At 40.7% G+C, this 128,913-nt stretch overlaps 15 protein-coding genes and 1 non-coding gene across 22 annotated transcripts; 8 read left to right on the top strand and 8 right to left on the bottom strand.

Annotated features, from left to right (window-relative positions):
- Positions 1-10,519: 10,519 nt before the first annotated feature.
- Positions 10,520-13,383, bottom strand: LOC115736454 (GDSL esterase/lipase EXL3-like). The gene is made up of 3 exons (XM_048272659.1): positions 13,074-13,383; positions 10,964-11,093; positions 10,520-10,709 (listed from the first exon to the last, which is right to left on the bottom strand). The coding sequence occupies exons 1-3, from the start codon at positions 13,381-13,383 to the stop codon at positions 10,520-10,522; spliced, it is 630 nt and encodes a 209-aa protein (XP_048128616.1).
- A 4,062-nt stretch (positions 13,384-17,445) lies between these two features.
- On the top strand, positions 17,446-18,160 carry LOC115736266 (heavy metal-associated isoprenylated plant protein 26). The gene is made up of 2 exons (XM_030667868.2): positions 17,446-17,558; positions 17,653-18,160. Exons 1-2 carry the CDS (start codon positions 17,475-17,477, stop codon positions 18,028-18,030), a joined length of 462 nt encoding a protein of 153 aa, XP_030523728.1. The 5' UTR covers positions 17,446-17,474; the 3' UTR covers positions 18,031-18,160.
- An 8,666-nt stretch (positions 18,161-26,826) lies between these two features.
- Positions 26,827-30,650, top strand: LOC115736453. The gene is made up of 4 exons (XM_048272642.1): positions 26,827-27,007; positions 27,088-27,169; positions 29,103-29,451; positions 29,565-30,650. The coding sequence occupies exons 2-4, from the start codon at positions 27,089-27,091 to the stop codon at positions 30,104-30,106; spliced, it is 972 nt and encodes a 323-aa protein (XP_048128599.1). The 5' UTR covers positions 26,827-27,007; position 27,088; the 3' UTR covers positions 30,107-30,650.
- Positions 30,651-32,285: 1,635 nt separating this feature from the next.
- LOC115736260 (vacuolar protein sorting-associated protein 35A) lies at positions 32,286-42,686 on the top strand. The gene is made up of 21 exons (XM_048272585.1): positions 32,286-32,689; positions 32,805-32,901; positions 33,005-33,128; positions 34,397-34,582; positions 35,019-35,106; positions 35,296-35,352; positions 35,429-35,518; positions 35,613-35,735; positions 35,913-36,047; positions 36,721-36,837; positions 37,451-37,690; positions 37,761-37,826; positions 37,994-38,083; positions 39,503-39,592; positions 40,268-40,357; positions 40,619-40,687; positions 40,762-40,842; positions 40,925-41,032; positions 41,118-41,221; positions 41,811-41,924; positions 42,022-42,686. Exons 1-21 carry the CDS (start codon positions 32,378-32,380, stop codon positions 42,239-42,241), a joined length of 2,601 nt encoding a protein of 866 aa, XP_048128542.1. The 5' UTR covers positions 32,286-32,377; the 3' UTR covers positions 42,242-42,686.
- A 644-nt stretch (positions 42,687-43,330) lies between these two features.
- LOC115736268 (ubiquitin-conjugating enzyme E2 28-like) lies at positions 43,331-44,861 on the bottom strand. The gene is made up of 4 exons (XM_030667869.2): positions 44,660-44,861; positions 44,201-44,328; positions 44,024-44,128; positions 43,331-43,654 (listed from the first exon to the last, which is right to left on the bottom strand). The coding sequence occupies exons 1-4, from the start codon at positions 44,727-44,729 to the stop codon at positions 43,511-43,513; spliced, it is 447 nt and encodes a 148-aa protein (XP_030523729.1). The 5' UTR covers positions 44,730-44,861; the 3' UTR covers positions 43,331-43,510.
- Positions 44,862-46,948: 2,087 nt separating this feature from the next.
- On the bottom strand, positions 46,949-50,523 carry LOC115736265 (rac-like GTP-binding protein RHO1). The gene is made up of 7 exons (XM_030667866.2): positions 49,991-50,523; positions 49,141-49,228; positions 48,943-49,052; positions 48,796-48,859; positions 47,564-47,628; positions 47,401-47,466; positions 46,949-47,321 (listed from the first exon to the last, which is right to left on the bottom strand). Exons 1-7 carry the CDS (start codon positions 50,087-50,089, stop codon positions 47,220-47,222), a joined length of 594 nt encoding a protein of 197 aa, XP_030523726.1. The 5' UTR covers positions 50,090-50,523; the 3' UTR covers positions 46,949-47,219.
- Positions 50,524-54,031: 3,508 nt separating this feature from the next.
- LOC115736452 (beta-galactosidase 13-like) lies at positions 54,032-58,706 on the top strand. The gene is made up of 19 exons (XM_030668168.2): positions 54,032-54,290; positions 54,379-54,474; positions 54,561-54,673; positions 54,750-54,816; positions 54,894-54,986; positions 55,088-55,231; positions 55,327-55,421; positions 55,604-55,709; positions 55,814-55,898; positions 56,142-56,260; positions 56,375-56,542; positions 56,631-56,812; positions 56,920-57,029; positions 57,192-57,301; positions 57,411-57,518; positions 57,598-57,702; positions 57,805-57,950; positions 58,026-58,371; positions 58,545-58,706. The coding sequence occupies exons 1-19, from the start codon at positions 54,096-54,098 to the stop codon at positions 58,704-58,706; spliced, it is 2,550 nt and encodes an 849-aa protein (XP_030524028.2). The 5' UTR covers positions 54,032-54,095.
- Positions 58,707-59,806: 1,100 nt separating this feature from the next.
- LOC115736262 (cell cycle checkpoint protein RAD17) lies at positions 59,807-66,349 on the top strand. Of its 2 annotated transcripts, none has more exons than XM_048272591.1 (12): positions 59,807-60,367; positions 60,746-60,803; positions 61,362-61,447; positions 61,518-61,565; positions 62,142-62,198; positions 63,232-63,334; positions 63,564-63,871; positions 63,969-64,269; positions 64,524-64,643; positions 64,754-64,952; positions 65,072-65,132; positions 65,791-66,349. In XM_048272591.1, exons 1-12 carry the CDS (start codon positions 60,140-60,142, stop codon positions 66,013-66,015), a joined length of 1,794 nt encoding a protein of 597 aa, XP_048128548.1. In that variant the 5' UTR covers positions 59,807-60,139; the 3' UTR covers positions 66,016-66,349. The 2 variants fall into 2 exon arrangements, with proteins under 2 accessions (XP_048128548.1, XP_030523723.1); XM_030667863.2 differs by having other exon boundaries at positions 64,518-64,643.
- A 545-nt stretch (positions 66,350-66,894) lies between these two features.
- Positions 66,895-66,968, top strand: TRNAI-AAU. The gene has a single exon. It is a non-coding gene; the product is annotated as a tRNA-Ile (tRNA).
- A 412-nt stretch (positions 66,969-67,380) lies between these two features.
- LOC115736264 (proteasome subunit alpha type-7) lies at positions 67,381-70,899 on the bottom strand. The gene is made up of 3 exons (XM_030667865.2): positions 70,573-70,899; positions 68,521-68,935; positions 67,381-67,794 (listed from the first exon to the last, which is right to left on the bottom strand). The coding sequence occupies exons 1-3, from the start codon at positions 70,743-70,745 to the stop codon at positions 67,633-67,635; spliced, it is 750 nt and encodes a 249-aa protein (XP_030523725.1). The 5' UTR covers positions 70,746-70,899; the 3' UTR covers positions 67,381-67,632.
- A 977-nt stretch (positions 70,900-71,876) lies between these two features.
- Positions 71,877-78,806, bottom strand: LOC115736259 (histidine kinase 1). Its single transcript, XM_030667859.2, has 13 exons — positions 78,394-78,806; positions 77,391-77,633; positions 76,487-77,284; positions 76,055-76,302; positions 75,640-75,799; positions 75,315-75,441; positions 75,133-75,222; positions 74,730-74,924; positions 74,558-74,627; positions 74,444-74,486; positions 74,087-74,227; positions 72,674-73,867; positions 71,877-72,339 (listed from the first exon to the last, which is right to left on the bottom strand). The coding sequence occupies exons 1-13, from the start codon at positions 78,778-78,780 to the stop codon at positions 72,124-72,126; spliced, it is 3,912 nt and encodes a 1,303-aa protein (XP_030523719.2). The 5' UTR covers positions 78,781-78,806; the 3' UTR covers positions 71,877-72,123.
- A 7,965-nt stretch (positions 78,807-86,771) lies between these two features.
- LOC115736263 (protein EARLY-RESPONSIVE TO DEHYDRATION 7, chloroplastic) lies at positions 86,772-90,569 on the bottom strand. Of its 2 annotated transcripts, XM_048272610.1 has the most exons (5): positions 89,355-90,569; positions 88,933-89,103; positions 88,741-88,801; positions 88,551-88,636; positions 86,772-87,309 (listed from the first exon to the last, which is right to left on the bottom strand). In XM_048272610.1, exons 1-5 carry the CDS (start codon positions 90,353-90,355, stop codon positions 87,102-87,104), a joined length of 1,527 nt encoding a protein of 508 aa, XP_048128567.1. In that variant the 5' UTR covers positions 90,356-90,569; the 3' UTR covers positions 86,772-87,101. The 2 variants fall into 2 exon arrangements, with proteins under 2 accessions (XP_048128567.1, XP_030523724.1); XM_030667864.2 differs by lacking the exon at positions 88,741-88,801 and having other exon boundaries at positions 88,551-88,635; positions 88,937-89,103; positions 89,355-90,568.
- A 521-nt stretch (positions 90,570-91,090) lies between these two features.
- LOC115736451 (MLO-like protein 4) lies at positions 91,091-96,518 on the bottom strand. 3 transcript variants are annotated; one of them, XM_048272606.1, is made up of 16 exons: positions 96,393-96,518; positions 96,119-96,251; positions 95,945-96,002; positions 95,623-95,846; positions 95,150-95,266; positions 95,002-95,056; positions 94,808-94,902; positions 94,480-94,554; positions 93,939-94,024; positions 93,082-93,131; positions 92,676-92,716; positions 92,381-92,569; positions 92,250-92,285; positions 92,077-92,144; positions 91,881-91,941; positions 91,091-91,451 (listed from the first exon to the last, which is right to left on the bottom strand). In XM_048272606.1, the coding sequence occupies exons 2-16, from the start codon at positions 96,236-96,238 to the stop codon at positions 91,095-91,097; spliced, it is 1,632 nt and encodes a 543-aa protein (XP_048128563.1). In that variant the 5' UTR covers positions 96,239-96,251; positions 96,393-96,518; the 3' UTR covers positions 91,091-91,094. The 3 variants fall into 3 exon arrangements, with proteins under 3 accessions (XP_048128563.1, XP_048128564.1, XP_048128565.1); XM_048272607.1 differs by lacking the exon at positions 96,393-96,518 and having other exon boundaries at positions 95,623-95,851; positions 96,119-96,198; XM_048272608.1 differs by lacking the exon at positions 96,393-96,518 and having other exon boundaries at positions 95,623-95,784; positions 96,119-96,179.
- Positions 96,519-96,525: 7 nt separating this feature from the next.
- Positions 96,526-99,388, top strand: LOC115736430 (rRNA (cytosine-C(5))-methyltransferase NOP2C). 2 transcript variants are annotated; one of them, XM_048272625.1, is made up of 9 exons: positions 96,526-96,822; positions 96,922-97,066; positions 97,165-97,255; positions 97,574-97,726; positions 97,815-98,053; positions 98,185-98,316; positions 98,679-98,746; positions 98,823-98,884; positions 99,036-99,388. In XM_048272625.1, exons 1-9 carry the CDS (start codon positions 96,662-96,664, stop codon positions 99,167-99,169), a joined length of 1,185 nt encoding a protein of 394 aa, XP_048128582.1. In that variant the 5' UTR covers positions 96,526-96,661; the 3' UTR covers positions 99,170-99,388. The 2 variants fall into 2 exon arrangements, with proteins under 2 accessions (XP_048128582.1, XP_030524006.1); XM_030668146.2 differs by having other exon boundaries at positions 96,534-96,822; positions 97,532-97,726.
- Positions 99,389-113,411: 14,023 nt separating this feature from the next.
- On the top strand, positions 113,412-117,636 carry LOC115736429 (calmodulin-lysine N-methyltransferase). Of its 2 annotated transcripts, XR_004014901.2 has the most exons (8): positions 113,412-113,720; positions 113,812-113,992; positions 114,735-114,814; positions 115,777-115,837; positions 115,938-116,053; positions 116,604-116,736; positions 117,156-117,507; positions 117,538-117,636. XR_004014901.2 is itself a non-coding variant. In XM_030668145.2 (7 exons), the coding sequence occupies exons 1-7, from the start codon at positions 113,633-113,635 to the stop codon at positions 117,433-117,435; spliced, it is 939 nt and encodes a 312-aa protein (XP_030524005.1). In that variant the 5' UTR covers positions 113,412-113,632; the 3' UTR covers positions 117,436-117,636. The 2 variants fall into 2 exon arrangements, 1 of the variants encoding a protein (XP_030524005.1); XM_030668145.2 differs by having other exon boundaries at positions 117,156-117,636.
- Positions 117,637-118,125: 489 nt separating this feature from the next.
- On the bottom strand, positions 118,126-120,091 carry LOC115736500 (thaumatin-like protein 1). The gene is made up of 3 exons (XM_048272641.1): positions 119,523-120,091; positions 119,038-119,326; positions 118,126-118,586 (listed from the first exon to the last, which is right to left on the bottom strand). Exons 1-3 carry the CDS (start codon positions 119,995-119,997, stop codon positions 118,355-118,357), a joined length of 996 nt encoding a protein of 331 aa, XP_048128598.1. The 5' UTR covers positions 119,998-120,091; the 3' UTR covers positions 118,126-118,354.
- Between the last annotated feature and the right edge of the window lie 8,822 nt (positions 120,092-128,913).

Raw genomic sequence — 128,913 nt, 5'->3', positions numbered from 1 at the left:
TCGATGAACAATAAAGAGGAGCATATTACATGACATTATATACTTGCCTATCTTTTGTTTGGTTTTTACCAAACAAGCCCTTCAGTCAAAGAGAGTCATTGAATAGGGCTAACAATATCTCTCTCACATAGAATGAATACAATCCAATCGATAGTACCTTCGTTATTTAGTCATTATGTAAATAATTTAAAAAATTGAAAGAAATTATTTATCTCATAAGCTATAGATACCAAGATTGAAACCCGTGTTTTACCTCTTCAATGGTCAGATTTAGATGAACGTATATCACAATTGGCACTCCTATATAGTAAGTAGCTCTTCCTTCCGATTCAATCTCGACTCAAGACAAAGACTATGCAGCCAACACTCTCACAAACTTTTTTGGGGCACAAGGAAAAATCATTAAGTACTAGATAAATGTACAAAAGAATACAAGAACAAGCAGAAAATGATAACCATTTAGCAGGCACATGGGAAAATGGAAGGAAAATTTGCTATAAAAAAATGACCATTATCACAAGATGAAACGAAGGCAATTCAAAGCTGAGATGCTCATTGACCTTCCGTGCATGCTGCAACTAATTTTTCACGAAGCGGTGGTCCATTCTATGTATGTACAACTTCACTCTTTCATTGTAAACCATGCTTTAACACCATCATTGATTGCATCAGCTTCAACAAATAGAATGTATCAAAAATTGCATGGCAAAAAAGCGCGGTGCTTTCGACTAAAAGGAATTCGTCTTTTAATGCAAAATTTGTAAATTTGAATCCCAATGTATTTGCAACATCATTCAATCAGCTCTTAGCGTAACAAATACCATTTTTATAAACCGCAAACATCACGATGTTATAGATCTACAGAGCCAACAACAGTAGCATGAAGGAACTTGGGACCAATTCTCGAGTCCTATTTAGAGCGCTCCGCATACCAAAATTGACAGAAAACCTATGAACAAGAGCAAATTCGAAAATGAAAACCCAGTAATGGAGATCTGTTTTTTTTTTTTTTTTTGTCGGTAGTTGCATGCTAATTCACGACACAAAATTGATATCACCAGAGCAAAAGCTTTCACCTCAAGCTCGAACAATGCGGCGAATAGAAAGAAGAGCAACAGATTTCAAGAACATAATGCCTATACATCCATCCCAAAGTACCCACCAGATCCGACTCAAGTGAGAACTCATCGTCACAGAGGATCTCAAAAAGAAGGGAAACGATCGAAAAATTTTCAGATTGAATGCCGCAACACGATACCTGGTTTTCGTGTGCAGCAGAGTAGACCCACAACACCAAAACCGAGCGGCGAGCAACGAAGGAGATCGAGCGGCGAGGGCGACAGAGGTTGAAGGAGGCGACCCAAGGAGATTACCCGGTTTTAGGCACAGGCGGATCCGAAAAGGAAGGGAAAGGATCGAAAAATTTTCAGATTGAATGCCGCAACAAGAAATTACTTGGTTTTCGTGTGCAGCAAAGTGGACCCACAACACCAAAACCGAGTGACGAACGGCGAGCGGCGAGCAATGAAGGAGATCGAGCGGCGAGGGCGAGAGAGCTTGAAGAAGGCGACCCAAGGAGATGAGGTGAGGAGGCGAGCCGAGGTGGCAAGAGGAGGCGAGGTGAGGGAGGCAACGAGATGAGGGCCTGAGGGGAGGGTGGCAGCGACGAGGCGAAGATCGGCGTGGAGGGGACAGAGCGAGAGATAGACACGGGACAGAGAGGAGTTGGGGAGGAGACGCGCGACAACAAAAAAGAGAGATTGGAGAAGTCGGGAGAGTGACCTAATTGGGACTTAGCCCTCTTTTTTTTGCCACGAAATGGTATTTTCGTTGCAAAATTTGCGACAAAAATTGCCTTTCGTCGCAAACATTTGACACGAAAAGAGCATTTCGTGGGAAATTTTATGATGACATAGATTTTTCGTCTGAAATTTTGCAACGAAAAAATTTTTCGTTGCCAATGTTGCGACGAAAATGAAGTTCGTCGCAAATCGCCTTTCGTCGCAAAAATTTGACACGAAAAGCATTTCGTGTCAAATTTTTTGCGACGAGATAGATTTTTCGTCGGAAATTTTGCAACGAAAAAATTTTTCGTTGCCAATGTTGCGACGAAAATGAAGTTCGTTGCACATTTTTGCGACGAAATGCTATTTTCGTTGCAAAATTTGCGACTAAAATCGCCTTTCGTCGCAAAAATTTGACACGAAAAGCATTTCGTGTCAAATTTTTGCGACGAGATAGATTTTTCGTCGGAAATTTTGCAACGAAAAAATTTTTCGTTGCCAATGTTGCGACGAAAATGATGTTCGTCGCAAATTTATCATGACGAACATCATTTCGTTGCAATTTACTGCGACGAAAATAGCCTTTCGTTGCAAACATTTGAGACGAAAATAGTTATTCGTGGGAAATTTTGCGACGACATAGAGTTTTCGTTGGAAATTTGGCAACGAAAAAATTTTTCGTTGCCAATGTTGCCACGAAAATGATGTTTGTCGCAAATTTTTTTCCACGAAATTCAGATGTCGTTGCAAAATTTGCGACGAAATGCTATTCGTCGCAAATTTTTGTGATGAAGTGTAATTCTCGTGGAAAAATTTGTGACAAACGGAAAAAACAAAAAAAACCCTAGCTGCAGTATAAATAAGGCCCAACCAACTCTCCGCGTCACGAACTAAATCTCAATTTTTCTCCACTTTTGGGCCACACAAAAATATATCAGGTCCTTTACCCAAAAAAAAATATATATATATCGAATCAAGTGATGAACTGGACCAAATACATAAAATTCAAAACATATTTAACAATAACCATAATAAATTTATAATAATAACAACAACATAAAAGTCGTCACAAATGTGCGACGAATGTCCTATTAGTGAAAGTGTCAAAAATGCTAATCTTCATCTTTGTCTTCGACTTCATCTTCATCTTCGTCTTCATCTTCATCTTCGTCTTCATCTTCGTCAAGACTATCATATTCAGCCTCTGTCTCGAAATCAGATTCTTCAACACCTTCTACATTTGATTCGCGAATTTCATTTGGATCCACATCTATCACAGCTCCGCATGGATCTCGTAAAGTCGGAATGTTATATTCTTCAACTTCAATAATGTTACAAACTTCCTCTTGTTGATACGCTGTATCCTTCCAATGTTCCTCAATTTTTCTTCGTGCTTTGGTTTGACATACAGCCCACCAATCAGCTTTGTCGCGTTTCAAACTAGGATACGGTGCATAATATACTTGAATTGCTTGTTGTGCCAAGACAAATGGTTCATATTTCATATATTTTTTCTTGTGATTTACTTCAACCAAATTAAACTTCGTATGCACCTTCATTCCTCTGACGGGGTCGATCCACATGCACTTAAATAACACAACTCGCATTAATGGTCCAGGGTACTCTATCTTTATGATTTCATCCAACAAGCCATAAAAATCATCTTTCGCACTACCACCATTAGATGACCGAACACACACACCACTATTCATTGTGGTTTTTCTCATTCCGTACTCTCGAGTGTGAAAATTGTACCCGTTTATGAAATATGCTGGCCAAGTTCGTACCATTCTTTTTGGACCCCATGATAAATGATACAACAATCCTTGATCTTCAACTTGATCATGTGTACTGTGAACCCGAAGTCACACACGCAAAGTCAATCATATTTTTTTAATTAATGATTTATAAAATATTAATAACTTACTTTTTGTCCATAGACAACTTACATGTATTTTGAACCATGCTGCAAATTGTTCATCGCACAAACGGTCGAACTCATTTGGTGGTAGTCCATACATTGAAGTTCGAAAAATCCTATCAACAAATACCATATATATATTAGCGAATGTTTGATACACAATAAATATATTTGCAAAAGTACACTTACTCGAAGTATGGCTCCACTTCCGGACAGTTCAGCAAAATATATGTATGAGCTGCCCGACATTCTTCGTTTGTTAAGTAACGAGACTTACATGCGCCGCTTGATCGACCAAGATAATTGAAAATAGAGAATGATTTGCAATTGGGATCAATAGGCCCCTCATCATTTCTTCCCGCTCTCCGCCTCTTACACCGCACGTGCGGCTCAAAATAGTATGATGCAAATATTGTCACTTCTTCCATAATATATGCATTACAAATTGAAGCTTCAACACATGCCTTGTTCTTCGCTTTTCTTTTCAAATGATATAAGAACCTAGTTCCAATAAGGAAAAGTTCATCAAAACATAATAAGTGATAGAGTAATTTCAAATTTATTAAAAAATATATTTTACCTCTCAAATGGATACATCCAAATAAATTGGACGGGACTCGCAACTTTGGCCTCAAAAGGCAAGTGAACTAAGAGATGCTCCATTGAATCAAAGAACGATTGAGGGAATATCCTTTCTAAGTTGCAAAGAATGATTGGAATATCTCCCTCCAGCTTCTCCATGTGTGACACTTTTAATACCGTTGAGCAAATATCATGAAGAAAATTACTTAACTCTGTGATGGCACCCCATACAAAGTTTGGTAGAAGTTCCTTGAAAGCTATTGGAATTAGTCTTTCCATAAATATGTTGCAATCATGGCTCTTCAGACCTGTCAATTTGCATTCATTGAAATCAACACATCTCCCGATGTTCGAAGCGTATCCATCAGGAAATCGTACAGATTTCAACCATTGACAAACAACCCTTCTCTGCTCCCCGTCCAATGTGTAAATTGCTTTTGGTTTTGGTCCCCTACTGCTTGCATCCACATCTAGTGCTGGCCGATCACAAATAACTCTCATATCTTTTCTTGCATTCAAGTTGTCTTTTGTCTTTCTAGTACATCCATCACAGTATTCATGACATTATCGAAAACATTCTTTTCTATATGCATGACGTCAAGATTATGACGAATAAGATGGGTCTTCCAATATGGTAAATCCCAAAATATACTGCTCTTAGTCCACTTATGTGCGCTTCCGTACGCAATAGTTGTGCCATAAGGGTTTTCAACAACTGTCGGAAAATCATGCACTCGCTCCCAAATTTGATCACCAGTTAACCTCAATGGTGGGGGTGTTCTTTCAATCCTATTCTTGATGAACTCTTTCTTATTCTTTCGGAATGTATGATTTGTCGGCAAAAATTGTCTCTGACAATCAAAATAGCTGGCCTTCTTACCGTGCTTTAATCCGAATGACTTTGATCTCTCCATACATATCGGACATCCTAAGATCCCAACCGTACTCCATCCAGATAACATCCCATAAGCTAGAAAGTCATTTATCGTCCAAAGAAGTGCAGCCTTCATTACGAATGTTTGATCGAGAGAAACATCATACGTAAGAACACCTTCATCCCACAGCCGTCGTAACTCCGCAATCAATGGTTGCATATAAACATCTATCAATTTTTTCGGATTTTGCGGGCCGGGCACAATCAACGTCAAAAACATATAAGGTGTCTTCATGCACATACCAGGTGGCAGATTGTACGGAGTTAGGATAACCGGCCAACATGAATAACTTTTTCCCGATTTTCCAAATGGAGTAAATCCATCAGCACAGAGACCTAACCTAATGTTTCGAGACTCCATCGCAAACTCAGGATATGTTCTATCAAAATGTTTTCATGCTTCTGCATCCGAAGGATGACACATCAAACCCTCCTCGGTTTCATGATTTGCATGTCAATTCATGTGTTCAGAAGTGGCTTTAGACCCATAAAGCCTTTGCAATCTGGGGATTAAGGGCAGATAAAACAATTGCTTACATGGTCTACGCTTCTGATAACGACCCCGCCTCCTACTAATCTTGTACCTCGGTTGGCCACAGAATTTGCAAGATTCGGCATTTTCATCATCCCCCAATATAACATACAACCCGTACTACATACATCAATCCTTACCACTGGAAGACCTAAGTCATCCATTAGCTTCTTCATATCGTAAAAATCACCTGGCATGATATTATCGCGAGGCATTGCTTCCCGCATTACGTCAACAAAAGAGTTGAAGCAATTCTCGGACACATTATGCTCCGCCTTGATGTTTAATAGTCTTGCTGTCACTAATAACCTAGTGTGGTTGTCACAACCTGCCCATAAAGGTTCATCTGCCGCTTTCAACACTTCACAAAACTGATTAGATGTAAAAGTTTCATTGTGCACATTCTCATCAAAACCCGTTACTTCCGCCTCTTCCATTTGTGATGCATAGCTATTACCCACTTGTTCAAATGTAGGAGCAAAACTAGTACTCCCATAGTTCGATTCCCAAACAAAATTCTGACCAGCTGCATCAATCACCATTCTCCGATATGGGTTCAATTGATTATAATAGCTACATTTCTCTCTAATTGAAAATTGGTCACTTGTTCCATATCCTTCATCAAATATAAATTGTTCACCATGGCAAGTCCAATTATAATAGTTCGGAGTAAACCCAAATCTACAAAGATATTCTCTAACTTTGTCACACGCATGAAATTTATTATTACTGCACCTTTTACATGGACACCTTAACTTATTTCCATCAATCAACTCAAATTTACCACTAGCAAACCCAAAAACTGTTCCAACCCAAGATTTAAACTCATCGGTCAATCCTTGACGTCCAGGTAAGTTCTTATTATACATCCAAGCCCTCTCTCTTTGCATGGTGTCTGTATAATAATTAAAAAATCTCTTAAAATATTTAAATACCATATCTACTATTTAATATTCTTAATTAAAATCGTGAAATTGTAAAAATTAAAATACACTCAGCCACGAAACAATTACTTACAAATTGAGAAAAATGAAAAAAAAAATACCATTTAAAGAAGCGACTGAAATATTTATAATATAAGCGATCAATTTGATGAGATTGCAAGGTCCACTTGGATTGCGAGACCTTCAAATGGACACGTATCTTAAAAATTAAATTACTTCAGATTCATGAAGATTATGACAATTGATAGAAGAAAATGATGAAATAAATAACAATTTATTCTACGATTACCATAAGACGCGAATTTAGCGACTACACCCTAAAGCCATTGTTAATTTTGTGACGAATATTATTTGTTGCTAATTAGCAACGAAACAAGCGATTCATAGCCAATTAGCGATAAAAAAATGTCTTCGTCACTATATAGCGACGACATTCAACTTTCATCCCAAATTTTACGACGAAACTCAGCTTTCGTCGTAAAACAAACCGAGCCTATTTTGCGACGACAAACCGTGCTCGTCGTGAAATTTGCGACGTATTTTATTTTCGTCGCAACGTTTTACAACGACATACATTTTTCCTCGCAAATTTTGCGACGAAAGTCTATTTCGTCGCAAATTTTGCGACGAAAATCTATTTCGTCGCAAAACAACAAAGCATAGTTTGTAACGAAATTCAGTTTTCATCGCAAAATTTGCGACGAACCTGCCCTTTTCGTCGCAAATTCGCGGACAAATTTTCACCTAGCACCTACAAAAGAAGAAATTCATGCAAGTCCGCGACCCTATATGAACGTTTTTTCCGAAAAATGTCACAAATATTATCGCTAATCTTGCATTACTACACATACACGTTAACTTATGAGCTCAACTTTACTTCGCAATTTAAAAAAAAAAAGTTGCAATGTCAACAAGGCTTACCCAAGTATCTGCTTCAATATTTTGTAGGAGAAAGTGCTCAATTTGATGAAAATCACAACATTCGCTTGGATTGTGAGATCTTCCAATAGACACGTATCTAAAAAAAAGACAAATAAAAATTACTCAACTTTCATGAAGCTTGTACCATTTGATAGAAGAAAATGATGAAATAAAGAATAGTTTATTCCATGATTACCATAAGACACATATAAATGGACAAGCGAGAAGATAGAAGGCAAAATGAAGAGATGAGACAGGGGTCGAACAACAAGAGTGCAGACTGGAAAGAGAGAGACAATAGTGCGGTGAGAGAGAAGGTCGGGGAATTTTAAAGAGGGAAACTTTAATCAGCCACGAATTTAGCCACGAAATATTGCAATTTGCGACGCAAAAGTGTCGGTGGGGTTTAGAAATGATTTTTAGCGACGAAAACTGAATTTTGTCGCAAAACAATCGAGCCCAATTGCGACGAAATTTTGTTTTCGTCGCAACTTTTGCGACGAAATTTATTTTTCGTCGCAAAATTTCCCACAAATTAATATTCGTCACAAATTTATTGCGACGAAATTTATTTTTCATCGCAAAAATTCCCACGAATTAATATTCGTCACAAATTTTGCGACGAAATTTAGTTTTCGTCGCAAATTTTCCCACGAATTAATATTCATTGCAAATTTATTGCGACGAAATTCGGTTTTCGTCGCAAATTTTCCCACGAATGCATATTCGTCTCAAATTTTGCGACGAAATTTAGTTTTCGTCGCAAAATTTCCCACGAATTAATATTCGTCGCAAATTTTGCGACGAAATTTAGTTTTCGTCGCAAATTTTCCCACGACTTCGTATTCGTCGCAAATTTTGCGACGAAATTAGTTTTCGTCGCTAAATCCGTGACGAAATTGTTTTTTTGTCGCAAAATTTGTGACGAAAAAAAAAAGTCGTCACAAATGAGCAATGAAATGTTCTTGTTGCTATTTTCGTTGCAAATTTGCAATAAAAACTCAATTCGTCGCAAAATCCGTCGCAAATTTGCGACAAATTTTTTTCCGTCGCTAATTTTCGTTGCTAAATCAGTTTTATTTTGTAGTGAGAGATTAAACAACGTTTCTCTAGAGTTAAGACTCATTCGATTATAAAATACTACGATAATCAGAAATTCAACGTATACGAGATAATTACGTTTTGATTTTTTTGAGTTATGAATATCTTCGTGTATCTTGAGAACAATATCAATGTAATTTTTTGATTTGGCAGGAGAATAATATCTACTATTTTAAAATCTAAAATTTATTATTTGAATATTATTAATTAGATAGTTTCCTCTTATAATTTTGTTTTGCAATTTTAGCTAACAATTTAAAAAAAGAAAGAAAAATTGCAGTCGAAAGGTGAAACGATCCGGTTTCACCAAAATCAATTTGTGGCTACAAATTGACCGTCCCACCGTCAGAATTGGTGGGACGGTCATGGTATGGTAGCCTTCTTCCTCATCGCGCTCGTGTTGACATTACCGTAAGCCAAGTCGGACAAGATACGAGCCACGTCTTCACGACCTTGTTAACCAGAATTAAACGACAAATGAGTGAAATGTTTAGGACTTCTGCCTACATCGTTGGGCCGCGACCCGGGATTGGGATTGGGCCTTCTTATTCGGGCCGTGGTCTTTCGGCCCAAGATGCAAATCACGTTGCCCTCGGCCCATCAGCATCCTCGTGTATCCCAACTCTCTTCCTAAACGAAAAAGCTTTTGTCATTTCCTTCTTTTGCCCTTATTGGAAGCTTCATTGACATTTCCTCAGACCCCACACGGTCCACTCCGAGCTTGGCCCGCCGCGAAATTTCGCCGATGAAGGAAAGCGAACTCGAAATTCGGTGAAGCTTTTGACACGTGGCATTCTTACAAATTCCTTGAAAGTCGGTGCTCGAGATCGGCGCTCTTTTAGCCACGAAATAATACGCGTCTGATCGTCCATCGAAAGCTTTTGAAGTGTTTGCGAGGTGAGACGGCATTTCGAGCATGAGGCAAGTTAAAATGCGCTAAATTTATGACGGTCTTAGGACGGCGAATCGATCTCTCGTTCGTATTAAATATAAGCAATTCTTAATTTTGTTTCCTTGTCCGTATTTATAATATTATTTAAGTTATAGTTGTATATTTGTTTATTTATCCACGTTTTTAATTCTCGTGTTTCAAAATTAAAAAGGCTCGAAATACTTGCCCCGCAAAATTTGAATTAAGCAAAAACTATGAAGTAAATGTTGTGAAAAATTAGCCGGTCGATATTTGAAGGTAATACGCGACGCCTACGTTTTCAACTTCGTCCCAACGCATGCTTCGATTGCACCCAATTGACACTTGAAAATTAAGCAAAATCACATTATCAAAATGACAAGAAATTGCATGTAAAATACACGGTACGTTGAAAGAAATAATCGAGAATATTTGGTGAAGAAAAAATTTCAACTCCTCTCGAAAATAGGTCCCCCCCTTTTGCTTTATTATAGCAATTTGGACCGTCATCGCCGTCTTCTTATGACATTGTGCTACGTCTTTTAGGTGTTGTCATGGATTTCTCGCACTCATAAATTAAAGAAAGGGATAAGACTACTATCGCGGAAGTGGAATATAATTCTTAAAACTTATAAAAAAATACAGTAAAATCCTAAATTGTATTAAATTGGTGTAATTAAGTCATTCCATTTACTCCGTTCAACTTATCTAAAGAAAAATGTTGACTCGATTTTCTCTTTTTTTAAATATTTTCTTTTTCCTATGTAGCAATGGTGTGGCTAAATCGATGCGGGGAAGGGCCGATGATGGTGACGGTCACTAGCCCTCGCTCGATGGTTGACAACCCCCACGGCCCTCCTCCAAATTGGGCGACGGTCGCCGGCCCTTGGCTAGATGTTGTACTTGGATCTTCTCAATGGCGATGCGAAGTAAGTGTTGGTTATGTCATTAGCGCCAGTGCACACTATGTACAAGCTCTTGGACGCGATGGCCGATGCTCTCTCCTCCCCGACCTCCGAACGTACGGTTTCCATGCACTCGGAGTAGAAACCCAATTGATCCGACAAGGATAGTACCATCTGTCGACAAATTAAACACAGACAAGATCGAGCTTTAATAGCCCGTGATACTATTTGGGGATTAAGGACCAAATTCTTGTGTTAGATTTAAAGCATTGCTCATATTCAATTCTCTAGACAATCAAATGTACGTAATAACGATATTTGGTGAATCATCCGAACTTTGACTTGCGTCTTATCCGATTCATTACTTCAATCGTGTATTGAGAGAGAGAGAGAGAGAGAGAGAGAGAGAGAGAGAGAGAGAGAATTATAGCTAATTCGGCAGAGAGAGGATCATATCCGTTGGCTCCGGAGGGAAAGCTCACATTGGTGAGGATGTCTTGGAGCTCCAAATTTGGATTCAGATAAGTTGGCAAGAGCTTCTTAACTCCCAATTTCTCAGCTATCAATAAAAAAAAAAAGTTTTAAAAAGGGATCTTCAAATTGAATTATCAACTAAAATTCATCGAAGGGTAATTGAAATTATAGCTCATGTGCTCAACTATCGAAAAAACAAAGATAGAACTAAAGTGTATCAAAGTCTAGTTGAATGAAATGTCCAATTGTTGAAACATAGCACGAGCAAGATCAATCAAAGTACCCATTTTACAGCTCACTTTCAAAATATCCATATATCACGGAAAAATGATTGGAAAAGTCATACACCTTTTATTATTATTATTAATTCAGTTCTAAACCTTTTATATTTATATCAATTCAGTCCATTTGGCCAACTTTCACCGGCTATAGAGAATCGAGGGTGCTTTTGATTTCCTTGTTTAATTCATGTGGTACGAAGAGAATGAATGAATTTTTTTTTTCTAGGGGGTGCATTCAATTTCATGTGATAAATGATCTTTATCACCAAAAGCAGGGCCAGGAATGCCATGCACGAAGACACCTCGGGACACGTAGAGAAAGGGGAAATTACCAAAAAAATCCTAAATCTATTGCAATTGTGTTAATTCAACCATAAATATTTTTTTGGCCGATTCAATCCTAAATCTTTTGTAATTGTGTCATTTAAGTCCATCCGGCGAATTTTGACTGGCCGGCACGTGAACTCGGTCGGCCGATAACCTAATATTTTATTTTTTTTTGAATTTTTATAATTTTTCTTTTCTTTCTTTCTTTCTTTTTCATTTTCCTTTTTTTTTTCCTCTTCCCCCACCCCACCCTACCTCCAGCTGGTGGCCGATCGACGACCGACCGGAGACACGGCAGGAGAGACCGAGCTTGGCTTGACCCCGGTGGGGGTCGGCCTTGCAAGCCCCGATCTGGACCGACGAGGTCGAGTGTTGCCTGGCCATGGCGTGGTTCGACCTCGCCCGGTGACTGCAACGAGGTGAGCCATCCAAATCAATCCCGATGTCGACAGGAGAGACCGAGCCAGAGACACGGCAGGAGAGACCGAGCCTGGCTCGGCCACGGTGGGGGTCGACCTTGCAAGCCCGGATCTGGACCGGCGAGGTCAAGCGTTGCCCGGCCATGATGGGGTTCGACCTCGCCCCGTGACTGCAACAAGGCGAGCCATCCATATCAATCCCGATGTCCTAAGCACGAGCACAAGCACAAGGATCAGCTTCTCATCCCCTTCGAAGATCTCCTTCGTCTCCGCACTCCACTGAATATCCCAAGAATATTTGCTTGTATTTGCAGGTCATGTTCTCCTCAGTCAATTGCTTTTAATTCCCAAAAGTCAGTGACTTTTTCTTCCAAGTAGTTTCCTGTAAGACCTTGCTGGACACCAATCCAATCGTGAGTCTAAGCACCGTTGCCTCACCCAGCGACGGCAAGGTCAACCTCAGCAGGGGCCGAGCGAGGCTCGACCTCTCCTGACGAGTCTATAGCTGGTTGCTGACCGGGGACCGGCTGGAGGTAGGGAGGGGTGGGGGAAGAGAAAAAAAAGGACAATGAAAAAGAAAGAAAAAAGAAAAAAGAAAAGAAAATTTATAAAAAATTATAAAAATTCAAAAAATATATTAACATATCAGGTCACCAGTCGATCGGTGTCCATGTTAGCACCGGCCAGCCAAAATTCGCCCGATGGACTTAAATGACACAATTGCAAAATATTTAGGACTGAATCAAAAAAAAAAAAAATATTTATTACTGAATTGGCAAAATTGCAATAGAGTTACGACTTTTTCGGTAAATTTCTCGGTAGAGGAAAGGGCAAGTGAATCGACAATTGACTCGTGAATTCTATGCAAAGTTGAGAACGAGCGAGGCGATTCGATCCCACGACCCAGATCGGGTCGGCAAATACATATGAACCAATCGTTCTTGCGGTGGGATCGGTTAACGGCTAGTCTCGACTCATCCAGTCTCCACATTCCCAACACTATCCCCAATAAAAAGAGAGAGAGAGAGATGTGTGTACCCAACATGTCCGAAGGGACTCGACCGTTGCTGAACCGCCCCATCGGCACGCTCGGGTTGAGATCCTGACCATAGGGCGGGAAGTTGCTCTTGGCCACGGTTGCCAGCCTGTTGTTGTTTCCTGGGTCCACGATCGAGTCTCCGAAAGCATAGACCGCCGGCACCATAGCTTTGTGAGGAGGTGGCGACGCTATATAGGAGGCGGCCCCATGGTGCGGGGAGACGAGTGCCACCGCCCAAACGGCAGCGAGCAAGACCTTGGGATCCAAGGGCGGTCGCGGAGGACGGAGTCCGCTAGGGATCGAGCTCATTGGAGGAGGAGGAGGAAGGGACGGAACTTTGAACTCGAGGGAGAAGAGAAGAGGTTTTACGTTGTTTTTTGTGTTGTCGGGGAATGAGGAGAGGAGAGAATTTAAAGACGGAGGTGGCAGTGGCAGTGGCAGTGGCAGTGGGTCTTTTTTTTTTTTTTAGTGGCAGTGGGTCTTGATGTTTGGGTAAATGTGGGAGTTGGGGGCGGGTGTGCCGGCTTTTTCATGCACTTAAAACCAATATGTACGGTTATGTCTCGGGGCTTTTCAAAATGACGAATTTGCGACCAATTAAATTCGGTTTTCGATTTTTCTTTTTCCTTTTTCGTGGTGAGGCCTCACGGCCTTCCCTTCGTCTGCGAGGGGGGTCAAGACTCCTCGCTCGAGGCCGATCAAGGCTTCGCGGCCCTCTCCGACGTCGCAGGCCCTCAACCACCAAAAAACGAAAGAAAAAATAAAAGAAAAGAATGAAAAAAGGAAAAAAAGGAAGAGAAAGAGAAAGAGATTTTGAATTGAACCAAAAAGAACGAATGATTATATTTTCAATTAACCCAATCGAAAATTGAATTGAATCAAAATGCGCAAATTTTTGGTTCGGTCAAATTCGGCTAGTGGTTCAAGTTCAGTTTTTCGGTTTAATTCTGATATCCCTGGCGAAAAAATCCCGTTATCTTTCGTGGATGAAAAGTTGTGCCGGTCTATTCACAAGAGCTATGGTTTTACAACTTAAAGAAGTCACACCTTTTGGAGTGATTACACAGATGTAAGAGCCAGCCATGACTCTTTGCGATCGACCGATCCCTTCCCCGTACGTAACGAAAAGACATTATCTCCTCATTTTCCATAAGTCGCCTATCTTGTCCTCTTTTAACAGAAGCATCCACGATAAATTTGTTCATGGAAAAATCTATTACGAAGGATCGCTAGTGAGTGATTTGGCAAAGTAAAAGTGACCAAATCAAAAGATTAGTATTGCTGGCTTAAAGTGCGTTTTGAATGCTAATCACAAGATTAATTATAACTGGATGGACGTGTCTAAAAAGAGAAATCCATCGACACAAACTTCAACGGGCGGTGTCCGATTACACCACCTACGACAAAAGCCCATCAATCTCAAATGACCGGGGTCTTCTGTTAGGAATATAGTCGAATGCCTACCAGCAGCAGGTCCCATCTAACAGAGAAGTTTACAAGTGCTTAACCAATCACATTTTTCTTTGGCCTAACACCCAAAAAATACTCCAACTTTAGCATTTGTGATAATTAATTATATTCAAAACTTTTTTTTTATCTCATAAAAAATCATTAACTTTTACTTTTGTCTCAATTCTACCGGTCTAATCCAAAAAAAAAAAAAACATCAACTTTACCATCTGTCACAATTATAATCAAAACTTTTTTTTTTGTCTTATAAAAAATCATCAACTTTTATTTTTATCCCAATTCTACCACCGTCGGTCTTGAGTCCGTAATCACCGTTAGTTAATCCTACGTGGCTCGATTTTTCTCGCAGGGTGACTTACCCGGTGGCACGTGTGTGGTGGCTAGCACGTGTTGCCCTCGGGGTTTACCCTCCGGCTGCCGGCCGTGCGGGGGTTCCCTGGGTCATCAAAAAAAAAAATCGAAATTAAGAAATAATAAGTTTCGGGGACGACGAGGTTTTAGATCATTAGTTCAAATATCTCCATGTTTAACCTTTTTTGAGTGGCTGAGTGCCGAAGAGAATACGAAACGTGCCGTCTTGAGTGACTCTATATCTCCGAGCAATATGTAGGGAAAACAAATTACATAAGAGTTTTTTCATGTCGGCTTTACCAAGGAACAATTCATTAACAACGTGGAAATGTCACATAGGATCAGCTAATAGTGATTAGTTAACAATGCTAGAATTGGAACAAAAGTAACAGTTTGAGGTTTTTTATGAGACAAAAATAGAGTTTTGGATATAATTAGGATATATGCTAAATTGAGGATTGTTTTGGTACTATGCCTATAGAATTGAGACAAAAGCAAAATTTTGGGATAGAATTAAGATAAATGTAAAAGTTGGAGGGTTTTTTTATGAGACAAAAAAAAAATTAGGTAGAATTGTCACAAATGCTAAAGTTAGAGTTTTTTTTTTTTGGGGGTATTAGGCCCTTTTTTTTCTCCGGGATGGTGTTATTACTACATTTCTTTTGCATATAAATAGATCCAGTGACGATCCACATGAATTTTAGTTAAAATCACTGATCTAACCTTTGTCAAAGTGAACAGGAAGGTAAGGAAAAAAAAAAACCAAGACGCGGGTTTTTCTAAGAACAACCGTTACAGCCCTGATCTAATGTAACATGTCAAACTCGCGTAACATTCTCACATTGCATTAGCCATCAGTGACTGTACCTATGTAAAAGCAAATGCCGCCCCCGCATGGCCAATGCGAAAGCCAGAGAAACGCAAGCACAAATCTCCTAAAGACCTACCATCCTTCCGGGATTTAAGCCCTTCTAGAACACGTGAATCTATCCCCGTTTGGGCCAAGCAACGCTTATCTGATCCTCTCCGGCCAATTGAGTAGACGTCAATCTCTCATCTTGGGGTTAGTGCGGGCGGGGAGGTGGAGCGGAGGGACACGCAATCCGCTTGTCGGAAGATCATTCGTGCTTTCCCCACGACCCGGACCATCAAGCCCGCATCATTTCAAGATTTCTCATCATGAGCACCTTGAAATTAACCCGACCCAATTAAGGATTAACAATAACGCCTGCGTGCCCAATCCGATAATCGAAAGTCATCATTAAGCATTTGATCAGAAACAAACTTCACTCACTCATGATAAATAAAAAACAATACCTTTCGTGAAGATCCTTTTTTTTTAAGTAAACATTTAACGACTACCGTAAATTGATTAGTCCGTTGCGGAGATACCGAAAAGTTGAAATACAAATTTGCCGGAAGCAGTTTTCTTTCAATCAAACACACGGACTACAAAGATCGCGGCGTGTCGGTACATATCAAGTCATTGATTTTTCAGATCATCCATTGATTTAGGACCGAAAAGCGATTCTATCTATTTATATTTTTCTTATTTACTATCGCACGCGTTGAATATCTCTGGACTTATGCATATGTAGTTTTACTGTCGTTATTTTGTGATCACCACGAGGAAGTGATCTTTATCCGTGTTAAAAACAAACGTTAACTTTCGAACTTGGTGTCCAAGTCCAACCCTTCGAATGATCAAGGTAGGCACATTCCCCATCTAAACGTTAACAATTTGTACTTGATCACACTCAGTAAATCAAACGCGCGAAAATTCGAAGAAGTGAGTCGCCAAAAGTGTTTCCACTCATATGAATACACTCTAAATTATTCGGATTTTCTTGATGGAATTGCATGTCATTATCGATTGGTTGACGACGAGAAAAAATACACGGAATATCACTCTCTTTCATCAAAACCTAGAAAAAAGCTCACGACTCATATCCTTATTTCTTTTCTTTTTTCCCAACATATATTGATTTATTTCATATTGTTGAAATAATTTTTATTTTTTTTTATAATAGCAGAGATCTCAAGTCGTAGAATATCCGCATACCCCAATTGTAAGGGGGGTCACGGGGCGTAGAACCTGAACCGGTCAATTCACAGCTCTCGGACAAGAAAGGAACCGTCGTCGGACGGTGAAGTGTGAAACGGCCCATGCCTCGAAGAGATAAGAGAGACCATGGTCGGTTCCACCGGCAGTGCGGACCCCACTTGGCCCATCCGATGTAACGAGAAACGCGGGTCGGGCCCCATTTGATTCGGACGCACCAATGGTCGCTGCTCCACATCCTGCCTCCCCTCCATCCCTCGTTACTATGACATGAGCATCCACCACTCGTCCACGTGTCGAGCCTCCACGCGTCCGGGCCGTGGATGGTACACGTGTCTCGTCGCAGCAGTTGGCGAGCTGGCTTATTTATACGGGACGAAGCTCGGCGTTTCAGTACTCAGAACTCGGAAGTTGGCGACCTTTTTTCTTCTGCTCTCATAAAAAACAGCGATCGAGAAGAGCTGCGTGCCGTTTGATTACAGGCTTTACGAGAGGAAACGACGGTCGTTTAGGAGCGATGGAGATTTTGGATTACGTCGCCGATGTCTTCTACGTGCCTCGCAGCGACAGGAGGAAGCTCAAGAAGCGCAAGCAGCTCCAGGTACTCTTAACGCTTCGATCTGTTTCAGCCTCGCCCTCTTTTCGGCAACTAGTTAATCTGAGATGGGCTCTTTTGTTTCTCTCTTTCGTTCCAGACGGTGGAGATAAAGGTGAAGATGGACTGCGAGGGGTGCGAGAGGAGGGTGCGGAAGTCGGTGGAAAGCATGAAGGGGGTGACTTCGGCGGAGGTCGACCCCAAGCACAGCAAGCTGACGGTGATCGGGTACGTCGACCTGGGGAAGGTGCTCTGGCGGGTCCGGCACCGGACCGGCAAGGTCTGCGACTTCTGGCCCTACGTGCCTTACGACTTGGTGGACCACCCCTACGCCCCGGGGGCCTACGACAAGAAGGCCCCGCGGGGGTTCGTTCGGAACGTGCTGCAGGACCCGCAGGCCTCGACCCTCGCCCGCGCCAGCTCCGCCGAGGTCAAGTACACCACCGCCTTCAGCGACGACAACTGCGTAGTCATGTAGATATTAGGATAGGAGCTTCAGTGAGTGTGTATATTGATGGTGGTAGGGTTTTGTGCGTGATTTATTTGGAAACTTGGGAAGAGTCTGGGGTCTGAAGTTTGTGGGGTCAAAGTTTGGTTTAGTTGAAGAAGAAGTAAAATTTGTAATGATCGTTCTAGGTTTGGTAAGGAGAAGTTCTCTGTTGACTTCGCAAATCATTGTCTGGCGATTTCCATCTTCTGGAAAAGTACGGGGTCTCGTCTCGCAGGGTTTGGCCCATGAAGGGGATGAATCTTTTGGTTGTTTTCTTGCTTGCTGGGACGTGATCAGAAACAAGGCGTGATGTCTGTTTTGTGATGTGATTCCAAGGTTCAAGAAGTTCGTAAGAGCCGAAGAACCCGTCGTGTTCGTGGCTCTTTCGCGAGCATAATATTTTATGATGCTGAGTCGAACGACCTGACTCGCCGTGCTGAGCCCCACATCGGCTAACCTCGAGTCCGGGGCTTCGGCTTTGGGCCGGCTTCCGTCCTCGGCGATGATGGAGTGATCAGGCGGCCATCATTGGCCGGCTCGAGATCGGCGTTTCAGCTAGGTCACCTCTCGTTTTTGTTTTTCGTACGAATTTTTCACCTTGGATGATCGTGTCCGCGGTTGGGCAGAAATTGTTGGCGTGAGCTGTCAATTAGCTAATTGGTGTATTTTAGGAATAGATTAGCACCATATTGAAGGAATCGTTTTGTTATTTGTGAATATCTTGTTACCATATTTGTAGGAGGAAGTTTAGGTTAAGTTTGTATATGTATCGCTGTTAAGTAATTGCAATGAATGAGAAGAAGTATTCCTTCCCTTAGAAAATTCTTTTCTTCATGGTATCAGAGCCCTAGGGTTTGATCCTTGGGGTACTGTACGTCAATTATCGACTACGGTGGTCCCGGTGTCGTCGGTGTCATCGTCTCACGCGATCGACTTCGTCCCGTTGTTGTACGCCATGGAAGGAAAGGAAATAGCAACAACACAATCCAGTGAAGGATCGACAACCACAACGATCCTTGAAAGTCTTACGGTTGCGATGAAGCAACTTGCAGCACAACAAAGTCCACCATCATCGACAAAAAATTCTGCCCCTACGATCGCCATTAAGTTCAACGGCATGAATTATGGCTTGTGGTCCCAAGTTGTCGAGATGTACGTCTCCGGCAAAGACAAATTGGGATACTTGATCGGTGACATTCCACAACCTGCCCAGACTGACCCCGCTTTCCCGGAAGTGGAAAACTCAAGATGCCATTGTGAAAGGTTGGCTCATAAACTCAATGGAACCCGCGTTGATCGGAAATTTTATAAGATTCCCAACGGCAAAAGCAGTATGGGAGTCGGTGGCAACAACCTATTTTGATGGGATTGATACGTCCCAAGTATATGATTTGAAGCGGCAAGTGTCGCGATTGAAGCAGAATGGAGGACCAATTGAAACCTTTTATAACAATCTTCGGGCTCTCTGGAGAGAGATTGATTTTCGCAGACCAAACCCCATGACTTGTGCTAATGATATTGCGAGATATAACTCTACAGTTCAAGAAGATCGAGTATATCTCTTCCTTGATGGACTGGATGATCGACTCGACAAGGTTAGAGCTGATGTACTACAAATGCAACCATTCCCCACTGTAGAGCAAGCATATGCTCGAGTGAGACAGGAGGATGTTCGACAAATGGTGATGCTCTCATCCGGAGAACATGGAATCCCGGGTGGGGCTATGATCTCTCGACGTGAGGGGGTAGACTCTCGATTCCGTTTGACAACAAGAGGAACACCGAATCGAGATACTTGACAAAAAGGGGGTGCACAACAATCGATTGCTATCTCTGGAGGGTGTTCTCACTGTGGGAATTCACGACACACGAAGGATACTTGTTTTAAACTCCACGGGTATCCCGAGTGGTGGGAAGAATTACAGAAAAAGAAGAAGGCGGGAAAAGAGGCGGGAAAAGGAAGTGCTCAAGCGACTTTAGTCTCCGGAGGTACCGGTTTTTCGTTAGTACCGGATCAAAAACCAATTGAAGACGCCGAAGGTAATTTAGGTTGTGCTCTTTCTGTTTCTCACTTGGATAAGAATGCTGGATGGATTATTGACTCCGGGGCGACCGATCACATGACCTTTGACTCTCAAGATCTTGCAACAACAACTTCTCCAATGCGGGATTGGATTACAAATGCAAATGGTCACGGTTCCGATGTAACTGGAGCAGGAGATGTTGCACTCTCTAAATCTGTGTCTCTTTCAAATACATTGCTAGTGCCTTCTTTATCAAATAAGTTATTGTCCGTAGGACAACTTACCAAAGATCTACAATGTTGTGTTATGATGTATCCTGATTTGTGTCTTTTCCAAGACATTCGCACGAAGGAGATTATTGGACGTGGTACTAAGAGGGATGGATTATATTTCTTAGATGATTTCGGGTCGAAGTCAGGTCATGTTTTACATACTCGGGGTAATCTTGACAGAGAAAGACGCTTGGTTTTGTTATGGCACCGTCGACTTGGGCATCCTTCTTTTGGGAATTTGAAGATTTTATTTCCTGAATTATTTCGTCATTTTTCAGAGTCATTATTCACATGTGAAACTTGTATTCAGGCAAAAAGTCACCGTGTTAGTTTTCCTCCTAGTATCAATAAAAGAACAAAACCATTTGATTTGATTCATTCTGATGTGTGGGGGCCGTCTCCAATCTCTACAGGTTCTGGTTTTAGATGGTTTGTTACATTTGTGGACGATTGCACTAGGATGACTTGGCTATGTCTAATGAAACACAAGGATGAGGTTACTGCTATAGTTGAAAAATTCCATGTAATAATTAAAACACGGTTTGATGGAAAGATTCAAGTACTTCGAACGGATAATTGGCGGGGGGGGGATATGTGAACAACAAGCTTGATGCGTATTTTTATCGGCATGGCATCATTCATGAAACCTCTTATGCTCAAACACCACAACAGAATGGAGTAGCCGAGCGAAAGAATCGACATATTCTTGAGACCGCAAGAGCTCTTCTCATAGGGAGTCATGTTCCGAAGAGGTTTTGGGATTCTGCTGTAGTAACTTCCGTGTATCTAATGAACCGAATGCCCTCGCGGGTGTTAAATTTCCGAACTCCATTGCAAAGCCTTGCCGACCATGTAGAGCTTCCTGGTGTTTTGACTCTACCTCCGAAAGTTTTTGGATGTGTGGCTCTTATTCACTTGCATAAAAATCAACGGACCAAACTGGATCCATGTGCAGAAAGGTGCGTGTTTATTGGATACGGATCAAACCATAAAGGATACCGATGTTACAACCCCAGCACTAAGAAGATCCACGTCACACTTGATGTTACTTTTATTGAATCCGAGCTCTTTTATCCAGCATCACAATTGGGTATTAGTACTGAGGGAGAAGAGCTGGATAAAAATTGGTGGGATATTTCCAATATACCTTTGCCTGCGATAAACATCCCAAAATCAATACCTCAGCCTACAATGGAGAGCAGTATACTAGCACGACCAACGGTGGAAGTACCGCACCTTGCAATTGATGAACAGACGAAATCAAGCAATGGTGGGGTTCAAGCAGAATTTCAAGAGGTTTCAGAACAAGTTGATTCGGGAAAAGACCATAATGCTGCTATTGAACAAACTTCTATCCATCCATCTCCCTCTTTAGTATCCGACCAAGCTCCTGCGAATGATCCCGAGGTACCCATTTCTTCTCCACTCTGTGATAATTTAAATCGTTGCAACACATATGTCCATCCCGATAGGCACAACAAGGGGAGGGCACCCGACGTATACTCTCCCGAAGTCAAAAATCGAAGATCCAAGTATCCTATAGCCAACTATGTGTCAACAAGAAGATTATTAGAAACATACAAAGCTTTTATTGCCAATGTCTCACGTGAGCCTGTTCCCAAGAGAGTGGAGGATGCTATGAAGGATCCTAAATAGATAGCAGCCATGAAGGAGGAGATGAAAGCTTTAGAAAAGAATGGAACTTGGAGACTAGTAACTCTTCCAACAGGGAAAAAGGCGGTGGGTTGCAAGTGGGTTTTCACGATAAAGTATAAGTCGGATGGGTCCGTTGAGAGATATAAGGCATGACTCGTGGCAAAGGGGTATACACAGACATATGGAGTTGATTATAAAGAAACATTCTCTCCAGTAGCAAAATTAAACACCGTGAGAGTTCCGTTGTCTTTAGCAACTAATTTAAACTGGCCCTTACATCAGCTTGAGGTAAAAAACACATTTTTTCATGGAAATTTGGAAGAAGAAATTTACATGACAGTCCCACCTGGATATAGGTGTGATGGCAACCCAAATGTTGTGTGCAGATTGGAACGGTCACTCTATGGACTGAAACAATCCCCCCGTGCATGGTTTGGAAGATTTTGTTTCACTATGAAGAAGTATGGATATGAGCAGAGTAATGCCGATCATACCTTATTTTTAAGATGGCAAAATGAGAAGGTAACTCTGCTCATTATATATGTTGACGATATCATCATTACAGGCAATGATCATGTGGAGAGTACGAGACTCATGTCTAGACCGAATAGTGACTTTGAAATGAAGAATCTTGGAGAGTTAAAATATTTCCTAGGGATTGAAGTAGCAAGATCGGAAGAAGGAATTTTCTTGTCTCAACGGAAGTACGTGCTAGATCTTTTCTCCGAAGTTGGAATGCTGGAGTGCAAACCAGCTGATACTCCGATAATACAGAATCATAAGCTTCATGGCGGTCCGGATCAAACTCATGCGGATCGAGATCGATACCAACGTCTTGTAAGAAGACTAATCTATTTATCTCATACCGGGCCCGACATTGCATACGCTGTCGGTGTGGTAAGTCAATTCATGCACGCTCCCAAAAAGGATCACATGGATGCGATTGTTCGAATCTTGCGATATTTGAAGGCAGCCCCGGGAAAAAATTTGTTTTTCGGAAAACATGGTCACCTGGACGTAGAAGGGTATAGTGATGCGGATTGGGCAAGAAATGTTACTGATAGGCGGTCAACTTCCGGTTATCTTACTTTGGTGGGAGGAAATCTTGTTACATGGAGAAGCAAGAAGCAAAAAGTCATGTCCCTTTCAAGCGCAGAGGCCGAGTTCGGAGGAGTTACAAAAGGGATATGTGAACTGCTTTGGTTAAAAAGGTTGATGACCGAACTAGGTTACCCTCCAAGAACAGGGAATGAGACTTTTTGTGACAATAAGGCAGCTATAAGTATCTCTGAAAATCCTGTGCAACATGACCGAACTAAACATGTGGAGATTGATCGTAATTTCATCAAAGAGAAGCTGGAAGAAGGGGTCATTCAAATCCCGGTCATCAGATCAAGTGATCAACTGGCGGACATGCTAACTAAAGCAGTATCCGGGAGGGACTTCAAAAGCTCACTTGTCAAGTTGGGTATCAAAGACATTTTTTCACCCACTTGAGGGGGAGTGTTGGCATGAGCTGTCAATTAGCTAATTGGTGTATTTTAGGAATAGATTAGCACCACATTGAAGGAATCGTTTTGTTATTTGTGAATATCTTGTTACCATATTTGTAGGAGGAAGTTTAGGTTAAGTTTGTATATGTATCGCTGTTAAGTAATTGCAATGAAAGAGAAGAAGTATTCCTTCCCTTAGAAAATTCTTTTCTTCAGAAATATGGGCATGTGAGATGCAAGTGCTTCACCGTCAATGACTTTTATCATCCGTATTTGGCAACCTGGCCGATCGAGGCACGTTTGCAGAATGCGATTGATCGTTTGAGACAAATTTGAACATTTGAAAAAAAATTAGCATTGTATGTCTATAGTATAGATACATACTAAAATTCAACGGCAATGAATACCTCTTACTCTCTTGCGATTGAAGAAGCAAAGATTAAAGAATCTTTTTCCCGAGTTATAACTTATTCGATTACAAAATCCTACGATAATCAGAAGTTCAAAGTATACGAGATAATCACATTCCGATTTTTTTAGTTATGAATATCTTCGTATCTTGAGAACAATATCCATGCAATTTTTCGATTTGGCCGGAGAATAATATCTACAATTTTAAAATCTGAAATTTATTATTTGACTATTATTAATTAGATATTTTCCTCTTATAATTTTGTTTTTCAATTTTAGCTAACAATTTTAAAAAAAGAAAGAAAAATTGCAGTCAAAAGGTGAAACGATCCGGTTTCACCAAAATCAATTTGTGCCTACAAATTGACCGCCCCACCGTTCAGAATTGGTGGGACGGTCATGGTATGGTAGCCTTCTTCCTCATCGCGCTCGTGTTGACATTACCGTTAGCCAAGTCGGACAAGATACTAGCCACGTCTTCACGACCTTGTTAACCGAAATTAAATGACAAATGAGTGAAATGTTTAGGACTTCTTCCTACATTGTTGGGCCACGACCCGGGATTGGGATTGGGCCTTCTTCTTCGGGCCGTCGTCTTTCGGCCCAAGATGCAAATCACGTTGCCCTGGGCCCATCAGCATCCTCGTGTATCCCAACTCTCTTCCTAAACGAAAAAGCTTTTGTCATTTCCTTCTTTTGACCTTATTGGAAGCTTCATTGACATTTCCTCAGACCCCACACGGTCCACTCCCAGCTTGGCCCGCCGCGAAATTTCGCCGATGAAGGAAAGCGAACCCGAAATTCGGTAAGCTTTTGACACGTGGCATTCTTACAAATTCCCCGAAAGTCGGTGCTCGAGATCGGCGCTCTTTTAGCCACGAAATAATACTTGTCTGATCGTCCATCGAAAGCTTTTGAAGTGTTTGCGCGGTGAGACGGCATTTCGAGCATGAGGCAAGTTAAAATGCGCTAAATTTATGACGGTCTTAGGACGGCGAATCGATCTCTCGTTCGTATTAAGTATAAGCAATTCTTAATTTTGTTTCCTTGTCCGTATTTATAATATTATTTAAGTTATAGTTGTATATTTGTTTATGTATCCGTGTTTTTAATTCTTGTGTTTCAAAATTAAAAAGGCTCAAAATACTTGCGCCGCAAAATTTGAATTAAGCAAAAATAATGAAGCAAATGTTGTGAAAAATTAGCCGGTCGATATTTGAAGGTAATACGCGATGCTTACGTTTTCAACTTCGTCCCAACGCATGCTTCGATTGCACCCAATTGACACTTGAAAATTAAGCAAAATCGCACTATCAAAATGGCAATAAATTGCATGTAAAATACACAGTACGTTGAAAGAAATAATCGAGAATATTTGGTGAAGAAAAAATTTCAACTCCTCTCGAAAATAGGTCGCCCCGTTTGCTTTATTTATAGCAATATGGACTGTCATCGCTGTCTTCTTATGACATCGTGTTGCGTCTTTTAGGTGTTGTCATAGATTTCTCACACCCATAAATTAAAGAAAGGGATAAGACCAATTGAAAGTCCCGACATTTTATCGCAGAAGTACAATTTGAGTCTTAAAACTTACAAAAAAATGCAATAAAATCCTCAATCATGTTAAATTGGTGCAATTGAGTCATTCCATTCACTTCGCTCACCTTATCTAGAGAAAAATGTTGACACAATTTTCTCTTTTTTTAAATATTTTCTTTTTCCTATGTAGCAATGGTGTGGCCAAATCGATGCGAGGAAGGGCCGGTGATGGTGACGGTCACTAGCCCTCGCCCGGTGGTTGACAACCCTCATAGCCCTCCTCCAAATTTGGTGACGGTCACCGGCCCTTGGCTAGATCCGAACAAGGGCATGCAAGCTCTTGCTTATAGTTGATAAGGGTTGCCAACCATTTCCCACCATTGCCGATCTTTCTAGGCGATGGTGGAGCAACGGCAGTGAGGCAGACATGGTTGTCCGCTTTCTCGTATTTAAAAAAAAATATAAATACAAACTTAATTCAAAGTAAAAAAGCAAATTTAAACCAAAACGGCATTGTTTTAGCATTTTTTCCAGCTATGTTGGGGAGAGAAAATGTAAAAAATTATTTTTCGTTAGCTAAGTTAGACGAAACTAAGGAAGGATTCGATTGCACGAATTTGATAAGTTTTATATTTCGATTGCATTTTTTTTTAAAAGTGCATTAAAAGTACTAAAACTTGTCACGAAAGTGCATTTGAGTCCTAAAAATTTCAAAAAGTGCGATTGAGTCCTAAAACTTGTCACGAAAATGCATTCGAGTCCTAAAACTTTCAAAAAGTGCAATCAAGTCCCAAAACTAGTCATGAAAATGCAATCGAGTCCTAAAATTTTCGCGACTAGTTTTAGGACTTCATTACACTTTTTGAAAGTTTTATAACTCGAATGCACTTTCGTGACAATTTTCAGGACTTGATTGAACTTTTTGAAAGTTTGAGGTCTCATTTACACTTTTGTGATAAGTTTTAGGACTTCTAGTGCACTTATCATTTTTATTTTTTTTTGTAAGTTTTCGTACTCAATTGCTTTGATGAGAAAAGAAAAGTACTCAATAACGAAATCTAAAACTTTCAGAGTATTTATTCGCTAAAGAAAATATTATAAATCTCATAAAAAAAGAAGAGGACTATATATTTTAATTGATGAGATCGAATGGAACCGAAATGCAAATGGCAGTTCGCCCGAGCTTATCCCCTCAGGGGCACACCGCAATTCAGCTTGCCAAACACTCCAAGATCCCAAAAGGCCCCACAGCCAATAGGAATCCTTGTCCAAGCAGGACGATGCAACTATTCTCGTATCCAAACACGACGGTTCCTTCGCACAAAGGCCAGATCTCGCACTATAAATTCCCCCTCGAGCCATGCGTTTGGGGGTTGTTTTGGATCTCAGGCCTCTCTTCCGCTCGAGCTCTGAATACCCTCCATCTCCCTCTCTACCTCCCTCTCTTTCTCTCTGCGTGACCTTTGTGCCTCGTTCGAATCGGAACCGCGCGGGACGGATCCGTGCTTCCCCTACTTTGGAGCGCAATTTCAGTCCCTAGTCGATTACCCCTCGTCTTTTTTTTGGAGGGGCGACCTAGGGTTTGCGTCCGATTGTTGTTGTGATCTCTTCATCGAGAGGTTTCTTGTTAATCGATTGTGTGTTTTCTAGGATGTCTCGGTGCTTCCCGTACCCTCCTCCTGGGTATGCGAGGAATGGGGTCCGCGACAAGGCGTTGATCGAATCGATTAAGGTTCGTTCAGCATTCGGTGGTAGCTTGTGCTTGTGCTCACTGTGTTCCGCTTCGCCGGAACTTGGCTGGTTTATGCTCTTTGTGATACATGCGTATCGTGCGGCTGTATCTTTTATTGGTGAAAGAAGGTAGAATTAAAAAAAAAAAAAAAAAAAAAAAAGGCCAGATAAACTGTGTTTAAACTGGTGCTTGGCCTTTTGGGGCCACCGAAGAAGGATAGAACTAACTGGGAAAATTGATGAGACGCAACGACATACGATGTGGAAATGTTCTATGGACAAAACGCGTGTGGGTTTGTGTGAAGCACTAACATGTGGAATAAAAGGGTTCATGTTGAAAGTGGACAATGTGTGTGTTTTTGGAGCAAGTAATGGCCACATGGTTCAGAGGAAATTATGCCTCTTTCAGTATATTGGCTGATGGTTTTAGAAGGAATAACAAGGGCCTGCCTTTGAAAAATTGTGACCCTGAGTTGCATTAAAGTGTTTGATATGCTGAGTCAATTAAGTAAGAATCCTTGGACCCACCAAGTAGCGGTTGCAAATTGTGACATGAAGTTGCATTTGCTCAATTAAGTTCTTGTATTTGTTCAGTTCATGTTCTGAGGATACTAGAACCATTTGATGCATAATTGTTCCAAGCTTAAGTGGTGATATGGTTGCCCGGAGCTGTCTAGTTGCCAGATATGCATCGCTTTGTTGTGTTACTTATCCCCAGTTGCTACAACTTAGGCAATGCTATATTTATAGAAGTAATTGAACATGTTAAAATGGTGTTGGATGGTGTATGAAACACTAGATGATATTCTTGCGGAAGAGAATCCTGTGTCGAAATTATAGAATAACTTTTTAAATGCTCGATAGGATGGAAAAACTTCCTATTTCATAAAGGGAATTGAACCACAGGACTTTCTCTGATACATACATTCTGAAAGCAATAGATTGACGACTGAATTCAGCTATTATTAAACAGCAGAAGCATTTGATATGACTGATATAGTGTTGGATTATCTGGTTTTTCTTGTGGTATGATTTTGGTGGAAGTGGAATTCATGAATTTGAGCTTGCCTTGCCATTTGTTAATTTCTGATGAAGTATTATCTTAGCAAATTCTGAGCACTCAATCCACGTGCTATGTAAACCCTTGGTAACCATAAGAAATTTTGGGCAGAGGACAGGCATGGTGACGGTCTAGTTTTGAGTTTCATGCTGTTTATTGGCGAGGCTTGGTCATTGACAAAATGAAATAGATTTTTCAGTTCAATGTGGTTTTGTCAATTGAATGCTGTTTTGCATCATAAAAGATTATTTTGATAGGACAAGCATCACAAGGATCAGAGTGTCGTAACTTTCTAGTTAATGCGAGGAAGTCGATTTTCTGGGAGTTTGTGAACAAATGGCGCATTATCATACTAATAGAGTGCCATTGCCTACTGTCTTGCCTTTACAGTTTAGTCACGCGTAGGAGATCAAAACATGGAGCAATGTTAGTTGTGGTGTGAGAAATAAGGGTTATGAGCAACTTGTTTCTAGTGAAGTATCTTGTTTGGATAGAGCTTACTCTAGTATAGGGATAGAATAACCGATGGTCTTCTATAATTCAGTGTCCAACAATCTAGTCAGCACTCTCCTTGAAAAGGGTTGACTCAATAGTGGATTTTGAGTTAATTCTTGCACCAAACTCCCAAACCTGTTTTTGACATTTGGCTTGTCATCATGTTGCTTGTCTTGTTTTCCTTTTATCTGCAACTGTCGGTATACTGTTGCTCCATTAAGATACCTTTAGTCTTGGTTAGGCTAGTCTTTTGTTGAGATAGTCACAGTGGTAGACTTGCTTGTGTTTCTCTATATCTATGTTCTTGCCTGTCCCCGTCTGTTCTCAATATTCAGCTTGTGCTTAAACTCATGGCTATCCTGGTTCTATGTGGATTTAGAGAGAAGTAGAGAAGGCGAAGAAAGAAAGGAGAAAAGAGAGAAAACTGGAAAAGAATGAAAAGAAGAAGGCCCTGGAAAATGGAAAGAAGGCCCTGGAAAATGTAGGTATTAAAGACAAAAAGAAGAGCCATAAGAGAAGGAACGAGGGCAAGCGGACCCAAGGTGACCAAAAGGCGGGGGACCGAGACCATCGCAAGAAAAGAAAACACGACACTGAACACTTTGAGAGGAGCAACCTCACTGAAGAACACGGGAAACCTGTCAATTCCCTGAATTCTACGGACAGCACAATGAACAGCAGCAAAAAGCAAAAGCAAATCTTGCCTCCAGATTGTGGGCATAACCCTGGTGAGTGTGTTCATTTTTATTCCTTAACTGGGGCAGGCTGTTCACTTGTTGGGTTTCTACACTTCACATGGTCATTGATACGTGTAATTCAAATTCTTTTTATTAATGTGAAGCAAGCATTATTCGGATCCGGTTGCCTCTACAAAGGCACAAAGATCCAGAAATGCTACCCAGCGGGGAACAGCCTTGCTCTGCCCCAGTAAGGACGGATCTCTTTGGTCACGAGAATCATGAACATGCTCCTAGATCTAGTACAGATCAGAGAGAATGTCCCTGCTCAACTTCTCCGAGTTTGGGCGAAGGTTCTGCTTCTAAGCTTGGCTCGACAGAGCAGCGTCCCTCTTCTGGAATAGCTGAAACATCTTCCCGAAAGAATGGGACTTTGTCGTCACCGAGCTTCGATGACCGTGGCCTCTCTCCATCAGAACTAAAATACAGAAATCTGATAGAAAATTGGGTGCCACCCTCATTCGGCAGTGGATGCGCTGATCTTGATGATCAGGAATGGCTTTTCGATAGAAAGCAGCTCAATTGTGATGGTGGATGTAAAGCTGATTACGATGGCTTGACATGCGGGAGCCCGAGCCCATGGCCACGCATGCATTACTTACCAGAGGTTGATATGTATGCTCTACCGTACACTGTGCCCTACTGAAATTCCATCGGAGGCAAGATGAGCCATGGGGTATTAACTAGCTTGCTGGAATGGATGAAATGGTTGATCTTTGGATGTTAACTGTTTCTTGCGATCTTACCTGTTTGATCTCTAAAGCAGTCCCAATGGTATTCAGAGGGCGATGATTTTGCAGGAGGGTTTCTTACGATGGAGAGGAAAGCTGAAAAAGGCTGCCAGCGGATGCTGAGTTTTCCTAATTGTAACCACTTGACACGGCTCGGTTTTTCCCCCCATATCGGTGATGATGATGATAGAATTACTCATAGCTTTTAGGTTTTCAGTCACTCGCAGTTTGATTTTTAGCTATATCTCCCTCTCGTTTCACAGTGTTGTGCATATCTTCCATTTTCTGTCATTGCTACTTTACTTGCAATGGTAGCTAAAAATGCTGTATCTTTGCATTTGTTCTGCATCTGCAAAAGATGCTTGATTGGTCTCGTGGTCCTACTTAAAGACAGTAATTACAACATGTTTCATGCACTAGTATATAGCTAGTACATAAATAGTTTAAGAGATTTAATCATCTACTTATTTTTTTCTTCTGATTACAGATGTTCGATTTTATTCTTTGAATTGCGGATGTAAAGAGTCGCCAGGGATTTCAATTTCTTTTATGGGTACATATACAAAATTTTGTCATCTACGTGACCTAAGTTGTATAATAGATGCCATCTAGATGGCTTCATTTTTATGATTATGCTAGTAGAAGCCTAGGAGGGATGCACACAACATGTGATATGCTTTTGATAAATCGGACTGTCCAACATAATAATCAAAAGCAAAAGAACATATAATGAATAAATATATTGAAAGTTTTAAAACTTGTCAAGAAAGTGCAATTGAGTTTTAAAATTTTTAAAAAGTACAAACAAGTCTCAAAATGTCACAAAAGTATAATCATAATTGAGTTTTAAAATTTTTAAAAAGTGCAATCAAGTGTTGCAAAAAGGTAATCGAATTCTAAAATTTTTAAAAAATTTAATCAAGCCTTAAAATTTATTAATAGAAGTACTCGATTTCTCCAAATTCGACAAGTTTTAAGATTTCATTGCATTTTTTAAAAGTTTTAAGGCTCGATTGAACTTTCTGACAAGTTTTGGGACTCAATTGTATTTTTTGAAAGTTTTATGAATTGATTGTACTTTCGTAACGAGTTTAGGAATTCCAACGCACGAATCTCAAAATATAACTATTATATAATTGAGTAATAGGGACTTCATTATTTCTTATTGATTACTTACCACAATAGTGCGTAGTTTGCTTCCTGTCCAACAAAGAATTACATGAAATTCGTCCAACAATACTATGTTGATTGATATTTGAATGAAATTTGTGAACACATTGGCCGATTGTTTCATAAGTGCTCAATTGAAAAATCCCATTATGCTGCTTAAAACATCTTTTTATAGGAAAGCTTTGTTTTTTTGAGGGAAAATTCCAAATAAGAGCCCTAAGTGCTTTTGATTTCTCAAATAAAGGCCAAAAGTTGAACTTGTTTAAAAAAAAGCCTGGATCAAGGGCTTTTTTTTGTCAATTTACAATTTTAACTTAATTTTTAATTAAATTAATTTTAAAATAAAAAATTCAAAGTAGAAAAAAAATAGCGTATCTAGGCGGAAGGGGCTGCCTTCCGCTTGTGGCTGCCGCCCCAATGCCGGTGGGGCGGCGACGATGGGTAGGAGGGTTGCTCTCTTGCTTGGGTTTCTGTCATTTTTTTTTTACTTTTAGTTTTTTTTGAATTTTTGGAAACAAAAAAAATAAAAAAATAAAAAAATAAAAATAAAAGAAAATTAAATGACAAAAATGCCCCTACCAACCGGTGAGCTCAAGTCCCTTTTTGAGACTATATGGCCACTTCAGGCCATTATTTAAAACAATATCCATTTCAAGCTCTGATTTAAGACAATGATGGCACTTCAGCTCCTTCTTTGAAATAAAGTCAATTTTAAGTCCTTATTTGAGAAAATAAATGCACTTGGAGTCATTTTTTGAAAAATTTCCTTGTTTTTAAATGGATTGATCACCTCCACATCAAATTTCGGGTAGATTTTAACTTTTCATTGACTACTGGGCTCGAATTTGATTAATTAGAATTTAAGTCAGGAGCTCGCAAAAACGTTTGATGAAATTTAGAAAATTAATTCAAGCAGTTGCGAGTTTGACAATTGCATTGAAAATAATTTTATTTTTTGGGTCGAGCATTGGGAATTTTTTTTTTTTAGGCTCCAGATCGAATGCGAAAATTTTCAGATGGAAACAAGGGAGGAGGCGTACCATCCAATGAACTCGACGTCAAGCGCAACGCTGGTCCATCATAAGGAGAAGCACCCCGTGGCGCTCGATCCCAGCCAAATTTGCTGCGACACATCGTTGGAAGGCGAAACGGACCCGAACCGAAAACCAAAAAACAAAAAAGCCAGAAAGAAGCAAGTCAAAGAGAGAGAGAGAGGGGGAGACGGAGAAGCGACGATGATGACCGGCGTGGCCGAAGACGAAGACAAATGGCTCGCGGCGGGCATCGCCGGCCTCCAGCAGAACGCCTTCTACATGCATCGCGCCATGGTAATGATATCGGAGCTCGCTCGCTCGCCCGCCCGCCAATTTCTCTTCAATTCAGCGGTTGAAAGACCCTTCGCCCCGCGTGGCTAAACCCTAACCTCGATCGCTATTGCATCAGGACTCGAACAACCTCAGGGACGCTCTCAAGTACTCGGCGCAGATGCTCTCCGAGCTCCGCACCTCGAAATTGTCCCCTCACAAGTACTACGAGCTCTGTAAGTGCCGGTTCTCCGATCTAATGGTTTTTAATTGTTGAGGCAAAATGCATGTTGTTTTATGGATTTTTGTGTTCCCGGTTTTTTTGCTTGATCGCGCCAGATATGAGGGCTTTCGATGAGTTGAGGAAGCTGGAGATGTTCTTCAAGGAGGAGACGAGGCGGGGTTGCTCCATTGTGGATCTCTATGAGCTGGTGCAGCACGCAGGCAATATTTTGCCCAGATTGTAAGTGATAGTTTAGCTGCATAATATGATGGATTTCGTTGAACTGTTTTTGCTGGGCTTGAAAAAGTACGATTTGTTCTCTTTGCTGCACTTACTTGGATTTTAAATTGCTCTGCAGTTTGGTCTGTGCACATGGATATCTTTTTGTAATTTCAAAGTTTAATTGGGAAGCATGTTAAGGATTTGGTTGCTCATGCATTGCTATGTTAATGGCTTAAGCAAATATGTGCTGTTAGAGAAATGATGGTGTCAGGAGTGTAGCAGCCACGGGCAGATTCTTGGGAAGGAAGAATTTAAGTTGATGCTCAACAATGGGAGGATTGCCTCTTTCCCCTGCTTGAGGGAGCGACTGACTCCAAGTTCGAAATATACACATAGATACAGGAAAATTGGAACCCCAACTCAAATGGGATGGCATTTTCATGTTAATAGGGTAGAAAATAGAGATAATGGGGAAGTAAGACAGGACGTGAGAGTGTGCGGATTAATTGAATCTCATTCGATATCGACTGCTGGAAATTTTTCATACATTTTCTGTAGATTGTACAAGTTGATGGAGATGTATTGCTTGGATATTCAAATTGATCTTCTCATTCTTAATACTGGACGTGGAGTTCGCATGTTGGAAGGTACTTAGAAGTCTTTGGAGCTTAAGAATAAAGTGAGGAGTAAAGGAAGCAAAATAGTTTAAACTCTTAAACTGAATGCTTATCGCACGGAAAAATGAGATTTAGCTGATTAAAGATCAGAAAGTCAAGCACTCAAAGATCTGAACAATTCCCTGAAGAGGAACTTTAGATGACTTACCATGTGCTATCTAAAAATCTAAATATATGGACTAGCAGAAATCATTGTGTTTTCCTGGTTTATAATTGTATCATGGTGATATTTTATCCTGGTGCATTCTTCTGCGATTATAAAGATTTCTTCGTTCGCTTTAATCAAGAGCATGATTTGTCATTTTAGGATGTTGGGTGTAGGAGACTTATTTCCTCTAAGTCGATGGCAGATTTAGTGATCTGTTGAGTTAGGTTATGAGTTTTTGTCTTGAACAATGTGACAAGCTAAGAGAGGCGAGTGGCTATGCATTTGTGCGCACCACAATTTGACATATGGCTGGTCTGCTACGTCCCTGTGATTTTCATGTGAGAATCTTTGGTTTACATTTGGGTTTGTTAAGAAGCATTGATCAATGTAACTCTTTACTTAACTCTCACCTGTCATTGTTTTCTACTTTAGCTATAAACCTACCATTCTGGCCTTGTCAGGTATCTTCTCTGCACTGTAGGATCTGTTTACATTAAATCTAAAGAGGCTCCTGCCAAGGACATTCTAAAAGATCTCGTGGAAATGTGCCGAGGTATCCAGCATCCTTTGCGTGGACTCTTCTTGAGGAGCTACCTCTCTCAAGTTAGTAGGGATAAACTGCCTGATATTGGTTCCGAGTACGAAGGGTAAGAGAATTGAACAGGAGTACTGTTAGATTTGAAGTTGTTTTACTAAGTTCATCGAATTCACTGGCATGTTCCTGGGTTGTTTTCTTGTTCTTATTCTGGGAAATCCAGTTGCAATTCCAATCTGACTTTGCAATCAGATAATTATGAAGCTTCTTCCATTGGATATGGATTGTGCTAAAAAATCTCATGAAAAAAACAAAAAAATGAATTTTGCAGGGTGCTTAGAGCCATGTATCCATTCGGTCAAAATATCCTGTACATTTGTTTGTGTGTGTCCACAAGTACATGTAGAACAGAGACACAACTAGGCACCCAATTTTATATCCTTCCAATTGCATATCATCTTGATGCTATTCTGTTTCTGGCTTTCTGGTGTATCTGCCAATATGCTAAAACTTGAGCCTTGCTGTACTGGCTTTCTTGAATCCTGCAGAGATGCTGATACAATTACGGACGCAATGGAATTTGTACTCCAAAACTTTACCGAGATGAACAAACTTTGGGTGCGGATGCAGCATCAGGTTGGTACAGCTACTTGCTGATTGCTACATGTTCGGACATGCTTAGAGTCAATGTATTTGCATGACAGGAAGGTAATATGGTATCGTGAGGGCATGATTCTGGTCATGCAGGTGTTGTAGTGCTTATGTATGATTCATACTCTTGGTGATCCTGAGTTGAGGCTTGGTGTTGGGCTTTCTCGTCTGCAGGGACCTGCTCGGGAAAAGGAGAAACGGGAGAAGGAAAGAAGCGAGCTGCGTGATCTTGTAAAATCAGAGACCAGTGATTGGTGATTTTGACAGCTGAAGTTGAGTATGTGCTCACTGAATATGCTTTTTTCAGGTTGGGAAAAATTTGCACGTCCTTAGTCAGATAGAGGGTATTGACCTTGACACGTACAAAGATACTGTGCTTCCTAGAATCCTGGAGCAGGTACATCTCTGATCATCAAATTCATTTCTCTTTTGATGCTTAACATGCAAATCGTACTTGTTTACCAATATGCTACTTTTTATGCCAAACACAGGTTGTCAACTGTAAAGATGAGATTGCTCAGTATTACTTGATGGACTGCATTATTCAAGTATTTCCTGATGAGTATCACTTGCAGACACTTGAGATCTTGTTGGGTGCATTTCCCCAGCTTCAGGTAACAAATCTTTGGTAGGACCTTCTGCCCCCCTCCCTTGTCCCTCTCTCTCCCGCTCTTTGCATTCTGGTTACTACGAGTAATTGCACTAAAGTAGTCACATGCATATAATACCCTTCTGAGCTTGATTCTGAATTTTCTATCTCATTCTCTCTTTTATGTGGTTTTCTTTTTCAGGCATCTGTTGACATCAAGACGGTGTTATCCCAGTTAATGGAAAGGCTTGCAAGTTATGCTGCTTTAAGTTCTGAAGTGTTGCCTGAGTTCTTACAGGTTGAAGCTTTCTCAAAGTTGAATAGTGCGATTGGGAAGGTAAATCTCGACTATCGGGCTTGTCGGATCGAAGCTATCTATTTTTTGTAGCATAAGATAACCGAACATTTCAGAAATTGGGAACGATTGTCTTCCTATGCTCATATTTCAGCAGATGTTGCCACTTATCAGTGAGATTGCCCCTATAGCGATAGCATGGATAGATAATCTAGTTTTGACGATATTATGGATATAATCACCTCCATGTTGGTTTAGGGCTTTAGCTCATCTAATAAGGATAAGGATACTTGGATGATATTGTTAGAGAAAGCCTTAAGTGATCCCATGGAGGATCAAGTTGCACCTTATTGTGATTAATCTAAGGTTTTCTTAGTCACTGGTTAAAAAGAAATTAGGTTTTTGTGAGTTCCGAAGCGATGCACCTTCTAATGGCTGTGGGACTAATATTGATAGTTTGACAACTCTCCCTCACCACGACGATGCATCGCCCTTCTAAGTCGACTAAAAATCAAATAGGATGTTGCATTTCTCCTGATATATTTGGCCAGTTGTCTGTGTTTTGATGTGTACATCAGGTTTTCTTTATCTGGACAAAGCACTTCTTACATGCTGGAACTAGTTTTGTACCTGCTTTTATCTCATTGATTGATTATTTCGGTCAGCGGCCTATATTTTCCAAGCAACTTAAACCGCGCTTCTGTTTTTTGCACAGGTGATAGAAGCACAGCCTGATATGCCGGTTGTTGGAGCTGTCACCTTATATTCATCTCTTCTGAAGTTTTCTCTCCATGTCCATCCCGATCGACTTGATTATGCAGATCAAGTCTTGGTATGATCTACTGCGAAGTGAACTTTATGCATCAGTTTGCTTTGTCCTCCCTCCTTATTTTTTTCCTCATTACTTTTCTTTTGCTGAAATGCTATCTACGTTGTTTAAGGAAGAAACACAAGTGTTGGGGCAGGACAAGCTACCCCCCAATTGTTAAACCAGTAAATTACAGTACGAAGATGGGGCAGGTCTGGGAAGATTTCAGCATTTTTTGAGGGGAGAATATAATCGGCTGAAGCTAACAAAAATACTTTTATCCAAGATCTTTTTCCACAGAATAAGTATATTTATTTGGTTAAACTATGTTGTAGTACAGAGGCTCTTATTTGTACTTGCACCCACGTAGGATGATTCCATGATTACTTGTTTCTTCTTTCTCGTTCTTTCTGGTGTTGATCTTCTTAAATTGGAGAATGAGCTCGCATTGTATGTATTAATGTTTTCGGGAATTATAGTAGTGCAATACTTTATTAAAGCAGATGTATATTTTAGTTTACGCTTCAAAAATGGACTTGCTTCAAGTTGAATCGGATTGTGCGGTCAGTTTTTTAGTAGTTGCTAGAGGCCTAATTTGGGACTAACGCTATGGTTCCATTCCAACTTTCTCTTTCAGGGATCATGTGTCAAGCAGCTCTCTGGAAAGGGGAAGATTGAAGACAGCAAAGCAACAAAACAGATTGTTGCTCTTTTAAGTGCTCCACTTGAGAAATATAATAATGTGGTTACTGCCTTGAAGCTTTCGAACTATCCCCGTGTTATGGAGTACCTTGACAATGAAACAAATAAAGTGATGGCAACTGTTATAATTCAAAGCATTATGAAGAACAATACATGTATTTCGACTGCTGACAAGGTATGCCTTTTTACTTGGTTTAGTTGACTGTGGATTTTCTGAGATGTGATGCAAATTGCTTGTTGTGTAGGTTGAGGCATTGTTTGAACTAATAAAGGGACTTATTGCGGATTTGGATGAAACTCTTCATGACGAGGTGATTGAATGTCACACACCATTAATCTTCTTTTGAGCTCTTAGTGTAAATTGTCACTGTCTGCATATTGTAGTTGGCGCTGATCTCTCGTTATATACATGCTTTGACTTATCAAACTACTGAAACTAAGGAGTATGCACCCCTGCTAAAGCAACATTACCTCTTAGGTCGATGAAGATGATTTCAAGGAGGAACAAAGTTCTGTTGCACGTCTTATTCAGATGCTGCATAATGAAGATCCAGAAGAGATGTTTAAGGTAGTCTTTTCTTTTCTATTCTTCCATCTAGATTTTATGGGCTTAATGTACCCTCTTAAGTCATCTAAGCACTATTTGCTCTTCTCTCCCTTGTCATTGCCAATTTGAAGCTACTCTAAATATGGAAGTTCTATTCTTTAATAGCTCTAGCGGTCTTCAACCTGAAATTTTTCTCTGCTATGTAAATGTATGTACCTGTGGCCTCCCTGCTGCTCTTTTTGCCTTCTGTCTGTCAATGATAATTTGACAAGCTACTTTTAAGAAGTCATCAAGGTAAATGAGACAATTTCTGGTTGTTGTATATCAAGAGGAAAAGGCAATTTGAGGACCTGTCTCTAATCTTTCATTTTGTGCATGTAAGTAGTTTCTTCGATGGTATCTTTACTGCCATTTGGTGAGTTCCTGATAGTTGCTTTGTACTGAAACAATTCAGTGACCCAATTTCATCCATTTTTGGATAGGTATGATTAGTTCCAAAATTGAAGACTTTGCTTAATGTGAGAATCACTGCCTAAGTAAATTTATTGGATCGAGATTTTGGACTCGTTATTTGGGGGAAAAAAAATTCATTCTGTGCTCAACTAAGTAATTTTGATCAGCATTTCAAAAACACATACGCAATTAACCAAATCAGAGAGTTTAATGGAGAGGAATTAAAACCACCCATCCATGCGATTACAAAGAAAAATTAGTTCTTGTGCAAATCAGTTGGCTAGTCATTCAGATGATAATCTTCAGATTTCTACAACTTAAAGTGTACTTTCTACGATGGTTCTTTGGCAATAGCAGGCAAATCATTACAAAATTGATGATAGTGTGATGGGCCAACTGTTGCATCCCAAGATAAAGAAAAAGGGGATTTGTCGAAGGGCGGTGGATTTTGTGCATAATTGATAACTTGTTCTCGGATGTAGGTTTTTTTATTTTTTATTTTATATATATTTTCTAATTTGGCTGAGTTGGAATCAATAAAATGTCCACAAAGGGAGTAAACACTCTATGACTTGTAGTGAATCAGAAGATTGTAATTCTGTTAAAAGCGCCTATTGTTTTATGTATTTGTAGCTCACTTCCACTTCCACCACCACCACCACCACCCCCCCCCCCCCCAAAACAAAAAAAAAAAAAAAAAAAAAAAAGAAAACCGTATTTGTTGGTCACACTTAAAACTTTTGTAAGATTTTCTAACAGCGTAATAGTTGGCATATCTTTGAATGACTTGGAGGATCTCAAAGTGTATTACTTTGCTTACCATGTCCAATGCAGTTCTATCATTTAATGCACTTAATCTTGGTATGTTAATCTGTAAACATGAGATCGTTGCAGTACTGCTAGCCCTTTTCACTTTCTACAAGTACTATACTTCATCAGTGACAAAACTATGCTCCTTTGATGTTCATATACTTCTCTCTATTGCAGATTATATGTGCCGTGAAGAAGCATATCTTGACTGGAGGGCCAAAACGCCTATCCTTCACTGTTCCTCCACTTGTTTTTTCCTCTCTTAAGGTGTGCTTCTTCTTCCTGTCTAAGCTGTGTTCTGCTGAAATCTTTCAATTTAAAGTAATTAACAGTTTTAATGGTTTTCCTTTCGGTTGGATCTTCATCGTTGCATTGTGGGTATATCTACCTGTTGAAGTATATCCTACGTTGCTTGACAATGGGTCTTAAATGCTATTTATATTCATGTAATCTCCCACCACCTGTTAGCTTAAGCTTTTGGGTTGGATTTATTAACATGGTATCGAGCCGAGTACTATACCTTCTGCGAATGTGCGTGGTAAAGTTCCACGTGAATGTGCTTGTCAAAATTCCATGTGCTCGCTATCCGGCTCACCAGTGAGAGGGGGGGTGTTAAAGTATATCCCACATTGCTTGACAACGGGTTTTAAATGTTCTTTATGTTCATGTAGTCTCCCTCCACCTATTAGCTTAAGCTTTTGGGTTGAACATGCTAACACTAACTCCTAGTCCCATGTGTGTGGTCGGGTGTTTTGCATGTAGATGTCCGTGCATGTGTTGCCATTTATGTGTCTACGTATGATGGGAGTGTAGCTTTCTGGACAATTATCATGTTCGCAAAGCATTAGCATTGTTCAGAACTGAGGGGAAAAAAAAATTGTAACTACAAGAGCTGTTACAAACAAGGACCCTTATTGATACTACATTGTCTGAGGTGTCCAGTTGGTCAGACAATTGCAAGGCCAAGATGAAAACCCTTTTGGCGATGAGGAGTCAACTTCAACCAAAAAGATTTTTCAGCTTTTGAATCAGGTAAATATCAGCTATAATTACGATTTTTGTGTTTTTCTTAAATTCCCTACCAACATCATGCGTAAGAATTGGAAAGATGTTTCACACTATTCAGGAATCAAGTATGTACACTTGTTGGGATAAGCAGTCCTCCAGGGGTCCTTAGCCTGCGCTTCTTTCTTTACATCATGCTTTGTCTTGACAGATGGTTTGGTGAAGGCATTTGATGTAGTGCATCTTGTAGCTTTATATACTTACTGAGCTTCCTTTAATTTCCCTCAGATTGTTGAGGCATTGTCCAGCATTCCGGCACCTGATCTGGCATTGCGGTTGTACTTGCAATGTGCTGAGGTATCCCAATCATAATATACTAATAATGAGGGTTTTGTCAAGATCAGTCTCTCACTATGTTGGTATCCTCTCAGGCTGCAAATGATTGTGACTTGGAGCCGGTTGCGTATGAATTTTTTACTCAGGCTTATATTATATATGAGGAGGAAATTTCTGTAAGTTGGCAGCAACCCTTGGAATGATTATGATCTCCTTTCCCTTGGGGAAATAAAATTTTACTTCTGTTCTTGTTGATAGGACTCCAGAGCGCAGGTGACTGCAATTCATCTAATAATAGGAACTCTTCAAAGGATGCATGTTTTTGGTGTTGAGAACAGAGATACTTTGACGCACAAAGCTACAGGGGTAGTTAGCAAGTTTCTCTTTAAAAGTTATAAAGTGCCCTACCTTATGTCTGATGTATCCTAACATAATCCTCTTTCGTGGGCAGTACTCTGCTAAGCTATTGAAGAAGCCTGATCAATGCAGAGCTGTATATGCGTGCTCTCATCTGTTTTGGGTGGATGATCAAGACAACACGAAAGATGGAGAAAGGTTTGTCATTATTTGCTCTCTGCTTTTTTATTTTGCTTTTTCCTTGAAACTTGTACTAAGAAGTCGAGCCATGTGGTTATCCCGATGTTGAAGAGTCACCAGTTTGTATGTTCTCTCTTGCCAAGTTTGCCCTTTTCTCTTCTTTATGGTTATGATCCTAACCTCTGTGTGTTCTAAAAGCGTTCTTGAGTGTCCTATCCAAATGCTCCTCTCCTGTTGCAAAGGAAGAATAAAAGAGGCCTATTCAAACCTGTTGGACCTTTTTCCGAAGGACGAAATATGCACGCATGGAGTGTTACCTGCTATGTTGTATAACGGTGCATTACAACACAAATTAAAAGTTCTGCATTTCCAATCTTTGACTAAAGGGGAAGGATGAAGACAAGGAAGAGGATAACATAGATTGTTCTAGTCAACATGCTCTTTCTTTAGAATGTATTTGTTTGCTTTTGATTATTACCAAAATAGAAGACCTAGTTGACCAACTCCTGTTTGTTTAAATCATGGAAGAAGATATACAGGGGCTTCATTTGGATCATTATTGGCTTAATGTTTCCTATTTTGTCTTCCTTTGTTTTGTTTCTTTCAGGGTCTTGCTTTGTCTAAAACGTGCATTGAGAATTGCGAATGCTGCCCAACAGATGTCCAATGCAACAAGAGGGAGCACTGGTTCAGTGATGCTATTTGTTGAGATTTTAAACAAGTAAAAATTTACGGTCATTGCACATTTCATGGTATTTTTTTTCCTTGTTTATATCTATTTTAATTCTCGGAGTTGGGCCATATTTCATCCTTGGCAGGTATATATATTTCTTCGAGAAGGGGAACCCGCAGATAACTGTCGCATCAATTCAAAGCCTGATGGAATTAATTACCACTGAGATGCAAAGTGACACTACTGCCCAAGATCCAGCTGCCGATGCTTTCTTTGCCAGCACGTTGCGTTACATTCAGTTCCAGAAACAGAAAGGAGGTGCCATCAGCGAGAAGTATGGGACCATCAAGGTGTCAGATTCTTGATAACTTGATCTGCTCCTCTATCGGCTACAGTTGTCATTTTGCTCCAGAGATGCTGCTTTAGTTTGTCTGCTACAGCATGGGTTTGACCACGCGTAAATAGATTTTGTGATAGGACAATCCAATGCCGACCCTTTAGTGCAGCCGGGGACTTAAAAGAGAGTAATCCTACCTTCGTTTGTCAGCCAGAGTCACCCCATTTCTACGAAGCAGATAAGAGGGGTTGCGGCAAATATCTTCCGCCGCTGTGAATACTGTTGTTGTTCTCATGTTAGTTTTCTTTTTATTTGATAGTTGAAATTCTGAGAGAATTCCACATTCTTAGCTCTTTTTGATTGCTGAAGCCTTGTGTACATTTCATGCGCTCGGTGTTTAGCGTCTAAATATTTTTTTCCCAGGTTGGTTACTTATTCTCGTCAATGACAAGGCGCTACACTTTGTGTTGAAACATACTGTAAACCCAGTCTTTCCGGTACCACCTTGCGCGTCCGTTTGTGGCTGCAAACCATGGAATTAACAAGCCTGGAGAAGACATTCTTATTCCTTTTTCTATGAAAGGGTTGTCGGGTATTCATTAGCAATTGACTATAATTCGTCGCAGGGTGTGTCACTCCTATAGAATCTGCAAATGGGGCGATGCGAGCCTAAATTCGGAGCTGGTGCAAAGAAGGCGAACAAGCTTATGGCTTGAGAGAGATGATGTTTGTTGCAATAGCAAATCTTGCTGCTCTATCATCTCGCTCTTCTCGTCTTCAATTTTTATTTTCTATCTTGGTAGTTATGGCTTTTCCAAGGTTTGATATCCGGGAGTTTTGAAGGCCCTGATCTTGCCAGGTAGATGATTTTCTTTTTCACTGAAAGACAAACGAAGGAGCAAAACTCAAGTATCCCTAGAGCCGTCAAATGATTGGGTCGAGTCGGGTCGCAAATGGTCCGATTCACATTGACTCATTTTTATGTTATATAAATCTAGTGATCCACATTCGATCCGATTCATACTGCTAAAGTACTTATTTTATTTATGTTTCACCGAAAGAAAAATGAAGGAGCAAAATTACAGTATCCCCCTGCCCCGGCGGTGATTCAAGCGGGAAAGAGCGAATGAAATTCCATCATCTTATTCGGAGCTCGAAAGTCAAAAATCAAGACCCCAGAAACGACACTAGAGAATCGAATCTGAAGAGGCCTTGTAACTTCCAAAGCACAATTTATTCTAGTAAAAGCGACTTCTTATCTATTGCCCCTCTTAATCTTTCTCGATCATGAACTTCTTCAGCCCATGGCATACTTCTGAGTCCAGCTCCGGGCCATGGCTTCGTATTTGGGTCTGTTGCTCTCGTACATGTGAGCGATCTCCGGCACAAGCGGGTCGTCCGGGTTCGGATCCGTGAGCAGAGAACATACCGATAGCAATACCTGCTCATGTTCATGGGATTCAGTTTTCACAATTGCAAAGGATGTGCAGCTCAATAAGCATCTGTTTTGTTTACCAATACAGACTCAAAATTAAGGGCAACGGACATCTGGATCGGACTCATGAAGACCCGACCGAGTCGAACTCCCGGCTGTATATGGTCGGGTTGAGTTGAATCTAGGATACCGCAACAGCTCGTTATCGTCAAATCCACGGTTTTCTTTTTCTAATGAATCTGGGACACTTGCGGCATTTCCGATGTGATTAGTCTAATTTAGCGAAAACGGATCAGAACTAATCTGTTCCCTGAATTTTTCCCAGAGCATTACAAGCGTTAAGTAATAAAGATGGGATTTTTATGGAGGAGTCACCTTGGATATAGTGAGGGCCGGACTCCATCGCTCCTTGAGGATGTCCAAGCATATGCTCCCGTTGCTGTTGATGTTTGGATGGAATACTTTGGTCCTGAAAGCTACCTGCTTTTCAAGAAGGGAAACATTAAAACTCAATCATTTTGTTTTGGAACGAGAGCGCAAAAGAGTATTCACCTTTGGAGGCTTGAAAGGGTAGTCCGGCGGAAAATGAATCTTCACCCGAAAAACTCCGCCGGAATATGGACTGTCGTTCGGACCGACGATGGTCGCTTGCCAATGGAACATATCTTCAGCCACCGGGCCTAAGTCCAACACTATCAAAGCGAGTCCCCGGAAAATAAGAAACAAACCCTCCGTAAAAAACTATGGCACCATACAACATACATCATGATATTACATCTTGCCACCATTTCTTTCACTCCACTAATTCATCAAGATAAGCCTTCCATGGGAAAAGAGAATGACAAGAGGCTCTTGCGCCGTCACGGGTCGGTACCGATTGAGTTTTTGGAGCATCAAGATCACATGCAAGTAGGATGAAGGGATTGTACATGTTGAAGGATGAGGAAATTTCAAAAAAGAAAACCGCTGGGGAGGTTGTGTCTGATAAAATGTTGAAGGAACCAGGAGCACCTTTACTGCATGAAGTTGGAGGATCTCCCTGCAAGTCCCGGAGCTCTTTGAGGATTCTCTTCGATGCCATCGCGGAAGGAACTTTTTCCGTGGACACTGGGAACGCCGATTCGCCGATTCAATGGGACGGGCGGCAAATGTTCCCACTTGGAGACAGGACCCTCCGGCTCACAATGAACCTGGATTTATAGCTTTATATATGAAGCGTTGAGTGGTTGTGTGGTCCAGTGGAATTAGAAAGAATGAATGAGCCCAGAAATTGCAGGCATTCCTAGAGAGGGTATAAATTCCAAAGGGAGCAGCAGCAGCACCAGAATCCAAGACAGCCTTTCTCTTCTCTCTTTCCATGGTTATATTTCTTTAAGAACAAAAAAATAGAGAAGATTTGGGTAAATTCTCAACCGTCCTCAATGACCACCTTTTGCCTTTGCGCCGTTTATTCTCGATCAGTCGACATTGATTAATATGATTTTTTCATCAGGAAGACCGTTGGCAAAAAAGATTGGTTCTTAAAGAGGTGTTTGATTGGTTCTACCACTCACTTATCTCATGTTTAACGGGGTCGAAGAATCATTACCTTGTGGTCATGACATGAACCATGTATGTCCTGTTAGCGCGAAAACGATGACTCAAGAACACTATAGCTAGAATCTAGAAACAGAACACTATAGCTAGAATCTAGAAACATAGCAATGGCTCTGATTTTCGAATCCATCGTGACTATCCAAAGCTCAAGCTCCAACGCCCTCTCTATCACCGGCTCGGTGAGACAGCCCCTCGAGAGCGCTCACTTTGTGCCAAGGATAGGATCGGAAAAGAGATTTGAACGGTTATTTATAGAGTTTTCAGTCGGACATTCTCATCATGGGCTAGGCTCAACTCAGCCCACACCAGCCATACCTATATTAGACGGATTAAGAATCTTTTATATTTTATCTTATTTGGCAAATCCGCAATCTTAATTAACGTAGCTCACATTAGAAAAATTCTTATATTCTCTCATACATGGTAAGGTAGAAGGCCTCATACGGTTCATATTCGTTGATTATTAGACTCTCTCGGGTCAGTAATTGGCGGAAGAAAGGTAGAAATCTCCACTCATGTCAAACTAGTACAAAAATGGGAAAAGTACACTGGAAGTGCCATAACTTTTGTACGGCGTTCACTTGAGTGCCATAACTTTCAAAATGTTCACTTTAAGTGTCATAATTTTTAAAAATCGTTCACTTGAGTGTCATGTTTACGTGGCAGCCGGAAAAGCCGACGTGGCGACCAGAAAAGTTACTGTAGATACCAGAAAAATTACTGTAGACGCCGGAAAGATGACGTGGCACGTCAGAAAAGTTCTTGTAGCATCAAGTGAACGATTTTGCTCCGACATAGCATTCAAGTGAACGATTTTTGAAAGTTATGACACTTAAGTGAACGTTTTGAAAGTTATGGCACTCAAGTGAACGTCGTACACAAATTATAGCACTTCTAGTGTACTTTTCCCTACAAAAGTTTTCACCCAAAACTGTTTTAGCAAAACTCCGCAACTTTGACAGAAGCTTCGGCTCAGGACAGGGTGCAAATGGCCAAAGGCAAATCCGCTTTAAATATTCCTTTTGGATCTTTATCTAGAATGCCAAACCCGCCAATGGATTCAATGAGCCTTTCACAGATGAAGTTGACGTTAAAGTGGGAGTATCCATGCACAGGGGCCTGTCATTCCATCACCATCAACGATTCCAGTTCATTACCAGAAAGGCCTAAAAGAAGGCGAATCGCGCTCAGCCACGAGAACACCAACAAGCGAACAAACCATGGAGGACTCGCACGGATTATTTTACCATAAACTCATGGACCGACGAAAATCTGTGGATAGAAGTTATTCGACATCCCAGAAATTCAAACAAAATACAAGTTTACCAACTGGACATAGAAATCATAGCGAGATTGCGACGGAAAAAGAGTCGAATAATTGATGCATAAATTTGCATAAATTTTGAAAGCTCCGTTCGTTTTGGGCGTCTGATCTCATCAACTTTGCCATTTTCAGATACCATGGAAGTATGTCGACACCATACACTTATCCTAAAGGCCTACATTTCAACCATTTCATATCTCAAGGAATAAAAGCAGACCCACAGAGAGAGAGAGAGAGAGAGAGAGAGAGAGAGAGAGAGAGAATCACTTTCTGATCTAAAAGAAAAGGGATGGTCAACGGATGCTGCTATAAAGATGCACCAATATGTCATCATAAAATGATCACGAGCTGTAGTGATAGAAAAGCATAGACGTGATCCATGGAAAAAAACAGGTTTTTTTCTCTCATTAAATGCGGTTCATTAACACATAGAATTATCAAAGTCAAGAATTGCAGACGACACGTGGACAAACACAAGAATTAGATCACCAAGACGACACTCGAGCGGTACTGGACGATTTGATGCTTCACAAAGAAAGTCTTGTCACTTGGCACAACAAATCAGTAACAGCGTCCTCTTTTAAGAGCAAAGCCAGAATGGAGGAGATACAGGCAGAGCAACAGGCTGTTCTATCTTCGAGCTATTATCAATCACAATATGGAGCAGGCTTTTTGGGCTTTGCTCTTCTTCTTCTTTTGTTTGGGTGGTTGAAGCACAACTCTTATGGCTTGATCAAACACTGCCTTCACATTCTGCAGTCACAAAGTGCGGCCATGTCAAAAGAGGCATTGCAAAAAAAGAAGTTAAGTTTTACTTTACAAGCACAAGTACCTGCTGTGTCTTTGAGCTGCACTCAATATATGCAGGTGAACCGATCAGCTTTCTCAACTCCTCTCCCTTGAGAAAGGACAGATCAATTATTAGAATGCAGAAAGGGGACAAAAGTTGGAAAGAGAAGTCACTTGTGAGAAAAAACCCAGCATTAAGAAAATACCTGAGCTGTAGTAATTGGCACTGCACCAGGATGATCTATAAAAAACTGCTTATCATCTCGAAGATCTGGTAAGATTTCATTCAACACCCGAAACAACCAAATTATTTACGATTAACAGAGCCACCATAAAAAGACAGATTAGAGTTTCAACAATTTCTGAAATTTGTAGACTAAATCTAAGCTCAAAGTTTTTCCTCAATCACCAAAGAGATAAATGCTATCACAGGTAGAGAGATATGACATTTGCCATAAATAAAACTGGTGTCATCTTCCCGCAACCAAAAAATACTTGCAGTTTCTCAAGACACAAACGTGTGAGAGCAAAGCCATAACTACTATGGAAAAACATAAGGTTGCATGATAGACGAGTCATTCATCTTCATCAGCATTCCATGCTACCAACCTATTCAAGAATTTGAAAGTCGTAAAAATTTATTGCCTTTGTCATATTGACAATTAGAAAAGTGATTTATGCAACTTTTGACATTTTCTAAGTAATGTTCATAAATGGAGAGCAGTGACTTCATGACAGATACCACCAGGATCCTGGAACCATCAGTCTAACTGTTCAGCCGAGAGTTACTAAAAAATTGGCTGGTGCCTGAGGCACAAAGTGTCTTCTACATTTGTGACCAGTCTTGCGCAGACAAATCATATTCAAAACAATAAAATCAGATTAATGGCCTCTAGATATGACATAATTGGACACCATAACCTATTAACCGAATCAAAGTATGAAAGAAAAAAATCAAAATGATGCCACAGAAGGAATGCTTTGGGTGTTCTGACTGCATAAAGCCAATCGATGCACCGTCCATTCTTGAGAGAATGTCAACGCAATGAGTTAGAGAATCTAAGTTCACAAACTAAATTCTTTTTTTATTTTTTGGTCGAACACAAACTAAATTATAGAAAATGTGAAAGACGAATAAAATGCACGAACACAAAGCAGTGATAACATGACAAAGGATGGGTCAATGATGCAGAATTGGAAACCCAACCATATCATCATACAGTTCAAACCAACTAATCCAGAATAAAGCTTGTGGGCTTGTGGATCGCTATCAAATCGATTAACCCCAGAAACACTTCATGAAAGGAAATGAAAGAAAGACAGAGTAAGTGAGACATAGCGTTGCCGCAATGTATAGATACAGATGGAGACATGTACTAAGCAGCATAAGAGGAGAAAAGCAAAGCTGCCCCTGTGTGGTAATGAGAAGTGGTCTTACCAAGCTTTGTCCCAACAAGAACAATTGGGACACCAGGCGCGTAATGCTTCAACTCGGGAATCCACTGGTAATGAAACCAAAGATACAGACAGTTTATCAGCAATGGAGAGCGAGAGAGAGAGAGAGAGAGAGCTTCATTTGTCTAACCTTCTTAGAGACATTTTCATAGCTGGCCTTGCTAATGAGAGAGAATGCTAGAATGAAAACATCTGCCCCACGATAACTCAAAGGTCTTAGTCTGTTGTAATCCTCCTGTCCTGTTCCACACAAAAGAAGAATTAATCCAGGAGGCAAAAGCAAAATATCCAAGCTAACAAAGAAGACACGAGAGTCAAAGAAAATGACCTGCAGTATCCCACAGTCCCAGGTTCACAGTGGCTCCATTGACAACCACATTAGCACTAAAATTGTCGAAGACGGTAGGAACATAATCCTATTTTCAACAAAAAGTCCAGTAAGAAGATGCCAAAGGTCGCATTTTGAAGGAAAAACAAGATTGTGTTCTGCGTTAAACTCATCCAACGACACAATACTAATTAAGCCAAATAGAAACACAAGTCCGCGACATGATTAGTTGGCACACACACACAAACAACCCGAAGGCACGCATAAGCTGCGGGTGTATCCAAAAGCCCCCATTAATAATGGGGAACCAACCAATGAGCCTAGACCTAGTTCCAAAATTCACCATATTTCTTTACCTTCAACGACTAATCTTTTATAGAACTGTCACAGGGAAACAGAAGCATTTAAATCAGCTCACCAAATAGTACCATTCAGATAATGCTGCCATCAACTAAGACAAAAGAAGCAAAAATCTGCCATAAGCCATATGCGCCGGCATCAGAGTTCCATTCGATGACATCCAAACAATCTAATCCACATCTCAGATTTCCAAAGGAAGACAACAAGACAAAGGGCATAAAACAAAAGCCAAAATCTTCAACAAAGAGAGAGAGAGAGAGAGAGAGAGAGAGAGCATACAAAAAGAAAAAAATGTTCTGTTTTTCCCCCTTGGTTCATTCAACCCCTCAATTACTGATAAAGCTACAAAAATTTAGAAAATAACAACAAACCTGACCTGCATTCGCAAGAATCCCAAAAAAAAGGGGCCACTATAAACTCATCAAAAGAGCACATTTGAAAAGATTCAACCAGAGCTCGACATAAAAAGAAAAAAAGAATGAGGTCTCACCGTGGGGAAGGTGTTGCTGGTGTAAGAGATGAGCAAGCAAGTCTTACCCACCGCCCCGTCGCCGACCGTCACGCACTTTATAAACCTCGACGCGCTCATCTTTCAATCCAAAAAACACACGGAAAAAAAGAGAAGGGGAAAAAAACAAAAAGGACTCTCAGATCTTCTCCCACGAGCGCTCGAAGACCTGATTCGAATCACGCGAGAAGCCCCAACTCCTCCTCCTCCTCCACCTCCTCCTCCACATCTACAAAAGGAAAACGACAAGAGCGGAACGCCGAGCCGAGCTCCGGAAGGGAACCCTAGCGAGACCCGAGAGACACTCTGGAAAATGCAGAGCGGAGAGCGGGGATGCGATCGAGGCGAAATGCCGGGGGGGTGGGTTGGGCGAAATCAAATTGCCCTAAAGCAAGAGAGAGAGAGGAAGAAGAGAGAGAGAGAGAGGAGGGGGGTTCGTTGTGCGGGAAAAGATGCAGTTGAAGCGTTCGTTGAGCGAACCAATCGACGCCAACAAATCCACCCGCTGCTTCTACTCTGTCTTTCGTCTGTCATTTTCTGTTTTTTTTTTTTATTTATTTCTCTCCCATCTTTCATTTTTATTTCTTGTTTTTGGAAAAAAAAAAACCATTCGACTTTTGAGCACCATGGGTTTTCAATTTACATGGTATAAATATTTGGAAAATTTCCAAATAAAGACCTCAACGAATCTTATTTCAAAAAAGGACATGGAATGGCATAACATGTTTTGAATAAGGGCCCGAGGTGACGATGAAGTTTAAAGACAGCCTTGGCCTCAAGGGCATTTTCATCATTTTCATTTTTTTCCTTACTTTTCTATTTTTTAAAAATTTTAAAAAAATAAGAAAAAAAAACACACACACACACACAGGCGGGTGAGGGCCGGTGACCCCCCGCCCAAGTCCGAGTGAGGGCTACCGACCCTCGACTAAGATTAAGGAGAGGGTCGGGCCTTCTTCTCGATATGGGTGGGGGTCGCCGGCCTTGCCTTGTCCTTTTTACCTCCGGTAAGAGGGGTCGCCGGCTTCCCCCCCTCCCCTCGGCGATGGTAGGGCGTCGGCCAGTGTTTGTGTGTTTTTTTTATTTAAAATTTTTAAGAAAAAGTAAAAAGATAAATAAAAAAGAAAAAAATCAAACAAAGGAAAAATGACGAAAATCCCCTTGAAATCAAGCCATTTTTTAAGACTTAATGATTACTTTAGGCTCTTATTTGAGATAAGATTCACTTCAAACACTTGTTTGAGAAAATGATGGCACTTCAGACCCTTATTTGAATCAAGGTTCAATTGGGGTCCTTATTTGAGAAAATAAAAGCATTTCGGACCTTTATTTGGAATTTTTCCAAAATATTTTCCTAGCCCCATCGATTAAATAACCAGTTAAATGAATTTTGCAATTTAGAACAATTTGGAGGTTGAACAATTTCATATTAGGTTAGATTTGACAACTTGAAACGCTTTCCCAGCATATTATCTTCGATAGAATAACAGGCGGGACTCCTCTTTGGCTGTTTTGAGTGAACGGAGATCTGCGCACGAGCACGAAAGTTATTTCTGTCTCACTTAACGAAAAGAGAATTAGCAGATGGATTTTAAATATAAAAAAAATGGATAAGTAGAAATTATCACGAAAAAATATATATTTTCCTATTTGTTTTCATCTCTTTTGAGTTCCATCTTTAATTGATTCCAAAAGAAAATGTAAAACACTTTGGAATACATTCTTTGCCGCACAACGCCGGAATCAATCAATAAATTGCAGATTATTGATTTATAATTTCCAAAACTTTATCTCTTTTCGACTCATCCTGGACCGAAACATTCTCTTTCGACTACTACATCTCATTAACTTTAATATTAATAAAGTGAATAAATGGATATCTTGGAACAGATTAATTATTTTATTACAAGTATGATAACATTTTTTTAAATTAAGAGTTGTGTAACTTGACAACCACCTTTGAAAAGAGGTCCGAAGATTCTAGGCAGAGAGTAAGGAGGCTGAGGGAGGTGGCGTGTTGACTTCTCATTCCGTATACTTTTGTCCTTCTCTCGTTCCCTAGCTCGATTTTCAATACTCTAAAAATGGTTATTATATATAAATTTAGATGGTGTATCGATGAGAATAAAGTTAAAGAGTTTTAGATTGTTGTACTACAATTTTATTCTTTTATCTTTTAATATGAAGGAAGAATAATTAACGGATAAAGAGAAGTGATCTTGACATTAGAAACTTTCATATCATGGAAAAGAAAAACAATCTAGCGTTTCATATATCTTCGAATGTGTTCTTAAACGACATGGGGTGCGTTGAGGGTGCCTTGAGTTTTCAGCCTTCAAAAGGCTGACTTTCAGTTAATGGCCTTTCAAAAATATTTCCCAAACACCTGAACTTTAGCCCAAGGGGTTTTGGACACCTAAAGCCCCTTGGGAAAGCACTCCCCAAAAGTAGCCGCAGTCCATTTTGATAGTAGTTTCTCAAAAAAACATATTTAAAATCTCAAAGAAGTTTCTTAAATTTAAATGAAATAGTTACAAAATCCATATAAGACTATTTCTAAAACTTAAACTAAGGTAAGTTCTAAATTTATGTTTATGCCCGATGCTTAATATCCTGAATTTATGAGAAATTCCAAATAAGGGCTCAGAGTGTCTTCATCTTGTCAAATAATGGTATGAAATAGTCTTTATTTCAAATAAAGGCCAAAAATGTCTTTATTGTTTCAAATAAGGGTTTGAAGTGGTCATTGCTGTTTCAAATAAGGGCCTCACCTCACCGACTGTCTAAATATTTTAACCAGTTAAGAAAACTTTCGTCAAAATACAAATTTAACCTAATTTTTAGTTAAATTATATTTAAAAATAAAAAACTAAAAGTCAAAACTAAAAAAAATAGAAACGCAGGTGGGAGGGCCTCTCGCATGCGTTTCAACTGCCCGCCCGTGTTTCTATTTTTTTTAGTTTTTTTACTTTTTTAAGAAACAATCAAAGGAAGAAACTAATAAAAAAAGTAAATGACAAAAATGCCCCTAATCAACCTGTGAGAGACCTTTTTTGAGATTGATATGACTATTTCATGCCCTTATTTGAAACAATATCCATTTCAAACCTTTATTTGAGAAAATGAGAGCACTTGAGACCCTATTTGAATTTTTTTCCTGAATCTATAATGGCCTTATTTATTTTAACATTACCTGCATTTAATATTTCCCAAGCCAAAGATATCGTTAGGAATTTCGTATGCTATTTAGATTATGTAAACATGCATATTTTAGGTAATTTAATCCGTTAAAAGGCGATAAGTCACTTTAACTAATTTGCGAACCATATGAAAATAATTGGTAATATGAGAAAAGAGTCGATGAATTGCCAACAAATAACCTAAAGAAAAATCCCAGGTCATTGCTTTTGAGTAATTTCTTGACACTTACCAATATTTATTGCAATTTATTGACACGAAAGAAAGAACGTATTTTTGAATATGAAATGATGTCAATAGGTATGCGGCCCTCCTGGTAAAAGGGTCGGGGGTTGGGAACGCTAGTATCGCAGAGCAAAAGTCATATAGAGGAGATTTAGAGATAAGACTGAAAAAAAAATACGAAATGGTAATTTTTTTTTAAAAATAACTTAGGTAGTTCTCTCCACTAAATTCATAGGAGCTAATAAGCCTCCACAAATTCGGATCGCTTCTCGACCTGGTCATCTCCCAAATTTAGCGCGCGCGCGAGAGAGAGTACAGACGCTTGGAAGAGGAAGAGGCTCCCAAGCAGAAACGGTATAAACGGAATTTTACAAAGCCATTCACTTAAAACATGACAAGATCAACGCCCTCCCACCCACCTCTTTAAATTATTTTCTTCTTCTTCTTCTTCTTCTTCTTCTGCATCACCTTTCCACTGTTTTCAGCATCCTCACAGCTTCAGGAGATGATCTTTTACATGGCAGTCTTCTGGGTCGATCCGTTCCGCTGCATCTCCATCTGACCCTGCAAGAAAGTTTCGATCTTTCCCATCAGCGACAACGCTTTTTGAAGGAAGAAGCAGCAGCGGACATTTTAAGCAAGGATTAGTAGGTTTATTCCTAGGATGCAAGAACAGACAATGTCGAAACTAGGCCGAGTGTTTCTCGCGGTGCTCCTGGCTTCTTTCACTCCGGTGCTCCTACCGGCAGTGGCCGACGAAGCTCGAGGTGTGAATTATGATGGGAGGTCTTTGATCATCAATGGAAGCAGAGAGCTTCTCTTCTCGGGTTCCATCCATTACCCACGTAGTACCCCCGAAGTAAAAGTTCGCAGTGTCTGTTTTCGCTTACTCGAGGTTGTTTCGCTCGGGTCCGGAACTGATGGACGCCGTTCTTTTCTCCTGCCAGATGTGGGGAGACATTCTACAGAAGGCGAAAGAGGGGGGTCTCAACGTGGTTCAGACTTACGTCTTTTGGAACATTCATGAACCAGCTCAGGGTCAGGTAACGCCTTAGGTTTCGATGGTTTTCCTATTTCGTGAGCTGTTTCTAGGATTTACGATGCCGCGCGGTATGAGCTAATCCTGCAGTACAATTTCAATGGGAACTACGATTTGGTCAAATTCATCAAAATGATCGGCGAGCTAGGAATGTATGCAACGCTAAGGGTCGGTCCTTTCATAGAAGCTGAATGGAATTTCGGGTATGATCTCATTTCGCTACGCATTTTCCTCTAAGGACTTTCGGCAACCAAGTCTTACGGAGGCGTTCTTGTGCAGAGGCTTCCCGTATTGGCTAAGAGAGGTACCGAACATCACGTTTCGGACCGACAATCCACCGTTCAAGGTAAATTGTGCCCTTCACAGTTCTCTTAGAGGGAGTGAGCATGCCTGACGAGGTTCAGCGTTTCTTCCGATTTGCAGTATCACATGAAAAAGTTCACCAAAGTAGTCATAAAGAAGATGAAGGATGAGAAGTTGTTTGCTTCTCAAGGCGGCCCCATTATCTTATCTCAGGTCGAGCTTTACTTTTAATTGGGGAGTGTCGCACTTAAAAGAGATCCAGAAGACCATATGCTGGATCAAGAAAATTTAATTTTTGTGGTTGAAGAGTGCAGATTGAGAACGAGTACAATAACATTCAGCTGGCCTACAAAACGCAAGGAACTCGATACATCCAGTGGGCCGGAACGATGGCCGTGGGGCTCAAAACGGGAGTTCCGTGGGTTATGTGCATGCAGAAGGACGCTCCCGATCCCATGGTATGATACTTTTGTTCGTTCCTGATGTGTGTCATCTATTGACGGCGAATGCCCAAGCATTTTGTAATGTGCCGAGAAACAAACATAAAGCGCAGATCAACACTTGCAACGGCAGAAACTGTGGGGATACCTTCACCGGCCCAAACAGTCCCGATAAACCTACGTTGTGGACCGAGAACTGGACTGCTCAGTAAGTATTTTGAAAAACATCAGATTTTTCTCCTCCATGTATGTTTCACTGCCTTAGCAGATAAAAATCGGCGTAACGGAGATGCCACTCTTTAACGATGCATAAGTTCCGTACTGACTAAGGAAGAGCTGTTTTAGACTTGCTCCACATATGCCTTAACCAAGTCAATGGCCAAATAACAGATACAGAGTGTTTGGTGACCCCCCATCTCAAAGGTCTGCCGAAGATCTCGCATACTCTGTCGCTCGTTTCTTCTCCAAAAATGGCACTCTGGCGAACTATTACATGGTATGTTAAGCCCATCTACACAATATCAACATGAACTGTACTAGGTCAATGTGGTTTATGATCCTTTTGGTACGACGGACTACGTGTATCGTTGTGTCTGGCAGTACTATGGTGGAACAAATTTTGGGAGAACGGCTTCCTCTTTTGTAACAACTCGATATTATGATGAAGCTCCTATGGATGAATATGGTTAGTCTTCCTCATTCTTTGTTCGGTTGAATCTCTGTCTGTCCACAAGAAAAGAACTTACCGTTGTGCCAATTCTGCTATCTGGATTGAACGGTTCTGCCTCAAAAAATTTGTTCTTTCCACTGAATAATCACCGACAAAATTCGTAAAGCTTACTAGCTGTGGCGATTTATTTTCTTTAGCATATGTCTAGGTTGAATTATTGGATAAGCTTCTGCTGAACCAGTGATTTCCTATATGTAGGTCTGCTGAGGGAGCCGAAATGGGGTCACTTAAGAGACTTGCATTTGGCTTTGCGATTGTGTAAGAAAGCCCTGCTATGGGGAACTCCCTCGGTCCAAGATTTGGGAGAAGGACTCGAGGTATGGAAATAGGAAACCAAAGCGCGAGCCAAAACCCGAAACCGTATATATTCAGTAGATTCAGCTTACTCTTGAATGGAGACGGGACAAAGCTGAGCGAATTTTACATTGCAGGCCCGAGTCTACGAGAAACCAGGAACTAGCATCTGCGCCGCCTTTCTGTGCAACAATAATACTCGGCTTCCCAGACTGACCATGTTCAAGGGCATCAAGTATTACCTACCGCAGCGATCTATTAGCATCCTTGCCGATTGCAAGACAGTGGTCTATAACACAGGAATGGTACCATTGGAGATGAGATCTTGTTTCTTTCACTTGAGTGGATATTAGTGAGATCTACGTAAGGTGTAATATGTCCGCGTGTTATCAGGTTGTCGCGCAGCACAGTTCGAGAAACTATCATCAATCAGAGACAGCTAACAAGAATCTACATTGGGAAATGTGGCGGGACAATATTCCAACAACCGGTGATGCTCCTATTAAGTCGAAGAGTCCTCTAGAATTGATGAGCACAACAAAAGACTCGACGGATTATCTGTGGTATGCCACCAGGTAAGCAAGTGAGCATTACTCCAAGAAGAAAAAATTGTGCAGCTAAAATGCATCCTAAGTTACCTTACTCCTAGAACTTCAACATGTCCTTGCTTGTTGTTTGACAGCATTAAATTCTACCGCACCGACTTACCCTTTAGAAAGGACATCAGTCCAGTCCTTCAGGTGGCAAATCTCGGCCACTTGATGCATGCCTTTGTCAACGGAGAGTATATAGGTACTGCGTTCTATACATAGTCTTGTTGTTTCGATGAATTTCGGCAAAAGGGCAACTTGTCCAGACATTCTCTGGACATCTGGTACAGTCCTCAAGGAGAAGGATGTGAGAAATCCTCGGTTATCTTTAACTTCTCACAAGTGCATTTCAACTGCTTCCCAGGGTCCGGTCATGGAAGCAACATAGAGAAGAGCTTCGTCTTACAGAAAGCAATTGAACTAAAGCCCGGACTCAATAACATCTCTCTGCTGGGTGCGACAGTTGGTTTTCCGGTATTAACGCAGTCGAAATCCTTCTACTGTCTTGGTGGCTTTTTCCCCTTTACATCGCATACATGATGTGACAGACGTGTTGTCCTTCCCAATCTTCAATATGCTTCAGGATAGCGGAGCCTACTTGGAGCACCGGTTTGCCGGAGTCCACGCAGTGACACTCAAAGGCCTCAACACCGGGACCCTCGATCTATCGCTCAATGGATGGGCGCATAAGGTAATCGATTCATTGCTATTTTTTCACCCGAAAATCTCGGGACATGAACACAATCCCAAGCTCAGTTCTGATGCTGCAGGTAGGCTTGGACGGTGAAAAACTCCGTGTGTACACACAAGGAGGCTCGCACAGGGTACAGTGGGCAAAAGCTAAAGGACTCGGGCAATCTCTCACCTGGTACAAGGTACATCAGAGACAAAAATTTCCCATTTATTGTTCTATGAAGAAGAAGAAGAAGAAGAAGATTCATGTGAAAACGTCCTGATAGATTTTAACCAATTCCTAGGCTTATTTCGATGCTCCTGAAGGAAACGATCCTGTCGCGATGCAACTTGGAACGATGTCGAAAGGCATGGCTTGGGTCAATGGCAAGAGCATTGGCAGATACTGGTCTTCTTACCTGTCTCCTCTAGAAAAGCCTTCACAGGATGTGTAAGCATCTCTCTGATTCAATCAAAATACGCAGAAAAAACACAAAAAACAGAAAATAGACGACTTCTTTTGCAGGTACCATGTACCGAGAGCGTTCCTGGAGCCGACAGATAACCTTCTCGTTCTGTTGGAGGAAATCGGAGGAAATCCTGAAGGTGTTCAGATCTTGACAGTGAACCGAGATGTTGTCTGCAGCTTCATCAGCGAGAGCAATCCCGCGACCGTGAAATCGTGGAAAAGAAACGGTGGTCTGATTCAAAACATCGCAGATGACGTGAAGCCGAGGGCCCATCTGCAGTGTGCGGAGGACAAGAAGATCGTCCAGGTCGAGTTTGCGAGCTACGGCAATCCATTTGGCAGTTGCGGAAGTTACAGCCTCGGCAATTGCTCGGCAGCTGAGAGCCAGAAAGTTGTCGAGCAGGTCCCTTTCTCTCGCACTCTCACACACACATACACGAACGGCGTGTGCCCCCATTAATCACTGTTAGTCTGTCACAATGTGTCAAATCCTCCACAAGTAATTCCCACATCAATCTCGTGTGCGACCGACTTCATGACACTATACTCTTGTCCACACATTGTGTGTTTGAGCAGCGCTGCCTGGGAAGAAGCAAGTGTTCCGTGACGGTGGAGCAGAAGAATTTCGACAAGGCGGGCAATCTGTGCCCAGACGTGTCGAAAACGCTGGCCATCCAGGTGCGTTGCGGCGATGGGAAGAGTTCGCCAGGCAAAGCCAGAGAAGGTAGTGATTCGTGAAGAGCAGGACAGGACCACAGGACCACAGGACCTCCAGGAATGAGTTCATTGTAGCTCATGGACTTTGGGAAAAGTTGGAGCAGAACAGTGTAAGACAGGGCTCACGAAACTTTCCCAAGAGGTTGTCTGAATTTCAGCTCCGACGACCCCACATTGAGATCTTGGGTGAGGGACAAATTTTGTAGGATCTACGTGGACTAAAAGTGTTTTATTAAACATGCCTTATGAAGAAAAGTTTTGATTTGCAACACGCTAACTACGCATGAATGACAAAAAATAGGCATCTTCATGCTAGGGAACCGGGTTTAGCTCAGTGAGTAAACCGGACCGGATCAACTGATTTAAGGTCAGAATAGGGAGAACTTATGCAGTACCAACACTCTCCGGAGCTTTGGTGTCGTGTCCGACACTCCGATACTCTTTGACATGCCATCAACAAGTGATCGGCATTCCATACACGCTAGCGACAACGTCCAGCATCCCGACATCCCATTTCGACAGGCACGGGGTTAATTTTAAGCATTTTCAATGAATTAGGAGTCAAAATGTAAATTTATTAAAAATATATATACTTAGGTCATATACTCAATTACCTCAAAATTAATATGTCCAACCTATTAAAACAAAACATAATTATGAATCTCTTACGGAAGAAAAAGAAACTCACAACTGATATATATACACATAAAAATATATATTTAATATACAACGTGTCCCAACATGTCCGATTTTTCTATTTATTTTTTGAGAAATTAAGTATCGACGTGTCATGTATCGCATATCGTGTCATTACTACATAAGAAAGAACGAGCCCGACTCTCCACCTTGGAAGCGGTTCGAACTAGTCAAAACCAATCGTACTCTGGATCGAACCATAAACTTCGACATGAACGAACAATAACAAAATCACTTGATCAACTTACGTTTTTATTGTTGAATGATGCAACGTTTACGTTTTATCATAAAAGCTCGACTGTCTGACGCAAAATCAAAAGTGGGCCCAGTTATGGAACTGCCAGCCGATCGGCTCGGCTCGGATCGGCTCGGCTCTCAATTCTAGATTTTTGGGTCGAAGAGAATCCCATAGGTTCAAACGGTACTCCCGTTGCACACCCGAACGGAACCCTCGCATCGGCTTGTAACGTACGCCTCTCGAAAGCCCGCGCCTCCCTCTCTTTCTCTCTCTCTCCGATCCCGCCATTTCCCACTCTCTCTTCAATCGCCGTTCGCTTCTCGCTCGCTGCACGGAATCAATCCAGCCATTTTCGTTCTTCTCTCTGCGTTCCACCGCGCGATTTGATGGGTTTTTGCTTCTGCAGCGAAGTGACCTGACCGGAGAGGCGTCGCTCCTTTGCTATACGAGAACCTCGCCCCTAGCGTCGGCGATGTCGTGAGCTACGTCTCCGGTGATCGGCGAATCTTGGCGTTTGGTGATGGGGAAGAGAGACACGGTTGTTGTTTTGTCGTCGGACGATGGAGGTGATGAAGGTGAAGGTGAAGGTGAAGGTGAAGGTGTAAGTGTGTTGAGCTCGAGTCGGAGCCGCTCGAAGCCGACGGTGAAGTCGCTCGTTACTCGGTCGGAGCCGAGAAGAGCGAAGAAGCCTCGGGTTTCGGGCTCTCGATCCCGATCATCGTGTAGACGGTCCTCTATCGTAGACGAGGTATGGTTGCTCCGATGTCGTTCTGTTTCTTCGTGATCGTCTGTTTCTTCCGACTAGGAGAAGGCTCTACCTCCTTTGTTCTTTTGGTGCATTGGAACTTAGTATGAGTGCGCGTCTTTCGCTTGGTTTCTGGTTCTGAAGATTTATGGTCACTGGTCAGTGGTGAATAGTGAGACTTAAGCTGCTTGGAGGATTACCCGCTTTTAGCACCGCTTCTTCAACACACTTGCTTTGCCGACAAAAATGGAGTGATAGTGTCACTTTTAGTCTGAATAAGGAATGGCCGCAATAGAAGTAGGTCATGAGGTGAAATGAAAGAAAAATTGAAACTGATCCCGCCACTGGAATTTCTGAAATTTTTGGTTTAACCTATTGCAGTTTCAGTTTTTAAAGGAAGACTTCAATGAAGTATTCACTGGTGCCAAGGTAACAACGGGTATGCCCTTGTTTTTCTTTTAAAAATATTAATCATGCCCTAGTTTTAGTATGCGCTATGCTGTTGCTTGGGAAACATTAGTTGTCGCTTGCATATTTTGTTTCAGTGACATATAGTACTTGTGGAAGGCTCTCAGAGTTAAGCAACTGGAATGGATTGTTTAGTGGTCAAGTGAAATGTGATACAGAGCAACGCAACTTTGTAGGCCTGTTGTTACATCCTTAGCTGGTCTTTCGAACAAGACTCGATAGAGGGTGAGCCTCGAGGGGGTGAAAGTGCAACCTTAGAAGAACATTTTTAAAATGCTGAGAAAGGGTTATGATAGAGATGATTTAGTACTGTCATCTAGGGTATTCACTAAACAAAAGCTTTACTGTCTTTGATTGTGCTTTATACTATCATTCAGGTGTTTAAATGGTATTGTTACCTTTTTTTCTCTAAGTTCGAGCTTCAGACTGTATTTTGTTTCACATATCTGCTTCTGTTTTTTGTGGTGCATTTTCTATTTTTTACTTTATCCGTTAGCCCTTAGTTGTTCTGAAATGGTATGTGGAGCAGGTTTTGGTAGGAGCACTGCCAAGGAGTCATGGGTTGATAAGTATAAACCATGTACTTTTGAAGAGCTTGCAGTACACAAGAAAAAGGTTGATCCTGTTCGTTCAATTTTTGCGTATGAGACTCAAGGTCATGATATTGATTATTCTTTGATTGTAGGTTGAAGAAATCAAATCATGGTTTGAGGAAAGATTGATTACTTCAAAGGTACTTCAGTTATTCATGATAGCTACCAATATGACGTGTCCACCCTCTGGAAGGACACACTTAGTTGTAAACTTGTTCTGGACAAGTCTTCTTAGCAATACTTTTGACAAAGGCTTATGAACTGTCGTGATCTGGCGCTGTCTTTGCATGTGGGCGTGTTAAAGATTGATGGGTGATTCTGCTGCTGTTGAACTTAGTGATGGATGGTCATAAGAGTGTGTATAAAAAGTGTAAGCTGTTTTGACTTTTCACCTTATGCTTATCATGAGAAAATGTTTGACTACCAGCGTGGGTACAAAATTCACGTGCACATAAACCGAAGCTTCGTTAAATGACGGCGACGACCGTGGTGATGGTGATTGTAATGATTGTTATGTTACATGTGGTTCTGGTGTCTTCCATGAAATATAACATAATGGTTTCCATTCCAAAGAAAGATTTAAATCTCCAAGAAATAGGATGGTTTGGAAACAAAGTTTTGCAAAATAGAATAATCACTTCAAGGACAACCTGTGGAAAAATATTTCTCCTTTCTTTTCCTTGTGGAAGTTAATGATCCGCAATCTTAAATTGCAGGATAACCTTGGCGATCATGTTCTTATTATTACTGGGCCAGCTGGTGTAGGAAAATCTGTATGTCTTCCTCTCTCTTATTTTAGATGTATATCTTAATGAAGATGTGAGCTTTAGTCATATCTCCAGTTCAAGCATACTTGTTGATATTTCATCAGGTGAATATATTGATGCATTATCAGTTCAGCATTCTTGCGTCTAAAGTGGTGTAGTTACGAAGTTGGACACGGAGACACTAGTTTCAGACCACAAACATTGTTAGATTTGACTGGTTTGTCCGTGGTTTATTTATAGTCTAATGTGAACTTGGTCCAAGCCTCAGAAATGTTTTGCTTTCGGAAACTAGATGTGCCCACGAAAATTATTCTCTCTTTAGTCTCTCAGGCAGGTTATGCAGAAACCGCTTCGACGATTTTATGATGCCTAGCTTTAAGGGCTGTTTGGATAGACTTTTGCTTACTCTAAATCTGGTGGCGGGTGCACTAGCACTAAGCGCCCGAAACTTTCATGATATACAAATATTGACACATAGAGTCACATGTATTTTTTCACAAACTTGTTAAAACTTTCAAATTTTGGCTAGAAAGCCAAAATGTTCTTTCTGCTTGAACTTAATTCTAAACGAACATGCCTGTATTATCTCCCTATGATTGGACCTCTACCTGATAGTATGGACAGGAACTGTAAAAAATTATGATTGTTAATTTTTTACATGTTTGACATGGACTTTTCACTAACTTATTCTAAATCTGGGTTTGTTGTTCATAGTGCAGCGTATTCATTTTTGAGCTTTTAAACTGGTCTGCAGCCATCTGCTGAATAAATGCACATTCTTGGAATTTCCTATATTCCCCTGAATCTGAGGAAAAGTGTATTATGTGGCATGCACCTAACATTTGGCATAGTGGATAATGATACTTTTTGTCTGCCCCTGCCCGCATTTTATTTTTCATTTGATTCTCCTAACCTTCTGGTATCCGATGAAGGAAAAGATGCCCTTTTATTTGTCACATAAGTCTCATGACTTCTGCACTTGGGGTTGGCACCTATAAGTTCAAGCATTGAATGTTGAAATTAGAGATCTGTTGTGCAGGCTACTATTTTTGTTGTTGCATCTCACCTTGGAGCCACATTGTGTGAGTGGAACACACCTACTCCAACAGTCTGGAAGGAATATATCCATAACAGCAACACAGGTATATCAACCTCAATTGGTTTATCTGATCTTTTATGGTTAAGTTCTGTCTGTGAACACATGTCACTCCCTCTTCTTTGCCTGGACTCTCTCCTGCTCAGAAAAAAACTTATGAACACGATTTTGCTCCTGCATAAGGGTAAAAGTATGTGGACACTGTTGTCATACTGGCATTTATGATATGTAAAAATTTCCTCCTTTATTGATGAGTTATTTTGATCTACTGTCAGGGCAGTATGTATCTAAGTTAGATGAGTTTGAAGCTTTTGTTGAGAGAACAAGAAAGTATGGACTGATTTCTCAATCATCTGCCGGAGAGTCAAAATCACCAGCAATACTCCTCATTGATGATCTACCTCTGACACATGGGAATGTTGCACGCAGAAGACTGCAGAACTGTCTACATCTTCTTGTGCAATCTACTCATATACCAACAGCTATTCTAATAACTGATTATGGTCGAGTGGATTCAGCTGACAGGGAAGCACGATTTTTAGAGGAACTTCATTTGTCCCTTGAAAGTGCTGGAGCTCGTAAAGTCAGCTTCTTGAACTACTTCTACAATTATCCTTGGATAATACACATATTTTGCTCATGCGTGCCTGACGTGTAGCCTATCTCCTTGAAATTCTCAGATTGCATTTAATCCTATCACCAGTAATGCCATTAAGAGGATACTTTCCAAAATATGCAGCCAGGAGCTGTGCAATGTGACTTCTGAACAGATCGATTTGATAGCGAGGGCAAGTGGAGGTGACATCCGACATGCAATCACATCCTTACAATTTTTCTGTCTTAAGGCAGACTTGCCATCCTTATCTTTGTCAAGTCCAATGACGGTACATGGTCCTCATCTTGGCAGAGATGAGACGATCTCTCTCTTTCATGCCCTGGGAAAGTTTCTGCATAACAAAAGAGAGAGTGCCTGTCCATTGGGTAAGAGTTGATGAAGGCTTGAGATTCATTGTGATTTCCTTTGGATGTATCTAGCTTTGGCCCCATGATGGCACTGTCCTCTCCAGTTGCTGCACTTTCAATCGTCTTATCATGATACGCCGATGGGAGACATGTTTCCTCGTGCTTGTGCTGTCTACGTGTGACTAGTAGATTGTAGGCAAGTTTAATGTACTGCATGGCATGTTTCTGTGAGACTCCCTGTGTGCCAGCTTTTTTTCGTTTTGTAGTTAAAGATGCACATCCCATGCAAGAGAAATTCATGAGATTACCCTTAAAGATGGATGCTCCAGAGAAGGTCCTTTCTCAGGCACATGGGCAAGCAAGGCCAATTGCTGATTTTCTGCATGAAAATGGTACTTTTCCCTTTCCAACGTAGCTATACTCTCTTGAAAAGCAAAGACACAAGATTGCTAGCAACGACCATACTATTGCTGATGGACTCTTTCTGTAACTCCTATTGCAGTTCTAGACTTTCTTAATGAGGAGGCTGTGGATGATGCCTCAGCTGTACTTTCTTATTTGGGTGACGCTGATGTGCTCTTGCACAGTTTTCGTGGAGCAGTAGCTAGAAATTGTGAGGCAGAGCTTGTTGTACAGTCTGCTGCTGCTTCAATTGCTGTTCGAGGGGCACTTTTTGGAAACTCACATCCATTGCCCCCCAGGTTTCCCTTTATACATAATAAGCCTTGCTATTTATGTTTGGCTTTTTTTTTTCCTGTTTTCTTTTTGAGTAATTTCAAATGTTTACACGAGCTACCTGCCAATTCTTTATGAGGTGCAGGTGGCATATCATTCGTAAGCCAAAACTCTGGCAGAGTGAGAAATTGTCTTTACACAATAAGGTATGCTTGGCCTTAGTCCTTTGTATCTTCTGTTCGTTCTATCATGGAATTCTCTCTTCATCCCAATGGTTGTTAGTCTACTGTTTTTTGGAGGACTTCTATCATTGAAAATCTCACAGTCAGTAGAAGCATGAAACGTGTCCTTCAAGTGAATTTTCTTTTTACTAAGCTTGTAATCTTCACAGATTATAACTCCTTTGGCATGCTTGCGGCTTGTTTTGTGCGACTTAAACCATAACATTCAGTCTTTGTATCATCAAGAAAACAATCCCAAGTTTGCTGGGTCTACTCGTGCTGCCTGCATCGTTGGTGGACTTTGCAAACGTGATCTTTCTGCTTTTTTCATTTGAACTTCCTTGAATAAGTCACAAGTAATTCCCCACTGTTCGCATGGTGTAATACCTGAATTTCCTATTGCTGTTCTGTAAACAAACCCTGGACCTTGAAAGCAGGCAATGCTTTTGTATTGTTGCTTTCTAAATCGGCTATAACTACTATACTCATAAGGGTCAGGGCCACTTATTTCGCTCTAAAATATCCGCTGATGTCGTCCCCACTCCATGGTTGGCATAGAAAGCATGTTGGATGAATATTTACCCATTATTTTTCTGGCCATGCAAAATTTATTCTTCGAAATTGTGTCACGGTTTGGCTGCAGGACGAGATGTTAAGACAGAGATTCATGGTTTATAACGGAGTTAGCTCAAGTGATGTGTCAGTAATAGCTACTGAGTACATGCCTGTGTATAAATGGCTTCAGCATAGGTTTCCTAAGGGACACCAAGCTCATGAAGTTATGATGCTGAGCACTGAGATTGAAGATGGGATGAGTTTAGATGATCAAGATGTGAAGACATCTGATGATGAGATCGAGGAGTGGTGAGTTGGAGTCTAGTAATATGCAAGAGCTTCGCGGTTTGCTTCCCCAATATGTACGGTGTCCTCATATGCATTAGTCATCCAACTTGTAATCACGACCCAATTGGAAGAGTGGAGCTCTAGCGAGCTATATCGCCGTGCCAAGTGGAGCAATTTGCAGTGTTCTTTGTATAGAATTAGGTTGAGTAAAATTTTAGAGTTTTTCTGTGTATTTCGTCTTTTACTTTGATGGAAAATTAAAGTTTATGTGGAGCAAAATGGAAAGGGAAAATCAAATCGCAGGTCTTTTTCGATCTCGATCAGTTTATGAGTGGATGAGCTAAAATCCTTTCTGGAGCCATCTTTTAAAACGTACTACAGCTGCGTAATGCTGGCGAAATCTGCTGACTGCTGTTTCCTAGCAAGACGTGAAAAGTGCATCATTCTGTTCAGACCATTGTGTTGACACTTCATGTGGAAAATCAGCGCATGGGAAAGACGAGATTTAGCTGCAAATGGATAACCTTGGAGCTGTCTCATTGCCAATTTGCCGTTGATCGGCGAAAGGAGTGATGATGAGAAACCCTCGCACGCATTGGTAATGCCTTCGCTAGAATCACTCTGTCGCAGCCTTCTGCAGCAAAGCCCGCATTCAGCATATACATTGCCTGCCGCTCCTTTTCGAACTTCATACCGCTATAGATGAAGGCAGGCACGTACCAAGTATCAATACATGAACAAAAAAAGAACAATTCATCTGGCGAATTCACCTTCCACTGAGAAAATTATATGCCCGGAAAAGACGAAAAAGCGCGCGGGCCAACTCAAAGTGAGGGGAAGGAATCGCCCGTCTACATGGAATATATTTGATCTTATATCGTTGACTGACTCGAAGCAGCAGGATGGCCTATTAGCTCAGTTGGTTAGAGCGTCGTGCTAATAACGCGAAGGTCGCAGGTTCGAGACCTGCATGGGCCAAGCGTTTCCCCCTTTCCTTTTTAACCTCCGTTCAAGTCTCTTCTTTTGGTAATTCCCCTATTTCATGGGCCTATAGTTTATCTAATGCGTATCATAGTAAAAGTGTGCATGAAAGTATGTAACGGCGTGACACAACACCTATGTGCATGAACCATGAGGTGGCGAAATCTACCATACAATGTGTCGCCATGTTCATTCTACTAGACACATCGAAATGCTCAGGTTATGGAGACATTATGTGTTAATTGCTGTTACATCTGATTTCAATCAAAATCTTCATTCGACAATGGTTTTCTTCTGGAGAATATTAGCTTTCTCGTTGCAGAACTTTCGGTGTAACTTGGAAGGCATCCCCGTTGCAACGCGTTCCAAAAGAAGCAAAAGCCGATGAGGCTATAACCCAATCAAACCGTCACTGGCACGTAATGCTGTTCTCCAATAGAACTTCATGGCATGCAGATAACAGACTACATTTCAGGGACCAGTGAAAACCGGCTTCCCCACACACGATCACAAGTCCTTAACACAACTATAAATCAGAAGCAGACATGTTTGGGACATTAAAAGCTAGGAAAGCATCCTCAGTTTGCATCTAGGGGCAGTAGATGAGTAGGAGAGGGAAAAACTATTGGAAAGTCACGGGCCACGAACAAATGGCATACAATCAAGTTTCCTTAGGAGGGGCCTTCTTTGCAGCCTCTGCAGCAGCTTTCTCAGCCTCGATTTCAGCAACAATGGCATCGATTTCAGCTTCTTCGAGCTGTCGCAGGCCATGCTCTCTTGTCATCACAGCAATCTCTATGTTCTTTCCCCCACTCTCGACAACCTGAAAACAAATACAGGGCTTTTACTAAGTAACTATTTGATCATGCAACTGTTGAAAACGTAAAGCACAATGTCAGCAGGCAAACTCATTATACAGCTTAGAAAAATGAAAAGACTGAAAATGAGTAGCTTCAAGTATAACAATGCCCACGGAGCCAAGTATTAATAGAATTTGCTTGGCCAATTACAAGTCAGGGCCATGCACTCATATATTGCTTTTGACATCTCAAAGACATTGTGAGACAAAACAAACATTATATTAGGCATTGTCTTTGTAAGCCGTAGTTGATATTTATGGAACATCTATTCATCCAAAACTTGATCAGTCACAGTGCTGAGCAGTCACCGGGATTGCTAAGGATAACAACTTAATAACTATTGCCAGGATACAAGCTAGCTGAAAAGCAAAAGGCAAACGGAAAAACTGCTACAAAAGTACAGGCTGAGCAAGCACTCCCCGAGGATAAGTGCCCGAGGCTGAGAGAGAGATAAAGGGCGACATAGATAAGAGGAAAGTCTGTTCAGATGTATGTATCAGTTGGAAAACAGGTGGGTTAGGGGATGTAAAACTAATGCCCAAGAGCAAAACAGCTGAAAAGACAAAAAGCAACTGCCACCAGCCAAATACTAAAACTTACATAAAGCACTCTCGAGTTCAACCAAAATTTACATATGAATCTGCAAGACAGTCTATATGTCCATCTCCGAATAAGGCAAAGAAAGTTACCTCAAGTAATGCACGAATAGCAAGTTTCACAGTTTCCTGCCCTGAAGTTTCTTTGTAGTTTTTCTCCAGGAATTCCCGTATGGAATTGGAATTTCTGCCAGTGGCATTAGCTTTCCAGGCTGAAAATGTCCCCGAAGGATCTGTCTGATACAGTGATGGTGCACCAGTGTAGGGATCAAAACCAATAATCAAAGTTGAAAGACCAAATGGTCTCACACCCCCGCTTTGTGTATACTTTTGCTGAAGACCAGCAATGTAACGCGTGATATATTCGACGGTCACTGGATCTTCAACTGTAAGCCTATGACTCTGGCATTCAATTCGCGCCCTATTTATTAATACACGAGCATCTGCTTTAAGGCCAGCACAGGCCAATGCGATGTGCTGATCCAAGTTAACAATTTTCCTCACCGATCTGCATACAGAGGAAGCATACAAGTCAAAGAGCATAGTTCAACCAACAAAAAAACAGAAAGAGCAATATGAAAGTGCTAATAACAATTTTCAGCTGTAAAGAGGATTTATATACTCATGTGGGTATAAAACGAGAATTGTTGAAACTAGCATATTGGAAGATCAATTGGCCAAAATAACCATAAGCAACTACGATATTATAAGTTTCTTCCTCTTGACCGAATCTATAACCTTCATTAGCAGATTCATTTTTTGTGGTTTCCCCGATCAAACTAGAGGTTACCAAGGAACCATACATAGCACTGAATAGGGAGCCGCCGAATACACCAGCTACGCCTAACATGACGTTTTGTTGGTAAAGGAATCTTTTTCTCGAAACTCGAGAAAGGAAAAGGATAAACCTATGTACATAGGTATACATACTGAATACTATTTCAAATGATTAATGACGACGTGAATTTTTTAAAAGGGACCTCCCCAGAAGGTAATTTTAATGTGGCCGATTGCCCCTCTTTTGCAATTAGTTTCACTACAGCACCTGTTGCTCTAGCTAATTGTCCACCCTTTCCTCATCAAGATTCATAACTGCTTAGATTCCACTGGAAATTTGCGCACTTAAACTCGGTTGCCTTAATAAAATTTTAACTACTTGAGGACAAAGGGTCATGTCACCTTATCTCATGCACACCACCAGTCCATGTGGTAAGATGTCATAATTAGGTCAATAAGATACCAATAAGTCATGGTGAACAACATAAATCAATCTAGCACAAGCTTCTTTAGTAGATCAATTAGAGCGTCAAACATTTAAAGGGGTTCACCAATTATGATATATCACCTAACTAACAACCCTAACCCATAAGCTTGATAATTAACATCCTCCAATATTCAAGCACCAGCTACTAAGCACGTGAATCCTCTCAAATTCAACTGGACATTTTACCCTTAAGGCCTTGACACGTGTTCAAATGAACAAAAAAATTCAGACAAAGTTGAAGTCAACTAAAAGAGAGTGCCAACCATTGGGTCATCTTTTAGGTCATGACCTTAAAAGATACATGACATCATTGATAACTCACTTAACCTCGTAAACTGAGTAATCCTACAACCTATACAATAGGTTTAGTAAAATTGTCCTTGCATAAGAAAATATAACCACAACTTAAGCTCCAACTCCAAAATCTCGACAGCAAAATTCAGTTCTTTCTTGTCGAAACCTGAATATACCATTTCCTTCTTACTCCATTCCTCCTCTGCTAAACCTTCCCACTCCCGAAACCCGAAGAATGTGAGACTCTCTCTTAGAAAATATCTTATGCTATCCGACCCAACCCACCTCGTGCTCTGGTCAAATGCACGACAATCATTTTGTAACCGGAGAATTCACAAGGCATAATTTCCAAAAGATCTGATCCCAGCTAAAAAACGAAGCGACAATTCCCGCTTCCCCAGACCTAAAAGCCCTAATTGACTCGTCGACTCAGCCAATCCTTGGTATTCAACGAAAAACATTCGGGAACAATACAATACATGTGAACCCTAGCTACTCCGCATTCTCCAAAACCAGATCAATTTGTAATTCAAATGGCCAATCTCATGCACAAATACGCAACCATACGACCGCACGGAGAGGAGTACCTGGAATCCTGGAGCTTGGCGGTGGATTTCTTCTCGACACCCAGGACGATGGTGTCGGTGCCGCGGACTCCGACGGCGGCGTTGCCCTTGCGTACGGCCTCGAGCGCGTACTCCACCTGGAATAGGTGGCCATCGGGTGAGAACACGGTGATGGCTCTATCGTATCTCGCCATTGCTTTCGCTTCGAGCTTCGAGCTTCGAGCTTTCTAGCTTCGGAGTGTTGCTAGGTTCGATCTCTGATCTCTCTCTCTCTCTCTCTCTCTCTTTGAGTGCTCGTTGTCAGCGAATTGCTTCTGCGTCGACTCTCTCTTGTACAGAGTGACTAGGCTTAGGCATCAAGAAATATACAAGACCCTTTTTTTGCTTGGACACATTTTTGGTCCCTACAGTTTTGAAAATTTCACTTTTGGTCCCCATACTTTATTCGATTACAATTCTAATCCTCAAATGATTTTTAGAAATTCTTCTCCCAACATTTTCGTTCAAAATTGGACGGAAATTGCTGACTCAGCTGCGACTATTATTGACACACGGTGGCTACGAGAACATGCTTCTTAAACAACTGCACTTTTGATCCTCTTACTTTCAATGAAAAACTTGATTACTTTTATTGCAATTCCATCCAAAATTCTTTTGAAAATCACATTAAGACCGCTTATTAATCGGCGATTCTTGCGTTAATAAATGTGTCCCATTTGCTGAAGTTACATTAAGGCTCCGTTTATTTCCCAGGAGATGAATAATTTGAATAATATTTTCATAAAAATGATCACTTATTTATTTTTATGAATGAATGATAATTTTTTTTTATTAATCACGAAAATATTTAGAAATAAATTGTTATAGGTAATGTTAATATTTTTCGTTAAGTAATTATTTCAAGTGACGCATGCAATCATTTTTAGAAAAACGTTTTCAAAATCATTCATTTTTCATAAAGTAAGTGGAGACTATGATTAATTCCATTATATTTTTGATATATTTTGAACGGAAATTTGATGGTAGGACTTGAAATTTCCTTCGGAAAAGAGAATGAGGACCAAAAGTGAAATTCCCTCGAGCTACATGGGCCAAAATTGCAATTTCCACTATTTTCGCCAGCAACGGTGAATCCTTACTCTCCTCTTACAGCTGTAACATTAACTTATGGTGTTCCAGTGTTTGAGCTTCATCGTGATGTGTCGTATCGATCTCGAAATTTCTTTTATGGATGTCTTCGTTTCGAAAAAATGAAACTTGAACGTGGAAACTTCGATCAACAGCTCTTTAGAGTGAAGCTCGCAGTGAAGATCCGGTCTTTTTTATCGCTTCACCAATAGCTACTCGGACTTCTACTTCAGAAAAGTTTGCAAGACAGTTCTGGCGTTCTTGCGGATCTTGATGCTGTGTTTCTAGTGCTTTGCTTTGTAGCTGTGATAAGTGAAAGTTTGAACAGAATCAGATGATCACTGTTCCCTGAAATTCATGTCCAAAAGATTCTCGGAAGTAAGCTAGAGAAACTCAGATATCTTTACAGATTGAAGATGGGGTTGCGTGTCTTATCAAGCTCTTTTAGTTCACTTCCTTGGTGAGAGACAGGATTGTGGACACCATGAGCTTATAGTCGATTGGCTTTGTCAAGTAAGCGTCCATTCCCACCTCCAAGCACTTGGCTTCATCCGACGACATGGCGTGTGCGGTTAGCGCGACGATCGGAATGTGCAGGCTGCTTCCAGCCTCCGATCTTCTGATTGCTTTGGTCGCTTCGTACCCGTCCATCTTGGGCATCTGTATTTTTTTTTTTTTTTGCAGGAAACAGATCTAGGATCAAGAGACGGTTGACGGGCAGTGCATGGCAAGGAAGAGAGAATGTACAAGCAAAGGAGATGAAACAGATTCAAGAGTATTGTCTCAGGACGACACAATGAACAAACAAAATGTACCCTTTTCTAGGAAGAATCCCTGGAGACTAAGTTTGCTATCGTTTTGGAGACAGATCATTAATTCTTTTTTGTCGTGCTTGAGTTGGTTCCTTTAGTGAAAGCTTGCAAATTTGGAGATAACACACCAATAAATATGGTTCATGACCAAAAGAAAGAGTCATAGAGCATTCATCTCTTACTTGACAGTCCATAAGGATCAGGTCGTAAGGTTGCCAACTCCGTGTTCCTGCTTGAGGTATCCTGTCCTCGTCTTGCAAATGCAACGTCTTCCTGAAGTCTTCTGCATCTATCTCTAGTCTGCTGTTCAGGGCATTCACCGCCTGCAAGCCGTCTCCGACAGCAATGACTTTAGCCCCCAACTTTTCCAGCATGATCGTAGCAACTCTCTGAAGCACTGGCGTGTCTTCAGCAAGTAGTATGCGCAGGCCGTCCAGAGACCTTTTCTGGTCCATTTTTTTATCGGAACACAAATTGCCTTCAGCTTGAGGACGCTTGCTGACTAGCAATTGTTCTTGTGCTTCTGAATTTCCTTGTTCCTTTTCTTTTGAAGAAAACATGCTCCTCTTGCACTTGAGTCTGCCTTCGACATTGTTCGGGCGGTCCAAAGGGGGACTAGTTTGACATGCTTCTTCTTCATTCCCCAAATTGTTATGGCTGGAAGACAGATCGAATGAGTGATAGTTTGATGTCCTGTGTTGTAGAGGAGGGGGGGCTTTGATCCCTTCCTGTTGCTTTTGTTCTCCAGGAAATGTATTGATACAACCAGTATGTGAAGTTTCAACTGTGTCCATTTCATCCGAGCTCACTCCCTCATAGTGCTCAGAGTCGATTTCTAGACACTCATGCAACTCCCCTTCTTTATTCACGCTTTTTGAAGAATGGGAGCTCCTCTTCAGGAGTTCTGAATTCCTCTCCTTTATGGCAGCATCCAGAATTTGAACCATCTTGGCCTTGTATAGCGGCTTGTTGACCATCAGTATGTGTCCTTTCCTTCGGAGCTCCACCTTAATGGCGTTGGAGGTGTCATGGTTTAGCATCCACGCGAACCTTGCCTTCACGTGGTACTTATCTAGGCAATTGAGCTGTTCCTTCCATATATCTGTGTTTAGGTCAAGAAGTCCTATGTCCACGACAATGATAAGGACTTCGTTTCGAATCTCTTCGAAATTTGTCACTTCTGATCTCGGCAGTTCATGTGCATGTTCCACATCGATGATCCTATATGGATCACCTGGATTTCTGCCTTGGAAGAGTTCCTGAAGAATCTGGGTCAATTCATTCCATCCAGATGCTTCCAGGGTGAAAACTCCATTTCTGCGCAACCACCTGGACGTTATAAATCTGCCAGTGCTTCCATGAAGTGCAAGTAGCACCTGCATTCAAATTATGGACCAATGCTATTAATGAAAGTTGTCTGCTGTGGATTTGTTCTCGCCTTTGATCTATGTCAAAGTTGAACCGTTTTGTGATCGCCAATCTTAATTCTTTTTTTGAAGCACCTGAGCCTTTGTAATAGTTATAGTGTACATGTAAGGATTGAAAAATCAATTGCTGTTGCTCTAGTGGAGAATTTTGGAAAAAACGGTACGTACTGTTATGCTGTCCTTGGCATAATCCACTGAACAGTTATGTTCTGTGCCATCAACAGGCGCATTGAGAAGTAAGTACAGTCTCATGAGAGTTCCCGGGCCATTCTTCTTGATGATTTTGATTTCTCCACCCATCTTGTTGACCTATAATCACGTGCTTGTAAGGTGAGATTCTAAACAAACGCTCATTTAAAAATCCGAATCTGTTATGGTGTAGTTGGTTGAGTAAGTGTCCTTTATCCTGATTTTTGTCTTTGGTTTTTCTTCTTGTGATCTTTCTTGTAAATGTAAGCATTCTTTTTTTCCACCTCGCCATCTTTTTGCTGCACATGACCGAGATTTTATGAGAAATCAACTCACCAAGGTTCGTACGATGCATAGGCCAAGACCAGTGCCGCCATGTCTGAACATATGCAAAGAAGAAGAGTAAGATTTTGCAAAAGATCTATATTTTAGATGATTTGAAGAGCTCACAATCTAGTTGTTGATGGATCAGCCTGCTCAAAGCTTTCAAAAACAGATTCCCATTTGCTTGGATCGATTCCTACAAGAAGAGAAAATGCTCAATGGATATCCCGAGCCAAAAAAATGAAAGAAAAAAACTACGCCGATGCAGTATGGTATGGAGAAACTTAAGAGACCTTACCACAGCCAGTGTCGTCAACTTCGAACCAGAGAGTCACTTTGTGGTCATTCTTGGATGCCCTTCTTGCGTGACTACCATGTTGCTTCAACTTTGTCTTAAGGGAAGAAATGGATATTTTATGCTCAAGAGGAAGCCTTACATAGTCACTTAAGGTCCTTGAGTTTCCGCACCATCCTCGAATGACAATATGACCCGCTGGCAATCACCGCAGATGGTAAATTACTCTTGATACAGAAAGTTTAGGTGTTCTTTATGGTGTTTTGCAAACTCATGTATATTGTTCTGAACTAGTCTCAGATTCTGGTCCCCTGAAATCCTGATTATAGATTACCACTTGCTGTTTCTTTATGTTGTTGTTTAATTCCAGCATGCAATCAGGCCTTGTGAGACTAGCAATACTCACATGCAGTAAATTTGAGAGAATTGCTGATAAGATTGGCGAATATTTGGACAACCCTGGCAGAGTCCCCTCGAACTAACTTTGGCATATCGTCTGCGAGGAAAAGAAAATTGATGAGGCCTGCTGCGTGAGGATTTTTCAGCATACTAGTTGCTGATAGTAGAGTTCCTGCTTAAAGGTCATACCAGCAAGATCTAAGATAGTCTCCACGTTGTGATTGATACATTGCACTGAGAACATATCGACAAGTCCTTCAAGTTCTCGTGCTAAATTGAACTCTGCCTCCTCCAGCACTAGTTTTCCAGACTCCACCTGATAACATAGAGAAGACAATTAGAGTGAAAAAGTACAATGTGTGTGTTTCATCCGCAACTTATACTATCATCAACATTTGCAAACGCTCGCTCATTCCTGCACAAATGTGTGCTACATATTTGTATAAGTGCACGTATATTTGTATTGCTGCAGATACTTGCAAAAGGCAAGATTTAGCTCTTCTATGTATCTGACCTTGCTAAGATCCAAAATATTGTTCAGCAGCCTAAGCAGAGCGGTTGAGCATTTTCGAATTTGGGTGACCGTTGAGTATTGTTCATTTGTTAGGCAATCATCACAAACAAGAATGTCCAGCAATCCGATTACTGCAGCCATAGGCGTCCGCAATTCGTGGCTGTAACAAAAGATATATATGTATCAGAAGGTAGACTTAAGTATGTGCTCATGACCTTAATAGTCCTAGATATCATTCCTATTATTGCCAGCAGTCAATAGAAGTTAAGAAATCCATTTCCACAGCGCCCGCTTTTATCCAAATAATGAAACAGCCAAGTGTCTTTTAAGTTTCATATATTCTCCCTTTTCCCATCACCATTGATGCCCAAATTGATGAAAGAAAAACTTTCTGAAGATTAAGATGGAGGGTCACCTCATATTTGCTAGAAATTGACTTTTGTAGTTGCTTGATGCCTCGGCTCGCCTCCTTGCATCAAGGTGGCTTATCAGTTCTGCTCTCAGTTTCATTTCCTTTGATACTCCATTTGTCAGTATAAAAATGCACAGGCATCCGATCACCAAGGTACATAGCGAAGCAGATATGAGTATGACCAATGTTTTGAAGGCTCTTTCATCCACCTTCCCAAGTATATATTTTCTCGGTATGATGATCACTCCCACCTGCAAAAATTGTTGCTCAGTTCATTCTCTAGTGAAATGCTTAAAGTGATAGGTGTGCATTTGGACAAATTTTGTGGGAAAGGAGAGCACAATATGGAGAAATTCCCATCAATTTGGTCACCAATGACCTTATATTTGTCAAGTGTACAGTGTATTATGCACGTACATTTATCTTTAAGCTTACCATAGGGAGTCTTTTCAAATTCAGAAAGAAGGAATCAATGTAATAGTGCTGTCGGTCGAGTTTGGCATTCTCTACATGAACTTCATGACCTGCAGGAAAATTGTTTCCGTAGGTCCTCTGCAGCCACTCGGCTCCCAACTGTATGACTTGATCCTGAGAATGGATGGCCATCATAAGCTTTGGCCCGTTCGTCGAATTGATCAAGAGAGGAGTGTTGCTAGAGGTGGCAAGCAAGTAACCTTCTTGAGATGTCAAATAAATGTGCCCACTATGAAACTCAACAAGCTCCTTCATTAGCTGGCCGACGCTATAAAGCGCTGTGGTCACGCCCACGACTGCCACTATACTCTCATTGGAAGGATCCCACACGGGCAATGCTGCCGAAAGCAGCGGCGAGTCTGAGTATTTGCTCACGGCCACGTGCCAAGATGCTACCCCATCAGGGACTTGAGAAAGCCCAGCAATGTTGATGAGATCATCAGGCAGTATTGTCCTTGCTTTGCCTATCTTCTCGCCTGTGATGGGGTCGAGAGGTACACGGTACCAAGTTGCTGACATGTTGCCGTGGATCATTTGGTCGTTCCATCCCTGGAGTGACGGAAGCGTATCGAGGCTGGAAGACCCGCTGCTGCTGATTGAATAGTTCATCAGATCGGAGTATATGTAGAACGTGTTGTTGCTCCTGTGATCTCTATGGAAAGCCTGGACAAAGCCGTTCCGGTAATTGATTGTTATTGCGTTGAGCGCTTTACGGCTCACAAACAGCGCCCACGTGACATCTCTCATTGCCTCATACAGCTGCCAAAGAAATGGACTAGTTACTGACAAGGGTATTATATGCCTAAGAAAACCAGAAGTTTGTTGGATGGCTTCTGATAACAACCAAAGGTTGTCAAAGACAAACCTGGACTTGTTCAGCCTGAGTGGCAGGTTTGTTGTACCGCCGGATCACATATTCCGAGAGCTTAACCTGAGCGGTTGTGATCTCGACGGTGGAATTCAGGATGTTCCACATCCGTAATAGGGGACGCTGTAAGAGCTCATGACGCAGTCCATACGCTAAGCTGTTCAGAGACTTTGTGGTATAGCTTCTGGTGATATGCCACGTTAGTATTGTGAGCAACCCAATTAGAATGGCCAGCATAACCTGCGAAAACACCACAATCCGCAATAATCGATAGCTGAGCACTTGCATTTTCTTTCTGTTCACATTCATGAGACTGTCTAATAGGACTAAAACTCACTGTTGGTCAAGACAAAAAGAAAGAATACGTATCAGTAGCACCTCTAGAATCTCAGAAATGGTTTGAGAACAGAGGAATTACTATTGTCAACTAAGATTTCACCGTTAAATCCTTAACATCAAGCTCACAAAAAGCAAAACACTTGGAGATCTCAGACAATTTTTTAGTTCCCCGGAAGTAAATAATAGAACTATCTGATCATTCACATCAAACTGTCAAAAATCTTAATGCAGTCATCATTTTCCAGAGTGTATGGCCTAAATTAGTTCGCATGATCAGCTAGTCGATACAATACAAGCGGCATGCGATTTATGAATTCGGCATACCGGTGCCACAATCCAGAAAATGTGCTTTGGAAGAACTTTTTTCTTGGCGCATATCCAGAATCAAGGCAGCAAGGAGGACTTAAAGAGTTCAGGCAGCTGAGAATTGGACAAATTCTTCAACTATTTGTTATCCTCGTTGATTTTACCAACCTAATGGCCATGCTCATTCAGATTTTACATTTACTTGCTATTGGCAACACACATCACACGGACAATGACTAATATCATACTACACAGCTGCTCATTTCATCGAAAATCAGTCACTTTTTTGTCAAAGGACATGATCACCATTCATCACACCATTGAACAGACCCTGTAGTAAGAAAATTTTACTGACCATGATGGCCAAGCGAGCCGCGAAGACGCTGTAGTACGATGACAGGCAATGAGCGCTTGAATACTGGAGCTCATCTTGCTGAACATCTCTATGAAAAACCCGGCGGCGGCCCTGCAGCGCCATCCCCCTTCTCCAAGGATAGGCAAGGCCTGAAATCCTCTCGAACACCTTCCTTAAAGGCGTCCCCATCGGCGTGACGGGCGGGGATGAGCAATCAGAGCATATGGTCGTTGGTGTTGCAGCACCAAAACTCTCTGCCATGATGACTCGCTCACTCCTGAGTCTTATTAAGTGTGCATTTCCAGAGAAAGAGAAAGCTTTTTGCTCTGTGTATGCGTGCGTGTGCGTGTGCGTGTGGTGTTGTGAGTATACTGCTTCTTGTGTCATTTCCCACTTTTTGAAGGCAAGGCACATCTTGGTGGATCAAATCTTTTTTTTTTTTTCAAAATGTGGAGGGAGTGGTGTAATATTATATTCCTCATCCACCCACAAACCTCTTTAGTGCAAATTTCTTTCAGTGCACGTTACTGTGCTCGGCAAATTCGACTGCTGGAGTCGAATCGGAGGTTTAGTGTAGCCGAAGTTTCATCAGTAACATTGTTTATGACCATGACACAGACAAGGCAAGGTTACCAGCTTCCGCTTGGTGACCACACAATAGTGCCAAGCTTCTTGTACCTAGTTTCTTTTAGCTCCAACAGCTTAAAAAGATTTTACCATGTTGTTCTTCGGAATACTCAAACTCAACTAAGAGGAAGGTGGTTGTGTCTAGATTTCTCTTCATTCTGGTTTTGAAATTTTGATATCAGAATGTTTGGGACGAGAACACTTTCTGGGCATGTGGAATTTATCGTTACGTTGCTTCTTAAAAGCTGCCGAAATAGATCGAGAATGTCAATGAACTTCGTGAACATATCAATATTATCAACATCAACATCAACATTACCTTTATCCCAAACTAGTTGGGGTCGGGGGTTGATGAACCTAAAAATAAATAAAATAAAAGTAAGACCAATTGAGAGAAAAGAAATAATTATATAAAAATAAAAATATATATAGGGAAAAAGGACTAAAAAAGACAATTTGGAACATAGAAATTTTGCCCCTTCCACAATGCTAATAGCTTTCATCCACTCCTTCCTAAGACAAACCTTATGCCAATCCATTTTCCACTTCATTAAATCTTGTTTTACTACTTTCCCTCATATAAGTTTCGGACGACCTCTTCCTTTTTTCATGTCGTGCTCTCGGTAATAAACTTTTGTCCTTACCGGAGCATCTAGGGATCTTCGAAAAATATCTCCAAACCATCTCAATCTATGTACTCTCATCTTTTCCGCCATCGGTACTACTCCAACTTTCGTTGAATATCTTTATTTCTTATCTTATCCATCCTTGTATGATCATATATCCATCTTAACATCCTCATTTATGCTACTCCCATTTTATGCTCATGTTGCTTCAGTGCTGGCCAACATTCAGCTCCGTATGGCATTGCAGGCCTTAATGCTGTTCTATAAAATTTTCCTTTTAGCCTAAGAGGCATTTTGCGATCACACAAAAATCCTGATGCACTGCTCCATTTCATCAAACCTGCTCTGATTCTATGGCTTACGTCCTCATCAATCTCCCCCTTTGCAATATTGATACCAGATATCTAAAAGCATTTTTCTTGCGTACCTCCCGTCCGAGTATATTCACGGATTCTTGATCTCCTCCTCTTGCCGTGTTGAACTCACGCTTCATGTATTCGGTCTTACTTCGGCTTAACGTAAATCCTTTAGATTCTAACGTGCTTCTCCGTAATTCTAATTTAGCGCCAATCTCAGCCTTAGTCTCATCAATAAGCACAATATCATATGCAAATAGCATATACCATGATACCTCATCTTGGATATCTTTTATTAGCTCATCCATAACTAGGGCAAAAAGATAAGGCTCAAAGCGGAACCTTGGTGTAAACCTGCTGTGATTGGAAAATAACTTGATGTGCCATTACAAGCCTTCACACATGTAGTAACACCATCATACATATCCTTGATTACATCTACATACTTTGAAGGTACTTTTTTCTTCTCAAGAACCCACCACAGAACTTTTCTTGGAATCCTATCATACGCTTTCTCGAGATCAATAAACACCATATGTAGGTCCTTATTCTTTTATCGATATCTCTCCATCAACTGTTGTATCAAGAAGATAGTCTCCATGGTAGATCTTCTTGGCATAAATCCAAATTGATTTATAGAAATCTTGGTCCTCTTAAACGATGCTCAATAACTCTCTCCTACAACTTCTTTGTATGGCTCATCAGCTTAATGCCTATATAGTTGGAACAATTCTGGATATTCCCCTTGTTCGTGTAGATAGGTACAAGCATACTCTTCCTCCATTCATCAAGCGTATTATTAGTTCGGATAATCTTGTTAAAAAGGTTAGTAAACCAACTTATTGCCACATCCCCTAAGATCTCCACACTTCAATAGAGGCACCATCGGGTACCAAGGCTTTACTAGTCTTCATCTTTTTTAATGCCTCCTTAACTTTATGCGCTCTAATTCTACGCACAAACCTTCTGTTTAAATTATCAGAAGTGTCCTCCAAATCCACCTCACTTCTATCGTTCTCTCCATTAAAAAGCTTGTTAAAATAACTCATCCACCTTTCCTTAACTTCTGCATCTCTTACTAAGAGTTTTTGATTTTCATCGTTGATGCATCTAATCTGTGTCAAGTCTTTACTTTTCTTGTCCCTTATCTTTGCAAGCCTATAGATACCTTTTTCTCCCTCTTTACTCCCAAGTTTTTTGTACATATCGGAGAAAACCTTGCCTCTAGCCTCTCGCACAGCTTTCTTGGCATTTTTTCTCGCCAATCCAAACTTTTGCAAATTCTCTTCATTAGGACATTTATGCAAACATTTGAAACACTCCTTCTTCTGTTTAATTGCCTCCTGCACCTCTTCATTCCACCACCAAGTTTCCTTTGTTTGATGTTCGTTCCCTCTACTTTCCCCTAACATCCCTCTTCCCACTCTCTGGATGTAGTTAGACATCTCGCTCCACATCATATTTACTTCGCCCTCTAGTTGCCTCGGTCTTTCCCGAAGCATTCTTTCCTTGAAATCTGTTTGTTTTTCCTCTTTTAACTTCCACCATTTTATTCTAGGGTTCTGAGCACTTCTCTGCATTTTCTGTATTTTGTTATACCAAACCTCTAAGACCACCAACTTATGTTGCGTAGCTACACATTCTCCAGGGTAGATTTTGCAATCTACATACGAGGCTCTACCCTCTTTCTAGCAAGAAAGAAATCAATCTGGTTACAATTTTGATCGTTGCGAAAAGTGATTAGATGTGACTCTCTTTTCCTAAACAAGGTATTTGCCAACATCAAACCATAAGCTAATGCAACGCTCAAGATGTCTTCGCCAAACTTATTTCTAGTCCCATAGGCAAATCCTCCATGAACTCTGTCAAAACCTTTACTACTTTGACCAAACATGTCCATTTAGATCTCCTCCTATGAATACTTTCTCCTCGCGTGGTATCCCCCTAAAAATCTCCTATGAACTTCATGAATAGATGTCTAGCAAATAACGTTTGTTATGTACAATGTCTTGGGCAGAACCATCATGCTTTGCCCCAACAGTTTTCACTTTGTCTAATCATTAGATAGTATCAAAATTACACCAACAGAAGAGGGAGTCAATCAAAACTTTTGTTTCCTGAGAACAGGAATCAATTCATGGAGACAAAAGTCAAAAGCCCGTCTCCTTTTGGAAAATCAATGGACAAGACTGAGGGAGAATCTTGGTCTGAAATTTTCATCTTCCTATGGGGAAAGAGGGAAAGACATGATAAACAGATAAAATCACATAATGAACAGTAAAAAAACTAACGGAAAGTTGCAACTTCATCTTGATTTGGAATCCAAATGAGAACCAATGTACCAAATTGTATCTGATTTCAATTGAACTTGCACTTGCAGGCGCCTTCAAGCAGTCTGAACCAGTAGAATTCACAATTTAGATCCAATTTTGAGCAACCTTTTCCTTTTCTGTTAAAAGAACCAAAGCTGCATTTTTACGTTGCTGACTTGACCGTCGAACGGCCGTTTTCCGAAAACGGTTAAACTGGCAAGAGACGTGCATACACCAGATATCGAAAATACGTAATCATGTCTCATTATGTGTAAGCCGGACCTTACGCATGGAAAGCCGGATGTCAAGGGAATCCCATCAAGCAATGATAGAGAGAAGTGTTAGAGATCTAGCTGGGCCGTTCTTCTGCAGAAGTTCAACCAGTTTTTCTGATCAAGGTCCAAAAAGAAGCAGCCAGAGGCATTCTCTATCAGATAAAGAATTTTCAAGTGCATGCTTCAGTGTTACATGTCTCAGATATCATACTAGGGGAACAGATGGGAATTGGCAAGTGAAAAAAAATCAATGCCTCCTTTTTACTTTTGCTTCAATCCAATGTCACTGGAAAGACTCCACTATGAGGACATATCTATTGTTCTTATCCAGTCACACCAGACATGATCCATATGGGGTGTTAATAAACAGCTACACTCGTCCTCAACCACATGAATTCTTGCCAACTTGCTAATCTCATGTTAATTGAGAAAAACACCAACTTTATGATCTAGTGCATGCAGAAAGGTGGCGAATTCATTAAGGATTTAATCTGTCATGCGCGGATGATGCAACTCAGGTTGGTCCTTGTACTGGAAAGTAAAAGGTGACAACGATCAAAAGTTAGTGTCAAGAAAAATCTTTCGAATAGATTACATTTAATCACTGAAAAGAAGCATCTAAAGCTCAGGACCAAAACCCAGAAACAATAGTAGAAAATGATGAAAAGAAGGCTTATAAAGATTGGGTTAGTGGGTGGTTAGGTTCATGGCAATCCAAATATCTGAGGACTAATGCCCTGGGCGGCTTGATAATATTTGATTAAGGATCTCTCAGAGAGATTATTGCCTTGTGGTTGTTCTTTAACACGCCTTGGACTTGGCACATTTCACCCTCTAGGATGCAAGTTTTGTGACTCCACATCACAAACCACATATCCAAGACCCAATTTGTGAGTTAGCTCATTGCTTGAACCAACAGTTGGAAAGGAGGAACAAGGAAGAGCAGCCATTTTACGTGTAGTGTACTTCTGGTTTGGTATGTAGATATGAATTCAACCGAGTAATTTGTTTCCGAAAGTGACGTGGCAAACTGTAATTGGTACTGGGGATAACTTTCTTATGACTGAATCCCAAGAGACCAAATATGTCTCCATAACAATAAGCATTCCATCCTAGTACGTGGTGAGGAGAAGAACATGTTCCTAGTGAAAGGAATTTCGATATTATAAAGCTAGGTACTCAATTTCTCGACTCAGATTAATCTCCCCATGCATCACGTGGAGCGGCTGGCATGACTCTTGTGTTAATCCGGTGGCAAAAGCTTAGGGAACTTTGAAGGGTACAAGAACAGCAGCTATCTTATCAAGGTGCTTTCGGTTTCATGCTCGCAACTAGACTTTGTGTTGATATGATAAGATTACAAGAACCCCCAAACAGTTCGCTCATAGTCAAATCTATCAAGTTCATGATCAAGACTCCCTCTCCAACATATCTTCCAAGATCAGCTCCTCCTAATCAGCATCAGACAAATCGGATCGACTAGAGATGCTGCGTTGAACACAATCAACTCAAAAAGCAAGATTTGATTCGCTGAGGTAAAGACTCGCAAGCTCAGAAGAACCAAGAAGAAAATCTTGGGCCATGGGAGAGCGAGAGCTAGTGGAGCAAATTAAAGGAACAAGACAGACCCCATCCCACAATTGTCCGTACCGTACGATGTTGGCGTTTGGAGCATCAATCACAAGAGTGTCGAATAATAGACCGAAAGTCTCTTGGAACAATGTAACTACCGCCATGCTTTTAAATTTCCGGAAGATGGATGGAATCGGTTCGAGCTCAAATCACAATCCATTCGAGCTGGCTCTCGATTAGGTTCCATTCATGTGATGATTAGAGAACTGAAACGTACTAGATGCAGTCCTATTTTTCTTAGATTTTTTTTTTTAAAAGAGAAATAAGGCTAGCCACAAGATTCCACATCACACGCCTTAACTTCGTGCGCAGAGACGCACACTTCCACAAAGTCGAGCAAGGCATTGGCCATTTTCCAGAATAGGGGCATTACATGACATTGGTGGGGGCAGAGGGCGTCTGTTTGGGAGCGAGAGTGGAAGCTCCATTCATGGCGAGTGTCTGAGTGGAGCCAAAATTTACATCCACTGTCAAAAGGAGCTCTGGAGTAGAAGCCGCATTAACCATTGCCACCCAATTGGGTGGTCTTGATGGCGATGGAAGTGAAGCTCAAGAAGAGCAAAAACCATTCTAAGATGTGAAGATTGGGTTCTGAGAGAGTGATGTCTGCTTATTGACCAATGAAACTGTGGGATGCAAAACGGAAACATCAGTTCTTGTAGCTAGAACAAATAGAAGAAAACGATGATCATGCTCCACACTGTCATTTTTGTTTCTTCCCCGTGCCGGTTCAGTCATGGCAGAGCATTCCAGAGACTTCTATATACAAGAACAAAACCATGGGGGCTACCCAAATTACTATGGAAATAATCAAAATGGAACTCCCAACTCTCTAACCTAGATCAAACAGCTCTGCAATCTTTGCTCCCATCGATACCCGACGCTCTAATCTGTCACCTGTTTCTGAAGCATTTCCAATACAACACAAGCAAAATCGACCGGTCAACTGTCCATAGTCCACATCCTCCCATGCATTGATAAATAATGAACACAGACGCCAACATTGGCAACATGCTTTTGCACGAGTAACCTTGATTCCCTGATGTATGCGCGGTATATCTCTCCAGCTGACATATTGTTCATGATAAAAGTAGATGAGACATCTATAAAATAGACAATTCCCTGCATATGCTTGCTCATCTTCAGATTGTGAAAGTTAAGGGGGCTCACTTTTGGAGAAGAAATCCATTTGGTAACATAATTTCTGGAGCAGAAATCCATTTGGTTACGTAACTTTTTTATTTCTACTTCTGTAGATTTTTTTTTTTTTGCTCTAGAAATAGTATTAGAGCCACTTGAAGAAGAAAAAGAAGTTTACTTCTTTCCAAAAGTAGAAAAATAAACTTTTTTTGGCCAGAAATTGATTTCTAGAGTAGAAGTATTGCTTTGTGCACCCTGGCCATAAGTTAATTTCTAGAGCATAAATGTTGTCATGCGCGCCCTAAGGGGCGCGTGGTAACACTTCTAAAAGTGGATTTCTACTCCGGAAGTGCTTCCGGAGTAGAAATCCGTTTGGTAATATAACTTATGAAGCATAAATTCGTTTGGTAAAAACTTTTACTTTTCACTTCTGAAGTTGATTTTTCCCCAATTTGAGAAGTTAAAAAAAGTAGCTTCTCAACTCAATAAGTGCTTCTTGGACAAAAAAAAAACAGAGACCTCATAAAGTACTTCTCGCCTCACTTTCTTTTCATTACGCCATCACCGCCGATCATCGACACCCACCTCCGCCGCTTACAATCGCCGACCACCGCCCATCGCCGCTTGCGACCACCGCCAACCACCGACCATCGCCCGCCCCTTCCTACCGCCCGCCGTCTGTCGTAACCGTTGCTCGCCCCCCGTCGCCGGCCGTGATCGCCGACCGTCGCCCACATCCCCCCACCGCATGCTGCCGGCTGTGATCGCCGACCACCACCGCCCTCCGCCGCCGTCGAGTCGCCATCTCCGGCCACCGGAATAAAAAATAAATATTTTTTATTTTTTAAAAAATAAAAAAATTATTTTTTAAAGAAATTTTTCGATGGTCTATAATAATTCTTTATAGAAGATTTTCTGTTAATAATGTTTTAGAAGTAGAGCTTTCAACTATTACCAAACGAATTTCTATGATCAGAAATCAATTTACGGAGTAGAAGTAGAAAAATCAACTTATGCTTCTAAGTAGAAGTAGAAAAATCTAACTTCTGATCAGAAGTTGATTTCTGAAGCGAAATGATTATCATGCACGCCCTAAGATGCCCGTGAACTAGGGCACATGGACTGAGAAAACAAAATTGAGCACAAAATTGCAAAAGCCTCTTCCTCGACCAACCAACATGTATACATATTCAAAACTCCGCCAAGTCATAAAGCTTCAGATGTTTTTCACCCATCATAGATATCAAAACAAGTTTCTTGCTTAAACCTCAGCTGGAGGAAAATGCTTTAACTTATAGCTCTTTCTTTCTTTTTGACCAATATAGTCAGACCACAGGGCATCATGAAAGCACTTTATCTAACTACATTCTCTTGACTCTGCCTGTGTTCAAGACCATCAAAACCATCAAATGCCTGAAAATCATTTTGGTAAGATAAATTAATGCCAATATCCCGTATAGAAGAGAATTCAACAAACATTAAGAAATTTCTTATATTATTCCTAAAATCCATCACATCTAGCAATTTCTCTACGGTTCCTATATCGACTTACAACCGATAGAACTGGCAATGGGCAAATAAAAGTTAGCTACAAAACCAATCATGCGTCACCTACTGACAAAACCGGGGTACATGACAATTTGCTTGGATCTTAATTTTGATTTCAGCAAAGAAGAAGGCAACACAAACCCTGCGAAGCTGCATCTAACCTATCACCAATTCAAACTCTCCATAAAGGAATTACTTAGATTTCTTGCTTTTAGCTTTCGCCTCAGCAGCAGCAGCTTTAGCAGCAGCTTTGGCAGTAGACTTGGCAATGTTAGAAGGTTTAATAACACTCTTAGGGTTCAACGCCTTTCTTATCTTAAAAACAGCCCATGCTGCCCCCACAGCATGCCCTGCCGCATGAAGCCCTTCATGTGTTGCCTTGCCAGCTTCTTCCCCATACCTGCAATGTAGACAACTTGCAAAATTAACGTACAAAATTTACGGCCTAATACCCTAAAAAACCTCTAACTTTAGCCCTTGTCCCAATTCTACCTTTTAACTCATAAAAACCTCCAATTTCAGGTCCAGTCATAATTCTACTCTAAACTTTTTTTGTCCCGTAAGAAATCCTCAACTTTAGGTCCTATCACAATTCTACCCTAAAGTGTTTTTGTCCTATGAAAAACTCCCAACTCTAGGTGTTGTCCCAATTTTACTATCCAGTCTAGATTTGTACAGTCTTATAAAAAATCACAAACTTTTATTTGAGTCATAAATCTACCACTATTAACCCTCCGTCCAAAATTTCTTATTGACAATCGAGAAATGGAAAACTCCCAAGAATGAGCTACTTGAGCGCGAGCTCTCTAGAGCTGGACATCCCCGAGCATGAGGGATCGCAAATCGAGCGCAAAATCAATAAGAGCGATTTTGATGGAGGGTTAATGGAGGCAGATTTATGACTCGGGTAAAAATTGGTGATATTTTATGAAACAAAAAAGAATTAGAGTAAAATTGAAATTGGAGCTTATGAGACAAAAAAGAAGAAGCTTAGGATAGAATTTTGGACCTAAAATTGAGGGTTTTTTTACGAGACAAAAATAAGTTTAGGGTAGAATTGGAGCTATACCTAAAGTTAAGATTTTTTATGGGAAAAATAAAAATTTAGGATAGAATTGGAATTGTACCTTTTTCTATGACACAAATGGTATAATTAGGACAAGAGCTAAAGTTAGAGGTTTTTTAGGGCATTAGGCCCAAAATTTTCTAAAACAAAGCAATGTGATTACAGAATGATTGGGCTTGTAGCAGGGTTAATCTCCCCAGTGTTGTTGTTTATATTGATAAAGACATTCGTTTTAACCCAAAAAAGAAACCTGGTAACAAGAAACTATTTATCCTCCTTATTTTATGATATATGCCACTGTCATGGGAATTTACAACATCGAAATTTTAATAATGGGTGAATGGAGATAGTGGGTTCCAAATTTCCAATATGTTGACCATGATGTATACCATCCATGATAAGGTCAGCAAACACCGGTAAACCACAAAAATCATCACAACCTACATTGCATTTCATAACCCGTAACTTTACTAGTGGCTTACTTGGCTTTCAACAGCTGAACTATGTCTATGGATCCTATCCCTTGATATTCAAACTAACCACTCTTCAAAAGATATTATTGAACAACAGTTTACCTATGGGATACAAGTCCAGTTGTCACAGTAGAGGATGTAGCCATGACATTCCTTCCAGCCACTTCAACCGCATCACACACCTTGTCTGCATTACAGTAAAATCGCAAATGTTGATACTCAAGATTAATAAGAAAGAAAATTAGTAGTATATCTGTAAGAATAGAGTGCTGGTGAAGGCTTGAAGCATTTTCTGACTTGAGCAAATGGATTCAACCCTTATCGCAGGATCTTCAGTGAGACTGATTAGTTGATTGTCAGAGTGAATAGTGCAAGGTAGAAAAGACGGGCTAAAAAAGTGATGAAAACTGACAGAACTAACAGACAGGAACAGATGCTAGCAGAGTATCTGCTTAAATCACATTAGCAGCTTAAACACATTCACTTACTAAATCCGTCAAGTGAAGCCAGGACCATTTCCCCTGGCAGTAGACCAAAAAATTTCTTGCCCACTGTAGAATTTGCCACTGAACTTGTGAAGTATCCGGAGACTCTAATAACCCCAGATAGAACACCTAATGCCACTTTCTCGGTCATCCTTGTCATCTTCTTTACCCTAAAGGGAAAATGAAGCCACGTTACTACAAATAATCAATTGGTATTTATCAAGGCAAGCACTATTCCATGAACTTGTTTCGATATGAAATTCAAAATGGCTGCATTAATATCTAATATGAAAGTATGTATTGAAGTGGTCCCTACTCACAATCCACCAATAAAAACTATAGACCGAGATTTTAAAGTACAAATCTAGAATGCAGCCAAAAACACAGGTATGATTGCTCAAAAGCTAATGCAATTCGATACCTTTTTAATCTCTTAAGTGTTTTTTTATCGATCTCAGCCTTCTCTCCAGGAGTCAGCCTCTTCTTCATAATCTCATTACCCCAATTCAATCTATCCACAGTCACATCTCCGCACCACAAAATACCCTTGATTAACTGTCCAGACCCTGCTGCAATTAACTTTGCTGCAGTCCCACTGTAATCCTCAACATTCGGCGCCAATGTCGTCCAATATGCCCTGCACCTATCCTCCATGATCTCCTTCTTCTTCCCGTCCAATTCCAATTCCGCCGGTGAAGTCTCCTTTGCCACAGAAACATCCAAAGCCTCTCCTTTTTGCGCCTTTCGAGATACTTTCTGTATAGAGAACGCACTGTACTTCTCCAAAATCGCGTCCAACTCCCTCAGCAGCCCCTCCTGCCCCTTCGATGCGAAGGTCAAACCGTAATTCAGCGGATCATCCGATGCCCCGCTTCTCTTCTTACCCTCATCATCGCTCGAATCGGACCCAGACGAGGACCCAGATTTCGTCTTGTCCACCGCGCTGAGCGAGAAGAAATAATGTGAGTCATCGACCTTCACCGTGGCCTCGTCCTTCGTCAGGGGCCACTGGGCCTCGTCCGCCACGCTCGCGAGCACCACGACGGCGTTCTCGCCCTGGCGAAGGGCGACCACGGAGAAGTCACCGCACCCGAGCTCGACGCTGTACTCCTTGTCGATGAGGTGGAGGATCGCGCCGGGGACCCGGATGAGGACCTCCTCGGTGGAGTCGGGAGGCGCGGACGGCGACCACGGGTCGTCTCCGACAGGGTCGCCGCCATGGCGGCGGGAGGAGGGATCGTGGCCGTAGTGGTCGGGGAAGAGGTTCTCGACGAGGTCCTTCATGTCGAGGGAAGGGTAGAGGTTGGACGAGGAGGAGGGATGGGGGTCAGGGTTAGGGTTCGAGACGAAGGGGGAAGAGGATTCGGGGTTCGATCGAGGGACTTCCGGGTAGAGAGAGGGCTTGGAGGCGTGAGAGGACATGGCGTCCCCGGCTCGTCGTCGACGTGAGGGATCGATTTGATGATTTGCGCGATGAGAGAGACTTCACGGTGAAGAGGAAGAAGAAGAAGAAGAAGATGAAGATGGCGAGAGAGCGTCGAAGAACGTGGAGAGACCGCGGGAGAAAGAGGGAGAGACAGAGGTGGGGACGGTGGTTAAAATCAACTGTCCCGTCTCGAGAGCTTCCCGCGCTTTTACCGGTGAATTCTTAATGGCCAATCAATTGATTAATTAAATAGAAAAGAGTGGGGGATGTCGGAAATCTGTGAAAAAAGCCACAGAGAGAGAGAGAGAGAAGAGGAGCGCGGGGGGGGGCACGTGGCAGCCAATCAATGGATACAGCACGGCCTACGTGGCATTCATCAGGCATAAATTCTTCTCTGGTTTTTGGATTGATCGAGTCACGGCCTTCCATATTTCGCGACGGTTTTTTGAGAATCAGACCAAACAGTGATTCCAGACAAAAACTGGTTTGACTTTTGGATTTGTTAAGGATTTTGCTTTCGCACGGTTTGACCCTACAACTGCTGTCCAGGTCGGAGTAATTCATGGTGAGTTACTTCTATGGCTTTTCATGCTTGCAAAGGTTTGGACTTGAACCACTCATCAACGATTGGAAGGTTCGTACAAAGATGGATTGGGTCTGGAGAAAAGATTGAATCAGAAACCTGTTGATTCTCTAATGACGATTAGAAAGTGGACTGCAACTGTAACGAAGCTGTTAGTGTCGTTCGCCGTTCTTCTCACCGCCGCCCCCCGAGCAGTCATCGGAACTTGAACTGCAATGGTAAGGATCTTCCGAAATAAGCTCTTTCGGGGTCTCGTGGCTGCCCCAGGTGGATAGTGCGGCCTCACGGCGTGGGATCTTGGTCCTCAAAGAGCCGCCTCTACTCGTCGAGAAACTGGAGGTCCTGGCCTGCTCGTCTAGTGAGCAGTTCGTTGACGTGGCCAAGGTCTCGTGGAGGAGGGACCAGCTGGACGATGTGCAGCTACTCCTGGAGCCGGCCCGCAGCTTCCACATGCTGAGCGATCTCCTCGCGTTCTCAGAGATCAGGGCCTGCTTGAAACTTGAGCCCATCTGCAGCAATATAGAATTGTCGGAATTCTTAAATGTTGAAACGTCACGCATCACTTGACAATGGGTTTATATGCTCTTAATATACACATAATTGCCCTTTTACCCAGCTTAAACTTTTAGATTGCAATTCCTAACATGGACTGCCTTCTATTCAAGCCGGATAGTCTAGATTTGGCAAGTGGTAAAGCATCTTGTGAAAACTGCTAATTTCAATTTTGGAATTGCAGAGATCTTGACCGGTCGTGACGCTGGTCAATCTGATGATTACGCAGCAATCATGCGAAGTCTGTCTGTCGGCCTCTGTTCATGTGGTGATTTTTATGGGAGCCATGTCTGGCTTAGTCTATGATATCGTCGTGGAAGTGTGTCCTTGATACCAATGATGACATTGACGATGGCTATTGAGAGAGAGAGAGAGAGAGAGCAAACCTGTGTGACCAAAACGTAAAGAGGGAAAGTAATGAAGCTGCACCAGAACTGGGAAACGACACTGCAACAACTTTCAAAGAACGGAAAGTTTGTGATGAGTCTGAATCAAGCACAAAAAATAACTATAATGCTATTATTATGTGCGGTTCCTGAAGATCAGAAGTGTCGAAAATTAAAGTAAAAGCAATGAATATACCCGAATATTAACCGGGTCACCAGGAATCTGTCGTTGTCCATGAAACAAGAAGCACCCTGAATTTCCCACTGAAACATGGTAAAGCAACCCCTAAAGCCGATGTATTCTCTAGAAAGATGAATTGCGGCGATTCTTTCTCAAATAGGAGTCTTGAAAGTTCTCTGAGTTCTTACCAGGGACCAGATAAAAGTTGCCATCTCAAACGCGTTCTGTCAGTTAAAGAGGAGGAGCAGGACTTGAGCTTGCATCTAAGAGTAGTCTTTAGTTTACGGGGAAACAGATAAGTTCTCTAGATGATATTTACCTGAAAGGTTATGAAATGCACCAACCACAAGAGAAGCTTCGGTTTGCCGAACCAAAAGAGCTCGTCCCGCAGATTAAGATGATGATGATGATGATGATGATGATGTCCTGTGGATGGGCAGCAGTCCCTGATCTCGACTGCCAACTTCGCCACCACATGGTGTAGCTTGGTGCCAACTAGAAGGATCAGCTGTTGTGTCCCATGAACAAAAGAAAGCAAGTTATCGAATTGAACAAGCTCCGTGCAGTCGATCGTCATATTTAAAGCAGAGACCGTGTTAGGATTGGGACATTACAATTGCCGGAAGGAAGGAAAACCAGAAGTAGATGTTGGTTCCTGCAAAAAGTACGTCAAGAGAAAAATAACACGTCTGATTCAAGCTTTAACAAGCAACAACAACACTGGACTAAGCCTTTTCTCATTAATTGGGCCTGCTATAGATATCATTCTGTTATTCCTATGAAACATCGAAAATGAAAAAATTGGAAAGGGTACCGAATTCTCCTCAGCAAATTTTTTTTTTCTTTTACAGAGAAACGAAGTTCCTTGTATAGATACTTCATACTTGTTGGTACAGAAAGCCTTTGGTGAATAAAAGAAAGAGCCAAGTCGAAGTCTAACAAGTGAGACCGAATCCGTTGTATTGCTCCAAACGATTGTAAAGCCTCCAAAGATATGTGAGCTGACCAGGAGAGAATTACCATGAAAATTTAAGAATATGCAGAATATCGCGTATATCCAAAAGGGCAACCTGCATTTAAAATCCAAAAAGACAGCTCCAATTAGCTCAGGCAATAAGACTTGCTGCAGCTACTCCCGAGAGACGAAGAAATCTGCAAAATGTGAAGCTGCACTGAAGAGAGGAACAAGAGTGGAGTGGATCGACCCCTAAGTACAAAACTAGGCCATGACATTCATCTTTAAAGAGTTAAGCACAAGTACCTTCTATAACTGCCGTGTATCTTTGTTTCGATACACTCTTTCACATTAGCTTCTCTAGAAGTACGTTATTACATGTCTGAGAGCTGGTTCCAATTGACCGTGTTTTTTTTTTTCCCCTCTCCAGTTCTACAGTGTGTTCTGCTATTTGGTTAACTCCTTATACACAATCAATTGAGTTCTGTTTGGTTTCATTTGAGACTTGTAGATAATGCCTAGAGCTATTTTCGAGTATAGGAAACTGCTGCAGCTATAGAGATGTGGTGTAGGTAACAACTTTGCTGAGTAAAATTGGACTGACTTAAATGTTCTATCCCGGCTATCTCTTGGTCCGATTGTCGAATAGCATCTGAAGAAACACTACTTGTCCAAATAGTTTAAAGTTCAATGTAATCAAGGCAAAAAGAAGCATCTTTTGGTTCACACACCACATCCTTAAGCTTAAGCTTGATGATCGGAGAACAAGATTGGGCATTTTGAGCATATGAAGAGCATGTTATGCAGCCTTCTAGCAGTGTATCCATATGGTCAAATTGGTAAATCAAGTAAAAGTTTCACACTGTCTGAAGTTACAGCAGACTAAGTCAGTACAAACCTTAAGCAGAGAGAAATAGGTTACCTAATGCCAACAATATCGCGGAATTCCTCCTCCATGCTCCGGACCACATAGTTATGGAAATCATAAGATAGGGGAAGCTTATGAGTCTACAATTCCAGAAAAGTTAGCTGTCAAAATGCAAGTGTCTAATTGACACTTTGAAGCCTCTCTTAAAGTCTTCAGTATGGCAAATGAATTCTCTACAATTCCTTAAGCCTTAGCATTTTCAGTAATGAGAATGAATTCCACGCGACAACTCCGATTAAAAGTAAGTTTCTTCTTTTTCAAAAAGGAAAAAAGACAGCAGATTAGTCCAATTGCAAAGCGTCGAGTTTATCATTATGTACGGTAAAATGAATTCATTTGCTTTACCTGAACGATAACCAAATTTGTGCAAAACAAATTCAGACAAACCGTCGGAAAATAAGGCCAGGAAGAGCAAGAGATGAACTTCAGTTTAAGAGTCAGACCATACAAGAGCTACAAGATAACCACTCAGCCACTCTCCGTCTACTAGTCAAATTAGCGGGAGAACTTCACCTCTGCTGATAAAAGCACTTACAGTAATGAAGCCCCACCGTAAAGCCATGTAGTCCACTCGGTTAATAGAACTCCAGAATTGGCGGCTGAAGCAAAGCTGCGAACAAAGTATGACTGCCAATTGAGATATCTCGAGGTAAATGTCTACAAGTCAAAGTAAACCATTTGGAGCAATGCCATTGCAGATGAAAGTTGTTTGGAGAATCGTTTTATTAGCATAGAAACAAGACAAGCTTTAATAACTAAAGAAGGAATTTCAAACCCAAAAGAAAGATAAAACATAGGCTATGTACATTCACATGCCATGTGTACTGCTGTATGTGTGAAAGATTGGTTATTTGTCTCGATACCAGCCAAACAAGAACTCTGTCCTTGCTCCATGGATGCAAGGTGTGGTGGAAAATGAAGGTGGACAATCTCATCATCCTCATCTTGTTTGGAGATCCTGGACGATACGTGAAGAAACGCCTCAGCATGTAACCATTACCCAAAACATTACTTCAGAAGATTAACTGCTCCTGAGGGAAAATAGGAGCACCTTTACCTTCCTTAATGGCCATTCTCTTGGCGTGGTTTTCCCATGTTTGCCAACTATATATCTTTTCAGCGGAAATAGTTTTCAGCGAAATGAAGAACTCTTATAAAAACTATGGGATTCAACAAGAAGTTATCCCCTTGACAACATTGATTACCTTAGTAATTGCCAGGGTGATGGCTGCGAAGCTGTAAGATACATGAACAATGACAAGGGCGAACAGTAGGCGGTGAAGCTGCTTGAGACCTTCATATGAAACGAAAGGCTCGTGCCCCTGAAGAAGAATTCATATTTTTTTTTCTGAGTAAGGTCTCATAGACAGACACAGAGCAAGTAGATTATGATTTTACATCACACAAGGGAAACTGTCACCACCTCTTAAGTTATATCGACTTCTATGATGTTTAGACTCAGACACCTGCAGCTTGCAATGGCTCGAGAAGGCAAAATAAGATGGTTTTTAGGACTAACATTTTCAAATGCAATTTCGACTTTGAGCAGTGCATCGGTAGCTGTACCATGGCTTTCAAGAATCAGAAGTACAGAGAGAAATAACATGTTGAACAATACAGCATAGTTATACACAGATCATGAATAATATAACCCAATGGATGTGGCAATATGAGTGACCTTAGGACAATGATTCTTTCTCCCTATGACCACGTCAATGCTATAAACTGATTCATTTAACTTCTTCAAACTTGGGAAGACGACACTCTCCAGCGCCTTGATTACATCTTCTCTCACACAAGGATAGAACCGGCTGCTCGAGGTTGAAGATTTGATGCAAATCTTCGCGACGTACATGATCCAGTGACCCATCAGCAGCGAGAGAAGCCCGAAAAGCATAAGCTCTGTTCTGGGGGAACCTCGTTAGGAGCACACATTCCCCCAAAAATGAAAGGAAAAGAAACGAAATGAGGGCAATTGTGAGTGTTTTGGTGGGCTATACCATCCTTGATCTTCTCTAGAGCAGCAGCCAGAGCTTTCCTCTTGTTCTCTTCCAACCACTGAGTACAAGGAAATAGACATGACATCAAACTAAGGGAAAAATCAGGACAGAGACACTTCTGTCCTCGAATGTACAAGGAAAATGATCATCTTCTAGATGGTGATAATTGCTAACCTTTGCAGACCATTCCAAGGAAGCTTGGAAGAAGGTGCCGAGCACTATCATGGCGCTGATCACAATTGCGACCGCATAGGTTGGTGTTTCGGCGAGCGATGCACCTCCCGCTTCCTCCATACTGATTCAAGCTCTATCCCAAATACACAGATTCGCCTAAAAAAGGACTAAAAGTTCAAGAACATAGACTGACAATAACAAGTTTTGAAGCTGAAACTTTTGCGCGAAGACGGATCATCATTGCATTATGGCAGATCAAGAATGGTGGCATTACTTTGGTGGGTTATGCCTGAATATTACAAAATGAGATCTCAAACACGAGATGATCAAACAAGTTCTTGATTCATGGGTTGTTTCTGTAAGTAAGTAATGATGGGAACGGGTCAGTGTTAAGGTTGATGAGATATAACTAGCAAGACAATAGGAGAGTTCGGTGCACTAGTTGTGTTAGTACAATGCGTCCTAGCCCGTGCCAGCCCGCGGGCCGGGCGAGGCCCGGACCGGCCCGGGCCATTTATAAAACAAAGGTTCAATCTTTCTTCGATGCAGGCGGCGTCCGCTCGTGGTTGGTTTCGCCACCTCGCGATTCCGATGGACGAAGCTCCGGGCGCGCCCTTGCCGCGGGAATTCCTCGACTTCCTCGGCGAGAACGGCCTCGACCCTTCGATCTACGCCTCCGGCGACTGTGTACCTCGTTACATAAGGTAAGTAATTGGTCGCTGTTGTTGCTTCAATCTTCACTGGAGTAGCTGTCCCATTTGGGCGATTCCTGTTGCTATAATTGTGTTCGATTGTGGAGTTAGGTTGAAACCTGGAAGCGAATCGTGTCTCCGAGAGCTCGAAGGTGAGCTTGCGTGTGAGCCGGAGAGAGTTGATTGGTTGCCTGGTTTTTATTCGCTTCCACCAAGGGTTCATATTGCTGGTACAAAAGCGTACCGTGAAGGCAAAGTAAGAAATTGGCAGGTTTAATTTTATGGGTTGCTGATAATTTTGTGCGAGGATTAGGTTCTAGTGATTGATGCTTTAGGTGTAATCTGGTAATGTAGCTTTATGGGATTGATGCTGCCTCTGGAGCTGCTGTTTCGGCTTTGAGCATAACTGAGGGAGATCACGTGCTCGATCTTTGCGCTGCTCCTGGTGAGCATTTCTCTATTCATCTCCATCAATTTGTATGCTCGAGAAAATGGCGGGTGTATGCCTTATTCCCACAAGACATTAGTCAAAATGTTTTATTTATGGTTTAAAATGATTATTTTGATTCGCCACGTATGAGCAACTTGGTTGCACGTGAAGCTTCTGTCTGGCTTGTGCTTGTGCTTTTGGGGTTTTGACCATAGTTTCATCGAGTAGCTGATTTAAGTCGGGTGGCATCATCTCACCTGATCTGATCAATCACTGACCTTGTATTTTCAGGTGCTAAACTTTGCATGATTCTGGATGCTCTTGGTCATTCGGGGTCTGTCACTGGTGTTGATGTTTCTGAACACCGTTTGGCAGCTTGCAGAACAATGCTGCAGAAGTATGATCTAGGTGACCGATGCCGATTATTTGTTGCCGATGGAACGACATTTTCTGTGATTCCTGCTAGGGTTCATTCCTACAAATCATGTAATCCAACTGGAAGACATCCTGAACATGTAGTACATACTGTGTCATGATACATATTTGATGTTATATCCTGTCTAGTGTTATGCAGGTGAATCCACAACAAACGAAAAGGTTCAAACGTTCCAAGAATGGACTTCTAGGAGGCCATGGAAAGAGAGGAAAAGAGAAGCAAGAGCCCGACAAAGTGGTACTTCCAAGTCTCGCCTAGGATTTCAATATCCTGAGATTATATTCTACGGGAAGCATTCTGGAGTTGTCGGCCTCACCAAAGATGAGTTGCATCAGACTGTGTCCAACAATGAGCCCCTGAACTGCGGCTATGACAAGGTTAAAAGCATATCTACATCCTTTTCCTCCTCTTCAAACCAACTAATTCCACCTTCCTTCTCTTATCTTCGCGCGAGCTCGCTATTGTGAAACGTTAGTTAATGCAACCAATTGGTTCGACTTGGTTTTAGGTTCTTGTTGATGCAGAATGCACTCATGATGGTTCGATAAGGCATATTCAGAAGTTTGAGCAGTGGGGATGGGAAACTCTTCAACATCGTGTACTGAATGCAGAGAGAACAGATAACCTGACATTGCTCCAGGTAATTTGATTAAGATCTCTTGCTAGGTTTGGTACAGGCTGGGTGTCTCCTTCTTTTCTCTCTTTTCACACATTAAAATTTTACTTTGGAAAGATTAGAAGGATTACCTAGACGGTTATAGGATACAAAACAGCACCAGTATCTTTGGAATTTTCTTCTGATGTTATGTCTGAGGATACGATAGAGCGAAAGAGTAACTTCTTGAAAAATCTAGTTCTGGTGCTTGCTGTTGTTTTTTGCATCTTTATGGACATTTATAAATTCCAGTTGCGGGATTCTGGGCCAGCTGGGCTTTGTTGGCATTTTGCAAGCAATTGTAAAGTTTTGGGATCTGTCAACGGCACACGATTTGTCTCTTGCAGTTAAAGCTCTTAATCAATGGCTTCAGGTTGCTGAAAGTTGGTGGGACACTCGTCTACAGCACTTGCAGGTTTTTGCAATTCTTTTACCTATGGTAAAACACAGCCTTGGTTCTATCGCTTAATTGTTTTTGTTCTTGCTCTCAGTTTGACTGTTGCTCAAAATGAAGATGTGGTAGAACGATTCCTCAAGGAAAACGCGTCTGCTGGTGAGTTCCTTCTGCACCGAAGTCAAAAGTATATGGGGGAAAAATTGATGACTGTTGATGACGTGGTCTTTTTGTGATAAATACTTAATGACATTATACTGGAAGGAAAACCTTTATTCTTTCAGCAGTTCAGCTTTTCTTCCATTGGCAGTGCTGCAGGAGATTGATGCTGCAGCAAGTTGGCCCTGCAAGAGTGGGAGGTTACCCAAGACTTTGCGCTTCAATCCTTCTACTTCTCAAACCAGTGGACTTTTCGTGGCAAAGTTTACAAAAGTTGGCTTATGATTAGGAGGGAACTAGACTCGAGTTTATATTTACCATTCCTATACCTCAGTGCTCAACAATGCAATGGTGATGGATCAGCTGATTATTATACCTAATAATTTGAAGTTTCCATGAGCTGAGAGCCCACAAGTTTTGTCATTCTTGTCAAGGGATGATGCAAATTGGTGTAACTTTTTCTACACTTGATGCTTTATAAAACAGTCTTTGAAGTTTGTACTTAGATTGTCAGTTGCATGACTGGTCCCATCGGATGGTTTCATTTTAACCAAGCCAGGTGAGATTGACTCTGCTTTTCTGGGGTGGAAGAGCTGAAGTTGGGTAGGGCCAAAGATCAGGGCTTGGAGCATTTCCTCTTTTTGAGGTCCATGCATTATTCTGTTGACATCTAAATTTTGTTTTTTTTTTTACATGAAATTAGGGATCGACAAAAAATCATCTATTGCATATAGATAGTAGGAGCATTTGCATAAATTTGCACATTTTTGGACCGGCGGCAGATGGGCTGGATCATATGAACTTAATCAGATTAAGCTTGCGAGATAGTAATTATCGACCTAATCCCAGATAGTCTTCATTTGGAATGAAACAGAGGAGATACTAAGGTGAAAAATATTGAGCCAAATTTGATTTAGTGACCTCTTTCATGTGATCGTGTGGAGCAAGAATCTGTCGACGAGGAAAGGAAAAGTTCAGAAGAATTGGTATCTTGGTGGATTATTATATGATTTTCTCATATTCATATATTGACAAGAGAGGAAACTGGATCTTCATATATTCTTTGAAGGCCCTAGCTTCCCTACCTATAAAAAGGAAGACCTAACATGCAATGAATGTGTGTGTGCCCGTGGGGGGGGGACGACGTTTTCGGGACGAAAAATCCTGCACTGGGGAGCGACGAGTATCCGTGTGAGAAAAGGAGAACGAGGAGCCCTTGAGCACCACCAATCCTGCACGTTGTAATCCACTACACTATTTGAGCCACCAACCAGGCGTGTTTGGAGCTATTGCCCAGGCTGTTTCCAGCTCTGTTCGTGTGCAAATTTAGCCCCTACTCGGTGCGGAATTTGCTACTGTTCGGAAGGTAGTTGAGCCATTGTCCAAAGGAGTTTTCATATGTAATCAGTCCAAGTTTCACGCTACGAATCAAGGTAACTTTGAGCACAATTGATAGATGCTTCAAGCACGTTTTCTGTGTAATTTGATTGCTGTTTCGATGTTGTTTCTACATTATATACATGCTGTTTGATCCGAAAACGCCTACGTTTGCTTGGTTTATGATCACAAACTCACTAAGGTTTTCGCAAGCGCCGAAAAGATTTTTTAGTTGTTGATCTGCATGTATTTGATGTTGTTCACACGTTCTTTATTCAATTCAAGTTGTCTTTGCCTATTCCATGACCTCAAATCATGCAGATCTTAGCCCGAGCGTAAAGGTAGGTATTTTACCTTTTTTTACGCTGATTTGCATAGATTGAAGACTATTTACTGTTCCTAGATATAGTAAAATTTTTAAACATAATTCGAGAACAGTCTTCACACTTCAAAAACTAAAAATTGGATCTTTTTGGGAAGTGAAATCCTGATTTTTTTAGCTTGTTCAACAATTTGATCAAATTGTGGCACTTTCAGGAATTGATTAAGTTTAATGGCGAGCTTACCTTTTTTCAAAGTAAAGTTTACTCAAACAATTGTAGGAAAAAATTGTTTTGGTTAAAGAAATCAGAATTTTTGTTGAATTAGATAAGGAATTTTTTGACATATGCGCTCTTACTACCTTGGATGGAATTGCAATGTGTGATGGTAATGATCCTTGTTTCGTTCTTGTTTTGAATTGACTGATTTGAACCTATCTTTTTTGGTCGTTCAATGACATCTCATGCTGTAGATAATGGTTAATTAAATTGGACTTTATCTAAATAAGTGAGAATTTCTTAATTGGATGAAGTTTGAGTTGCCATGGATATTCTTCTCGATCTTGTGATTATCTATACCATGTTAAGTTGGTTGGGTTGTTATCTTATCTTATCCCTTGCGAATTTTCCGATGGTATTTGATTGTTAGGGATAGGATAATGCTTGACTGGAATGAATAAAGTCTAAATTCTTGAGGGTTATCCGAGATCAATTAAATTTTCAAATATTAAAGATAATTTTCTTAAATTGGATTAAATTTTGAATGAGGAAAGGTGGATCCCCAATTCATACTTTCGGCCACCCCTCTTTGAATTTTTGAAAATTCAAGCTCAATGGACTTATTTTTATTTTATTTTTCTCGTGCTGTTTGTTTTTTATTGCTATAAAGTTTGCACAATTTTAAATAAACATGCCCATAATATATGCTCTCCAATGTGCCTAGACCCTTCGGAAAATAAAATTGCACACCTTAGCCATGATCTTATGGAATGGGATTGCAATTTAGTATAAGGCTTCGTGTTCTTTTCCTTTGACAAAAGGGATGTTGTCGTCTTATATCCCTATCTGCATACCGGCTCGAATCTTCGAAGTTGTAGCGGATAAAAATTCTCTCTGACCCGGATCTTTGGGAATGAGTGAATTTTTAAAAAAAAATCGAAATTTAAAGGTATATTATGGGCATTTTTGTTTAATTTTGTTCAAATTTTTGCTTGTTTTTGAATGTTCTTTTTTGTTTGGTATTTAATCCGAAAATACAAAAAAATATAAAAAAATCAAATCATTTTATCATGCAGTTCTCATGTCACATTTTTCTAATAAAATCAATCAAATCACGTTGATCAATCGAAATGAATTTTTTTCATGAAATTGTTACCGAAATGACATTAATTTTTCAAATTAATGTAACAAATTCCCCAAACTCACTTTCTATGGTTCGTAGAGATGAAATAGTTCTCCCACTATTTTATATAGGTATCTAATCAACCTATCGTAAATGATTAGTGGCGGCTCCAATTTAATAATTTTTTCATGAATTGAACCTAAGTTGCGATTGGTAGGACTTGGGAGGGTCTAAGTTAGGTTAGTTAATTTAATTAACCTTATAATCTATTAACCTAATTTTTAGGCCGCAACAGTTTGGTGACTCCGCTGGGGACGAAATTTTAATTTTTCAGAAATTAAAAGAGGGTCAATCGAAATTTTAATTAATTTTCGAAAATTAAAATTAATTTTCATATTTTAAGGTTGATTTCGGAATTTCCACTCAATTCCCCTTAATTTTCGAAAAAATCAAAATTTTTGTGGACTTAAGCCGTTGATTTTCATGATCTATGCCTTGATTGCTTGATTGTGGTTGTTGATTGATCGATTTTTTTCTTCGACTATTTGGAGCTTGATTGATTTTGATGGCATTTTATTTGAATGATCATGTCCCAATATGCTTGATTCTTCTAATCATTTTCATGCAGGTTTACTTAATTTTTGGCATTTAATTTAATTGCTCTATTTTATCGCAAAATGCCATGATTGAGTGAATTAACCTGTCGCGCTTGATTCATGACATTGCATTGGATCCTAAAATGCTAGTTGAACCTAGAATGGTGTTTGGGTAAGGATCCGATTGGCCTCGGGATAGAGGAATGGATGACTTTGCCCTCGACCCCGATCATGTTAAGAATTCCCCGCTCCGGCTCGAATACGTGGGCATGAGAGAATTTCTTGGCATCCCCCAAGCTCAAGAGGCGTAGGATACGACTTAGATCTTTGAGTCCGATTCGCCCTCAAGAGCTCTTAAAAAAAAAAACTTGGCTAATAAAGCATGCATATATCATTCTGCTTGTCTTTGAACCTATGAGCATCATGTTCGTATATTTTTTTTTTTAGTCGATCCATGCCTATTAGGTGCGTCGTCGTTTTGATCTGTCACTTCATGGGGCACGGCAACATTCGCACTGTAGAGATCACTAAGGATGAACCGATCGATTGCCTTCCCCAATTGGACGAAGTCACCCGTCATTATGTGAAGAGCAGATTGAGGAAGCTCATCTTGTTGCTGGATATTAAGATTCGTATTGGGATGATTCAAGCTCTCGCTCACTATTGGATTCCTCGGGCTGCCACATTTTTGCTTGGTAAGTACGAGCTTACCCCTACATTGGAAGAGTATAGCGTGCTCATTGGTAAGTCCCTTGACTTTGAGCTTGTTAATCCATACTTGAAGGAGGATGCCTATGGGGTTTTAGCCGATTTCTTGAAAGTTGAATTACCGATCGTTTAAAGGGTTTTGAAAGGAAACTATGGGGCATTGTTCTTTTACTTTTCTGATCGATTGTTTTAACAATGCCCGATCCTTGCAAAAGAGCAAAATCTTTTTATTGGCATTTTTTAGATTGATCGTTTTTCCTCATCACAAGAATTTTGTCAATTCTCACATGGCTCATTTTGTGTAGCAAGTTTGTGAGGGAAGAAATTTTGTGAATGCTATTTTGGCTGAAACCGTTATTTCCTTGAACAAGTATCGACGGGGCAAGGATAAGGTCTTGCGAGCCCTTGCCGAGCTTTTGCAAGTATGGTTTTTGTCTTATATAAAAAAATGTCAAAACTTTGTGTCGACGGACACATTGAGAAATTTTGCCCCGCTATTGGTCATCTTTAAAGAAAAACAAAGTAAATGCCCGGATTATCACTTTTTCGAATGGTTAAAACTTGTGAGGAATCCTTCCACCAAGTCCCTCAAATGGCACGCTAGTTCGTTTTAATGTAAAGAGGCTCGCTTCACCTTTGGCCGATTTGGACCGGTCCCTCTCTTGGGTTTTACTGGAGCAAATGAGTATTATCCATCGCGAGTCATACGACGGTTTGGGTGTATTCGGAAGATGCCTCCACCTCTACCATCCGACCGGATCCATCCGAACTTTAAGAACCTCATCTCGGATCACGAAGAAATGGTCGTCACCGCTCACTACCTATGGGTTGTTTCTCGGCCGACCAAACTTTGTTTCTCGAGGAAGCCGTTGGAGCCCGCCGAGGAGGCCTATCAATCCACCAAGGAGTACCGACTCAAGCACTCCATCCCCGAGGAATGGCGTCCAAAGCCCCCAAATATTACTCCATCCCAATTCGTCAACAATGAGCTTAGGCGTTTGTTGGCCGAAGCTAATGAGGAGATAGCCATGGCGAAGAAAGTCATCAAGCGCTTGAAGGCACAAACCGGTCCTTAAGTCAAGAGATCCATGGATGGAGCTGGGCCCTCGAAGTGATAGACATTTATTGAGTCGTGTCGTCGTGTTTTTTCTTGCTTTCCTAGGCCTCATGTTAGGAGTTTTTGTCGGGTTTTAGGGATCTCGTGTCTTATTACACTTTTATATTAACAAAACAGTTTTGTTTTCATTCTAACCTTGCTGTGTTGTACAAATTTTTACGCCCCTTTCGTGTTGGATTCAATTTTCTCACTTCAAACGAAAAATGTTCGTAAGATCTTGAACCATCATTTTGAAAAATTTCGTGGTAATCCAATGTGTTTTCTATTTATTATGGAATTAATGGCCGGAGTCGAGCAGGCTGGGATCTCACACCTTTTCGGACTAGTGATTCATTTTGCGATTTAGTACTAGTAAACGTACCGTATTGCTAAATTTCTTAACATGAAAGTTGTAAATCTATGTTTCAACTAATGGCTTGAAAAATTTCAGAATTAAATTCACAATTTAAGAGGGTCCTTCGTTCTTTTAATAATAGGCGGACATAATGGTTTTCTGATCATGATTTTTCTGAAAGGTACATTAAACCGATTTGATCCACTCGTTGTTCATCAGCCTCTCGACTATAAGCTCATAAAATTTCATACCATCTTGATTACATTATGATTTTTCACGAATTGTTTGCTGAAATCCGAGGAAACTGGAATTTCCTGGTTAGGGTCACGAGTCAAGTTTGAGTGGTGTTCATAAGTCTAGATTAGCCATGGATCGACTCAACGTCTCTCCCCTATTGTACTCATCACATGATCGTCTCTTTTAGGTAATTTATTACGGATCCTCCACACATTATTCTATCGGTAGTGAGGAAAATGACCAACAGAGCAGAAATCAATGCTGTTATTCAAGAGGCTCTAGAAGAACGACTTGACACACCGACCGAGCGTTTCGAAGGGATGATGTCACAGAAGATGAAACAGATTATGGCTAGCTTTGCTGTCAAGCTACAACCATCTAGCTGAAACTCTTTGCCTGTCATCTCTATTCTACCTTCGTTGGTAGAGAATCCCGATAAGGCATTCGAACGAGTTCCTTTTCGGTCTTTACCATTGGAGAATGTTATCATTATAGGTACTGGCTTGAACGCATCGCCATCAATTCTGATTCCCCAAGCTAGCCCCGTGGCTACAAGACCGAATGAAGAGACGGCCAAGCGGTTAGTTCAAATGAAACAGAGGATTCGAGAAATAAAAGGTACCCATAACATTCCCCAAGTTGATTTCTCTACCTTCTCGAAGGTCGGTGTGCTCGAGAAGTTTAAAGTGCCCGATTTCGAGAAGTACGACGGCACTTCTAACCCAGTGCAGCATGTCCAGATGTACCAAGCTAGGATGAGCAAGTATGCGGCTAACGGTCCTCTAATGATTCGGACCTTCCAAGCCGGTTTGAAAGATGCAACTATGAGATGGTATACGGACTGTAAAATCTACAACATGCGGAATTGGGAGAAGGCTGCTAATGCTTTTGTTAAGCATTTTAGCTTCAACTTGGATGTTCTCATTTTTAGGGAAGACCTAGAACAAGCAGAGATGAAGAAAGGCGAGACGATTAAGCGATGCGTTGCCGGATGGAGGAACGTGGCATCTCACCTGAAACCGGTACCCCATGAGCGAGAGCTCATGAAGTTGTTTGTCTCCACTCTACCTCGGGCAATGTGGTCACGAATCCTTGGATCTGCTGCAACGTCGTTCAGTCACCTCATTGCGATGGCTGAGAAATCGAGAATGGCTTGAAGAAAGGGTGGTATGGAGATAGTAGTACTAGTGCCAAACAGTTCACAACAAGAAAAGACAAAGAATTCGCTCCACAAGTGAATGTCACTTACACTCATAAGCCTCGAGTCCAAACACCCAAGGTTTAAGTCCCTAATCAGCAGTAGGAAAATTTCAATACTCAAGGACAAAAAGGATACAAGCGCAACCGACAATATACACCATAGCCTGGTGCTCTTTCTTAGGTCTTGGCCGTCCTACGTAAGAAGGACTTATTATTAACGTAGCCCATGCGGCTGAATTATGCAATCTTTGCAAGGTACGACCTGATTAAGAAATGTGACTACTATCGAGGAGAACTCGGACATGATACGAATCGTTGTTATGTACTCAAGAATCGTATCCATGACTTGCTCAACTCCGGGACATATTCATTTCAGAATAACGATCGGTCCAATGTTCAAAATAATCAGTTGCCCAATCATTCGAGCAATGTTTGAGAAATCATTGGTGGAGATAGGTGTTGGCCCTCAAGAGTAACTATTTTTCAATCGTTCATTTCTCCAATGTGGGAACTTTTACTATTTTCTAGAATTTCCCTTTTCATTCCATGTTGCACTTTAGGACTCCCTTTTTATTAGGATGTAATTCGATTGATTTAATATCAATAAAATTATAGATGTTTTTCATTATATTTTGAATATTATCGAAGTATCTCAAACTAACCTAATGACCATAATCAACGATAAAAAAATATATCATATATGGTAAGTACTGAGGGTTGGGTTTCTTCAAGATCTATGGTAAGTACCGAGGGTTGGGCTTCTTCAAGATATCTCGTCCCGAGGTTTTCTAAAATCGAAATGTTTTGTAAAATTTTCGAAATAATGCTATGTGCTTAACCCTATTTATCTATTTGACTCATTTATTAGATGTTTCAGGAATTTCCAAGGGGCAGGCAGCAAACCGTGTATCAAGCCATTAAACGATCGAAGCTTAATCATTGGACCATGTCCCGACATGCGTCCCAATCTTAAGAGGAACCTATCTCTCACCAGGTTTGGTCATTCCCGAAAAATAACGTCCCATTTTCCTCTTTGCGGGATCAATAGAAGAAGCGATTATCATGAACTCCCAACTTGGGGCACATCCGGGGCACTTCCAATCCCCAGATCATGGCAATACCATGACCATTGGACATGATCAATTTTGATAGAAAATGGGGCAAATCGACAGCAAACTCCGACTTGGGAAGGGAAGTATCTCTTTCTCTATCTTATGTTATTCTCAATGTGACACCATTTTTCCTCCTTGCGGGAGCACATAATAAGCATAGAGTCATCTCCGAACAGCTGGAGCATCTCGAGTCCTCGATTGATCGATCTCACGTGCATTTCTCTTTATACGGGGGCAATCCACTGTCTCCCCATTCCTTGATATTTCTTTCACATCTAAATATACTTGATTTGCACTCCTTTTTTTATTGTGCATAACTAAATCAAATTGAACTTCATGAATTTCATTTCATCAATTTTTTGTCTGCATTGCAAATCTTCATCGGGAGATAATTTAAATCGGGCAATCTCTATGGTCCAAATGATCATATTGAATGAGAAAATCTCGGGATGACGAAAGGCAAGCTATTTCCATACACATCCCGCATTTCTAATCCCCGATGAGCTGAGTGAGATTTTCACACTCACAAGGTAAAAGGTTATCTCGCGAAAAGTATGACGACCAAGATGATATGATGCATTCATTTCCTCTATCCAAACACTATAGGTTGTCCGTTGCTAAATCCCTTTGAACGGTGGTTTAATTTCATACCCCTGTCAGGAACAACCCCACACTAGGGCAATTCTCGGATCGAGAATGATTAAAATTTTCTTGCTTTCACTTGCATCAATCTTCAAGTATATTTATAACATGCGAGTTTTATGTTAGCTCAAGTGTCTTATACATGACGAAGAGCATTTCATTTCTATACCATGCACGTTTGACCCTTTGTTGAACCCAACTTGAGCGGTGTATTCATTTATCAAAACCCGATTAGTGATCATCCCGGCAAGGAATCATTTTAAACCATCCGACAAATGAGCAAAGCATCTTGGGGCAAGGTGAAACTCAAAAAGATCTATCGGCAAAGAATGCAGAAGATTCAGGTGAGACCTCTCCTTCCTTTAAAGAAAAAAAGCTCAAAAGAAAACGAGAGTAAGGGGTAAGAAAAGCAAAGGCTCACCATGCAGAAAATTTGGGGCATCCGAAAAATTCTATGCTCCCAAAAAGAGAAAAAGTGTAGCGTGAAAGAAAAGGGCCCACTCCCATATGAAAAAAAGAGAATCTTTGGATGAAAGGAGGTCTCAACTGAAGTTGTTCATAATATGTTCCTCATGGATAGTTATTTTTGAAGTAGATCAAGAGAAATTACTCGCTCGGAGCGATATCCACGCCCAAAGAGATAAGGATGGATGATCACCGATCTCATCTTCATACACCTCTTTTGTTGTAAATAGGCCTTTCATTTCCAAGCCTTCCCCGAACCTACATTACAACCCTTATCAAAGTCTCTTCAGATTATGGTACTTGAGTTAACATATGATCTCAAATGTTTATAAATGTCGCTCGAAGAAGTGCGAGTAAGATCATTTTATCTCGTTTTGCGGGTTCCCGACTTATAAACCGGATGCAGCTAATGAAAATTCCATTCCATTTTATGACCAAATAACTCACATGAGTCTCCTTTATTGAACCTTTGACCAAGCCGGAATTACGGTCTTTGCAAAAGACCTCACGCATTTGTCCGGTCATATTGATCGCGAGAATACCCGGACCCTTGTCCAAGGTAAAGATGACGGTTACGAGGGATCCTTATGCCCACATTAATGGTTGGGTCTTCAAAAAGCTTTTCATGAGAGTGAGCGAAAGTCCTTTCCGACTAAAATTTCTCATTCAGTTTGATCGAAATTATAAAAAAAAAAAAAGGGTCAGATAGATTCCCTCATTGATAGAATTCCCCGTTGAAGCTTTATAATGCAAACAAAAAGCTCACAAATTTTGTTAACATATGATGTTGCATTTGCTCATAATCGCACGACAAGTCATTATGTAGGTATGACGTAGTCAGCCTAGCACCCTCATGTTCGTTGCTCAGAAAATCCAGCTAAGTTTTATGAACCCTTTTCAAAATTAACTTTAGTTGTCATTTTGACCTCTTGTGTATTGACTTAACTCATATCGGGTGACACATTTCTTCAATACTGACTCGGTTCGGGTAATACACCTCTTATACTTATGCTTTTGGTCCACGATCGACCCGCTCTCGTGGTACCTTTATCCAGTTCATGATCTCAATTTGCTCTTGTGGTCTAGGTACCTATCCTACTCATGATCGACCTGCTCTCAAGAGGTATTTATCAAACCATTGATGGATTTGTTTTCATGGTTTCAATAAATCTTTATCAAGTTCATTGATGTTTTTGCTCTCATGTTCTTGATTTCTTTTATTCGGATCATAATCTCGATTTGCTATTGTGATCTGAATAGTTTTCCAATCTGTGATTTGAATAGTTTTCCAATCCATGATCTTGATTTGCTCTTGTGGTCTGAATCTTTATTCAACTCATGATTAACCTTATGTGATAATTTATCGAACTAGGATCGATTTGCTCTCGTGGCATCGATAAATTTTTATTCAAGTTATAATCTCGATTTGCTCTTGTGGCTTTCATATTTATTATTGCTCTTGTGATTTGAATATTGTTCTGGGTTCGTAATCTCGATTTGCTCTTGTGATCCCGAAAAAGCATATTTTCAACACTACACATATTTTGTGTTGTCTCGGTCAAGGAGAGGTCGCCGATAACAGATGGGTCCAGTACCTTGAAATTCTTGTATTAGAAGCTTGAAAATTAAGAGAATTATCAGCTTATGAGGTATCCGGTAAAATCGGTATTCTCGTATGCGATCTATGTGCGGGTTTCTCTAACATGGGAAAAAGAGAAGTTTTTGCACATGTTATTTACAGCATTGCGTACCATGCATAATTTCCTTTGCATCAAGAAAATGGGATTAGAACTCCCACAAAAATCATTATTCATCATTTTCATTGGCAAAATTTAGATTTTAATTTTGGTCTTTGAGCGAAACCTTTGCAACCTTCCACTCAAAGAGGGGTAGCTATTGACATCTAAATTTTTATTTTTATTTTTTACATGAAAATTAGGGATCGACAAAAATCATCTATTGCATATAGATAGTAGGAGCATTTGCATAAATTTGCACATTTTTGGACCGGTGGTGGATGAGCTCGAGCATATGAACTTAATCGGACTAAGCTTACGAGATAGTAATTGTCGACCTACCCCGTTGAGTAGTTTGGGGGCTGAAATTATCCGTAAAATGCGCATGGGATAGTCTTCATCTAGAATGAAACAGAGGAGATACTAAGGTGAAAAATATTGAGCCAAATTTGATTTAGTGACCTCGTTCATATAATTGTGTGGAGCAAGAATTTGTTGACAAGGAAAGGAAAAGTTCAGAGGAATTGATATCTTGGTGGATTATTATATGATTTTCTCATATTCATATATTGGTAAGAGAGGAAACTGGATATTCATATATTCTTTGAATGCCCTAGCTTCCCTACCTATAAAAAGGAAGACCTAACATGCAATGAATGTGTGTGTGGGGGGGGGGAGGGGACGATGTTTTCTGGACGAAAAATCTTGCATTGGGGAGCGACGAGTATCCACGTGAGAAAAGGAGAAGAGGAGCCCTTGAGCACCACCAATCTTGCATGTCGTAATCCACTACACTATTTGAGCCACCAACCAAGTGTGTTTGGAGCTGTTGCCCAGGCCGTTTCCAGCTCTGTTCGTGTGCAAATTCAACCCCTACTCGGTGCGGAATTTGCTACTGTTCGGAAGGTAGTTGAGCCGTTGTCCAGAGGAGTTTTCGTATCGAATCAATCCAAGTTTCGCACTACGAATCAAGGTAACTTCGAGCACAATTGATGGATGCTTCAGGCACGTTTTCTGTGTAATTTGGTTGCTGTTTCGATGTTGTTTCTACATTATATACATGCTGTTTGATCTGAAAATGCCTACTTTTGTTTGGTTTATGATCACTAACTCGCTAAGGTTTTCGCGAGCGCTGAAAAGATTTTTTAGTTGTTTATGTATTTGATGTTGTTCGCACGTTCTTTATTCAATTCAAGTTGTCTTTGCCTATTCCATGACCTCAAATCATGCATATCTTAGCGGGAGCGTAAACGTAGGTATTTTACCTTTTTTTTTTTTTCTGATTTGCATAGATTGAAGACTATTTACTATTCTTAGATATAGTAAAATTTTTAAAGATAATTCAGGAACAGTCTTCACACGTCAAGAACTAAAAATTGGATCTTTTTGGGAAGTGAAATCCTGATTTTTTTAGCTTGTTCATCAATTTGATCAAATTGTGACACTTTCAGGAATTGATTAAGTTTAATGGCGAGATTACTTTTTCTCAAAGTAAAGTTTACTCAAACAATTGTAGGATCAAATTGGTTCGGTTAAAGAAATCAGAATTTTTGTTGAATTAGATAAGGATTTTTTTGACATATGCGCTCTTACTACCTTGGATGGAATTGCAATGTGTGATGGTAATGATCCTTGTTTCGTTCTTGTTTTGAATTGGCTGATTTGAACCTATCTTTTTTGGTCGTTCAATGACATCTCATGCTGTAGATAATGGTTGATTAAATTGGACTTTATCTAAATAAGTGAGAATTTCTTAATTGGATGAAGTTTGAGTTGCCATGGATATTCTTCTCGATCTTGTGATTATCTATACCATGTTAAGTTGGTTGGGTTGTTGTCTTATCTTTTCCCTTGCGAATTTTCTGATGGTATTTGATTGTTAGGGATAGGATAATGCTTGACTGGATTGAATAAAGTCTAAATTCTTGAGGGTTATTCGAGATCAATTAAATTTTCAAATATTAAAGATAATTTTCTTAAATTGGATCAAATTTTGAATGAGGAAAGGTGGATCCCCAATTCATACTTTCGGCCACCCCTCTTTGAATTTTTGAAAATTCAAGCTCAATGGACTTATTTTTATTTTATTTTTCTCGTGCTATTTGTTTTTTATTGTTATAAAGTTTGCACAATTTTAAATAAACATGCCCATAATATATGCTTTTCAATGTGCCTAGACCCTTCGGAAAATAAAATTGCACACCTTAGCCGTGATCTTATGGAATGGGATGGCAATTTAGTATAAGGTTTCGTGTTTTTTTCCTTTGGCAAAAAGGATGTTGTCATCTTATACTCCTATCTGCATACTGGCTCGAATTTTCGAGGATGTAGAGGATAAAAATTCTTCTCTAGCCTAGATCTTTGGGAATGAGTGAATTTTTCAGAAAAATTTGGAATTTAAAGGTATATTATGGGCATTTTTATTTAATTTTGTTCAAATTTTTGTTTGCTTTTGATTGTTCTGTTTTTTTTCTGGTATTTTATCCAAAAAAATATAAAAAATCAAATCATTTTATCATGCGGTTCTCATGTCACATTTTTCTAATAAAATCAATCAAATCACGTTAGATCAATCGAAAGGGATTTTTTTTCATGAAATTGGTACCGAAAGGGCATTAATTTTTCAAATTAATGTAACCAATTCCCCAAACTCACTTTATAAAATTGTTTTCCTGCTATTTTATATATGTATCTAATCAACCTCCTATAAATGAATAGTGGCGGCTCCAATTTAATAATTTTTTCATGAATTGAACCTAAGTTGCGATTTGGTAGGATTTGGGAGGATCCGAATTAGGTTAATTAATTAAATTAAGTTGATAATCCATTAGCATGATTTTTTAGGTCGCGACAAATTCAAAATCCGATTCAAGAATATGCTTAACTTAAGCTCAATTAATATCTGCGATATTATTAAGATGGTTTGTTCCAGAAGGTCATGAGTTCGATTTAGGTCGTGAGCAAATATCTAAACAGTTATGTATTGCGTGGTTTAGCTGTAGCATATCTCGTATAGAGAGACTTCTTGATTGCTAGCATTTTTGGTGAAACTTCAGTAATAACCATAGTTGTACTGCGTTGCTTGAATGTGTATCCCTTGTGGAGAGATTTTCTAATTGCTTGCATTTTAGTGAGATTTCGATAATTAGCGCGCCAATCTCGAACCTCCTCATCAATATTGTCTATTCATGTCTTACATTTGGATCTGAGTCGTTCAGTTTAGGTAACTAAAAAAATAGGGAGGAATGGAAACTGGGGAAGAAATTCATAAAATCTGAATCTTCCTCCTCTCGTTCTCATTAAAATTTCAAAAATTTCTCATTTTCCACCAAAAATTGTCCTATCGATCAGACATGGCGCCTCGTAGAATTTAGAAACTCAGGATATAAAGATAAAAAAAACTGTACTGTCGAAGAGAGCAAAGCAGTTTCTTTACGGAGCGTCAACGTTGATCTTGACGATGATAAATCCATAAAACGTGCTTGTTTAAGGAAAAACGTTTCAATAAGATCGGCCGGGCAAAAAAAGGCAAGAGACAGGTGAAGAGAGTCGGTTCTGTCCCATGGACAAAACGACAGAAGCTTCTCCTTCTTCTCTGCGATGGAGAATCCTGCGGCGAGCACTCCTCCCCCATCGTGTCTCCCAAGAGGGTATGGTCTGTCATCGCCATAAATTTCGCGAACAATCCGCTCAAACGACTGACAGATTCTTTTCTGCTTCTTCTTTCTTTTGTTCTTTCAGATAAGCAGTCTCGAGCTGACATAGATCACATTTCGAGGAAGAACAGTCGGGGCTTCAAGTTGATACCCTTTGAAGCAGTAACCCAACAAGGCGATTCAGCTTCTTCCTCGAAAGCAGAAGCGAGACATGCCGTCGTTCGCTACACATTGCCCGTCGATGGTTCTCCCAAACTGTTGCTTACGTGTGTTCTCTGAATTCCTCGTCCTTTGTTCTTTGTCCCTAAACTTCCGTTCTTTCTTTATGATTGATTAGGTATTGAGAGTCTGGTTGCTTGAGGCTGTGTCTACGTGGTGACGTTAAAAATTGGATATTTGCCCTTCTCGATTTTAATTTGTTTCACCCCTGATTGAGAGCTGAGAGCTCTTCATATTCATCTGGGTTTCTTGAAGATTATTTTTTTTTTCTTCGATAAGTAAGAGACAATTTAGGATCACAAAAGCATAGGAGCAATACTGCTACAAGCTCAAGAATTACACTTCAATAACGCCCCAATCACAGCACAAGGCCCTGTATTTGTCTGATGAAATTTGCGTAGCAAATTCAGTGTTTTTAAATAATCTATTCTGAATAGTTCTGTTGATTTTCGGAGCAATCTCATAGCGACAGCACTAACATTTGTAGTTAGCAGATGAATGTACCATTCCCAGTACTACAATTCCAGAAGACTTTTTGTTTGCCTGAATTGACTTCAAGTCATATGATGATCCGTTGGACTGTGTACCTTTTCTGGTTCTTCTCCAGAATGCAATGTTTAGGAGGTGACGAGTTCGACTCATTAATGACGCCTCTATTGAAAGATGGCGCTTGTGGGGTTAAGTTAGAGGGTGAAACCTTCTGAAGATTAGTATAGTGGAGCCCTCTTTGTCGGTGAGGATCAGGAGTACTTTGCCAGCTGATGTTTCTAGGTTCTGTTTTTCATGCAGTCAGAGACTGGAGAACCAAGCCGATCTTCATGATTTTGAGATCTGCAATACGCATAATATTGACAACACTGGGCTTGTCTGTGAGTTCTTTCTCCTCCATTAACTTTAGAATGCATATTTTAGTTCTTCCGAGCGGCTTTCTTCTACAGCTTAGTTTTGTTCCCAAGAACTCTGATGCATTGGAGACTTATCGTAGATCGGGTGAAAAGTTTGCTATCCATCTATATTTGGATGCCGCGGTATAGCAAAATGTTTTGGATAATACTGTATTAATGTTGGGTCGACTGCATCAAAAGCTTTGAGTGACAATTTGAGTGACTGGTCCATTTAAGGTAGGTGCTCTAGGAAGCACCTAGCTCCTGGTCCATAGTCCAAGGGAAATGGTGCAAATATCTGGCTCAATATAAAGAATAAATTTGTTAGACTTATTGTTTGTCACTTGATATTGTAATTTCCAACCCGTAGGATCTGCTTTAGTGGTTTAAGGGATGGTCTTGTAAATATGGTTTAGGCGCATGGCATGGATACACTTACCCATAACAACAAATGCAAACAAGTATGTGTCTTGCTACCCACCTAAGTTTGACTTCTTTTGATAAAAAAAAAAAAAAGTTTGACTTCACGTTCTATGAGGTCAATGGGACATTTATTATCCCGAGGTTTACGCACCAAAGTATGGTTTCTTGCCACTAATGAGTAGAAAAAGAAGATGATGAGTCTTCAGATAGAAGGTTTTACAAGTCAGATTTCATTTATGTAACCATTTTCCCCTTCGTTTTTGCTCGTGGCTGTAGAAGTGAAGCAACCAAATGAAATTGAGGAGAAAGTATTGTAGATTCAAAACTTCATAAACTCGTTTCATGTCTGTTTTTTTATTGAGTACTTCCTCCATTCCTCTTACATAAACTTATGCAATGCAACTCTGTGAGTTGAGAGTTGCGTTGGGGAGGGATAGACTCCCCTGGAATCATTATTTTTGAGCATTTTGAGTCTAATCTTATAGCTATACTGATGATATCTTCCATTTCCTCATCAATGTCAGGTCCATGGCCATCAGAAGAAGTACTCGCTTATTTTTGTCTGTCACATGCAGACATGTTCCGGTTGGTAATCTCTGTACTGGCAAACCACTTTGCTGAAGCTGCTTGCTTCCTGTGAATTTATCTGAAAACTGATTTTGAAGTGTCTTACGAAATTCTGTAGGTGTAAAAAGGTTATTGAGCTCGGTTCAGGCTATGGCTTAGCTGGGTTAGTCATTGCAGCAGCCACTGAAGCATCGGAAGTGGTAATATCTGATGGAAACCCTCAAGTAGTTGATTGTATCCTTCTTGGCTGATGGTGCTCTAAGATGAAACAGTAATGTTATTCTAAATTTTTTAAGTCTATCGAGAACAGAACAGTGTCTCTTGTTCTTCACTGTACCAGAACTAATTGGGAGCACTTGACGGGCACCTATACCTGCTTGCTCCTTTTTTATCTCAGTAGTGCTTACAATAGTAATGTGTTCTATCTTTAACATAAGTCAATTCAGAATGGAAGTAGTACAGAAATGATGCTTTAACCTAGGTTCGTTTTATCAGTACCATTAATAGCAAGGATCGATGAACTCCTAAATGAGGGCAGAAGGAAAGGACGTGTATTTAATCTTATGATGCTCTATATTGCATGAGAGAAGTTGTACTAATGACAATTTCTTGTTTGGTTGAAAGTGTGGTTGCCACTAATATGGTTGATTCAATCGAGACCGAAAGTCTCACTCCTCTACTATGCTTCATGATTGTCATCTATCTTTTTCCCTGAATTCAATAGGTGACTTTATTATCTCTACATTCTGTTTTTTCACTGTTGGTGTTGGTCCTTATCATCCAGATATCAAATGCAACATTGACGCCAACTTGAAAATGTTTGGTGGAACAAAAGTAATGCCTATGATGTTGCACTGGAATCAGACGGGAGTTTCTGAAATCACCAATAGTTACGACATCATTGTCGCTAGCGACTGGTATTTTCTATCTTCTTTCGTGGTATATTTGGTTGGTTATGAATATAACAATTATTTCTAATCCTGATTAATGGCACAAAAACTTTGTATTTGGTATATGCTTCCGTTACTCCAACGTTGTAAAAAGTATAGTTCTTATAAATGTGATTATATTTCTTTATAATGGTTGCTTGTCTGAATCCTGCTTGAGTTACTCCACATCCTGACTTTTTGTGCGTCCTCCTCCTATATCACAGTCGATATATCAATATTGTTCAATGCTTGATGACCAGGCGATGTCTGGATTTGTGAGCAATTTCCAAAATGAACTACGCACATTGGTTCTTGTGCATTATGCATAGAAGCTTGCTCTATTCATTTTTGTGCCAAGGTTATATCTCCTTTTAAAATCGTTGACGTGGCGCATCGCATTGGCGCAGCACCTTTTTCAAGGATTTCCACTCTGGCCTTGCTCGGATGATCAAATCCCTATTGAAGCGACCTGGGCCATCGGAGTCTATACTTCTCAGTCCAAAAAGAGGAGACTCGCTGGACAAGTTTCTGGACGTAATAGCTAAAGAAGGCCTACGCTTCAGCGTTGCAGAGAACTACGACCCAGAAATTTGGAGACGTCATCAAGGCTTCGTCAATGGTGATAACTCCTGGCCTGGCTATGAGAAAGATCATTGCTATCCATTACTTGTCAGAATTATGCCATGAACCTCTGGAGCCCTTTTCCTAGTCCTCTCATTCTCCTGCCTTTACCAAGCCAGAGAAACTATTGTCCATTGGGTGATCTGTGGAGAGATTCATGAGTATTGGTCTTGTGAATAATCTATTATTGCTTTGTTGCTTCCGCAACTCTGCGGTTCCTTGAATGTGCTTGGCTCATTAAATCATAGCATCACTAGTTATCTTTTACATAGTATTTCCTAAGTATCCCAAACCTTTCATGAGATTGGAAGAAAGATCATTTTTTTTTCTAGGCTAATGCCGTTCTTTTACCGAAAAGATGTCAATGTAGATCACTTTCAGGAAAGCTCATCCTTTTCTAGGCTAATGCTGTTCTTTTTCTGAAAAGATGTCAATGTAGATCACTTTCAGGAAATGGATGAGCAAATGTGATTCCTTCGTCGTGGTGGGAATATGCTATTTGCTCCTCTATTTGACTTGCTGAAAGTGTTGAGTTGCCTATCGGCTTGGCTTTGCATTGGCCCTTACTGCGTAACTCATCGAATGGACTTTTATGCGATACACAGTTCATGAAAGAGATCGATTCTCACAGCCAGAACAGATGCATGACAATATGCACCTTTAATTTGGCGAGTAGATTTCGATTTGAAGTGTAGCCTTCACGAGAATATGTTCACATATGGATCACAGGTCAGGGAAAATCAATTGTTCGGCAGATGGTAACGAATTGTATATCAGATTCTTGTAAGAGCATACTGCTTTTCAGTCTTGCATCCAAACAAAATGGTTTACATAATTTAAGACATGATGAAATGTAAAGCTATAATCATCGGTTGTCCATAACTAGGAAGTGGGTAGTTTACAATCTGGATTCAGCTACTTTCTCCTCATCAAAAGGCAATCAAGCCAGCTCACTTTGGCCTCTTCTATGTACTCTCCTGTCTGGCTACAAAACTTGCAAGAGGGAGAAAGAGATGGCCACATTGAGTGAGAACCCAATAATCGAGGAAGGAGGACAGCGTGGCGAATCGCCTGTGGCCAAATTGGCCAGCCATGAAGTGGTAAATGCTGTGTCTTGGGTTGGATTCGAATCCGACCCTGATCCGGACCCGGCTGTTGCTGAGCTATCTGTAGCTGGTGTTGTGCTCTTGGGAGAGGAGTCTGTTGCAGATTTGATGCTGCAGAAGGAACATGGTTTTTGAATCAAATTTCAATGGCAATGACTTCTCTAGAATGCAACATTCACAAGCCTACAATAACTTTTTGAAAGCTTTTTCCACGACCACCGTCCCCATTGCGGGAATAATCTTGAGCTCATGAAATATTCCGTTTAAGTAATTATCAATTCCGTGTTGGTGCTAAGGTGTGCATTCTTTGCAAAGATACGGACTAATATGAAAGCAAATCGTTCTCTAATTGCTGAGCTGGTGACAAAGCGGATTTGCTGTCTTTTGTTTTTGTACATGTCATATGACACTGACAAAAGAACATCTAAAATTCAGTCATGATGTCAGAAAAGATACAAACATGACCAGTAACTGAGAAGATTACACTAAGGCAAACAACTGTTTTAATCAAACAAAAAGGTCATCTAAATGACCAAAGAATTGTGGAGAGATGATGACATACCTCGGTGAATTGGGGCAAAATGTGATGGTATAGTCCGCGCCGGTACAGGTGAAAGTACTGGTGGCATCGTCGTAGGCGTAGCTATATGATCTGGGACAAGCCGTCTTGAAGATTTGGGAGTAGAGAGATGGCTTGCAAGCGGAAGGCGAGTTGTATGTGCCGCTGCAACAGTACTCGGGGCTCCTGAAGGCCTCACAGGCGCTCCTGCACGCTGCGCCTCCGCCGGCCCTCAGCTCTGCCGGGCACTGGCGGTTGAGGTCCGTCACGCACCCCGTGGACGCGCATTTACCTGGCAAAAATAACAGACTATGCCGAATCGGAACCTGTAATCTGTGAAGCGGACACAAAAACTAGGCTGTGCATAAAAGGGTCAATCTACTAATGTCCTCACTGTGTCATGCTGTCATGCCAGCAATGAGATGAGAATAATGCAGCCAAACTCTAGGAAAGGAGGAGATTCAGAGGCATTTGGCTTTTGGCATTACCTGAACCACCAGTGCCATCAATGACCATGGGCAAATTGTAACCATCAACAAGACTAACATCATAGAAATCTTGAGACACCGAACCTCCTAGAGTGAACTCCGCCAGGGTGGCTGGAGGGGCTGCGCCGCCCCCGTTGCACTCGACCTCGCCCGAGCCGCAGTCGGCTGTGGCGCACGAGCCCCGGCCCGAGCCGTCGAAGGAGCACCCGCTCCGGCCCCAGAGCCGCCCCGACCATCCACTCGGTGCCTGCACGGAGCGGGAACCCCCGCCCTTGGCGAGCTCGAACCCCGTGGTTTCCAGCGGGGGGCTGCCCGACCCAGATAGGATCCCGGGCCACACGGGGAAGTTGCATCTGTTGACAAAAGTGAAGGTGGCGGCGCTTGACGCACCGGGGAGGCAGAGCGGCATTGCCAGAGAGAGGCCCAAGAAGAGAGCATGTAAGTGGAAGCAGCAAGAGGAGAGGCGGACAGCCATTTCTCCAATGTAACAGGACAGGGTGCAATTTAGAGGGACTGCTGCTAAGTGTTGGAGGAGGAGAGTGCATGCAGCTTTGGAAGGTGGGCTAAGTGAGAAGTAGTGGAGGGAGTCCAAATCGTCTGCATTTCCACCCTTTTTATCGGGAGAGAAAATAAGAAAGGTTACTCAAATTAAATTATTAAAAAATAAATACACACTGTATATGCTCTATTTTATATGTATTGAAAAATATAGTCAATAATTGTAAGCTTACATGCTAGTAAATCTGAACGTATAAAGATTAAAGTAGAATTTCGTACCAACCGATGGTCCGCCACTTTCTCTTTCTCTATCTTAAATTCTCCTTTTTAACGAGGAAAGGAGAACAAAGGAAGTGTAACGTCATCGGTGAGTTTGAGCACCATTTTACGCAATTTTGTATTTAAATTAAACGAGTTGAATATGCACCGAGCGTTCCTTTTTTGTTTTAAAATCTTATCTTGATTCGATTGCACTTTTTTCGCACTTAAAAGAGAGCAATAGCTCTAAGAGCTCTCTTTCCGACTCAGCATGGGTCATAAGTTAGCCGGTCATACCGCTTACGTGCTGTTGTCATCGGCAAACCTCCCGTTCAGGGGGCCAAGGATCCATCCACAGCGCCGACTGGTGATAGTCGTCTTCCTTCCCGTCTCCTCTCGGCCCTTGTGCGAGGCCTTTCGAAACGTCGCGATCCGAATGGAAGGAAGTTCGCCCCGAGTCTCTCTTTTTTTTCTCTCATTGGTCCAGGTTTCGAGCCGAGCTCGCGACAAGATCATTTTTGGTCCCCCTTATGGAAGGGTGACCTTGCACGATACAACTTTCCATGCTTTTCGGACAGCGAGGAAGTCCAGGTAGGCCAGTGACGCGGCACGACATGGTTGGCCATCTTTCAAGCAGGGACGGTTGGGGGCTTCTTTGGAAAAGTTTGATTAGGGACCACGGTTGGTTGACCGATGTCAACACTGAATCATTAGGGAATACGTCACACACGAAACTTAACAGTATACCACTTTTACGAAATGACCCCGACGTTCATTCTGTATGGGCTTCCAAAAGAAGGCGTTTGGTAACGTGGAGTGACTACATGCAATTACAGAGAATCGACCTCAAATGGGGAAGGAAGTTGTCTATGCCCCTCTTGCAAGTACCTTCAACGAATTTTCTTTGCTCAAAATGAAGCAAATAAATAAAGCGTTTTCTAATCTTTTATGAATGCAAGTTGGTATCTTGACACTATCTTGACAGTCCGATAGTACCGTCTTTATTTTTGACTCCACGATTTTTCAATTAATGAGTGCTTTATGCAAAACACGCGGTGATGATGTGTGGATCTACTGTCAGAAATAACTGGCGATCTTGTCGGACTATCGGAGAAGTATTTTCCTTTACGAATAGACAACTTTCATTGGGTTCGATTGTCCAATACAATTGATAAGACTAACGAGACTCTAGTTCGGTACATCTTTTTGGTTTATCGTGCATACCCCGAGTATGTCAAACTACGCGTACCATTCGCTTTTTCCTTTTACGAGGAATATATATGAAAATTTATGTTAAACTTTTTTCTTTCTTTTCTGCGGAAAATTATGGAAAGGTTCCAAGATTCCCACATGGGTGATGTCTGAATAGCCTTAGGACATAGGGAAATGTCTCAATGCGTGTTGAAAAGCAAAAGCTTTTAAGGTAAGGGAAAGGATTCGTCACATGAAGTCCACAACACCCACTCGAGGAGGCCCATTGGTTACCCTTTTGACTCTCTACTCCTATTTTTCTCATCATCTTTGCTTCCTAGTGGGGGCATAATCATATCTCTCACTCACCCATTGAAGGCTAGATTATTGCTCTCTCCGATAACTTCTATTTTGAGAAATTACAAAAAAAAAAAAAAAAGGATACTAAACATATTGCACCTATGCCAATTCAATCCTAAACCTTTTAATTTGATCAATTAAATCGTAAACCTTTTGATGATCTGCTAACTTAGTCATTGCGGTTAATTTTGATCGAAAACGATGACGTGGAAAATAGCCGTCTTACGTGGCACGACCGTCACTAATATGAACAATTCTAATTTTTTTTATATAAAAAGTCTGAATTATTTAGTATTGTTTTATAATTTTCTTTTTCATTTTTTTTCATTTTTTTCCTTTCTTGTCCTTTTCTTTTTCCTTCTAAAGCTGGCAAGGGTTGCTAACCGACTTTGCCAACCACTGGGCGAGGATCGTGGCCCTTTCTTAGATTTGGCGAGTGCTTTGTGGCCTAGTTACCAATGTAGAAAAAAAAACGCGGAAAAGAAAAGAAAAGAAAAGAAAAAATCACAATAATAATAAAAAAAATTATTCACGTCAGAGCCAATCGTCCCATGTAGCACTTTCGGCGTCCATGTCAGCTTTTTCACCGAGCATCATTAATAACCTATCTCACATGTTATGTAGATTTTTCATTCAACCCATCATTGAGAAAAAGAAAAAAGCACAATTTCTTCGAGGTGCCAACAAGCATGCGCTCATCTTCACCGCACATGTATTCATCGAAAACCTAGCACTATTTTCTTTTTCCTTTTTTTGGTATGAATGGTACTTTCGACCGATGAAAGACAGAATAAAGATTCAAAATTACATGCTTGTTTGCTGAGCTTCGCCAATACTTGGAAAGTGGTAATGACAACACGAGAACTAATGAATAATGGCTTTCTAAGCTTCTAATGAGAGACTTAAGCTCTATTTATTTCGCGAAAAATGAATAATTTGAAAAATATTTTTCTAAAAATTATTACTTGTATTATTGAAAAATAATTATTCAATAAAAAAAATATTATTATTATTATTATTTTATATTTCAACATTTTCCTGGACAACAAACGGAGCCATCTGCAAAAAGAATTTTTTTTTATTGAGAGAGGATAATGTGTGCTAGGTGCCAAAAAATGATTTGGTAGGGCTTAAATTTGACATGATAGTGCTATGATGCTTTGTCATCAATAACATTCCAAATGGCCGAGTAATCATAGCCGCACAACATTTTTAAGCATAGGTCCAATCCTCTACTAACCGACCGAATTATTATGCATCATCAACTTTGCACACGCAAACATATGTTCACGTACTTTCCTCTTGCTTTTCCAACAATCATAAATTAACAATGTATGTCTACTTTTCTGCGTTTGGAATTGGGGTTTCATCACGTTCGTCGCAGGTAAAAACCCCCTAACTTCTACTTGCATTTCGCTAGCGATGCTCATAATGCAATAGATTTATTACATGGTGATATGCACTATCGCTAATACGCCAAAATCAAACAATACCTATATATGTATATATGGAGAGCTAGAGCGTGCATGACAACACTTCTTGAGTATAATTTCTGCGCTTCTAGAGCAGAAATCCGTTTTGGTAATGTAGTTTCTGGAGCAGAAAGCCATTTGATTACAACTTCTAGAGCATTTTTTTTTTCCTCCAGAAGCAGTTTTGGAGCCTCTTGAAAAAGTAGAAAAAAAATTATTTCTCTCTAGAAGTAAAAAAATCATGGACATGTTATGGGGCCTTACATCCATTCCATTTATGAGGTGTAAAGTATCAATGGATAATGTATTTTTTCCCCCTTTTGGGCCCTTGTTTTTTTTTTTTTTCCCCTTTTCAATGAGAATCAAACCCTCCTTTGTTTTTAATAAATCTCCGGCATTCTCTCTTTATCTAACAAAGCACTAACGTCAACCACTATGGTTGATGTTGATAGTTATGAGAAAGCATTTTGCCCAATTCCCTTTTGTCTGCACACACATTTATTGCTTCCTTGACCGAATTCTAGGCACAGAGCTTGGCTAAGTGTGGTTATCCTCATTGAAAATTGAATTTAGGGTTTAACACGTTAGAGCAGACAAAATGTGGGTTTGTGAGGTTGGAGAATGACAAAGCAAGTAGGGCAACATGGGGAAGGAATTGCCAAAAGTTGATGGCCCAAATCGATTGGGATGATGTGGAAATGGACAAAAGTACAAAAATGCATCTCTGGCAAAGCCCAATCGAAGATCGTTTCTCCAAAGTAACTTTTGTCTGGCGATTATGTTCACCTTTGCAAACGTAATTTTCTTGATTATTGAAAGACCTAGCTAGTCCTGGAATTTCATGATTTCTAGTTAGCTCCATGATAGTTGTTGCCATTTCAATGCGAACAGATGTTACAAGAATTCAAGTTTATGTTTTAGTTCATGCACTCTAGAAGTTGCATGTAAATAAATTATTCGTTGGACGTTATCGATTTTTTCTGGAGCTTACAAGAATATTGGTAAGATAGAAAATGAATCCCCGTCCCATTTTCTCATAGGTTAAGCTTTTAGAAGAGAAGGCCTTGCTAGGTGAGTCTGGTTTTTTACACCCCTCTCACCCATTTTGGGATTTCCTTCAAGTCATTTTACAGTGGGAATGTTAAGACACAAAACATATCTCAACGTGTCTGTCCACTAATGACTCAACCTTTCAGCACTGCGCGTCTATGTTCTTGGTTGCCGTCAACTTTAAGAAGTACAATCACATAAAACCACTTTAGGACCCTGATAATGCAATGTTGCATCAATGCAGTGCTTAAAATGGACCTTGATGATGAGTCAAGAGGTAGAAAATAGTTACAATTTGGGAAGAAAATTCTAGAGGTGTGGCAACTTTCATGCGGTACTCACTTGTTACTTTCCTAAAAATGACCACTTCAATGTCATCGATGATTTGGGTTGCCTAGAAATCCGACGTACTGATATTTTATTATTCAACATCTGATGGGGCCCGTCAACAAGATAAAATCAATGATTAAACTTCTAAACAACGTCATTTAGAGATCTATTTACCCCAAATTAAGGAATTGGGGCAAAATTCAATGTGTTCTTTGAGAACCCTAACCCTAATTCCTCAAAGTGAGGTAAAATCACCGTATCAAAAATCCAACATGTGGAGTTCAGGAAGCCAATGCCGCCAATATCCTCAGTGCATCAGAACAAACGCCAAAGGTGGTGGTGAAGGAGGCGGGTAGTCCTGGTAGAAGAGAAAATCTACTACGTCAATTATGGGGAACCTATCTCCGCGAAAGCTCCGGAGGTGGAAAACCAGTTAAGAATTACGACGAGGACAATGGCGTAACCACCGAAACGGAGAGCGCCGGATTGAAATTGAGCTATTTGCTGGTGTTAGAAGACATTTAAAGCGGAGGATTCAAGGTTTGCCATAATTTATTGCCGGAGGTGCTTAAGTGATTGGTTTGTCACCAATGTGGTACTCAAGTAATCGCTCGAAATATTTTGGAATTAAAGTGATAATCATAAGAAAGTTATGACAGGCTCCATTTGTTTCACGGAAAACATTTTCCTTAATTTCCGGTGTTTGGAGGGCGGAAAATGAGTGGTCAACAGAAAATATTTTGTGGTCAATAGAAAAAACCTTCTAAAGCTGTGGAAAATGATTTCCTCATTTTGAGAAGAGGAAAACATTTTCCTCATAGTTTCTTCCTCCTTTCTTTCACACTTCTTTTGTTTAATTTTTTGTTTAATTATTTAATTATTTTTTAAAAATTCGATTTTAAAATTTTTTACAAATTAAAATTTTTTATTATATTTATATTTTTCCTTCTTTTCTTCTTCTCTTTTCTCCTTCTTCCTCCTTCCTCCTTCCTCCGCCTGCTTCCTCTGCTTGCTGCTGCTCCTTCCTCCACCGATGATGGACCTCGGCGTCGGCGGCAGCCTAGTGAGGCAAGCTCGAGGCTCGGCGACCGTCGGCCTCGAGGGAGGCCAAGCTCGCGGATCCGGTTAGGTCGGGCACAACCTCGAGCGAGTGAGGGAGCCAGGCGAACCGTCCCCAGCCCCGATCGAGGCCAAGCTAGGAGTCACCGGCCTTGAGTGAGGCCGGGCCGGGCATTGCTGGCCTTGCGCGAGGCCGGGCCTTGCCTGTGGCGGGTCGTCGGTTGTCGTTGTGGTCGGCAACCGGCAGAAAATAGTAATTGAAAAAAGAGAAAAACATAAATAAAAAAAAAAGAGAAAAGAGAAAAAAGGAAAAAAGATAAATAATTAAAAATATTTAAAAAATTCAATTTTATAAAAAATAAAAAAGGGAAAAACAAAAAATTATTGAATGAAGTGCCTGGAGGAAAATTTAATTTAATTTTTCTTAACAAATAATAGAAAATATTTTCCTATTTTTTTTAATATTTCAATCAAATATCGGAAAATATAGTCATTTTCTTGAAAATTGACTTCTCGGAAAATATTTTTCAAAAATGACTCATTTTTTGCGAAACAAACGGAGCCTTCTAATGCCCTTTCTTTCCTAACATTTCCTTACTTGCAAGATTGAGTCACTTTTTAACTTATTTGAATCCTTTAAGTCGATGCTCAGAGTTATCTAGCAAACTTATCACAGTCCATTCTAATTTGTCTTTTTTATTAGCAGCACCTAATTGAGGTCACCAAATATCGCCCAATGGGCTTACAAATGTAGCGGCCCATCTCAAATTCTTCTCAATCCGGATTGGACCGTCATTGAACCTCAGCCAACGGGAGGAACAATGATTCTTTCGTGCTTCACAATATCCCATTACATTTCCCTTACGATGTCATGCAATGTAACGCCTGCGATGGACCAATGTCGGAATAAGTTGATTATGTAGCATGTAGGCGCATAATGAAATTGTGAGATTTTTCTAATGTGGACTTATATTAATTGAGGTTGCAATTTATCATTCTACGGGATTAATTTATAGTTTACGGGGTTGGTCTAATAAGGTATGATATAAGGATTTTTAACCATTCTAATATGAGCATGACATTGTGTGGGTGGAGTTGAGTCCAGCTCTTGATGAGAGAGTCTAGTTGAAAACTTCATAAATAGCGTTCAAGTCTCTCCTCTACCCATGACGAACTCATAACAACTTCACATAAGGAGCTCATATGAATTGTCATTGTTAAGGAGCTATTTCACTTAGCCAGGGATACAGAGGATAATAGAAGAGAAGTACTTGAGTTTTGGATTGTAGCTATTATTCATCAAGAACGATGAATCCCAAATCAAGTGTACAAATTCCTTTAAATCATTATTGTGTTTCTAGATTCTAGCCATGGTGATCTATTGTCATAAGGTTTTTAGCAGCTTACATGAAACATCCCATGCGAATCAAAATAATCGCTTTGTGAATCGTTTCTCATATCTCCAACCTTATCATTTTCGAAATGGATTTGACAAATGAAGCAAAGAAATTTTCGATCAATTAACCTCACCGACTTAATTTCAAAGAGTTGTTTGAGTCGTAGAAAAGTCGATACGTAACAAAACAATTCACATATAAAGTATATAATGAGTGCCGATTTCGAGATTTTGGCTATAATCCACTCTCTCTAGGGGGGTGTGGATCGTGCGGTACATGCATTTCAGGGCTTGTTAGTCGAAACGGAATTGGAACATAGATCGTCATGGTGTGGAGGCCACCGAAAAGTTGTAGCGTTGATATCTCGGTCCAACCTAATAGATGTTAAGATTAAATGCACAAACACAGAGAGATAGAAAATAAAGGGCAAGAAAGAGAAATCGAGGTACAATGTTTATCTCAGTTCACATTTAAATTAAGGCTATATTCAGCAGAAGATTTCACTATAATTAGCATCTCTCACATCTTTGTTACAGCTATCCATTACAAGAGAAAGATATTATATATATAACAACAATTATTCGTTGGTTCAAATCCAAACTACCAACAAAATATAGGCTAAAACTATACGGACCCTCTAGCGTCTCAAGGGAGCCGCCTCCTTGCAACCCCTACCGAGGCGGCTCTTCCGAATCCCCGTGCCTTTCTATCGATAGAGAGTATGAATCGCATCCCAACAGTAGAGATTTGAGATGACGACAACTAGGGTGTTGTGCCGAGTGACCTCTCGTAGATCGCTCCGATCGAGCATGTCGTACATTGTGTGTGTATCAAGGCAACGGAATAACTCGCCGAGCTTGCGAAATCCTATGTCACGTAGAAAATGACAAGGCAACATAAAATAGGACACAAGATATCCGAACCAAGTAACTAAATACCAATGGGGTCTTCATCGGCTTTCTTTTAGCTATAGCTTTCGCTATGTATACTTGCTTAAGCGGAGACTCCCATGTCCCACTCCATCTTGAAGTATATATGTCGCTTTCTTCTTTGTCATTTATGCAATCTATTATGCAGTGTTGATTTTAACAATTACTATTTTTAATACCTTAGTATATAATAGGGAAGATTACCAAAAAAGTCCTGAACATATTATAATTATGCCAATTTATTCATATATGTTTTATTTTGCCAATTAATTCTAAACCTTTTGCATTTACGCCAATTCGGTCTATTTGGCCGCCTAGTGCTAAAGCGGCATTGTTGGCGTTGACGTGGACTTTTCAAGTAATATTTTAATTCTTTTACATTTTTTCTTTTTTCTTTTCTTTTCTTTAGGCTTTTTGTTTTCCTAGACCCTAGGGGTGGCAAGGATCGCCTAACCCCGGGCGGGGTGAGGGATGCGATGCCATTGCCGGATCTGGCCGGGCAAGGGAGCCGCAGCCCTTGCCCAATTTGGCCAAGCAAGGTGCTCGCCGCCCTTGCCCAAGGCCGCGACGCCCTCGTCCAATGGTAGCGAGGGTCGGCGCCAGCCCTAGGGTCCAAGGAAAAAATCTAAAGAAAAGCAAAAATGTTATAAAAAAACTCAAAATTTCACTAAAATATGATTTAAAAAAGTTTACGTCGGCGCCGGCCAGTCAAATGAACTGAATTGACACAAATGAAAAATATTTAGGACTGAATTGATATAGTTACAATAGGTTTATGACTTTTTTGATAATTCTTCCATATATAATATGCCGTGGATCACTCTTAATACTCACGTACTTTCCCGGA

The sequence above is a fragment of the Rhodamnia argentea genome, chromosome 11 (assembly GCF_020921035.1).
Source record: "Rhodamnia argentea isolate NSW1041297 chromosome 11, ASM2092103v1, whole genome shotgun sequence".
Taxonomy (NCBI): domain Eukaryota; kingdom Viridiplantae; phylum Streptophyta; class Magnoliopsida; order Myrtales; family Myrtaceae; genus Rhodamnia; species Rhodamnia argentea.
The sequence above is the reverse complement of the archived record's forward strand: the minus strand, read 5'-3'. Positions and strand labels throughout refer to the sequence as shown.

Excerpts from the sequence above, each read along its gene's own strand:
- LOC115736268 (XM_030667869.2), bottom strand. The coding sequence starts at position 44,729 with ATGGCATCGAAGAGAATCCTCAAAGAGCTCCGGGACTTGCAGGGAGAT. Across the intron at positions 44,329-44,659 it reads TCCAACTTCATGCAGTAAAG|GCCCGGTGGCTGAAGATATG; the intron begins GTGCTCCTGGTT and ends TGTTGGACTTAG. Across the intron at positions 43,655-44,023 it reads CGGCCCTCACTATATCCAAG|GTATTGCTATCGGTATGTTC; the intron begins GTGACTCCTCCA and ends GAACATGAGCAG.
- LOC115736259 (XM_030667859.2), bottom strand. The coding sequence starts at position 78,780 with ATGACACAAGAAGCAGTATACTCACAACACCACACGCACACGCACACG. Across the intron at positions 77,634-78,393 it reads CGGCTCGCTTGGCCATCATG|GTTATGCTGGCCATTCTAAT; the intron begins GTCAGTAAAATT and ends GTGTTTTCGCAG. Across the intron at positions 75,442-75,639 it reads ATATTTTGGATCTTAGCAAG|GTGGAGTCTGGAAAACTAGT; the intron begins GTCAGATACATA and ends CTATGTTATCAG.
- LOC115736265 (XM_030667866.2), bottom strand. The coding sequence starts at position 50,089 with ATGAGCGCGTCGAGGTTTATAAAGTGCGTGACGGTCGGCGACGGGGCG. Across the intron at positions 47,467-47,563 it reads TGCCAATTACTACAGCTCAG|GGAGAGGAGTTGAGAAAGCT; the intron begins GTATTTTCTTAA and ends TCCTTTCTCAAG. Across the intron at positions 47,322-47,400 it reads GCAGCTCAAAGACACAGCAG|AATGTGAAGGCAGTGTTTGA; the intron begins GTACTTGTGCTT and ends TTGTGACTGCAG.
- LOC115736451 (XM_048272606.1), bottom strand. The coding sequence starts at position 96,238 with ATGGAGGAAGCGGGAGGTGCATCGCTCGCCGAAACACCAACCTATGCG. Across the intron at positions 92,717-93,081 it reads CATATTCTTAAATTTTCATG|GAACCAACATCTACTTCTGG; the intron begins GTAATTCTCTCC and ends TACTTTTTGCAG. Across the intron at positions 92,570-92,675 it reads TTTCCTTCCTTCCGGCAATT|CTGATCCTTCTAGTTGGCAC; the intron begins GTAATGTCCCAA and ends GGGACACAACAG.
- LOC115736454 (XM_048272659.1), bottom strand. The coding sequence starts at position 13,383 with ATGAGCTCGATCCCTAGCGGACTCCGTCCTCCGCGACCGCCCTTGGAT. Across the intron at positions 11,094-13,073 it reads AGTCCCTTCGGACATGTTGG|CTGAGAAATTGGGAGTTAAG; the intron begins GTACACACATCT and ends TTTTATTGATAG. Across the intron at positions 10,710-10,963 it reads CCTCTCTCTGCCGAATTAGC|GATGGTACTATCCTTGTCGG; the intron begins TATAATTCTCTC and ends AATTTGTCGACA.
- LOC115736260 (XM_048272585.1), top strand. The coding sequence starts at position 32,378 with ATGGAAACAAGGGAGGAGGCGTACCATCCAATGAACTCGACGTCAAGC. Across the intron at positions 39,593-40,267 it reads TTGTTTTTTCCTCTCTTAAG|TTGGTCAGACAATTGCAAGG; the intron begins GTGTGCTTCTTC and ends TGAGGTGTCCAG. Across the intron at positions 41,925-42,021 it reads TTTGTTGAGATTTTAAACAA|GTATATATATTTCTTCGAGA; the intron begins GTAAAAATTTAC and ends CATCCTTGGCAG.
- LOC115736453 (XM_048272642.1), top strand. The coding sequence starts at position 27,089 with ATGTCTCGGTGCTTCCCGTACCCTCCTCCTGGGTATGCGAGGAATGGG. Across the intron at positions 27,170-29,102 it reads CGTTGATCGAATCGATTAAG|AGAGAAGTAGAGAAGGCGAA; the intron begins GTTCGTTCAGCA and ends ATGTGGATTTAG. Across the intron at positions 29,452-29,564 it reads AGATTGTGGGCATAACCCTG|CAAGCATTATTCGGATCCGG; the intron begins GTGAGTGTGTTC and ends ATTAATGTGAAG.
- LOC115736500 (XM_048272641.1), bottom strand. The coding sequence starts at position 119,997 with ATGGCTGTCCGCCTCTCCTCTTGCTGCTTCCACTTACATGCTCTCTTC. Across the intron at positions 119,327-119,522 it reads TGATGGCACTGGTGGTTCAG|GTAAATGCGCGTCCACGGGG; the intron begins GTAATGCCAAAA and ends TATTTTTGCCAG. Across the intron at positions 118,587-119,037 it reads TTTTGCCCCAATTCACCGAG|CATCAAATCTGCAACAGACT; the intron begins GTATGTCATCAT and ends TTCCTTCTGCAG.
- LOC115736263 (XM_048272610.1), bottom strand. The coding sequence starts at position 90,355 with ATGTCCTCTCACGCCTCCAAGCCCTCTCTCTACCCGGAAGTCCCTCGA. Across the intron at positions 88,637-88,740 it reads AATCCATTTGCTCAAGTCAG|GACAAGGTGTGTGATGCGGT; the intron begins AAAATGCTTCAA and ends TACTGTAATGCA. Across the intron at positions 87,310-88,550 it reads ACTGGACTTGTATCCCATAG|GTATGGGGAAGAAGCTGGCA; the intron begins GTAAACTGTTGT and ends TCTACATTGCAG.
- LOC115736452 (XM_030668168.2), top strand. The coding sequence starts at position 54,096 with ATGCAAGAACAGACAATGTCGAAACTAGGCCGAGTGTTTCTCGCGGTG. Across the intron at positions 55,710-55,813 it reads CTCTGGCGAACTATTACATG|TACTATGGTGGAACAAATTT; the intron begins GTATGTTAAGCC and ends TGTGTCTGGCAG. Across the intron at positions 58,372-58,544 it reads GCCAGAAAGTTGTCGAGCAG|CGCTGCCTGGGAAGAAGCAA; the intron begins GTCCCTTTCTCT and ends GTGTTTGAGCAG.
- LOC115736429 (XM_030668145.2), top strand. The coding sequence starts at position 113,633 with ATGGACAAAACGACAGAAGCTTCTCCTTCTTCTCTGCGATGGAGAATC. Across the intron at positions 113,721-113,811 it reads CCATCGTGTCTCCCAAGAGG|ATAAGCAGTCTCGAGCTGAC; the intron begins GTATGGTCTGTC and ends TTGTTCTTTCAG. Across the intron at positions 116,054-116,603 it reads AAACCCTCAAGTAGTTGATT|ATATCAAATGCAACATTGAC; the intron begins GTATCCTTCTTG and ends CTTATCATCCAG.
- LOC115736264 (XM_030667865.2), bottom strand. The coding sequence starts at position 70,745 with ATGGCGAGATACGATAGAGCCATCACCGTGTTCTCACCCGATGGCCAC. Across the intron at positions 68,936-70,572 it reads GCCAAGCTCCAGGATTCCAG|ATCGGTGAGGAAAATTGTTA; the intron begins GTACTCCTCTCC and ends CTCTGTATGCAG. Across the intron at positions 67,795-68,520 it reads CTATTCGTGCATTACTTGAG|GTTGTCGAGAGTGGGGGAAA; the intron begins GTAACTTTCTTT and ends ATTTGTTTTCAG.
- LOC115736266 (XM_030667868.2), top strand. The coding sequence starts at position 17,475 with ATGGAGATTTTGGATTACGTCGCCGATGTCTTCTACGTGCCTCGCAGC. Across the intron at positions 17,559-17,652 it reads AGAAGCGCAAGCAGCTCCAG|ACGGTGGAGATAAAGGTGAA; the intron begins GTACTCTTAACG and ends CTTTCGTTCCAG.
- LOC115736262 (XM_030667863.2), top strand. The coding sequence starts at position 60,140 with ATGGGGAAGAGAGACACGGTTGTTGTTTTGTCGTCGGACGATGGAGGT. Across the intron at positions 62,199-63,231 it reads CAGCTGGTGTAGGAAAATCT|GCTACTATTTTTGTTGTTGC; the intron begins GTATGTCTTCCT and ends TCTGTTGTGCAG. Across the intron at positions 63,335-63,563 it reads TATCCATAACAGCAACACAG|GGCAGTATGTATCTAAGTTA; the intron begins GTATATCAACCT and ends ATCTACTGTCAG.
- LOC115736430 (XM_030668146.2), top strand. The coding sequence starts at position 96,662 with ATGCAGGCGGCGTCCGCTCGTGGTTGGTTTCGCCACCTCGCGATTCCG. Across the intron at positions 97,727-97,814 it reads GGTTCATTCCTACAAATCAT|GTGAATCCACAACAAACGAA; the intron begins GTAATCCAACTG and ends AGTGTTATGCAG. Across the intron at positions 98,747-98,822 it reads CTCGTCTACAGCACTTGCAG|TTTGACTGTTGCTCAAAATG; the intron begins GTTTTTGCAATT and ends TCTTGCTCTCAG.